At 31.8% G+C, this 127969-nt stretch overlaps 19 protein-coding genes across 21 annotated transcripts in view; 9 read left to right on the top strand and 10 right to left on the bottom strand.

Moving 5' to 3' along the window:
- LOC137832832 (WAT1-related protein At1g68170-like) overlaps nucleotides 1-2319 on the bottom strand; it is a 4289-nt gene extending 1970 nt beyond the window's left edge. The window contains exons 1-4 of the mRNA XM_068641186.1: nucleotides 1938-2319; nucleotides 1265-1327; nucleotides 138-254; nucleotides 1-48 (exon numbers count right to left, since the gene is read on the bottom strand). The exon at nucleotides 1-48 is cut by the window's left edge and continues 208 nt beyond it. Of these exons, the coding sequence (XP_068497287.1) occupies nucleotides 1-48; nucleotides 138-254; nucleotides 1265-1327; nucleotides 1938-2128 (419 nt within the window). The 5' untranslated portion in view covers nucleotides 2129-2319. The remainder of the gene's footprint in view (nucleotides 49-137; nucleotides 255-1264; nucleotides 1328-1937) is intronic.
- Nucleotides 2320-8596: 6277 nt separating this feature from the next.
- On the bottom strand, nucleotides 8597-13991 carry LOC137833371 (WAT1-related protein At1g68170-like). The gene is made up of 6 exons (XM_068641721.1): nucleotides 13663-13991; nucleotides 13409-13471; nucleotides 11001-11117; nucleotides 10014-10422; nucleotides 9160-9311; nucleotides 8597-9058 (listed from the first exon to the last, which is right to left on the bottom strand). Exons 1-6 carry the CDS (start codon nucleotides 13854-13856, stop codon nucleotides 8785-8787), a joined length of 1209 nt encoding a protein of 402 aa, XP_068497822.1. The 5' UTR covers nucleotides 13857-13991; the 3' UTR covers nucleotides 8597-8784.
- Nucleotides 13992-17787: 3796 nt separating this feature from the next.
- LOC137833588 (uncharacterized) lies at nucleotides 17788-18360 on the top strand. Its single transcript, XM_068641929.1, has one exon. It carries the CDS (start codon nucleotides 17788-17790, stop codon nucleotides 18358-18360), a length of 573 nt encoding a protein of 190 aa, XP_068498030.1.
- Nucleotides 18361-27367: 9007 nt separating this feature from the next.
- On the bottom strand, nucleotides 27368-32402 carry LOC137832826 (actin-101-like). The gene is made up of 5 exons (XM_068641181.1): nucleotides 32086-32402; nucleotides 29449-29518; nucleotides 28925-29318; nucleotides 27965-28578; nucleotides 27368-27840 (listed from the first exon to the last, which is right to left on the bottom strand). Exons 2-5 carry the CDS (start codon nucleotides 29506-29508, stop codon nucleotides 27775-27777), a joined length of 1134 nt encoding a protein of 377 aa, XP_068497282.1. The 5' UTR covers nucleotides 29509-29518; nucleotides 32086-32402; the 3' UTR covers nucleotides 27368-27774.
- A 2580-nt stretch (nucleotides 32403-34982) lies between these two features.
- On the bottom strand, nucleotides 34983-38020 carry LOC137832824 (actin-101-like). Its single transcript, XM_068641180.1, has 5 exons — nucleotides 37718-38020; nucleotides 37045-37114; nucleotides 36530-36923; nucleotides 35564-36177; nucleotides 34983-35446 (listed from the first exon to the last, which is right to left on the bottom strand). Exons 2-5 carry the CDS (start codon nucleotides 37102-37104, stop codon nucleotides 35381-35383), a joined length of 1134 nt encoding a protein of 377 aa, XP_068497281.1. The 5' UTR covers nucleotides 37105-37114; nucleotides 37718-38020; the 3' UTR covers nucleotides 34983-35380.
- Nucleotides 38021-41453: 3433 nt separating this feature from the next.
- Nucleotides 41454-43459, top strand: LOC137832829 (cytochrome P450 71D10-like). Its single transcript, XM_068641184.1, has 2 exons — nucleotides 41454-42473; nucleotides 42741-43459. Exons 1-2 carry the CDS (start codon nucleotides 41568-41570, stop codon nucleotides 43359-43361), a joined length of 1527 nt encoding a protein of 508 aa, XP_068497285.1. The 5' UTR covers nucleotides 41454-41567; the 3' UTR covers nucleotides 43362-43459.
- A 13545-nt stretch (nucleotides 43460-57004) lies between these two features.
- On the top strand, nucleotides 57005-59391 carry LOC137832827 (cytochrome P450 71D10-like). The gene is made up of 2 exons (XM_068641182.1): nucleotides 57005-57973; nucleotides 58687-59391. The coding sequence occupies exons 1-2, from the start codon at nucleotides 57068-57070 to the stop codon at nucleotides 59296-59298; spliced, it is 1518 nt and encodes a 505-aa protein (XP_068497283.1). The 5' UTR covers nucleotides 57005-57067; the 3' UTR covers nucleotides 59299-59391.
- A 4749-nt stretch (nucleotides 59392-64140) lies between these two features.
- Nucleotides 64141-67329, top strand: LOC137832828 (cytochrome P450 71D10-like). The gene is made up of 2 exons (XM_068641183.1): nucleotides 64141-65077; nucleotides 66616-67329. The coding sequence occupies exons 1-2, from the start codon at nucleotides 64172-64174 to the stop codon at nucleotides 67225-67227; spliced, it is 1518 nt and encodes a 505-aa protein (XP_068497284.1). The 5' UTR covers nucleotides 64141-64171; the 3' UTR covers nucleotides 67228-67329.
- A 2199-nt stretch (nucleotides 67330-69528) lies between these two features.
- On the top strand, nucleotides 69529-72592 carry LOC137832823 (cytochrome b-c1 complex subunit 6-1, mitochondrial-like). Its single transcript, XM_068641179.1, has 4 exons — nucleotides 69529-69679; nucleotides 70625-70709; nucleotides 72200-72289; nucleotides 72372-72592. Coding segments are annotated over exons 1-4 (210 nt in total). The 5' UTR covers nucleotides 69529-69677; the 3' UTR covers nucleotides 72405-72592.
- A 1379-nt stretch (nucleotides 72593-73971) lies between these two features.
- On the bottom strand, nucleotides 73972-78379 carry LOC137832822 (serine decarboxylase 1). The gene is made up of 6 exons (XM_068641178.1): nucleotides 78055-78379; nucleotides 76990-77335; nucleotides 75651-75882; nucleotides 75370-75563; nucleotides 75131-75267; nucleotides 73972-74660 (listed from the first exon to the last, which is right to left on the bottom strand). Exons 2-6 carry the CDS (start codon nucleotides 77309-77311, stop codon nucleotides 74094-74096), a joined length of 1452 nt encoding a protein of 483 aa, XP_068497279.1. The 5' UTR covers nucleotides 77312-77335; nucleotides 78055-78379; the 3' UTR covers nucleotides 73972-74093.
- Nucleotides 78380-84414: 6035 nt separating this feature from the next.
- Nucleotides 84415-87422, top strand: LOC137832819 (peroxidase 43). 3 transcript variants are annotated; one of them, XM_068641172.1, is made up of 5 exons: nucleotides 84415-84498; nucleotides 84741-84960; nucleotides 85044-85226; nucleotides 85393-85555; nucleotides 86738-87422. In XM_068641172.1, exons 2-5 carry the CDS (start codon nucleotides 84757-84759, stop codon nucleotides 87160-87162), a joined length of 975 nt encoding a protein of 324 aa, XP_068497273.1. In that variant the 5' UTR covers nucleotides 84415-84498; nucleotides 84741-84756; the 3' UTR covers nucleotides 87163-87422. The 3 variants fall into 3 exon arrangements, with proteins under 3 accessions (XP_068497273.1, XP_068497275.1, XP_068497274.1); XM_068641174.1 differs by lacking the exon at nucleotides 84415-84498 and having other exon boundaries at nucleotides 84632-84960; XM_068641173.1 differs by lacking the exon at nucleotides 84415-84498 and having other exon boundaries at nucleotides 84633-84858.
- A 1163-nt stretch (nucleotides 87423-88585) lies between these two features.
- On the top strand, nucleotides 88586-92797 carry LOC137832820 (putative clathrin assembly protein At1g03050). Its single transcript, XM_068641175.1, has 3 exons — nucleotides 88586-88885; nucleotides 89108-89919; nucleotides 90113-92797. The coding sequence occupies exons 2-3, from the start codon at nucleotides 89214-89216 to the stop codon at nucleotides 91258-91260; spliced, it is 1854 nt and encodes a 617-aa protein (XP_068497276.1). The 5' UTR covers nucleotides 88586-88885; nucleotides 89108-89213; the 3' UTR covers nucleotides 91261-92797.
- On the bottom strand, nucleotides 92736-93813 carry LOC137832821 (large ribosomal subunit protein eL42). The gene is made up of 4 exons (XM_068641176.1): nucleotides 93680-93813; nucleotides 93258-93437; nucleotides 93066-93140; nucleotides 92736-92970 (listed from the first exon to the last, which is right to left on the bottom strand). The coding sequence occupies exons 1-4, from the start codon at nucleotides 93680-93682 to the stop codon at nucleotides 92911-92913; spliced, it is 318 nt and encodes a 105-aa protein (XP_068497277.1). The 5' UTR covers nucleotides 93683-93813; the 3' UTR covers nucleotides 92736-92910.
- Nucleotides 93814-95742: 1929 nt separating this feature from the next.
- LOC137832818 (phosphatidylserine decarboxylase proenzyme 2-like) lies at nucleotides 95743-104557 on the bottom strand. Its single transcript, XM_068641171.1, has 21 exons — nucleotides 104117-104557; nucleotides 103958-104037; nucleotides 103825-103849; nucleotides 103668-103727; nucleotides 103323-103391; nucleotides 103116-103208; nucleotides 102986-103036; nucleotides 102525-102608; nucleotides 102071-102162; nucleotides 101698-101853; nucleotides 101433-101517; nucleotides 100444-100555; nucleotides 99927-100027; nucleotides 98996-99043; nucleotides 98186-98332; nucleotides 97520-97615; nucleotides 97359-97433; nucleotides 96924-97016; nucleotides 96679-96765; nucleotides 96552-96602; nucleotides 95743-96117 (listed from the first exon to the last, which is right to left on the bottom strand). The coding sequence occupies exons 1-21, from the start codon at nucleotides 104285-104287 to the stop codon at nucleotides 96010-96012; spliced, it is 1884 nt and encodes a 627-aa protein (XP_068497272.1). The 5' UTR covers nucleotides 104288-104557; the 3' UTR covers nucleotides 95743-96009.
- A 7822-nt stretch (nucleotides 104558-112379) lies between these two features.
- Nucleotides 112380-113954, bottom strand: LOC137832817 (NAC domain-containing protein 104-like). Its single transcript, XM_068641170.1, has 3 exons — nucleotides 113587-113954; nucleotides 113016-113287; nucleotides 112380-112759 (listed from the first exon to the last, which is right to left on the bottom strand). The coding sequence occupies exons 1-3, from the start codon at nucleotides 113747-113749 to the stop codon at nucleotides 112625-112627; spliced, it is 570 nt and encodes a 189-aa protein (XP_068497271.1). The 5' UTR covers nucleotides 113750-113954; the 3' UTR covers nucleotides 112380-112624.
- A 4359-nt stretch (nucleotides 113955-118313) lies between these two features.
- Nucleotides 118314-119968, bottom strand: LOC137832816 (soyasaponin III rhamnosyltransferase-like). Its single transcript, XM_068641169.1, has one exon. It carries the CDS (start codon nucleotides 119909-119911, stop codon nucleotides 118481-118483), a length of 1431 nt encoding a protein of 476 aa, XP_068497270.1. The 5' UTR covers nucleotides 119912-119968; the 3' UTR covers nucleotides 118314-118480.
- A 1895-nt stretch (nucleotides 119969-121863) lies between these two features.
- LOC137832815 (soyasaponin III rhamnosyltransferase-like) lies at nucleotides 121864-123589 on the top strand. Its single transcript, XM_068641167.1, has one exon. The coding sequence runs from the start codon at nucleotides 122094-122096 to the stop codon at nucleotides 123516-123518; it is 1425 nt and encodes a 474-aa protein (XP_068497268.1). The 5' UTR covers nucleotides 121864-122093; the 3' UTR covers nucleotides 123519-123589.
- Nucleotides 123590-125633: 2044 nt separating this feature from the next.
- Nucleotides 125634-127169, top strand: LOC137832814 (soyasaponin III rhamnosyltransferase-like). The gene has a single exon (XM_068641166.1). The coding sequence runs from the start codon at nucleotides 125634-125636 to the stop codon at nucleotides 127068-127070; it is 1437 nt and encodes a 478-aa protein (XP_068497267.1). The 3' UTR covers nucleotides 127071-127169.
- A 366-nt stretch (nucleotides 127170-127535) lies between these two features.
- The window catches only part of LOC137832813 (beta-xylosidase/alpha-L-arabinofuranosidase 1), a 4565-nt gene continuing 4131 nt past the window's right edge, over nucleotides 127536-127969 (bottom strand). The window contains exon 7 of the mRNA XM_068641165.1: nucleotides 127536-127969. This exon is cut by the window's right edge and continues 291 nt beyond it. Within this exon, the coding sequence (XP_068497266.1) occupies nucleotides 127689-127969 (281 nt within the window). The 3' untranslated portion in view covers nucleotides 127536-127688.

Here is a 127969-nt window from a genome sequence, read left to right as displayed (position 1 = left end):
ATTATCTTGGCCTTCCCTCCTGCTGTTCTTAAATTTAATCTCTCCAATCTCAACACAGGAAACAAACACATTATATTCAACTTTTATTTTAATTATAAATTAAAACAACTACAATTTAAAACCTTAAAGCTTCTTACCCGAAGGAAAGGGATATGATAAAGGTGAGAGCTGGAATGAGATTGGATATGGCAGTTGTGAACGTTACTGAAGTTAAAGCGATTGCTTCCATGTTTAAGTTTTGAGGCAATGCTCCTCTGCGTATAAATCATCACAAGTATTCTACATATTCGTCAATTGGTACACAAATACAGTACATCACAAACAATACAAGACTACTAACTAAGAAGACAATAAAAATAAGGATATTTTCAACATTCACCTATTACTATTGATTTTAAAGGAATTTATTGGATATAGACTTAAGTAATGAAAAAAAAGACAATAATATTTTAATACTCATACCTTTTCGTGAACTTGATAATTATTTTTAATAATAAAATATTATATTTAAATGATAATAATAAATATAAATAATTTTTTTGAAATAAAGTAATATTACATATAATTATTTCAGAGTTGTATAATTTAGGAGTGTGTGGATATATATATATATATATATATATATATATATATATATACATAATGATCCAATAGGTTATTATCTAAGATGGTAAAGTAATTGTCCATTTTTGAGAAGGTGAATGAAGCTAAAACGAGGTTTAAAAGTTGGGGAAATCTACAAATTTCTCCTACTTATGGTCCCACCTGAACTTTAAAAATGATAATTGGAGAGGATAGTTGATAAATACTACTCACTACCTTCATGAGAAATAAAAAAAAGCTATTAAATGCGTAATAATGTGTTTTAATTTTATTTTGAATATGTTGTTCTATTGTTTTAAAAATAAAATAATTTCTGAAGTTCTTAATTAACGTTATAAAATATCAGTTAAGACAGACACTCTAATAATTAGGCTTAGATTATTATAAGAATTGCTTGCAGAAAGAGATAGAGATTGAATGCTATTAGATTTTTTATTATTTATAGAAGTTAATTAAAACTATAGACATGTAATGATTGGAATTATATAATAATTTTGAAAAAAAATGAGTTTTAGTATGCATGGTTGAATCATTTCCAAAAAGTTGATGTAAAGAGAAAAGAAAAACGAAGTGAATGAAGTAGAGAAAGAGTTAAGAATGGTTACGATTCTACGTGGATGAGCATATATGGAATAATATGAATAAAGAACACATTACCTACCCAATTAACCCGCATACAAATGCCTGAAACAGTATCATCCAACTCATCTTCGTTCTCGTCTTCCTGCAAATCACGTCAGCAAACACCATATTTTTTATTATAATTATTTATCAAATCCTATTAAGACGTGATTCAATAATAGTTCGATAATGGTAATGATACGATAAGTTCAATAAATAATCGTTAAAATAAATTTGAAATGATTCTTATATTATGTTAACACATTTTAAGTCTAACTTAACTTTATGGAAAAAAATATACACTAAATAAGATTTACAAATGTTTTAATCTCTAATTTACATTAAATCTCTTACAATTTCTCAACTTTTACGTTAGTGGTACCATATTACACTATTACTATTGGTATTGCTTCTTAATTTATCCCAAATAGTAATCAAAATGAAAAGGTCCTACCTACAAATTCAATTTCTTGGCTCCTATGCATCCTAAGTGGGTTGATTGGAAAAACAAAAACCATGAGCTAAAACACCGAAACAAAGAATATTCTTATCCGTTTTTATCATTTTCAATATCTATAAATGGCCTGTTTTATTGATACTATTTGATGTATGCAAATCACAGCTAACTAAAATCTGCATATACAATAATAAAATGAAAGAACATGATGAATTAAAAAAGAAGAAGAGGGAAGAACAAGGGAAAGGAGAAGAACCTTTCAATAAGAAAAGCAAGTGGAGAAATGAAAAGAGTTGCAAAAACATAGCGGTAAGCAACAATGACACTCAAGTTCATGCCATCGTTAAGGGCTAGCTTGTAGAGAACATTGACCCAAGCATTTGCAACCTGCACCATCACCAGCAGAAGAACTGGTTTCAATGCATGCACTACGTTCCTCTTCTCCATCACAGTTTCTTGATAAGTACCAAGAAAAGTGAAAGAAAGAAAGAAAGAGAGAGATGCATAAGAGAAAAGAGGAGTGTTATTTATAATAGAGGCAGAGTGAGTGTAAGTAGATTCCACAAAAATAAGTGGTGCTCAATTGTTTCCCACGTTCCTCTATTTGTGTTTTACAACACCATAATGAGTTTTTCCTTACACATAAAAACCAATTCATTCTTTTTTTTATTAAAATAAAGTAAATAATAAAAATATTTTAGAGATATATTAACTCTTATATATATAAAAAAAAACAAACAAAGACGTCCTCTAAAGTTAAAACTCGTTTTAGAAACTTTAAAAGCAAACTTTGCAGCAAGACCACGATATCTATCACCAACCCAAGTGGACTGTGCAGCATAAAAACCAATACGTAATTAATAGACTATTTAATTTAATAAAGAATACTATTTTCAATTAATAAATTCTTGTACTAATTAATTATAATTTAATAAACTTGTTGCGCTAATTTTTAATTTATTGAATAAGTGCTTTTTTTTATCAGCAATTATTTGAATTGAGTGCTAATTTTACATATCCACATAGTTAATAGATGTTGGCTTTAGAGATGTTTTTTTAATCTGAATTCATTTATACGGTTTTATCATGTAATTAAAGATAATTCGAGGTTTTGTCAAAATTGTGTTTTGATGGCTTAATAAACATGAACAGCTGAAAATAATTTTACGCAAATATATGGATGCAACATGCTAAAATAGTTTTTTTTTTTAATTTTTAAATAAAAAAAAACAAATATTTAGAGACTTCACAATTAAAAAAGAAATTATATAATTGATAAGAAGTGTTTCGGAAAAAAGTAAGTACCTCAGCCCTGCTCCATTCCTTTTTCTTTTTCTTTCCTTTCTCTTTATTTTTTTTTCTTTCATTTTCTCATTCACGTCTTCTTGGGACTTTGGCTCTCATGAACTTCCCTCTTTGTTTATTTTATTGGTTCTGCATTGAGTTTTACATTATCAAATTGAAATATATTAGTGTTCCAAACAACTTAGACTTTATATGTATTATATGGTATAATCTATCCACATGATAATATTCTCACATTTACAGAATCATGATTCATTCGACTTAATCCTAAATTTGATAAATTTATTCAATGCAAGAGATTTTACTTAATGAATTTCAACCAAAAAATAATTAAGAAAATTTTATATTCAATTTTTTATTAAATATTCTTAAAATGTACTATCATCATAAAAAATCATTAAATAATAAATAATTTTAAAGATAAAAAATAATTATTTATTATATATTAACTAAGTTAAATATTATTTTATAAATTAAAAAATATTGATATTTAAAATAATTTTTATTATTAGTAAAAAATTATAAAGTTGTTTCTAAATTGAAATTTAATATTAAATATCGATTTGAAATTTATTTTACAAATTTATATTAATAATAAAAATTATTTTAGATATCAATAATTTTTTAGTTTATATAACAATATCTAATTTAATTAATTATCAAATTTAATTAATATGATAATTAATTGTTATTTAATATTTTTTTAGTGAATTGTCTAATTAGTATATATGTTTGAATTTCTTTATATGACCAGAAATTACTATAACGATTTATGTATGTGTGTAATATGTTTAACACAATATCTTTTCTGGTTATTGGATTATACTATATGATATTAATAAACTTTATTGTATGCTTGTAATTGAGATGAGTTTGAGGTTTTACTCATTTGATTAAAACTAAACCATATTATTGAATTAAATATTATCTAAAATACTATTTGATACATACACATATTTGAATTTCAAGTGCGTGCCACGTAAAATATTTGATTTAATATCTCGAGTGGGTTTGTATGGCTGGGAAACTGTGTAAATTGTTCCCAGTCGTCAGATCCAATACATTTTTAATATTTTTTAAGGCATGTCTTATAAAAGGTCATTACTATAACAATTGTTCATTAATAAATAGTGTTGATTGTTGAGATAATGGGATGAATGTTCTGGGAAAGAGGATTTGTATGGTGTTTCTAACATTGAATTGAAGGGTATTTAAATACTTTTAAGCGTTATTTGGAGAATTGTGAGAGGTTATTGTCACTTTCAACTAAATATATATATAAAAGGAGAATGAAATGGCATTTTGTATGTTTTATGTTACTTGGTTAAACCACAATATATCTCAACTATGTAAAGCAGCACAAAAAAGGATGAGAGTTAGGTTAGTGGGGGTCTCAGGATTCCATTATTTTGTTTCTCAATAAACTAAAGAGAAACAGAACTTTTTAAACTTTTTTTTGTATCTTTAATCTTTGCTAACTTGCTTTCAATTGGAGTGATTGTGATATATAAGCATGTTAATGCATAGCAGTAATGCCAACAAGAATTACTCTTCTAACTTTTTTTTTAGGAAACTGACTAGGAAAACTTATATAATTCCTAGTCATGTATTTAAAAAATTCTTAATATCTAATTAGATGTAAAATTTCTGATACATTTATCTCATACTGAGACTATCAATTTGTGCGTGAAACTATATATTATGGATGGTTTGATAACGGTTCGATAGTTGATGATCTAATAAGCCTAGCAAACAATTGCTAGTTAAGATAGATTCGAAATGATTTCTTTAATACTATATTAAGAAGTAAACTTTAAGTCTATCTCAATTTCATAGAATCGATTTATAAAATTAGGTTTATATATATATTATGAAATAACTTAATTTTTAGTCGACGTGGAATTAAAAAAAATTTGAGGATAGTTAAAAGGGTTTTTACAAATGCATTAAATATGGATAGGTTTCCTTTATTAGTAGTTATCATGCATGGTCCTGTGGAGTTCCTCTTTGGATCAGCATCCACTAAAGGAAGGTAATTTAAATGGACTGAATTTTCCATGAGCCACCAAAGCAAACTTGGCCTCTTCCATTACAAGCTCAATCACTTCCTAATCACTTGCCACCCATACACCTAAACCATAACCTTATGGTGGAAATCAATGACAAGGCCACTATTTTTCTCCACCTCCAATTTTCTTAATCTATTTTTCCTTTTTTTATAAATCCTCCAAAATTAATTGCCATGACCTCAACCTACTCCAATCACCATGCATGTTACGTTTCAACTTTCAAGAGCCGTGAAAGATTGGTAAAACCCAACAAAAATAGAAAAAGGGCAGAAAGGAGATTCGCATTTTTGGGTAATCAAGTTCAGATTATATTCATTAATTTATCTTACTTACTTTGCTTCACTCATTCGTAAACAATAATAATATATTGACCATCTGCTCTAAATGATATGTTGATATCTTATTCTAATATAGAATTCTCAAATTTTCCTTTTTTCATGAAAAAAGTGAAATTTAAGTAGAAGAATGAGGTTGTAAACTGGTTTACTTCTCTTTCTTTCAACAAATTTTCTATTTTATTGAATATATATATATATATATATATATATATATTTTAATCGGTAAAAATTCGGTTTGTGTTGGAGATCCTACATCGACTAGAGATTAAAGCCTTACTTAGTATATAAGTGGGTGCAAACATCAACTTTATGAGCCGATTTTATGGAATTGAGTTGGGCTTAAAGTTCACTTCGTAATATGAGTTGACAGTCTCGGCGTGAGGGGGTGTGTTGGAGATCCCACATCAACTAGAGATCAACCTCCTCATAAACCGTTTTATGGGATTGAGTTAGACTTAAAATCCATTTCGTAATAGTTTTTACATAATTAATTATTAACCAATTCTAATCTACTTCATCCATGAGTCACTCTGCAGAGAAAATGATAAGTCTATAAAAGATGGCATCATCTACATAGAATGGTCCTTCCTCTCTTCCTGAAATTCCTTGTCTTTTCATAGGAAAAAAAAAAGTCATCTCTCTTACCATTCACCATTGAAAAGAAGCTTTTTCCTTTGTTGTGCGTCTTCTTTTCAAAAGATTTTATTAAATGAGTTTTGACCTAAATTATGGTTTCACGTTTTCTTTCCTTTCTAGCTCAACACATTCCAAATTCGTTTCTTCCATTTTTAACTTTTGAATAGGCCTAGGCTAGGGCATCATCTACCTACGTTCTGTGTTGCTTTTCATAACTTTTATGTGCTTCAAATCTCCAATACGTAAACTAAAACAAAAGAACCATTCCACATAACACACATGTGCAATTTATCTGTCTACTGATAAGACATGTGATTGATAAGACCTCATTTTTCGCAGTGGTTCGGTTATAAATCTTTCGTCTCTCTTTTTTTCTTACTCCTTCCATTTTTCTATTTTTAGTTTTCTTCCTTTTTCTTCTTCATTCATTTCTCGTAACTTTAAAACTGCAAAAGTATACAAATCCCATTTCTGAATTGGGTAACCAGGAAACCTTATGGATTAAACAATCTTATACAATTTGTATAAATCTTATACACCTAAAAAAGTGGTTCACATTTTTATTGTCGATAAAAAAAAATTAAACAATCTAAAGATTTTTCATATGAAGTAATATGAAAGAATAGAAAAAATCTGATTAGTTATCGCAGTGATTTGATAGATTGGGAGGGAGGGGTACAACGAAAAAGAGAGAAAACGGTAGAACGGAGGTGAGAGTGCTTCTTCCTGTATCACCATCACTTCTTCATCCCTCTATAAATTTTAAAATTCCCAATAAAAAGATAAAACTAAAAGTAATGTTTTAGATTACGGATTAAGTAATCTGAAAGTCAAAATTTATCACTTTCAGATTACATAATCTATTTAACAACTCATTATACCAGATTATATAATCCAAAACTTGTTTAAGAAAATAAACCTATCGAATTATGAAATTCGGAAGTAAAAAATTATCATTTTTAAATTATGTAATGCGATAGGTTTTCTAAATTATGTTTTCCGGTATTATGAGTTGTTAAATAGGTTTCAGATTATGGAATTTGGAAGTGGTATTTTTTATTTTCATATTACGTAATTCGATAAATTTATTTTTTTACATAAGTTGTTAAATAGGTTTTAGATTATGTAATTTAGAAGTTGTAATTTTTTATTTGTAAAACATTGTTTATATTTTTTCTCTTTTTATTGAAGAATAATTTTGAAAATTTTAAGATTGAAGTGATGAGATGCAGAAAGAAGCAGTTTAGAGGTGGTAAGAATTAGGTTAGGAGAAGGTATTTTGATCTTAATATTGTTAATGTGGAGTGGAGAGAGTAATTATAGGGGTGCAGGAAGCAAGGGTCCTTTTGTTTTAATCTGTTATTTCTATTGGGTGTCAGGCCCTTCTTGTTAAAAAAATTTGAACCTCATTAAATATCAGGACAGACTTTATATTATATTAATATAGAAAAATACATTTGTTACAATGAATTTCTTTTTTTTCAAAATACAATTGATTATAACAAGACCCTGTTTAAAACATGGTTGTTACTAATAAGTTATGCTACTTATTTATTTTTTTAAATTACATATTTAATACTTTTGTATAGTGTTTGATAAGTTATTATAATAGTTTACAAGTTAACTTCAAGAACTCACAACTTATTTGACCAAAATAAAACTAGTAAAAAAACTTGTTTGATATAATACCTTTTAATTTATTTTTACTACTTCAACTGGCTTTTAATTTCTAATTAGTTACATTTTTTCTTATATTAATTAAAAAAGGCTACATATAAAATTTTATATTAATTAATTATTCATCTCTAATTTAAATACTTAATCTATAAACCAAAATGGTAAAAATTAGAGATTAAAAAATTATCAACTATACAACTAACTCCCGAAAATATAAAGTTTATTTAATTAAATTATAATTTTTGTGGAAAACAAATATGCGACGAAAAAAAGTTACACTTGTCTGTAATTTCAAAGCTGCTGAATCGCTGAAATTGAAAAAAAAAATAATAATCTCATCGGTATGATTTTTTTTGGAAAGAATCCTTGTCACTTTTTATGATATAAAATTTAAGAATGTAAGTCCTGTTTTAAAAAAAAATAGTAATATATATATAACTAAGATAAATGTAAAAAAAAATATTATAAAGTAATAAATATTTATAAGAACTAAAACTATAAGTAACCATATTTATAAAATTTAAAATATATTCAAACCTTTAAATTTTGATATATATGATCATGAAAAAAATGTTATATGATTCAAGGGACAAATTGATAAAATTTGAAAGTAATTTTTGTTTTAAATGTAGAGCTAAATCCTTGATTTGTTGATAGCTACTTGTAATTAAATTTGTAAGACTAATAGTAACATTAACTAACATAATATTTTATATAAAAAGAAAAGATGTTGATATACAGTAAAAAATACATTATAATAAACTAATTATTTTCTTTTTTAATTAAAAACATTATTATATTAATATAAGTGTTTATTAAATATATGTTGTTTATCTATAGATAGATATAGATGGTGTTAAAGAAACTTTTCTCTAAAGAGACACATATTTGAACCTGCTTAAAAGTGTTTTCTGTATTTATTTTTTCCTGATAAAAAAAAACTACAAAAAATGACATTAACAAATTGACTGAGTTAGAAAACGATGAGAAGTTTTCCATGGAAGAATCTATATCTATTCCTAACTACAACTTTGATCATAGATTACATATTTATTAAGCATTATTAGAATTTTGGTCTTCAGTTCCTTCCTTTTCCCTCACTGTGTTCATGTGAATTATGGTCTAAGTCTCCATCTTCGTGGTGACACCTCACTATTTTTTCACCATTCTCATGCATTTTCTTTTGGTTGCTTTTATCTTCCACTTCACACCTCACCACTACTTCCACCTTATTAGACTCATCCTCATGGGGGTTCTCTGCTGCCACCAATTGATTCTTCTTCTTCATCTCTTCACTTTTACCCCATAAAACCAGGTACAAGCCCAACACAATCAGCACTGCTCCAATAATGCTGAAACAAATTTATTAAAGAAACACTCAGCATCATCCATATATATGCATGATTGGAAGTGTGAAAATAAGAGTAGCAGAAAAAGGTATACATAGACATACCATCCAAGATGCAGCGTCTCCTTCAACATGGTAGAACTAGCCAAGGCCACCAACACAAGCATCAGAGGATTAAAAACAGAGGCAAACAATGGCCCTCTCATGCGGATGCACCATGAAATCATAACCACCATAATCCCAGAAACCACAATACCCTACAACGCCACTCAGTTAACAGCATTTTCTATTAGTCATCAAAACTATAACCAATAATCACATTTCTTCAACTATTTTCATATTACTCATTTACATAATTGTAAGACATCCTCCATGGAATAAAGATAACAACATTTCATAATAATAATATATATAGGTAGATACAAATTTTAACCCTACAAATCGATTTTATAAGATTGATGTATACTCAAAGTTCACTTTTTAACATACCACGAAACCAAAAGTCCGGATTAACTGACCACATTAGCGACCTAACAGCCTATCGGTAAAAACCAATATTCACATCATATTACAGGTTAGGAGCGAGAATCCCAATTAAGAACATAAAACAATATTAACGTCCATTGGACCTGATTCAACAATTCTAATAGAATAAGACTCACTAGAACAGTATAAATAGGTAAGAACTCTCACAGAAAAATGTAATGTTACTCTAAATACTAAATTAGATCGTTCACATTGAACTCATCTAACTTAACGTTGAAATATCTTTACAGGTACATCAAAGAAAATAAATCAGATCGAAGAGAAGACAATAGAAGATATTGGGAGGGAATATTTGACTTCATGTAACTTCTAAGAACACAAATGCTTCTTTTATCTTTATTTTGATAGAAAAATAGGAAGGAAGAATAAGCAATATATAAAGTTATGAAAGGATTAGTAAGAAGATGGCATACCGAATAAGCTGCAGTCCAAAGCCTAATATTCCAACCCAACCTCCACTGAGTCCAGTCCCTCTCAAGGCAAAGTGCAATGACGATGGAGACCAGTGCCCCCCACATTGACATCAACGCCGTACTAGAGTAAGGACAAGGGTATCTTTCAATCATCTTCGCCTGAATTATGAGCCACAACGCATAACTCACGCCACTAGCCAGAGCGGACAAAGAACCCAAAACAGTCTTGGCACCACTAGCCTGCGCCGGTGGGCGCGCACCGTTCTGGTGCAAAAGGTTAAAGTGAAACGTCCCTATTTTGATTTCTTTGCCTTTAACGAAAGTCAGCACCATTGCTCCACCAATTCCAATTAATGTACCCGCTATTTTCGCTTTTCCAGCTGCTGTTCTCAAATTTAACCTTTCCAAACTATATAAACCATTAAATATTTAAATTAAATTATTTTTTATATAAAAAATAATAAATAAATATGAATCACTTTAAAAAATAATTTAATTATTAAAAAAAAAATCACTTCAGCTTTGTAACACAACTTTAACCTCCTACCATCTATGTCAAACACTCCAAACACTCAAAAAATACTAATGAAACTATCCAACATCCTAATGAAAAAAATGCACGCGAAAACAATATACACAATCACGAATCAACTGCAGAAAAATAAACAACACAAGATTTAAGGTGGTTTGGTGCCAACTGCAACCTACATCCACACGGGCAACTATTAATTTACATTATATCCTGTTGCACACCAATTACAACAATGATATGAGATAATAAAGGAACACGATTAAGCCCACTCACTAAAACAAGGTGTCTACTCAGCCCAACCCAATCAGTACCCAACAAAGACATCATTCAACCAGTCTCATACAAACCAAATGATCAAAACACAAGTTAGAATTTGGAAATTCTTGAAAATTGAATTAATTTAAAAGTGAATTTAGAGAATTGGAAAAAGAATATGAGGGGTATAGTACACTTACCCAAAGCAAAGGGCCAAGATAAAGGTTATGCCTGGTACAAGATTAGCCATTGCCGATGTAAAGGTTGCAGATGTTAAAGAGAGAGCTTGCAAGTAGAAATTTTGAGCTAATGATCCCCTGCGAAATAAATCAAGAGAGAACACTTTGTTAACAAAAATAAACAAAATTATTCAATCACTAAATTTTAAATTTATCCTCATGTCAAATTCTTAGTAAAAAAATCCATCCTTTGTCTTTTATATTTTTCACTGCAATCTATATTTTATTTTATAATAAAATAACCAAGAAAAAACCGTCTTTTTTTCATGAAAGATAAGGTGTGACTTCTGAGAAAGTCAAACAAAAAGAAGAGTCTTAGCAATAATTCGTTTTTTAACTTAATTTAAGAGGGATATAAATTTATTTGCATGTATTAAGAAGATTATGAGTTTATAACTTAGTTTATAACTTGCAAAAAAATAGTTTATAGATAACTTCTTTTAGTTAGCTTGGCTGGCTTATATATTGTGTATAAGTTTTTAGTGTATGTCTTTTTTACATTTTTTTATACTTAATTTCGAGGAATGATGAGTATGATTTTGAGTATTCTTATTCTTATCTCTACGAAGTAAAATGCATCTTTGTTACTATAACTAAAACTTAAAGAAATGTTTGTTACTTAAACCCTAAACTATTTTATATATTAATAAAAGAATATTTTAAAAAAACAAAAATTACAAAGTAAAAAAATTGAATATTATCAAAGATTCATTAAAAAAAAAACATATTTTAAATTGTTTAAAGAGTTTTCTCAATTGAATACTTAAAATTAGAAGTCAAATTTTCTCATGTGAACAAAATAAACGATAAATAAAAATATTGAATTAAACAAAAATAATTTATGTGTATCTAAAAGTTATTTAATTTAATGAAATTAATGTTTTGTATTTTCTGAAATACAATACATCTTTTAAACTAGATAAAAGAAAAAAAAAATGTGTGTGATAAATGACAAAGTAACGTACGAAATGAGAGAATGTCGTCTATATTAAAATAGTCAAAAACACTTGAAAGAGAAGGTGAAATATTGTATGAAAAAAAAAAATCTTCAAATGAAATAAACTTAAGAACTAGAAAGAAAGTAAATAAAGTTTTTTAATGAAAAATAAATATTTTAGTAATTTGAGATGAGGATAAATTCGAGGATAGAGATAAGTATAGAGTGTGTGTATACTCATCCTTACTATCAATTTAAATCAACATACTCATACTTATACTCTCTTAATACATCTTAACACAGAAATTAAGAACTCATACTTATACTCTCTTAATACATCTTAACACAGAAATTAAGAACTCATACTTATACTCTCTTAATACATCTCTCTTAATACATCTTAACACAGAAATTAAGAACTCATACTTACACTCTCTTAATACATCTTAACACAGAAATTAAGAACTGATATAAGAATGAATTCACATTAATATTTATGAAAATGAATGTATTTTTGTCATTTAGTACATTTAGTACTTTGTGTAGAGTTAATATAGAAATTAATTATCTTTTGTCTTTAAAATTATTTTATATTTTATGATTTTTTTTATTGTAGTAGTTATTTTCATGATTTTTTTTAGTTGTTATATACTAGCTACTGTTATATACTAAGTTATGTTATATACTATGTTGGTATATAAAATGAATGGTATTTATTTATTTATTTTTATTTTTCTTAATGAATCATACATTATGAAATTAATTTTTAGAAATAAAAAATAATTAATTGTTATAATGATTAAATTAGAAACTGTTGTTAAATAATTTTTAAATTAATATTTAATTAAAAATCAGATTTTTTTTACCAAATTTAAAATTTTAGAATTTAAATAATTGGTAGTTAAAACTTGATAACTAATTAAATATCAATTTAGAAACTATTTAACAATAATATAAACTAGAAACTAACTTAGAAACTAAATTTTTGTTACTCCAAAATAGTATTTAATTTAGTCACTATAACAACTAATTATAACAACTAATTATAACAACTAATTATAACAACTAATTATAACAACTAATTATAACAACTAATTATTTTTATTTTTAAAAATTAGTTTTCTAAAAATTAGTTTGTATTACATCATTTTCTATAGGTTATATATGAAATGTATGATATTTATTTATTTTATATTTTATTTTTCTTAATGGAATCAGTATTTATTAGTAATAAATGAGCAGAGTTAAAGGAGTTATACATTTATAATGTATAATAAATAGAGTACTGATACTGTTTATGGAAAGTTTGTGAATACTTGCCCTACTAATAAAAGTTGTATTAATATTATTTGTCTAAAGAAAAGAAGAGCATAAGAATAGATAGCTAAGGAACACGAAAATCGCATGAGAACAGTTAAAAGACAACAGATACCCAAATAAGCCGCAAAAAAATGACTGAAACAGTATTCTCCAACTCATCTTTGTCCTCTTCTTCCTGCCAATCATCAACAAACAAAAACAAAACATGTCACTCTCTTTGCTGTTTCTCTTCATTCACTTTTGTTTTTTCACCCACAAAAATCAAAATCAACCACTTCAACAGAACATAACATGAACATAACAATAAGTGACAGAAAGTTATATATGAATAGATTAAAAGAATATGAAACAAAACGAGGAAGGCACCTTTCAAGAATGAGAGCAAGTGGAGCCATGAAAATGGTGGCAAACAGAAAACGGTAGGCAACAACAATCCTCAAGTTCATGCCGTCGTTAACGGCGAGCTTGTAGAAGATATTGACACCGGCATATCCTACTTGCACCACCAGCATTACCAGGGTTGGTTTCAACGCCTGCACCACATTGCAGACATTCTTCATGGTTGTAATTTGTTTATGTTACGCTACCACCACCACTGTTATGTGTTATGGTAGCGTAAAAATGATAATTAAAGCGTAAGTGTTAGAGAGAAGAGTGTGAGAGAGAAGAAGAGTGGAGAAATGAAATTGTGAAGCAGTGGAAGAAGAAGGGAGAGAGAGGTGTTTATTGGGACGCAGATTCCAAAGTCGAAAGAGGCCACGTCACCTTATGAGTTTCTATTATGACACGTCACAAACTCATCTTCTTAACTCAATTTCCAGTGTCTTCCCATTACTATCGGTGAAGAACTTGTCTTCTTCTTCTTTTAACACATCAAATAACTTTCATTTTTTATATAACAAAGTTACAATCTATCTACTCTCTTCTAACTTTTTTTACACTATTTTTAACAATATTTTATTAACATATTTATAACCAAACTTAGATCACAAAACGGATCTTCGTTTCGTTCTGATCTATCACTTTCTGGGTTCATTAGTCATTTTTAATTTTTTTTTCAATTTTTTAGTTGTAATAATTAATATCGTTTTAAAAAAACAAAAAAAACAATAAAATTAAATAAAATTTTAATATTCTAATAAAAAAATTAATACATAATAAAATAAAATAAATATCAACAAGACTTTTATGAATTAAAAAATATTTAAAAATATTAATGTAAATAAAATTTAATATAAAACATTAACCACGTCAATTTTATTTCAAAAACATAAAATTCTTCTTTAAAATATTTTTATTTCAAAAATATATTTTTTTTAAAAAATACAAAAAAAACGAATAGAAATAACATTATTGATTATAAAAAAAAATAAGTAAGAAATACAATTTATTTATTTTATATAAAATTAGAAATATGAATAAAATATTAGTAACCTAATAATTATATATAATCAGATATATAAGATATACTTGACTATTTAATAAAGATATAATTAATTATACTATAAATATTTTATTAATGTTTATTATATAATATTAAAATATAATTAATTATACTTCTTTTAGGACATCTCTTTATATATGAAAAGTTTAATGCGTGAATTTTTGTTTCTTATTTTTCATATTTATCTTTATTTTTTTATTTTTTTATTCATTGTCAAATAAGGAGGCCTTAAATGGACTGTAATTATATTAATTTATCAGGTTTTTTAGTTTAACTTGTCCTTTTCTAATAGTATGTGTTTGACTTAATTTCTACCTCTAACGTATAAAAATTGGTCAAATCAAATAAATCAAGCACTAACAAGCATGACTTTAGTGAAGAATGCATGTAAAACATCACAAAAAGAAAACACAAAATATTTGTAATAAGACTAATTTGGTTTGTAATTAAATTCAAATGTTTGGTGGAAGTTTATTTTGATTCAAAACAATTATTTTGATACTAATATAATGTTTGTTGAAATTTCACACTATTTTTTTATAACATTATTAAATATAATTATAGCTATATGAAATATATTGTGGATGCCTAGTATAAAGAGTCCAATTAAATATAATTAATAAATTTATAAGAGTTCCCACTATAATATTTTAAGATTCGCCACTTTAATATAAAATATCTTAAAAATAATATATGAACTAAATAAATATATTAAATAATAAAAAATTGAAGAAAAAAATATTTTTAATTTAAAATAAATAAATTTTATAGATTTAAATCAAGACAATACAAGAAAATATTAAATATATCAACTATATTAAATATTATTTTATAAACTAAAAAAAATACTGATATATAAATTAGTTTTTATTATTTTTAATATTGATTTTTTTAATATTTTTTTATAGTAGTGAAAGTAGTGGTATGAAAGCTAATAAAAATGAATTGTGTAAGAAGCAAATAGCAATTTGAATGTTAAGCACATAGATTTGATTCACATGAATGAAGAAACAATAGAGGAGAAAGACTAAGACAAAAAGTGCAGAAGAGGGTGGAGTTAGTGGAGTTTGATAATTCCATTAATTGGTGAAGAATGAAATAGGTTTGAAAGATACTTTTGCAGTTTGAAAGATGTTGATGGAATCTTAGTCATCACTGTCACTAAAAGGCATTATAGCATGTTACAGAGACAAAACTAAATTTCGAAAGTTTGGTTTTCTGACTTATCTCATGCCCTGTCTTAGTTATGTGTTTAGACAGTGGACACTGTTGTTACCTTTTCCTCTTTAGAGAGTATTCATATATATGTAATAGTTGCAAGCTATAGATATTAAATGTCATTAATGCACCATAAAGTCTAAGTTTTATTTCCACATAGTATATATCTAAGGGTTTAAGCAAATATACTAGTTATTTAATGGTATTTAAAGATAAAAAAATGAATATAAAATATTAAATTTTGACTTTCTCTATATACTACTTAGTGTCAAATTAAATGATTATATTCATTGTATGCACAAAGCATCATTATTTTAATAGTTCATTCAAGCAATAAAACTCCTGAATCAAATCGTAAATTGAAATCTAAATAGAGATATTAAATCAATTCTTTCTGTTATAGAACTCTAAATTTTCAAACAAGGAATCATCACTCAACTAGGCACCGGACGAACGCACGCGGCCGACCGACCGAACGCATAATAAATGTAAGGATATTTATGTAACAAGATAAGGTGGTTAAGATACACATCTGAAGAATAAGGAATACGCATTTAAAGATATATTGATATTTATGTAACAAGATAAGGTGGGATACACCTCTGAAGAATAAGGAATACGCATTTAAAGATATATTGATATTTATGTAACAAGATAAGGTGGTTGAGATACACCTTCGAAGAATAAGGAATACGCATTTAAAGATATATTCCCCGGATATTCTGGAGCACGACTGGCAAAGACCTATCCATAACCACCCTGAGCCCAAAGGGGTAGAAAGCTTATTAGGTAATCCTATAAATACCGTGCTCAAGCCAGAGAAAGGTACGTTCTCACTCACTCACTAAACCACACTTAGAATCTCATACTCACTTGAGCGTCGGAGTGCCTTCGCAGGTACCCTTCCCCGCCCGACCGAAGGAGACACCAAGAAGGAGCGACCGACTGAAGGAGACACCCAGAAGGAACGACCGACCGAAGGAGAAGAAGATCGACACGTCAACAATTACACTATGTCAACCGACCGTGCCTGGGTCCCATCTCTCCACAACATGTACAATTGGCGCCCACCGTGGGGCCCGAGAGGCTCCTTCGCCCCTCAACTAGGGGGATCCACTCCCCTTAGACCTCGATTGGGGGGCTTGTTCCCGTATGCCAATACAGTCCCACATCGCTCAGAAATCGAGGCCAAGGGCAGTTTATATACTCCCTCCTCCCTTCACCCTTCGAGGCGCCTTTTAAGGACAAAACCGTGACGGAGCACCGATCTCCAAAGCGGACAATACCTCGAATGCGGTGATTGACCCTAGCGATGCTGCCCAACGACTTGAGGTTGGAACATTGGCGCCCACCGTGGGGCCGAGGCAAAGTTTCAATTTTTAAAGCTATAATGGTTGCAACAAGGAACAACAACGACGCCATGGCAGAACAGATGACCATGATTCAAACCCTCCAAACTCAGATGGAGGAACTGCGACAAAAGGGGATGGACGATCGTCGTCAACACGAAGAGGATAGACATCGCCAAGAGGAAGAAATTGCCTTATTGAGAGAGCAGAACGCGCGACTCCAGCGACAGGTCGATAATCCTGAACGAGAAGGACAATCCCATGCAGCCGACCGAACCGCCTCTCGCATACCTACGCTGGCCGAAACCAATCCTGCTTCCAGAGCTGAAACAATCGAAAGAAAGTCAAGTAAAAGGGCTCATCCTTTTACAGACGAAAATTATCGCTACTCCACTTCCTGACAAATGGAGGGGTCTCAGCATAAAACTCTATGACGGCTCGACCGACCAAGATGAGCATTTAAATGTTTATAAAACACAGATGACCTTGTACACCAAAGATAACAATGTGTGGTGTCAAGTTTTCCCAACGTCACTACAAGGAGAACCTCTTACTTGGTTTACAGAGCTGCCTCCGAACTCCATCGATGACTTTGACGTCCTAGCCGCAAAATTTTCTACCCAACATGCCACCAGCCGACCACATCATATGTCTTCCATGTCTCTCCTATTGGTGCAACAAGAGAAAGGTGAACCTCTTAGAACCTTTTTAGACAGGTTCAACAAAGCATGTATGAATATCCGAGGACTCAAACAGGACGTTGCATTACACCATTTGGTCTCGGCCATCCGGCCGGGTCGTTTTGCCGACAGTCTCATCAAGAAACCACCTCAAGACATGGAAGATCTCCGCACTCGAGCAACCAAATTCATGCAAATCGAAGAACACATCGACTATCACCAACGGTTCAAGGCTGTCGGATCCGGAGTCCTCAAAGATCAAATCCCGAGTAAGGAAAGAGAAATCGAAGCCGAACGGACGTCCGAACCACTCAGAGGCCCGATTGGAATAAAGGAGGCCGTATGCCCAGATTCAACAGTTACACCCCTTTAACTGTTCCGCGGGGACGAGCCCTAGATGAAGCACTACAAACGGACTTAATCCCGACACTGAAGCGATATCAAACGCCACCGAACGCAGATACCGCTAAGCATTGTCAATACCATCGAAACTTCGTCCACACAACCGAAGGATGTCAGGCGTTGAAGGACAAAATCGAAGAGCTCATCCAGGCTGGCCATTTGCGCTAATTCGTCAAGAGGACAAGGAATTCAAGATCCCCACCACGGAGTACCGACCGTCCATCCCGTGGTGCCGACCGGTCATACCATAACGATTACAAACGCCTAACTGACCATAGCCAAGCTTAGCGGAAACGTAGTGAAAGCCCCGTTCGGTGTACACGCGCCCGCAGCACAAGTCCCGACCGAAACGCCCGCCCACGCCAACGAGTTCGCGAAGTCATCAACATGATTGCTGGACCCGTTACCCTGGGCAAACCGAGCCACGAAGCAAATTATATAGCCGGAGGCTTTGCCGGTGGCGGGTGCTCAAATTCCGCCCGAAAGAAACATCTTCGGGACATCCAGTCCGCTCATGCCACTACGAGGAGGCGTCCACAGATACCTCCGATTACTTTCACTGACGACGACTTCACAGCCATAGATCCAACCCAGGACGACCCTATGGTAATCACCGTGGAAATTGACAAGTTCGCAATTGCCAAGACTTTGGTAGACCAAGGAAGCTCGGTCGACATATTATACTGGGAAATCTTCAAGAAAATGCGCATCCTAGAAGCAGACATTCAACCCTATAACGAACAAATCGTAGGGTTCTCAGGCGAACGGGTCGACACTAAGGGGTATATAGACTTATATACAACCTTTGGTGAAGAAGATGGTCTCCACAAAACAATAAACGTACGATATCTTTTGGTTAACGCCCAGACTTCCTACAACATCTTGCTCGGTCGTCCGTCCATCAACAGGTTAAAAGCCATTGTTTCCACCCCGCACTTAGCCATGAAATTCCCTTCGGCAAATAACGACATTGCAACAATCCATGTCGATCAAAAAACCGCTAGAGAATGTTATGTCGCAAGTTTGAAAAATGAGCCAACTCGACGGCTCTACACAACCAATCCGGACGACCGACTCTCGCAAAAAAGAGGACGATCCCCGACCCGACATTCCGGACGACGCATGTCCCGTCGACAAATGATAGCCCTTGTTGATCTCGACCCTCGTATGGACGATCCCCGTATGGAGGCAGGAGAAGACTTGCATCTGTTCCCCCTTCGTGATGATCGCCACGCTACACATATCGGCACTTCACTAAAGTCGGACGACCGAATGGCCATTGGCACGACACTTGTTAAAAATGCCGACCTGTTCGCATGGACGGCCGCTGACATGCCTGGCGTAGACCCACAGGTAATCACTCACCGATTATCACTGTATAAAGAAGCTAGGCCAATAGCCCAAAAGAAAAGACATCTAGGCGAAGAAGGACGCCAAGCCGCACGTGACGAAGCCGATAAATTGTTACAAGCTGGATTCATTCGGAAAGCCCGCTACACCACATGGCTAGCCAACGTGGTTATGGTAAAGAAAGCGAGGAAAATGGCGAATGTGCGTTGACTACACGGACCTCAATAAGGCATGCCCAAAAGACTCTTACCCTCTGCCTACCATTGATCGTCTTGTTGATGGGGCGGTCGGACATCACATCCTCAGCTTCCTTGATGCCTACTCAGGTTATAATCAAATCCAAATGCACCCGGCCGACCGAAAGAAGACAGCCTTCATGACTGATTCCGATAATTTATACTATGAAGTTATGCCCTTCGGACTCAAAAATGCCGGGGCCACTTATCAAAGACTAATGGACCATGTATTCCATGACATGATCGGCAGGAACGTTGAAGTCTATGTTGATGACATTGTTGTCAAATCCGACTCATGTAAACAACATGTCGCCGACCTAAAAGAAGTTTTCCAAGCTCTTCGTCAACACCGAATGCGACTCAATCCTGACAAATGCGCGTTCGGCGTCGAGGGAGGAAAGTTCTTAGGCTTTATGCTTACCCACCGTGGCATAGAAGCTAATCCAGAGAAATGTCAAGCCATTTCCGAAATGAGGAGCCCCAGTTCCATTAATGAAATTCAAAGACTCATTGGGCGGCTCACCGCTCTGTCCAGGTTTGTCCCTAAACTCGCAAAAAGGACAAGACCCATAGCCCGATTATTGAAAAAAGCATCTCACTTCGAATGGACGCCCGAATGTGAAGAAATCTTCCTCCAATTAAAAACATTTTTGTCCTCCCCACCGGTCATCCAGAAACCAGATGCCCGAGAGCCGATCATAGTCTACCTAGCTGTTTCAAACGAAGCTATTAGTTCAGTCATAGTCCAAGAAATTAATTCCGAAGAACGTCCAGTTTATTTCATCAGCCGCGCCCTCCACGACGCTGAGGTTCGGTACCAGATAATCGAAAAGGTAGCCATGGCTCTAATCATTACAGCCCGACGAATGCGCATGTATTTTCAAAACCATCGCATCATTGTTCAGACAAACTATCCTATCATGAAGATTCTGGCCAAACCAGACTTAGCCGGACGAATGATTAGCTGGGCAATAGAATTATCAGAATTCCATATACAGTACTAGCCAAGAGGAGCCATCAAGTTGCAAGCCCTTGCTGACTTCGCAGCCGAACTCACCCCATGTTTGGCTAAGGACGACCATCCATCTTGGATTTTGCACGTTGACGGCTCCTCCAATGAACGGTCGTGCGGCGCGGGAGTTGTGTTGGAAGGACCCGGCGAGATTGTTATTGAACAAGCTTTGAAATTTGAATTCAAGACTTCCAACAACCAAGCTGAGTACGAAGCCCTTATAGCCGGCTTACACTTAGCCCAAGAATTGGAAATCACTAGACTAATTTGTAAAAGCGATTCCAAACTCGTCATCAGACAGCTCAATGACGAGTACGAAGTACGGGAAAGCTTGTTGCAGCAGTACTACCACTTCGTCAAACAATTGATGGATACATTCTCAGCAATATCTTTGCAACACGTCCGCCGCGATCACAACACTCGCGCGGATGCCTTATCCCGGCTAGCAACCACAAAAAGAAAATGAGTACACCAGTCAGTAATCCATGTCACGCTGGCACGGCCGAGCATCGATCTACAATAATGTCTAATGATCGAATCAGAATCCACCTGGATCACCCCCATCAAAGAATATCTGCTTAATGGTACGTGTAGTCCCAGTTCTGAGAAAACCATGAAGCAGAAAACTGCCTGGTTCATCCTAATAGGTGACGATCTCTATCGTCGTGGATATACCAGACCACTCCTCAAATGTTTAACACCCGATCAGGCCTCTTATGTCATCCAGGAATTGCACGAAGGAATATGTGGTACTCATTCTGGTGCGCGAACAATGGCCGCTAAAGTACTCCGAGCCGGCTACTATTGGCCAACCGTCCAAGGTGATTGTACCAACTTCATCCGCAAATGCCTTAAATGTCAAGAATTCGGTACTCTGTCTCACCAAAAACCAGAGGAACTCCATTATATGCTCTCACCCTGGCCGTTCATTCAATGGGGTATGGACATTATTGGCCCTTTCGCCCCCGGCAAAGGCCAATGTAAATTCTTACTGGTCGGCATAGACTACTTCACCAAGTGGATTGAAGCTGAACCTCTAACCACAATCACCGCTCGCAACGTTCAAATTTTTGTATGGAAAAATATTGTTTGTCGTTTCGGCCTTCCTCAGATCATCATCACTGATAACGGCCGACAATTTACCGACCGCACCTTAGCCGAATTTTACGCGAAGCTCCACATCAAACATATTGCCAGCTCGGTTGAACATCCGCAAACAAACGGCCAAGTAGAAGCCGCCAACAAAGTCATTCTGAACGAGTTGAGGAAACGTCTTGGCCCAGCCAAAGGTAACTGGACCGAAGAACTCTTAGAAGTATTATGGGCATATCGCTGTACCCCCCAAACGACCACACAAGAAACGTCGTACAGCCTAACATATGGCACCGAAGCCATGATCCCCGTCGAAATTGGAGAACCTTCCCTCCGCCGACAAACCCTTGATCTTGACCTGAACGAGGAAAGTCTCTTTGTTGGCCTAGATCTTATCAACGAACTTTGGGACAAGTGTAAAATTCACGAAGAAGCATGCAAAATCAGGGCAGCCAGACGGTACAACTCCAAAGTTAAACCAAGACAGTTCCACAAAGGTGACTTAGTATGGCGAATGCGAGGTGACGCCCGAAAGGAAGGTGGCAAGTTTTCTAGCAATTGGGAAGGGCCATTCCGCATAGCAGACACAACAACTGGTGGAGCCTATTACATAGAACATTTATCTGGGAAGGACATACCAAGAACGTGGCATGTCACACATCTCAAATTTTATTACAGTTGAACTTAATCAAAGTGTACTCTTTCCTCGCTCGGTCGGCTTTTCCCTAAGGAAGGTTTACGACCGAGAAGGTTTTAACGAGGCACTATAAATTAAAATCCAAGTCTCCTATTCCTTTTATTACTCTTATTTATGCCTCGTTCGGCATCAGAATTATTACTATTTTAACGTAATCGGAATTATTTATGCCTCGTTCGGCATCAGAATTATTACTATTTTAACGTAATCGGAATTATTTATGCCTCGTTCGGCATCAGAATTATCATTACTTTAACGTAATCGAAATTATTTATGCCTCATTCGGCATCAGAATTATCATTACTTTAACGTAATCAGAATTATTTATGCCTCGTTCGGCATCAGAATTATCATTAACGTAATCAGAATTATTTATGCCTCGTTCGGCATCAGAATTATTACTACTTTAACGTAATCGGAATTATTTATGCCTTGTTCGGCATCAGAATCATTACTTTAACGTAATCAGAATTATTTATGCCTCGTTCGGCATCAGAATTATCATTACTTTAACGTAATCAGAATTATTTATGCCTCGTTCGGCATCGGAATTATCATTAACGTAATCGGAATTATTTATGCCTCGTTCGACATCAGAATCATTACTTTAACGTAATCAGAATTATTTATGCCTCATTCGGCATCAGAATCATTACTTTAACGTAATCAGAATTATTTATGCCTCGTTCGGCATCAGAATTATTACTACTTTAACGTAATCAGAATTATTTATGCCTCGTTCGGCATCAGAATCATTACTTTAACGTAATCAGAATTATTTATGCCTCGTTCGGCATCAGAATTATCATTACTTTAACGTAATCAGAATTATTTATGCCTCGTTCGGCATCAGAATTATCATTACTTTAACGTGATCGGAGCATAAAGCCGCCTGTTGAAGACCCAGCCGGAAGTACTCTTCACTTATGCGGAGCATAAAGTCTTGGCATTTTTTCACTTAAGCTTTGAGGGCCTCCTCCCGGTCGGCCCCATCCTTCAATTGTACCTCAAACCCTCTTTTTTGCTCTTCACACGCCCTTACGGCTGCCCGCTCCTCCTCCAGTTGGCCTTTTAGCTTCTCGACCATCCCGGCCGATGCCTTTGAAGCTTGGTTTGCTTCCGTCACTTCCTTCTTCAAGTTCCTCGATCACCGTTCGGCTCGCCACGAGCACCCGACTTTGCAGTTCTGAAGTCTCCACCATCAACTTCGTTGTAGGGATGGTGGAGAGTAGGTGGGAAGCAATCTCCAAACCGGCCGTCAATAAATGCGAACGCTATTTATAACATTCCTCTTCTTCCCTCAACCGTCAGATGCACATTCATCCTACGACCTCAGCCAGTCGGAAGTCGAACCGTCACTCGATCTCCACCGTTGGATCGATCTCTGTCCCATCCGACCAAAAGAGCTCGTCCCGTCATTCCGTTACATTTAATGCCTGACACATCGAAATGCACAACAATCATTACGACTCTTCGGCTTTTATTCCCCTCGAGCCTAAGGGGCAAGTGTACCGATAGGCACCGGACGAACGCACGCGGCCGACCGACCGAACGCATAATAAATGTAAGGATATTTATGTAACAAGATAAGGTGGTTAAGATACACTTATGAAGAATAAGGAATACGCATTTAAAGATATATTGATATTTATGTAACAAGATAAGGTGGTTAAGATACACCTCCGAAGAATAAGGAATACGCATTTAAAGATATATTGATATTTATGTAACAAGATAAGGTGGTTAAGATACACCTTCGAAGAATAAGGAATACGCATTTAAAGATATATTCCCCGGGTATTCTGGAGCACGACTGGCAAAGACCTATCCATAACCACCCTGAGCCCAAAGGGGTAGAAAGCCCATTAGGTAATCCTATAAATACCGTGCTCAAGCCAGAGAAAGGTACGTTTTCACTCACTCACTAAACCACACTTAGAATCTCATACTCACTTGAGCGTCGGAGTGCCTTCGCATGTACCCTCCCCCGCCCGACCGAAGGAGACACCAAGAAGGAGCGACCGACTGAAGGAGACACCCAGAAGGAACGACCGACCGAAGGAGAAGAAGATCGACACGTCAACAATTACACTACGTCAACCGACCGTGCTTGGGTCCCATCTCTCCACAACAGGTACACAACCGATGAAAAATTTATAATTATTAAGTTTATTGTGGAAGATCCCAACTGTTTGAAAAAACAGGATCTCATTCTTCTGTTGAACCGTCTAGTGAATATTATAGTCTTTTGATATTGTCAACTTCTTTTATATGTCCTGAAAATAAGATAGGTTGAACTTTCTGTCTTTCCATAATCTATAGGGATTTGTTTTTTATTGATGGTAAATAGTAAATTTTGTTAATTGCTTCTACCAAAAAAATGTGTAGGTGTGGATAGCGATAAGTTTCAAGAATGACATTGAGTTTCACTAGCATTTGGGTATATTTTTTTTTTGTTAATAACCTCTATGGCCCCTTTCTATAATACCAATAGAAGATGGAACATTATAAGATGTATTAGATATGGTCCTTTTCTAGAAATACCACTAGAAGATGGAACATTAGACGGTGCAGTGTACGCATAAATTTTGTTATGAGATTTGTCTTTATATCTCATCATGTTTTAGCACGTGGTTTACTTTAATTTCTTCTAGAAGATCATCAAGTGATCTCCCACTTGTGAAAATTTGGGATAGAATATTCTTTAGAGAAGTATTTTGAGATGGTAGATTATCTATATATGGTATTGCTACGCTTCTTTCCAACACTTTCTTTATAAAGAAGGGTTTACTTTTTTTATGGAAAACTTTTTTTTACACCAGAAATAGTAATTACCATACCCTTTACACCTCTTTATAATAATATAGTAATATTTTTAATTATAAACTAAAATAAAAATATAAAAATATTTTTAATCTTAATTTTCGGAAACCATTCTTTCTGACCTTTGCACAATCATCAGTGTTATTCACCTAAATAAGAAAAACAGTGTGATCTCTCGGGAAATTTTTTATACACATGTGTAGTAGTTGGAAAAAAAATCTAGTTTTCCACCTTGTGGATTCTAGTAACACATTACATCATTTTATATTCAAAACTTAATGAGGCTCTTATTAAAGGAAAAAAAAAACTTTTAACCCGTTTCTTTTTTTTTTTTTAACTTTTTCGAATAAACAAAAGGTTGTACGAAACAATGTTGTGATATCCACTTAACTTTCAAGAGCCCAATAACAAATATGTTTACACATTAAAGACATGGCGAGATTCAAAGACAATATTCATGCATCATCATGATGCATAAAGCTCTTTCATTTGCTCAATGTTATCACTTCCAAGGAATATTGGTGATCGGTCGTGTAATTAATTCTCTTCAATTAGCCAATCCATTGAAAATAAGTAATTTATACATACATAAGCTTCAAAAGCTCCTAGAATGTATTATAGTTGCTTAAACATTTTATTGCTAAGTAAAGGAATTCAAAGAAGAGATCCATCAGATGTGACATCAAATCCCACCCATATGATCCACATGCTAAGTTTAAGAAGCAAACCATTTCTTAGTTCTCTAGTTTTTTACTATGATATATAGTCACGAATTATTTTCATACATCCAATACTGACATTACACATTACATCATTTTTTCAAAACAAATCGAATACAAACTCACTGCAACCAAAACAAGGGGCAAAAATAACAACAACCCTTATCCACCAACCCAACAGTCCACAAAAACTAACAACCATCGAAATAGAGATACCTATCACCCTAAACCGGGTCATGCCAATTAAATCGATTTTAAACGATAAAAGAGCAAGACACCAGTCAAAAAAGGAGAAGCATAAGGTATTTTAGAAGTTACCCATGACCAAGCCTTCAATTGAGCCAAAGTGAAGATTTCATATATGACATCAAATCTCACCCATATGATACACATGTTAACCAAATCGCCTTTAGTTCCCGTCACCAAAGGCACCCCATCGTTTTTGAACTTGGCCCTTTCAACTTTCTCCAACCCCGCACTTAGATTCTACCACCTCCTTCCACAGACAACCTTTGGAAAAACCCAACCTCCAAATCCATTTCCCCAACAAAACAATGTAAGCTTTTCATTTATTTCACGTTATTATATATACATATATATTCTTTATGGAGAAAGTAAGTAAACATCCATTGATTTTGCATTTCCAGTCCCTTTATAAATATCATAAGTACTATATTTCCCACTCAGTCTAATTAGGTTAAGGATGATCCTCGCCCTGTCTGACTAATCCCATTTCGACGAGAACCAAAGAAAAATGAAAGTGATTAGAAATAAGCAAATCTCAAGAGCAGATGCTACTAGACGAAAATATACATCAAATTTGAAAAGAATGTAAAGAAGTACACTTGTCATCAGGATTGAGTACCATTAAGGTTTGGTTGATGGATCGTGCTTGAACACCATCATGATACTAAGGTAGGTCCACCTTTTGTTCCTCGTGAACCTCAATTCCTGTTCAAATATATGCCACAGGCGCATACAAATATATTTCATTTAATTTAAACAAATGTTGTATAAACGATTAATCACCTCAACTCACAATAAAAACATTCTTACTGCAAACAAGAACCAATTAGGCATATATAATTAATATCAACAGAAACTGACTCAAAAACCCCCTTGGGAGAAAATATCCTTAAACTTGTCGTCCTCCTAAACCGAGGTACCTAATTCTTGGCCACAACATGAAAAACGAATAAAAGGAATATCAAACCAAGCAGAACCTAGAGAGTTCCAATACCATCCGCCAATTGCATAAAAAGTCTGGCTTCAAGAACCTAACGGAGAGACATATTACATACTCAACTTACAAATCCATCCATTCATTAAACTAGATATATCTATTAAAAACCTAAAAGCATGAAATATCAAATAATTCAACCAAACTTGACTGAAATATGACACAGGACCAGGAGCATGCAGAACTTGATAACCATTCAGCTCAACTTGACCCAACTTAGAAGCACTTCCGATGAACGATAGCTGGTCCTGATTCATCATATTCTCCCTTAGAGATCCACATCTGCATATAATAGAAAAAAGTAAAAACCCAATGACTTACATAAAATAATCAGTTTTATTGGTAATAATTACACAAGGGGAGGGGTTAGGGGTGCTGTTGAGTAGAGAAAAGCATCAGTACAAACCTGTTGGAAGGTGCTAAGTGATGCTAAGATAGAACCACCAATCCAGACACTATACTTTCTCTCAGGAGGGGCAACCACCTTGATTTTCATGCTGCTTGGTGCAAGAGCACTAATTTCCTTGCTCATACGATCAGCAATTCCAGGAAACATGGTAGACCCTCCACTAAGCACAATGTTCCCATACAGATCCTTCCTAATATCGACATCACATTTCATGATGGAGTTGTACGTCGTTTCATGAATTCCTGTAGCTTCCATACCAATTAGAGAAGGCTGGAACAGTACTTCTGGGCAACGGAATCTCTCAGAACCTATTGTAATGACCTGTCCATCAGGCAATTCATAGCTCTTCTCCACAGCAGAACTACTCTTGGTAGTCTCCATTTCTTGTTCAAAATCAAGGGCCACATATGCCAATTTCTCCTTCACATCACGGACAATTTCCTTTTCAGCAGAGGTGCTGAAGGAGTATCCTCTCTCGGTAAGAATTTTCACCAAGTACTCCGTTAAATCACGACCAGCAAGGTCTAACCGAAGAATTGCATGAGGAAGAGCATACCCTTCATATATAGGCACCGTGTGACTCACACCATCACCAGAATCAAGCACAATACCTGATTAATACAAACATAGTAACACAAACGGATAAGGAAATAATGCGGGTCACAAGTAATTAATGTAGAAATGCAGAAATATCCCACCCACCCTTGTACATGTGGAATAGTGCTGCTGTATATAATTTAACTAAACTAAAACTATGAACAAAATCAATTGACGAGAACATCAAGCGGCTTCCCAAAGTTTCCAACTTATGTGCCACACATAACCTTGGATAGTGTCTCATTCTCAAATCAGAACTTACCGACTTACAGCAATTATGATAAGTTGATTGCATCCAATTGAAGTCCCATGATAACAGCATAGTAAATAGTAAATCAAAGATCAATCACAGCAACAAACCTGTAGTACGTCCACTGGCATAGAGAGACAAGACAGCCTGAATTGCAACATACATGGCAGGCACATTAAAAGTCTCAAACATAATTTGGGTCATCTTCTCTCTGTTGGCTTTGGGATTAAGTGGTGCCTCAGTAAGAAGTACAGGGTGTTCTTCAGGGGCAACACGAAGCTCATTGTAAAATGTGTGATGCCAAATCTTCTCCATATCATCCCAGTTGCTGACTATGCCATGCTCTATAGGATACTTCAAGGTGAGTATACCCCTTTTTGATTGGGCTTCATCACCCACGTAAGCATCCTTCTGACCCATCCCAACCATTACACCAGTGTGGCGCGGTCGCCCAATAATACTGGGGAACACAGCCCTAGGAGCATCATCACCTGCAAAACCAGCCTGCAAAAACATTGGAGAAAATATAAATAATTAGTGTTATAGCAAGGAATACTGTGCAAGCACAAAGCAAACTATTTTTAAAATAGCAGAAGAAACACTAATCAATTGGCAGTACAAAACATATTCTGACCTTGACCATTCCAGTTCCATTATCAACAACAAGAGGTTGAATGTCCTCCGCATCAGCCATCTTTTAAAACCTGTACCAAAGATCGGGAAAGATATTGTTTAGGGGGGAAATGGTAAAAACAAACAAAAGAATATGCAACAAACAAAAGTTTGAGCTACTAGAGAGGGCTTTTCATTATCGCTCAATTATGTAAAAATACATCAACCACTAGTCAAAATGGTTTCAATTTTTGTTCAAACCAGAAAGGAAACAAGTAATCCCAAGCATATGCAGAGAAAATCATCAATAGACACGAAAGATCAGGAGCAACACACACAAAATATATCTTTCAGAAAACATTTATATGTATATAATTATTAAAAATTATTTACAATGCCATTTATTACTAAGAAGGTTTTCTAAAATTACTTCAAATATTCTTTAATTATTTATTCCTCAATTATTAGTGAATGTAAATCATTGAAAGAATATGAAAAATAATAACTAGCTTATAAAGTTTTAATCATTAAAAAAAAGTAATATTTAGTTATTTCCTTTTATATTATTAATTGACAACTTTTTAACTCTAGCTTCCATATGCATGGATAGGGCATGTTTAACAAAGGCATCCCCTGCACTGTAGCATTCTCTACAAACATGTTTCCAGGAAGAAGAATCCACTAGAGATGCCAATTTCAGGACGGATTGAACTAAAGGAAGGATCGGGTGAAGGGAAGAGCACCTTTGGTGAGAAGGTGAATAGCTACCTGGAAATCAGATTCCAAATGCAGCAAGCAACTTGAAACCACAATCTCTATTGCAAGGTAAAAATACCCAAAGTTCAGCATGGGCAATGGAAGGGATCCAATAGCGATAGAGAAACCAGCCAGATACTCCCCGAGATGGTTTTTAATACAACCCTTCAAGAACCTCTCTGACCAACAGATGAAAAATACACCATCACTATTAATCTTAACCCAGCCCGGTTGAAAACAAGGAATGAGGATCATCATCAGTAAGATGGTTCCGAAGGACAGGATAAAAACTATGCATAGGTTCAATGTCTTAAAAACTGCAGGACTTTTAACAAAATAACTGAATTGATTTCCCACTTCGCATCAGATTATTTTACCAATTAAAATCTATAGTTCCACGAAAATGGACAGTACATTTTTCCTGAGCATGGTTGTTCAAAAGGAGATCTGAAGCAAGCCACTTGTGCGTAGAAGGCAGGAAAAAGACAGTATCCCGGCGATCTAATAATATCATCAATAAATAGTGCCTTCGTATGAGGGCATTCCCTAAAGGTATGGATAATGGACTGCCTGCTAGCTTTGCAAACAGGACATAGGTCCGAATTTCTTGTACCTCTTCTGGTCAGGAGTTAATTGGTAGGGATTATATCATTACATTACATATTTACCTGAGAAGGCAACAAACTCTTTCAGGGCCAAGCCAGGACAAATAGGTGAAAATTGGATAAGTGTGGTTCTGAACAAGATCACACTCTTATATGCACTTTCCATTTTGAAAAACCATTTTTTCCCCTCTTATGGTTGATTTATTGACAGTTTCTAAACATTACCCCCGTTTAATTAAGTAATTGTTTTTTTCTAATATAAGACTCTATTTTTCATTTTCAACCCATTTTTTCTATAACTTTAATATATTCAGTATGGTATAAAGGGACTTAAATCACCTATCTCCATCCTGTGTTTTCTTCCCTTTTCCTTCAATAATATTTTATTGTTAGGTCAATAAATATATCACATGAACATTAAATGAAATTAACAGTTTTATTGACGAGGTGACAAAAAACTATAAAAGGGACAAATAAGACACATAAAATGAAGGCCAGCTGATTTTAGTTTTAACCCCTTATTTAAGAAAAGTTATACAATATGGCTCAAATTAGAGGATTCTTATTGTGAGCTTTTGTGCACATTTTTTCTAGAACATTTTTTTCTTTAATTTAGAAAATATTATTTCCTCAAATTCATTCAAAAATCATTTTTTGCTGCATAGATTTTCCAATTTTTTTTTATTGAAGAGTAAACAAGGGAACAAAATCATAAGATCAGAAAAACTTAATAGCATTATTATTAAAGTAGAAACGTATAATTAAAAAAATCAATATTTAAACAATGTTATTATATGCTTACAATCAATTATAAGAGATAATATTATCATCAAAATATATTGAATTCTTATACTATAATTTTAATTATTTTGGCATCCAAAATTTGATCTCAAGCTCGGCACTGCACACCTGAACATTTCCACTAGACGCGATAAAAACAAAACACGGATATATAATTAACAAGCTAAGCAAAATATAATCTTCCAATATGATGAACGATTAATCGCATATAAACAACCCGATGCATCAGAAAACTTCTCACAGCAAAATTAAGCAAAAACTGATGCATCAGAAAACATCTCACGGCAAAATTAAGCAAAAACTGAAGCGAGTAAGCATCTCACACACAACAAGATGAAGCAAGGAAGTAGATCCAGATCAGAAACAGAAAACGAAACCGCACAAAATTTCGATCCAGGAAATACATCAGATGTGATGTTTGGATCCAGTAACAAAAAAGAGCATGTAAACACAAAAAAATTACTTGAAAACACGCGGAAATTGTGATCGGAACGCACCTTTTTGAGAAGGAAGCGTGGTTTGCAGGGAAATTGGTTCGGTGGTGGTGTAGCACCAACAGAAGCAGTAACAACAGCAGCAGGGTCAGAGTCTCGCGAACGAGCGCAGAGAGAGAAGAAGTTTTATATTCAATGAAAACAGGTAAATGAGGTAAATGACTGTGAAATGAAACTCAAATGAAATCAACTTTCAACTTGGACCATGCCGGGTGCGTTTGGTTTCGGGATAAACCTGTCCCGAATAAAGGGGAAGTAAACAAAAAAATGCTCAAATGCTGAAATATTGTGGAAAATGTTAGAAAAAAATTGGACTCACTATCTTTCTATCATCAAATCAAAAACACAGTTATGAACTACAAAAATCTCTTTTTTTTAAATAATTTACAATTGTTATTGTTCAAAACTTATTAGAATATGGAAATTTCCTTTTTCTTTAAATATATGGTACGCATTTATTGATTTAAATTAGACTTTTCATATTTTAATATATTTAAAATTAAGTACATATTTTTTATTAATTTGGAAATATTTAGTTTCATATTATATATAATTTCATTAAAATATTAAAATATATATATATGTCTTATCTGTTTTTTTATTAAATTTTTAGCATTATCTTTTATGCAATAAAATAGTTAAAATAAAATAATTAAAATTAATTAAGATACTTGTAAAGTTGATTCTTTTCATGAAATGTATTTGCATTACTCATAATTTTAATTTAATAAATCGTAACATTTATTTTGAAATGTATCTTAATCACCCTTATTCATAAATTTTTATTTATATATTATTGCATTAATTAATATAATTAATTATTGATTATAATAACTTCTAAATTCTCTTCTTAAATGTAAATTCATCTACTGTGAATTCACATTAACACTAGAAATATATTTAATAAATAGGTAATTTAATCTATGATACAAAAATATGAACACTTAAAATGAATTACATATTCAAGATTTAAACTATGATTTTTCAATCATATAAAACATTAAATACAGAAATTAAATCATTAAAAAAAATTGTGAATATATATATATATATATATAATTAAAACTAATACATGATAATTAGATACATTTAATGTTAATTAAAGATAAATTAATAATAATACGCGAAAATAACGAAGTAAACTAACAAAAAGATTATGAAAAATTAGAGAAAAAATTATGTTTGTCAAACTTTCTCAATTATCTCAATAGAATTCTTTTATATTTTTACACCCCATTTCTCTTTTTTCAAAATGTTTATTTATATATTTTAATTTCATAAATTTGGGAACTAGATTAGTATTTCACTAAATACATTAGTTTTATTGAGTAAATTGTTTTTGCTAAGCAAATTTGCATAACAAAAACTCAATTGAGATACAATCCAAGACCAACAAGTAGACTCGGCTAATATAAACATTAACATACGTATTAAAACTTCCTAAACCTGCCTATATTAACAACAGTAATATCAAAAGAAGAAATGGATTGATCATTCCAAGCTTGTATTCCACTTCCTAATCATTATCTCTACCAAACTACATGCTTCTTTATTCTTACCCAACACAAGTAGTTGGTCACACACTATCAAGAAGCAAAATAAAACAAAAATTACTAGAGGTAAGAATTACCATTCATAATGAATAGATAATTACAGGATTTGAATATTAAAATAATTCATTATAAACACGCAATTATAATTAGCAGTTAACTCACTAATTCAGATCAAACATCTCATCAATTTCAAGTTTTAATTATTATGTTATGAAAATTTATCCATTTAAAGGTTAAATGAATAAGAGCTTTTTTAAGTAATTTTTTATTTTTACAGTATTGATATTTTAATTTTAAATTGACTTTTAAATTGACTGAGATAAGATTGTTAGGGTTAATCATCACAATTAAGATAATATTGTATGCATTAAAATTCGAAATTCTGATAATTTAAAAAAAAAAAAAATATCTAGAATGATTAAAGGATGAAACTGTATTAAAATTATACTTGACCATTGACTCTTAAATTAAATGATAAGAGATTATTGCTACTTTATCTTCAATATATATTGATTTTGATATGGGAACAGGATAAAAAACCAACAAAAAAATCAAAATTTCTTTTACTCTTCTTACTTAATTATGTTAGTCAATATCGGTATTCACCTACGGTGGTTTATTTTTTATCCAATTCTAAAAAACTTGTTATAATAGATTATGATAATACCTTGCAAAACAATTTAGATCTTAATTTAAAGTTATAAACCAGTTTATGAAATATAGTGTTCGTATTTATTTATATATTGTAATTTCAACATCAAATTACACTATTCACAAGTGTTAGTAGATTTATCGGCATGATCAATAAAAACATCTAAAAAAATCGAGAAGGGATAAATTTTATTTTTTTTATAGTAAAAAAATCAATTATACCTGTTTTTCAGTTTGTATAAATTGCATTTGAAGAAACCTTAATGCCGGAGTAACTTTTAACCTAAACTCAAATCGGCTATGCATTCCCCGTTTTCTTGGCATAGAAAACGTGGAAAACCAAGATGCAATGAGTATAGCAGTGCGATAAACAGATAAAAACATAAAGAAAATTACATTTCCATTGAATTGTACTAAACTGGTATTATGTTGGTTTCAATTTCAATTAAAAAACTTCACTATTTTAATTATTACGATCGAGTAAACCCGTATGGCAAAAAATCGAAATAAGTTGTGAGATGAGTTATTTATCCCTAATGATTAATCGGACCTTAAAACCACATCAAGATACCCAGAACTTTATTCTTGAATATCATCAGCAAGGAACAAAAACACACTAACCTCGATTCCTGCTCACACTAATCAAATGGAGTATATAAGGGATTCATCACCTCAAACAATAAAAAAACATTCTGATTGTACTGCAAAACATAACCAATTAAGCATATAATTAATATCAACAGAAACTAAATCAAAAATCCCTCCAGGAAAAAGGATGCTTAAACTTATCGTCCTCCTAACTCGAGGCACCTAATTTTTCGCCACATCATAAAAAAAGAATAAAAGGAAAATCAAACCAAGCAGAACCTACTAAGTTCAAATGCCATCGCCAACTGCATAAAAAGTCTGGCTTCCAACGACCTAACGGGGAAACATATAACAAACTCAACTTACAAATCCATTCATTAACTAGATATACCTATTAAAAACCCAAAGCATCAAATATCCAACAAGTCAATCAAGCTTGACGAAAATATGGCACAGGATTGGGAGAATTAAGAGCTTGATAACCATCCAGCTCAACTTAACCCAACTTAGAAGCACTTCCGATGAACTATAGCTGGCCCAGATTCATCATATTCACCCTTAGAGATCCACATCTGCATACATAACAAGAGAATAAAATAAACACCCGATACTTCCAATATATAAATACCTCCTAAGCCATTTTATTGGTAAATTGTCTTAAAGGGGAAGGGGATCAGTTGGGTACAAACCTGTTGGAAGGTACTTAGTGATGCCAAGATAGAACCACCAATCCAGACACTGTACTTCCTCTCAGGAGGTGCAACCACCTTGATTTTCATGCTGCTTGGTGCTAGAGCACTGATTTCCTTGCTCATACGATCAGCAATTCCAGGAAACATAGTAGACCCACCACTAAGCACAATGTTTCCATACAGATCCTTCCTAATATCGACATCACATTTCATGATGGAGTTGTATGTCGTTTCATGAATTCCAGTAGCTTCCATACCAATTAGAGAAGGCTGGAACAGTACTTCTGGGCAACGGAATCTCTCAGAACCTATTGTAATGACCTGTCCATCAGGCAATTCATAGCTTTTCTCCACAGCAGAACTACTCTTGGTAGTCTCCATTTCTTGTTCAAAATCAAGGGCCACATACGCCAATTTCTCCTTCACATCACGGACAATTTCCTTTTCAGCAGAGGTGCTGAATGAGTATCCTCTCTCAGTAAGAATTTTGACCAAGTACTCCGTTAAATCACGGCCAGCAAGATCCAACCGAAGAATTGCATGAGGAAGAGCATACCCTTCATATATGGGCACCGTGTGGCTTACACCATCACCAGAATCAAGCACAATACCTGTTTAATACCAACAAAACAACACAAACCCATAAGAAAATAATGCTGATCAAGAGTAATTAGTGTAGAAATGCATGTACATCCCACCCAATACATTTGGAATATTGACTGCTATATACCATTGGCTAAGCTTAAAGTATAAACAAATCAATTCTCGAAGAACTTCCACCAGCTTCTGAATTTTCCAACTTATATGTGCCACATAAAACCTTTAACAGTGCCTTTTATTCACAAAATCATAACTTAGCCAACTTACAGCATTTAATCACATGATAACTTGACCCAATCCAATTGAAGTCATATGATCACAGCATAGTAAATAGTAAATCCAAGACCAATTGCAGAAACAAACCTGTAGTACGTCCACTGGCATACAAAGACAAGACAGCCTGAATTGCCACATACATGGCAGGCACGTTGAAAGTCTCAAACATAATTTGGGTCATCTTCTCTCTGTTGGCCTTGGGATTGAGTGGTGCCTCAGTGAGAAGTACAGGGTGTTCTTCAGGGGCAACACGAAGCTCATTGTAAAACGTGTGATGCCAAATCTTCTCCATATCATCCCAGTTGCTGACTATGCCATGCTCAATAGGATACTTCAAGGTGAGTATACCTCGTTTTGATTGGGCTTCATCACCCACATAAGCATCCTTCTGGCCCATTCCAACCATTACACCAGTATGGCGCGGTCGCCCAATAATACTGGGGAACACGGCTCTAGGAGCATCATCACCCGCAAAGCCAGCCTGCAAACATTGGAGAAAAATTTATATTAATATTATAGCAATGAATACTTCGCAAGCACAAAGTAACCTGTCCTTAACACAAGAAGCACTCATCAATTGGCAAAACAAAACATATTCTAACCTTGACCATTCCCGTTCCATTATCAACAACAAGAGGTTGAATGTCCTCAGCATCAGCCATCTTTTAAAACCTGTATCAAGAATGGGAAGACTTTGTTTAGGGGGAAAAATAACAAAGCCAAAGAAAAGAATATGCAACAATTAAAAGTTTGAACTGGTACAGAGATCTTTTCAATATCACTCAATTATACAAAAAATACACCAACTACTACTCGAAATGATTTCATCTTTCGTTCAAACAAAAAAAGAAGCAAAGTAAAAACCTAAACATGCCTGAAAGATCGGAAGCATGCATAGGAGAACATTTCCACAAGACTCGACTCGACTCAACTCATACAGTAAAAACAAGAAACACAGATATAATTAACAAGATAAGCAAGAATATCAGCTTCGAATTTGATCGCCATAAAAGCATGAAAGCGAACAGAAAATCAACACCGATGTATCAGAAAACATCTCGACAACAAAATTAAGCAAAAACGAAACCTACACACACAATATGCAGCTACGAACTAGATCCAGATGAGCAAGAGCAAACGAAGTAAAAAAATCGATCCAGAAAACAAAAAAGAAGTTCGCGGATCCAGTAAAAGAAAAGCAACACGGAAACACAAAAATTCATCCAAAAAAATCACAAGAAAACACAAATCGCGGAAGTGGTAATCGAAACGCACCTTGCGAAAACGAAACGCGGTTCGCAGAGGAACTGGTTCGGTGGTGGAGCAAAGGCAGAAGCAGCAAACAGCAGTAGGGGAAGTGTTTCGTGAGAAAGCGTCAATGAAGAAGCTTTATATTCAATGAAGAGAGCTAAATGGCAGTGAAATGAAACTCAAATGTAAATTAACTTTCGACTTGGACAACGCCGTTTCGGGGGCGTTTGGTTTCGGGATAAACCTATCCCGAAGAGAATGCAAGAAGAAAAATATACGAGACTATTGGGAAAAAAAGTGGACTATTTCGGACATCAAACAGCGAACAAAAAAACATAACCCTCACTCTTTTTTTTCTTTCGAAACCGAATCCTTGTTCTGTAATTATTTGGAATTTACTTCAAAATTCAACTAGATCGCTTTATATTATTAAATTAATTTAAAAATAAATTATTCATCAAATCGATCATTAAAAATAAATATTCAATTTTTTTATTTCAATTGGGTATCATTTTTTTTATTCCGCACTTTAAAAATATTTTTATATTATTCTTTGTCTTTTTTATGTAAAGTCTACTGACTTTCCTTAACTTAGTAGTAGTATTTTAAATTTTCAAAAATGATAGTATTTAAATTTATGCGTGTTAGAATTTAGCTATATTAAATTATCGATTTATCCAATTAATAGTATATGTCTAATTCCCTACAATAATTTAGTAATATAAACTTTTGTTAAAAAATGTAATGTAATTATTGTTTTCAAAGCCATGTATTTATTTATGAAACAAATAATTATGCATTTTTTTACTGCAAATTTCATTTTTTTTACGTTAAGCGTGATATCATAATTAATTTTACTACGTTTTCTTCATTTTAAAACTTCAGAGCTTTTTTTTTCAATTAAGCAAAATAAAGTTTATAAATTGTTATTCCTATAAAAAAACATATAAATTTTCTTTTTATTATTAATGTTATGATACCAATTTATAGTTAAGATAATTGTATTATTATTCACTTCGATAATTCTACAAGGATTTATCTGGAAAAATATTATTAAATACTTTAAATATGATTTATGAAAATTAGATCATGCAAATTCACAACCAGTGGAAAAAGAATACCGAACCATTCCTTCTTTAAAAAGAAAAAAAAAAGGTATAGCGAACCGTAGAGGAGCATAGGAATAAGTCTGAGCCGTCCATTTTGTGTGAGGTTGATTTGGACGGTGTGTTTGGTGTTGTGCGACGTCATGATGGTGGCTACGATGGGGATGTGGACCCTATGAGTGCCGACCAATTGTTGAAAAGTTTTGGTGTGGCCATGAGATCCACATCCTCCACCATTCATCATCCAATAATGATTCAACTTTTGCATGCAGTTATCAAACCAAATTCAAATTAAGAATGTAGACTCATGACTGCTCTAAAGAAAAATTGGATTAATGTGGTTTTAATACATTCAACAAATGGGAATGATGTTGAAACCAAGAATTATTAAAAGGGAAAAAAAGGATTAAAGACTTTGATTGCAGAGGACTCATTCTAACATCATACAATTTTCAAATTGGAAGATCATAACAATTTGTTTACGTTTAATTCAGATTTAAAGATTAACATAATGTTGAAATCTTCGACTAAAAATTAAAGCATTTCATAATTAATATATATATATATATAAATAAACTAATTTTATAAAATTAAGTTGTATATAAAATTCACTTATAATATATTTCACTCCTTTTCTTCTTATTCAAATATATGAAAATCATATTAATTTTTTTTGTTTATTATTGTCCAAATATTTTATTTTTATTTTTAAAAATATTACCATAGATAAATTCTAAAATATATTGAAAGATTAACAATCATTTATTATGACATAAAAGAATTATTAAAAAGAAAGAAAGAAAAATATAAACAAAGAAGATTAGACCAAAAATCCATAAAAAAAAATTATACTTAGATAATGTATACTTACTAATACAAAATTCTAAGACTAAATTAGATGAAAATCTGTCATATCTAAATATTAAAAAATGTTCTTTATAATCTTTCATAAATTTAATTCTTTGATTTATTCATTTAAATGACTGATAATTTTAATTTTTATCACTAACTTATGGAATAACTATTTTTATTGTGAAATCATTCATCATTATCATTTATTTTTCTCTGTGATCACTAACTTGTGTTTTTAAGGAGATTATGGTGTTCTTTTTATCACACTGATGCAATTTTTCAATTTTAATTTATTGAAATAAGTAATTAAAAAATACATGGGATAAATCGTATTTTATAAGTACCATTTTTAAAATGAAATAATTTTTTAAAGTACGAATTTACATATAATTGATTTTTGCAAAAAAAAATTGAATAAATTCTTTTTTTAAAATTTTAATGAAGCCGTAGTTACATGTGCTATTTATATTTTCTTAATTTTTTTACTTTTTAAAATTTTTATTTAATTCAATACAAACATATTTTTTATTTAAAATATTTTTTCATTTTAATTAATGAATTAAAATTTAAATATTAAAATATTATCAGTTTTTTTCAAAGGTTTGCATATGTATTTTTAATAAATAAAATTCACATATACAATTTTAATAATCAAATTATTGTGGAGGTGGAAGAATAATTTGCCAATTAGAGGGGAGTTCGGTCCCCTTCATCCTGGGCCCAAGTTCTCTGGCGAAGCAGGCCCAATAAGCCTGAAACCAGTATATATTTGGACAGAAAAAAAACAACTAATGGAGACAGTTTCTTCCTGCAGCACTACGTTTTTCTTCCGGCACCCCCAAAATGTAATGCAAAGACAAAAATATCCATATTATTTTTTAAAACCCCAAAACACACATAAGACTCATACTACTCTTTCTTCTTCCAGACAATGCAATTCGATAATTTTACAGAATGGAAAATCCGCATTTATTTTTTTGTATTCCGGATTGGGAAGTCCATAAACCTTCTTGATTGGTGAATCCGGTAATCTTCTGAATCCATCAATCCGTAACAAAAATTAGACTTTTGGATTCAGCAATCCAGAAATCAACAAGTTGCTTTCGAAACATCCCTTTATTCGAAAAAGAACACGAATCACTTTCGGATTGATGAATCCATAGCACACTCCCAGATTCCAATATCCAGTAACCTAAAAAACTCTAGTTTTTTTCAAATAAAAGGTGAAGCTCAGTTTTGGGATTTACAAAATTGAGGGGGTGCAGGAAGAAAAATGTAGAGGAAGAAAAATGTAGAGGTGCAGGAAGAAGAAGCCACTAATGAAATATCAAAAGTTAAACTTTTGTTAACTTAAAATGTACATTTAAAAGATAAAATATATATTTTTTTTAAATTTTATATTGTTTTTTTTAGTCATCTGATGACCATATATACCGTGGTATCAAAATAAATCAAGAACGAATACTTAAACAACTATGATTAAAAATAGAATAAATTACATAAACTAAAAGTTTATTTCACCTCAAATATTTTAATGAAGTGGTGATAATATTTTATCATAACTAAATTCACGTAGTTTTTAATATTTGTAATCTACAGCAAGGAATGATATCCACATTCTGGCGATAACACGGAAAAGTTTTTCTTGACACTAGTAAATAACTTATCTTTTGACACCCAATTATAATAATATTTTAAATTTAAAAATATATATGTAATTAAAATAATAATTTATTAGAGGAATGGATGTGTTCTACTGTGTGTGTGGTGTATGAGTACCGGATAACAAAGACCACATTTTAGTGACAAATATCTTCACATACATAGAAATAAATAAAGAAAGAAGTACGTTCAATGATTATGCATTCATATTCTCTTCCACGGTTCTTCCTTCTCCCAGATCTACCATTATATCCATGACCATGGAGGTTCACGACGCCAACCCTTTCTCTGTTTACTCAATTACTTCCATTCTCTTCCTTCTCTTAATCTTATTCAAATTACTTCAAAAACGGGGTTCCAACAACTCATCCACCAATTTACCTCCAGGACCTAGAACACTACCTCTCATAGGGAACTTACACCAGTTTGTAGGTTTGCTTCCTCATCACCGCTTAAAAATTTTTGCAGATAAGTATGGGCCATTGATGTACCTAAAACTAGGGGAGGTGTCCAACGTCATAATCACCTCACCAGAGATAGCCCAAGAGATTATGAAAACACATGATGTTAATTTTTGTGACAGGCCCAACGTTGTATCGTCTAGAACAATTTCCTACAACAATAGTAACATAGCCTTCTCTCCATATGGAGAATATTGGAGGCAAGTGCGAAAGATATGCACGGTGGAGCTACTAACCGCAAAGCGCGTGCAATCTTTCCGCTCCATAAGGGAAGAGGAGGTGGCGAAACTGGTTAAGAAAATAGCAGCAAGTGAAGGGTGCGTTGTTAATCTGAGCCAGAGCATTTACCCCATGACCTACGGAATAGCGGCACGTGCGGCTTTTGGTAAAAGGAGTAGATATCAACAAGTGTTCATATCAAAGATTAAGGAGCAATTGAAGCTTATGGGAGGGTTTTCGGTGGCGGAACTCTATCCTTCTAGCAGAGTGCTTGAAATGATGGCGAAGGTGAAATTTGAGAAAGTTCACAGAGAGGTTGACAGGGTTTTGCAAGACATCGTCGACGAACACAGACAGAGACATAGAAGCAGCAGCGAGTCGGAAGCAGAGGAAGATCTGGTTGACGTTCTTCTCAAGTATCAACAGGAGAACGATTCGGAAATTCACTTAACCGATGACAACCTTAAATCGATCATCCAGGTTAGTGTGTGTGTTCTATGTATAATATACGACAACTGACATTCTAAAAGTAAAAACACAATCTCACACTTCAATAAATTAAAATTTTATTTATTTTTTAATTCAAATGGTGTTAAAGAAACATTTTTCTTAAAAAAAATTAACACTCAAAAATTAAAAGACATATACTTGATAAATCATTATAATAATATTTTTAATTAAAAATAAATTAAATATTATTAAAATATTAGTTTGTTGGACTGTCAAGGTGTACCGTTGATTTTGCAGGACATATTTACCGGTGGAGGAGAGAGTTCATCCTCTGTAGTGGAATGGGGGATGTCAGAATTGATAAAAAACCCAAGAATGATGGAAAAAGCACAAGCAGAGGTGAGAAAAGTGTATGGTGAGAAAGGATGCGTGGATGAGACAAAATTACATGAACTGATATACTTGAAGTCCATCATCAAAGAAACATTGAGGTTACACCCACCTATACCATTGTTAGTTCCCAGAGAAAATAGAGAAAGGTGTCAAATCAATGGGTATGAGATACCCTCTAAGACTAGGGTGATTATCAATGCTTGGGCAATTGGAAGGAATCCCGAGTATTGGAGTGAAGCTCAAAGTTTTAAACCTGAGAGGTTTCTTGATAACTCCATTGATTTCAAAGGTACACACTTCGAATTTATTCCATTTGGTGCTGGCAGAAGGATCTGCCCAGGCATTACTTTTGCCATCCCCAACGTTGAGTTGCCACTTGCTCAATTACTTTACCATTTTGATTGGAAGCTTCCCAACAAAATGAAGAATCATGAACTTGAAATGACCGAGTCAAGTGGAGTTTCCCTTAGAAGAAAAAATGACCTGTGCTTGATTCCCATCATTCCTCACAACCTTAAAATATAATTTTCAAGCCTAAGTCCAAATTTTATGTAATCAATTATTTAACTTTTGTCTTTTACTACTTCCTACGTTATGAATTTTATAGAAAGTTTTTATACAAATGTTATTGTTATTCTTTCATTTACCTTATTAGTTTATTCAAATTTTATTTTCTTAATAGAAACATCTTAAATATTCTGTAAGGCTGACTAATGTAACTAATATTATGCTTAACATAACATTCGTTCTTTCATTAACCTTAAATTTATAACCTTCAAAATATTTTTCAATGTAATAAACTTAATAAAACATAAATAATCAAGTTATGCATGTGAAGCATGAAGGTAGAATACAAGAGCTATAAAAAGAAATATGTGTTAAAATGCAAAGAAATCTATACATACTTAAGGTTCATTACATTCAAATTCAATACATGAAGAAATTCAAATTCAATATATTAGCTATCCAATATATTATGATACAATATATTTTGAATATATATAAAAAAAAGAAAGAAATTGTAAAACTTAAAAGAGTCTTTTCTTTTAGTTCTAGATGTAGACAGTGCAACCAATACTTCATAAAATGTAAACAAATGTTTTTCCTTCTAATAAAACTCTACTTCTCTCTATAAAGTGTTTTTTTCTCTTAATTATATGTTGTCTTCTTGAATAAATATATCAGAGAATAAAGAAACTTTAGGTGAACCTTCACATTTTTTTTGTTGACTCCTTGTTTGATTTTGGTCTGTTCAATTTTATATATTATTATTATAATTATCACTATTCACTTTCACAAATATTTAGATTTTAGATTTAGTTAAAAAAAAAATTCAAGACATTTACACAAGTTTGAATAGATTTTTTAATATTGAAAAAATAAGAATAATTTTTTTACTTATTAGATCTTAATAAATACAGAATTCTATTATTAGATTTTTTAGATTTTCAACCAAATAAAATTAAAAAATAAATAAAAAACAGTAATCTTAATATATTAAATTTGTACATTATTATTCTATACTTTTTATTTTACTAAGTAACTATGAATAAAAAAAATATAATAAAGAAAAATATTTAAAGATATAATTGTATTTTGTATTTACATTAAATAGCTTATAATATGAGATTTTTTGCAATTAATAATATATAAAAACATCAAACCTTAAAAGATAAATAATTAAAAATTATATTATATGTAAAAATAAAAGATAATTGAGTGAGAGAGGACAATGAGTCTTCATAAATTAAAATTACATTTTTTTAAGTAGAATAATAAATTAATTTAAAACGAAATATATTAAATATATAGATACTGATTTTGATTCTCATATTCAATTTAAAAAGTTAATTATTATACATGTCTATATTTATACTCGATCAATTTAAATAATTTTTACCAACATTGAATCAAATAATATATTTAAATACAATTTTATTTTTAACATGCTTAATTAAAAATAAAGGTTAACACAAGAAAACTTGTTTGGTAAAACTCACTAAATCATGAAAAATAAGAAAATATGTCATACTGAACTTTTTATATATATATATATATATATATATTAAATAAGGAAAAGATAAAAGAAAATATATACTTCTCGCATACAATATAATTTTCTTTATATTTAATCAACGAACTAATAGAAGTAAAAAAAGTTATAAATAAAGAGGATGAATTTAATTTTAGAAAATAATTTATAGGAGAGAACAAATAGTAAAGAAAAGAAATTATAAGTTGGAATTATTTTATATAATTTATTTCACATGACTGTTTTAAATTTTTATTTAAATTAGTGAATGATTTAATTTTAAATTATGAAGAAGTCATTTCTCTCTCTCTAACTTTTTACAAAGACGTCCTTTACCAACAAAACTACACCTTAAAAAAAAGATAAGGCATTTAAATGGAGCCAATGAGTTTATGCTTAGAGAATAAATAAATAAACATTGACCATTCATAATGCTAATTATTTGCATCCACTTCTTGTACTATTTATTTCGTCTTATTTATTAACATATAAACCTTTCTCAAAGTTTTTATGTTTTTATTCTTGAAATTGAAATTAGTAGAAAAATCTATTGTGCCGCCTTGATTAAGAAAGGTTAGTATGACGAGAATGAAAAGAATTTGTTTAACTTTTATCCTATTAAATATAAAGAAATATTAGTTCTAATATACGTTATCTCAATTTGACTCAATTAATGTGATAAAATATTTAGTTCTTTTAAACAAGATCTAGATACTCTGCAAATAACATTTAAGTAGATTTTAGATAAAAAAAAAATACGTATTTAGTTAATCATTTGATATCTTTTATTTATTTTATGTAATTTATTCCTTTCAGCAAAAAATAGTTTTGTTTTCTTATTTTAAGATAAATATTTTAGTGCCACTCTTTTTTGTCCAATTAACAATTAGACCAAGTGGACCAGATAAATTAACCTAAAAAAAGGTATGGAGAACATAGAAATGAAAATTAAAGGACAAATTCTGCCCTCACCTCCATATCTTATCAATGTATTTTTATATTTTTTTTATTTCAATAATATTCTTCTTAGTATGACATGAAGGAAAAAACGCACACGAGTAACACACAATCACGAATCAACTGTAAAAAAATAAACAACGCAAGATTTAACGTGGTTCGGTCGCCAGCTACAAACTATCAATGCTTGGGTAATTTGAAGAAATCATGAGTATTGGAGTGAAGTTCAGAGTTTTGAACCTGAGAGGTTTCTTGATAACTCTGTTGATTTCAAAGGTACACACTTTGAATTTATCCCATTTGGGGCCGACAAAAGGATTTGCCCAGACATTACTTTTGCCATCCCCAATGTTGAGTTGCCATTTGCTCAATTACTTTACCATTTTGATTGGAAGCTTCCCAACAAAATGAAGAATGATGAACTTGACATGATCGAGTCAAGTGGAATTACCCATAAAAGAAAAAATGACCTATGTTTGATTCCCATCATTCCTCAACCTTAAAAATGTAATGTCCAAATTTTATGTCATCAACTATTTAACTTTTGTTTTTTACTACTTTATACGTTATGAATTTTATAAGAAGTTTTTATACAAATGTTATCATTATTCTTTCATTTAGTTTATTCAAATTTTAATTTTTTAAAAGAAACATCTTAAATTTTATGTAAGAATGACTAATGTAACTAATATTATGCTTAACATAACATTCCTTCTTTCTTTAACCTTAAATTTATAACCTTCAAAATATTTTCAATGTAATAAACTTAATAAAACATAAATAATCAAGTTATGCATGTGAAACATGAAGGTAGAATACAAGAGTTATAAAAAGAAATCTATGTTAAAATGCAAAGAAATCTATACATACTTAAGGTTCATTACATTCAAATTCAATAAATGAAGAAATTCAAATTCAATATATTAGCTATCCAATATATTATGATACAAGATAAATGTAAAACTTAAAATATGAAATTCTTTTATTAATTGTTGAGTGACTAAATTAGATACCATTTTAGGGACTAAATAATTTTTTGGTTTCTAAATTAGTTTCTATTATTGTTAAATGGTTTCTAAATTGGTATCTAATTAGCAACCAAGGTTTTTGCTACCAAATTTAGAAACTAAATAATTAGTAGTTAAAACTTTGGTAGCTAATTAGATACCAATTTAAAAACTATTTAACAATAATAGAAACTAATTTAAAAATCAATTTTTTTAATTTCTAAAATGGTCTCTATTTTAGTTATTATTGCAACTAATTATTTTAGTTTTTTTAAATTTGGTTTCTATTTGATGATTTTATGATAAAACTCTACTTGTCTCTGTAAAGTTTTTTTTTCTCTTAATTATATGTTGTCTTCTTGAATAAATCTATATCTATATTCTATATCTATATATATAACAATTGAGGGAGCACAAATAGGCCTATTTTGACACGTGTCGCAACCTCAATTTTTTGGAAAAAAAATTGAAAAAGAAATTTACCCAAAGAGGAAAATTGACCACAACTTCACCAATTATCACATGACACCTGGACCAACCAGAGCTTGCCACGTACCAATTCTTAAAACTCACTTTTTTTTCTCTTTCTCATTCCGATTTCCCATTCCTCTGAAACCCTAATCTCTCTCAAAGCCATTCTTTCTGAAACCCTAACCTCAACTTTCACCGATTTGGTCACTGCACACACTCTGGTCATTGCCTTACCAACAACTCAGATATCTTCTTTTAGGGTTGTTTCTTATGGCGCGATTTTTGAATTTGAAAATCACTTTTTGAGGTTATATAAGTTCTCATAAATTGGAAAACCTTCATTTCTCATTTTGTCTTCCATTCTTCTGAATAAAAGGTTAGTCTTTTATCATTCCTTTTCATTTTTGCAGTTATTTTGATGTTCTTGGTTTTCTGTTTGTTATATTATTCTTTGTTCTTCGTGTTTCTCTCCATAAGGGAAGAGGAGGTGGCAGAACTGGTTAAGAAAATAGCTGCAAGTGAAGGGTGCGTTGTTAATCTCAGCCAGAGCATTTACCCCATGACCTACGGAATAGCGGCACGTGCGGCTTTTGGTAAAAGGAGTAGATATCAACAAGTGTTCATATCAAAGATTAAGGAGCAATTGAAGCTTAAATACATGTATAATTATTTATAAAGTATTATTACTATATTAATAATTTTTTATACTTTTTTAATATTATTACTATATCATTGGAAGAAAAATGTTATAATAATAATATGCACATATATGTTCACATATGCACCATACTTTTTAATTAGATTTTGTTTATTTTATTTAGATACTGCATAAAGGTGAATGAATATTTAACCACTAAAAAAGTTATTTATTCATGAGGGTGCATATCACAAATCATTAGAAGTAAAAATACCATAAATAAAATAGTAAAAGAAAAGTATAAAATGAAAAGAACAGTATCAAAATGTGGACTGGTGTAAGGCACTGTATTGATTCCTTCACATTAATAATGAAATGTCTAATGCATTATACATGTTGAAATCTAATGCATTCACATTATACATCAAATACATGAGGCACTCTGTCAAATTATTAAATTTCAACATTCTTCAATTCAAAACCTTAGACTTCTAACATTCTAGTTCACCTCTACAACTTTCCCGTGGCAGAACCTCTATATAATTTTTGTCCATCTTGATCATACAATTCTTTGTCCAAAAAATGAGCATTTAAACAAATTAGTAGTGAAGAAATATTTCATATTACAAACATGGTAGAGGAAAGCATAACTTACAAATGAACTGTTATTAACAATGTCCTTGTTACATTTCTCACAATCTACAACTTTCCTATGACAGAAGTTTCTACATCCTCTCACAATCTTCAACCATCGAATATCAAAATATGCAAATGTACAAAATAGCAATAGCAATACACAACTATACAATGCAAGACATGACATGTTAACAGTATGAAATTGTGGGACATATCCATGTTGTCATTTTGTAATATAAATTGAATGTGACAATATGATTTAACTTCAAATTACAATTCAAGGTGTAACATATAACAACATTGCTTTTCAAATATTGTCAAAAACTTCAGTATAAACAACATTTTTTGTCTTGTTTGTTACATTCCCATCTTCATTGAGAATAACAATTCTCAATCCTTTCCTCGTTCTGACTCTAGAGACAGCTACATACAACTGTCCATGTGTGAAAACTGGACGTGGAAGATATATACCAACTTTTGCCAATGATTGACCTTGGCTCTTATTAATTCTCATTGAAAAACATAAAGCTATTGGAAATTGTCTTCTTGGAATTTAAAGGGCATACCTGCATCTGAAGAGATCAAATTCATTCTTGAAATCAATATTTTCTCACCAATGTTTGTTTTTGTTAGAACTGTTGCACGAATTACATTTTTACTCAAAGCAATAACTTGCAACCTTGTTCCATTACAAAGACCATTGGCTTGATCAAAGCAATACTCTGCAGTAAAAATGGATGTATTTTTTTTAGATTTTTATTTAAGTAGGAAATAAAAATATTTAGGATTTGTATTTATTTATGATTTTGAAAAAGTTAGAAATTTTATTAATTTTAGATTTTTATTCAAGAATGACATTAAATAATTTAGGATATGGATATATTTAGAATTTTGAATCAAATGTTGGTTTAAAAATCATAAGAATTTTTATTTATTTAGGATTTTGAAAATCTTAGAAAGAAAGACAAAGTTGGTAAGAATTCAATTGTCATTAATAAAAATATATAAATACCTTTTTAAATTAGTAATTTATTGTATAGCTTATGTTAAGTTTCCATTTAATTATCAATATTATATCATTTTATTCATTAATCTTTCAATATTATAATTTATATTTTGTTCATAAAATCATGTGAAATGAAAATCAAAGCCAATAAATTTGTCATTATTTTTTTTTGTGATTTAATTTATGGTTTAAAAAAAATACTATGAATTAGTTATCAAAATTTTTTATGAAGGAAATGAAGAAGGTAAACATTGTAAAAGTGGCGTTCTGAAGTGTACATAGTCGCCGCCGTTTATGGAAGTGGCGTTCTGCAGTGTACATGGTCGCTGTTTGTGGAAGTGGCGTTCTGCAGTGTACATGGTCGCCGTTTATGGAAGTGGCATTCTGCAGTGTACATAGTCGCCGTTTGTGTAAGTAAAAATGGATATATTTTTTTTAGATTTTTATTTAAGTAGGAAATAAAAATATTTAGGATTTGTATTTATTTATGATTTTGAAAAACTTAGAAATTTTATTAATTTTAGATTTTTATTCAAGAATGACATTAAATATTTTAGGATATGGATATATTTAGAATTTTGAATCAAATTTTGGTTTAAAAATCATTAGAATTTTTATTTATTTAGGATTTTGAAAATCTTAGAAAGAAAGACGAAGTTTTTAAGTATTCAATTGCCATTAATAAAAATATATAAATACCTTTTTTAAATTAGTAATTTATTGTATAGCTCATGTTAAGTTTCCATTTAATTATCAATATTATATCATTTTATTCATTAATTTTTCAATATTATAATTTATATTTTGTTCATAAAATCATGTGAAATGAAAATCAAAGCCAATAAATTTGTCATTATTTTTTTTGTGATTTAATTTATGGTTTAAAAAAAAAAACTATGAATTAGTTACCAAAAATTTTTACGAAGAAAATGAAGAAGGTAAACATTGTAAAAGTGGCGTTCTGAGGTGTATATAGTCGCCGTTTGTGGAAGCGGCGTTATGCAGTGTACATAGTCGCCGTTTGTGTAAGTAAAAATGGATATAATTTTTTTAGATTTTTATTTAAGTAGGAAATAAAAATATTTAGGATTTGTATTTATTTATGATTTTGAAAAACTTAGAAATTTTATTCATTTTAGATTTTTACTCAAGAATGACATTAAATAATTTAGGATATGGATATATTTAGAATTTTGAATCATTGGTTTAAAAATCATAAGAATTTTTATTTATTTAAGATTTTGGAAATCTTAGAAAGAAAGAGAATGTTTTTAAGAATTCAATTGCCATTAATAAAAATATAAATAATTTTTTTAAATTAGTAATTTATTGTATAGCTCATGTTAAGTTTCCATTTAATTATCAATATTATATCATTTTATTCATTAATTTTTCAATATTATAATTTATATTTTGTTCATAAAATCATGTGAAATGAAAATCAAAGCCAATAAATTTGTCATTATTTTTTGTGTGATTTAATTTATGGTCTAAAAAAAAAATACTATGAATTAGTTACCAAAAAATTTTACGAAGAAAATGAAGAAGGTAAACAATGTAAAAGTGACGTTCTGAAGTGTATATAGTCGCCGTTGGTAGGAAATTAAATAATTTAGAATTATTATTTATTATTATTTTGAATAATTTAAGCAATTTATATCATTTAGATTTTGTATCTATTTAGAATTTTGAAAATATTATTTATTAAGTAGGAAATAAAATAATTTAGAATTTTTATTTATTTAAAACTTTTGAAAAACATATAAATTTGGATTCTTATTTAAAAATGACATTAAATTTTTTGGGACATATATTTATTTAGGATTTTAAAAACTCATAAATTTTTTTATTTTAGATTTTTATTTAAGTAGGAAATAAAATAATTTAATATTTTGTATTTATCCGTATATTAGTTTTCAATTTCATATTAGTCTATGAGAATAAAAAACAATTGCATTAAGAAAGATCTATGATAAATCTTTCAATTTTTATAGATTTTCATAACATCAATATAGAAGAGGTGAGATTAAAATTACAACATTTAGTAATAATTGCCTACAACTCTTCATGATACTAATACAACAATTTTTATGCACTCACAACAATTATGATATTATTATCAACACAAATTACAATCCATGCTACAAATTCAGATGATACAATACTTCAAATTGTGCCTGCAGGATAAATAAAAATAAGTTAGGACAAATAAAAATAAGTTTTCAGTTATTATACTTTATATTGCAGAAAGTAGATGGAGAGAAAGAGCAGTTCAAGAAGAGAGAACAATATTCCATGATGAAGAACATCTATCACATTAAAATACTAAAAATAAAGCTCCAAACTTTATCAAAATTAAATTCAGATTTGAAATTTGAAATTTGAATTTGCAAATTCTCAGATTTTGCAACAACACCTCATTTTTTCCTTGCATTACCTTCTTTAGTTGATCTATGATTCTTTAGTTGATATGTGATTCTTTAGTTGATTAGTTGATCTGTGATTCTTTAGTAAAATCTGGTATCAAGAGCTAGGTTGTTATCATGAACTCTACCCAATTATCAGTCTCTATACTTGATGGAAAAAATTACAATCGGTGGTGTGTGCAAATGAGAGTTTTGTTTGATTATCATGAGTTATGGGATGTTGTTGAGAGTGGAGTGTCTGCATTAGCTGCTAATGTAACTGAGGCGCAACGAGTAGCGCATCGTGATCAGAAGAAGAAGGACAATAAGGCTTTGTATCTCATCCATCAAGGGATGAATGACGAGACGTTTGAGCAGATAGAAGGAGCAACAACCGCCAGTGAGGCTTGGACAATTTTGTCTACCAATTATAAAGGTGATGACTAGATCAAGAGGGTGCGTCTTCAAACCCTAAGATGCCAATATGAACTGTTGCAGATGGAAACCACAGAGACTATTGATGTCTATATAAATAAAGTTATTGCCTTGACAAATCAGATGAAGACGAAACACATTCGGAGCAGGTAAAGGTGGAAAAGATTTTGAGATCTTTAACTCCCAAATTTGAACATGTTGTTGCCGTAATTGAAGAGGCCAATGACATTTCAAAAATGACAGTAAGGTTATTGTCTGGTTCTCTACGAGCGCATGAGCAGCGGATGAATGACAATAGTATTGAAAAACCAATTGAACAAGGCTTTACAAGCACAAGCCTCAATTGGTAGCTCCTATCATAAACATGGTAGCTATTTCAACAAAGATCGTGGTGGCCAGAATCATGGAGGCGCTTGGCGCGTGGAACGTGGTCGTGGAGGACGAGAAGACATTTATAATAAATCAAATGTTGAGTGTTATAATTGCCATAAACGTGGCCATTATGCAAATGAGTGCAGATCAAAAGGTGATAATCATGCTGTCAATTGTGCTCAAGAAGAGAGTAATCATGTACAAGATGAAGAGGATCATACAATACTAATGGCAGCCACATCAAATGAAACCCCAAACAATCAGACTTGGTATTTGGATACAGGTTGCATGAATCATATATGTGTGGTAAGAAGGAGTTGTTTGCAGATTTGGATGACTCATTTCGCACAAAAGTGAAATTCGGTGATGGCAGGTTCGTTCCAGTGACTGGAAAAGGGAGAATTCTTATCACATTGAACAATGGTGATCACAGGTACATCTATGATGTTTTCTATGTACCTGATATGAAAAGTAATTTGTTGAGTATGGGGCAGCTGGCCGAGAAGGGTTATGTGATTCACATAGTTGAAAATAAATTATCAATTTTTGATAAAAAAAAGGTAGTTTGATTCTTAAATCCTTTTTATCAAAAAACCGCATGTTTCCAATAGATATTCATATGGGTGATTTCAAGTGCTTGAATGCAATAGTGAATAATGAATCGTGGTTATGGCATTTACGCTTTGGGCACTTAAATTTTCAGAGTTTGGAAAATCTTTCCAAAAGAAATTTAGTGAATGGTTTACCCCATATTCATCACCCTGATCAATTGTGTTAGGCTTGCATTTTTGGAAAGAATCACAGGATACCATTTGTTAAGGAGCCTTGGCGTGCAAAATTTCCTTTAGAGCTTGTTCATACAGATGTTTGTGGCTCGATGAACATATCATCAGTTGGAGGTAATAAGTATTTTTTAACCTTTATTGATGATTTTTCAAGGAAAACCTGGGATTTATGTATTGAAAAGCAAGGATGAGGTATTCCACTGCTTTAAAATATTTAAAGCATTTGTTGAAAGAGAGAGTGGCAGACAAATCAAGATGGTGCGTAGTGACGAAGGAGGTGAGTACAAGTCTAATGAATTCAAGAGGCACTGTGAAGAACTTGGGTTGCAACATAACATAACTTGCCCCTACACACCTCAACACAACGGAGTTGCTGAGAGAAAGAATAGAACAATCATGGACATGGCAAGGAGCATGCTTAAAGCGAAAGGTATGCCAAATTATTTTTGGGCTGAGGCCGTAACATGTGCGGTATATTTGATAAACAGATCACCCACTCGGAGTGTTCTTAACACAACTCCGATTGAGGCATGGAGTGGAATCAAACCCAATGTGCAACACTTGAAGGTATTTGGGTCAATTACTTATGCTCATGTTCCCAAGGCAGCAAGATCGAAGTTGAATGATAAGGCAGTGAAGACCATTTTCATTGGATATAAGCATGGGGGATACAAACTGTACAATCCAATGACAAAGAAGGTGATTGTTAGTCGTGATGTTACATTTGCCGAAAATGAGGAATGGCAATGGAATGCAGCAGCTGAAATAGATTCGAAAAAACGATATATTTATATTTTGAATGATGATATGGAAGATGGAGTCACTCTTGAAGCATCTGCAATTCAACCTGAAGCTGCAGTTCAACCTGAAGCTGCAGTTCAACCTGAAGTTGTAATTCAACCTGAAGTTGCAACTCCAATTGCAACTATGATGGAGCGACCAAGAAGGCAGCAGCGACAACCTGTACATCTTCAAGATTGCGAAGTAAATCTTGATGATGAAGTTGATGACAATGGAGATTTGGTTCACTTTTCTTTTCTTGCAGAATCAGAACCTGTGAGACTTGCCGATGCCATTCAACATCCCAAATGGCAAAAGACTATGAATGAAGAATTGATGGCGATTGAGAAGAACAATATAATGAATCAAATTGGGAAGGTTGTTCCAAATCAGAATTAAGGGAGGATGTTGGTTATTAATTCTGATTTTGTTATTATTAATTATGATTTTATTACCCTTAAACTATTTTACCGTTATATTGCATTAATGGTTAGTTTATAGGCTTGTTAGTATTCCTATTTTATAGCTTCCAGTAATTGTAATTTTATTATATATATGATTGAGTAAATAAAAATGAATAAGATTAGTTTTGCAATTTTGTGCAATTACGTTTAATCAGTTGCTATAACCTTTTGTCTTTTCTTATTTCCTTCAATTAGTTCCTACAAAATCTACAGCAAAAATAGTTGCAGAAAAAACACCCAAAACATTGTCAATTGAAACCCTAAGAACAGTGAAAAACATAAGAAACATAAAACCACGAACATAAATAAAACGGCAGAAAATGTAACAACAAAATTTAAGAAATGATAAAAGTCTCACCTTATATGTTCGGAGCAAATCAAAGTTCGAAACTTTAATGAGAAACTCCAAGAATAGCGAAAAGCATAAGAAACATATAACCATAAACATAAATAAAACGGCAGAAAATACCCAAAAAATTGAAAGAAATGATAAAAGTCTCACATTTTGTGTTCGGAGTAAATCAAAGTTCAAAACTTTAATGAGAAATCCTAAGAACAACGAAAAACATAAGAAACATAGAACCACGAACATAAATAAAACGGCAGAAAATGCACCAAAAAAATTGAAAGAAATGATAAAAGTATCACCTTTTATGTTCGGAACAAATCAAAGTTTGAAACTTCAATGAGAAAACCCAAGAACAACGAAAAACATAAGAAACATAGAATAAAAAATCATCATTTGCGAATAAAAAATACATCAAAACCCAACAGAAGTGAAAAGAAATGATTAAAGAATCACCTGTTTTTCGGCAAATGAAAAGAGGAAATGAGATATGAATGGGTCTTTGTACCTATATATTCTCAAAAACCAATCTTGATAACCATTTCAAAATTTCAAAATTCAAAAATCGCGCCAAGTGAAAAATACCTTAAGAAGAGATTTGTAGTGTTGGTAAGGCAATGAGCAGAAGGTGTGCAGTTGCCAAATCGGTGAAAGAGAAGGGGAAAGTAGAAGAGAGTAAGGGTTTAGTGTGTGGAGGGAATGAAGAGAGTGAGAGGCGTGGTGTGTAGTTGAGAGAGAGAGAGAATGCAGAGGGTCAGAGTGAAAAGGTGAATATGGTGTGCAGAGAGTCTGAGAGAGAGAGGGAGAGAATGCAGAGGATCAGAGTGAAAAGGTGAATATGGGGTGGGTTTATGTGCTACGTGTCGTGCATTTAGAGAGCCACGATGATGTGCCCTGAGAGTGACACGTAGAAACAATTCCCTTTGTGGTAAATAATGTTTTTGAATTTTTTTTTACAGTTTATATATATATATATATATATAAAATAAGGAAAAGATAAAACAAAAATATATAGTTATCGCATACAATATAATTTTCTTTATATTTAATCAACGAACTAATAGAAGTAAAAAAATTATAAATAAAGAGGATGAATTTAATTTTAGAAAATAATTTGTGGGAGAGAACAAATAGTAAAGAAAAGAAATTATAAGTTGGAATTATTTTATATAATTTATTTCACATAACTGTTTTAAATTTTTATTTAAATTAGTGAATGATTTAATTTTAATTTATAAAGAAGCCATTTCTCTCTCTCTCTAACTTTTTACAAAGGCGTCGTTTACCAACAAAACTACACCTTAAAAAAAAGATAAAGCATTTAAATGGAGCCAATGAGTTTTTGCTTAGAGAATAAATAAATAAACATTGACCATTCATAATGCTAATTATTTGCATCCACATCTTGTACTATTTATTTCGTCTTATTTATTAACATGTAAACATTTCTCAAAGTTTTTATGTTTTTACTCTTAAAATTGAAATTAGTAGAAAAATCTACTGTGCCGGCTTGATTAAGAAAGGTTAGTATGACGAGAATGAAAAGAATTTGTTTAACTTTTATCCTATTAAATATAAGATAATATTAGTTTGACTCAATTAATGTGATGAAATATTTAGTTCTTTTAAACAAGATCTAGATACTGCAAATAACATTTAAGTAGATTTCAGATAAAAAAGAAACGTATTTAGTTAATAATTTGATTTCTTTTATTTATTTATTTTATGTGGAATGAATGTGTTTCACTGTGTGTGGTGGCAAAGTAGGGATAACAAGACCACATTTGAGTGACCAATATCTTCCCATATATATAAATAAATAAAGAAGTACGTGCCATGATTATGCATTCATATTCTCTTCCACGGTTCTTCCTTCTCCCAGATCTACCATTATATCCATGACCATGGAGGTTCACGACGCCAACCCTTTCTCTGTTTACTCAATTACTTCCATTCTCTTCCTTCTCTTCATCTTATTCAAATCACTTCAGAAATGGGGTTCCAACAACTCATCCACCAATTTAGCTCCAGGACCTAGAACACTACCTCTCATAGGGAACTTACACCAGTTTGTAGGTTTGCTTCCTCATCACTGCTTGAAAAATTTTGCAGATAAGTATGGGCCAATAATGCACCTAAAACTAGGAGAGGTTTCCAACATCATAATCACCTCACCAGAGATGGCCCAAGAGATTATGAAAACACATGATGTTAATTTTTGTGACAGGCCCAACCTTGTATCGTCTAGAACAGTTTCTTACAACAATAGTAACATAGTCTTCTCTCCATATGGAGAATATTGGAGGCAAGTGCGAAAGATATGCACGGTGGAGCTACTTACCACAAAGCGCGTGCAATCTTTCCGGTCAATAAGGGAAGAGGAAGTGGCAGAACTGGTTAAGAAAATAGGTGAAAGTGAAGGGTGCGTTGTTAATCTCACCCAGAGCATTTACCCCATGACCTATGGAATAACGGCACGTGCGGCTTTTGGTAAAAAGAGCAGATATCAACAAGTGTTCATATCAAAGATTGAGGAGCAATTAGAGCTTATAGGAGGGTTTTCGGTGGCTGATCTCTATCCTTCTAGCAGAGTGCTTGAAATGGTGGCGAAGGTGAAATTTGAGAAAGTTCACAGAGAGGTTGACAGGGTTTTGCAAGACATCATCGACGAACACAGAGAGAGACATAGAAGCAGCAGCGAGTCGGAAGCAGAGGAAGATCTGGTTGATGTTCTTCTCAAGTATCAACAGGATAACGATTCCGAAACTCGCTTAACCGATGACAACATTAAAGCGGTCATCCAGGTTAGTGTGTCTCTCTATACATGACAAATATTTCACATGTTTTTCAACCACAAACATGACACCTACTTTTTAATAATAAAAATATAAATAAAATTATGTTTATATTAAAAAGTAGATGTTAATTCTAATTAAAAATTTATAATGTGAAGTTTGGATTTATTTTATATATTATGAAATGTTTTATTCTTTAAATTAGTTTCTTATGTTTAGGTTGAAAGTGTTATCTTGTACGGGAGACTATATATTTATGGATGACTTGATAGTAGGTGGCTTGAAAAGACTAATAAATTCGTGATAAGATAGACTTTAATTAACTTTAATCTTATATTAAAAAAACTAATATCTTATGTTGAGGTTGTTATCTTGTATGTGAGACTATATATTTATGGGTGACGTGACTTAATAGGAGGTGGTTTGATAAGACTAACAAACTCTAAGATAAACTTTAATTGAATTTGATATTATATTAAAAAACTAATCTCTATGGTTGAGGCGATTTCCTTGTATGTGAAATTATACATTTATGAATGACTTGATAGCAGGTGGTTTGATAACACCAACAAACTTTTGCTAAGATACACTTAATTTATTCTGATATTTTATTAAAAAGTGAATTTTTATATACTAATTTTGAACTTTTTATATTTTATTTTGAACCCTCCTTGATACTTCATGTTATTTCCTCCTCCCCTGTATTAATCTATATTTTGCAGGACATATTTATCGGTGGGGGAGAGACTTCATCTTCTGTAGTGGAATGGGGGATGTCAGAATTGATAAGAAACCCAAGAGTGATGGAAAAGGCACAAGCAGAGGTGAGAAGAGTGTATGGTGAGAAAGGATATGTGGATGAGACAGAATTACATAAAATGATATACTTAAAGTGCATCATCAAAGAAACATTGAGGTTACACCCACCTGTACCATTGTTAGTTCCTAGGGAAAGTAGAGAAAGATGCCAAATCAATGGATATGAGATACCCTCTAAGACTAGGGTAATTATCAATGCTTGGGCAATTGGAAGGAATCATGAGTATTGGAGTGAAGCTCAGAGTTTTAAACCTGAGAGGTTTCTTGATAACTCCATTGATTTCAAAGGTACACACTTTGAATTTATCCCATTTGGTGCTGGCAGAAGGATCTGCCCAGGCATTACTTTTGCCATCCCCAACGTTGAGTTGCCACTTGCTCAATTACTTTACCATTTTGATTGGAAGCTTCCCAACAAAATGAAGAATGATGAACTTGACATGACTGAGTCAGGTGGAATTACCCTTAGAAGAAAAAATGACCTTTGCTTGATTCCCATAATTCCTGAAACTTAAAATGTAATGTCCAAATTTTATGTCATCAACTATTTAACTTTTGTCTTTTACTACTTTCTACTTTATGAATTTTATAAAAAGTTTTGTGTACAACTGTCATCATTATTCTTTCATTTAGTTTATTCAAATTTTAATTTTTTTAATAAAAACATCTTAAATTTTATGTAAGAATGACTAATGTACCTAATATTATGCTTAACATAACATTCCTTCTTTCTTCAACCATTAATTTATAACCTTTAAAATATTTTTTCAATGTAATAAACTTAATAAAACATAAATAATCAAGTTATGCATGTGAAGCATGAAGGTAGAATACAAAAGCTATAAAAAGAAATCTATGTTAAAATGCAAAGAATATATACATACTTAAGGTTCATTACATTCAAAATCAAATCTATGTTAAAATGCAAAGAAATATATACATAATTAAGGTTCATTACATTCAAAATCAATAAATGAAGAAATTCAAATTCAATATATTAGCTATCCAATATATTATGAATACAAGATATTTTGAATATATAAAAAAATTTGTAAAACTTAAAAGATGAAAGTCTTTTCTTTTAGTTCCAGGTGTAGACAATGCAACCAATATTTCACAAAATGTTAAAAAAAAAATTCTCCTTCTAATAAAAGTCTTCTTGTGTCTATAAGGTAATTTTTCTCTTAATTATAAGTTGTTTTCTTGAATAAATATAACTGAGAATAAAGAAATTTAGGAGACAATATGGTGATTTTTATGGTCAATGTGTTAATACTTTAAAAGTAGTTTTTTTACCAATGGATAATTCTGCATGATTTGTCATCGAAATTCAATGCATTTTTTCTTGTAGTCATGGTTGTTTGCCTTTCAATTATTTATGAGTGTTAAACTTTGTTGGTGCTCCAAAGAGTCGATTTCTTCAACCTTTGACTGCTAAAGTCAAATTGAAACTAGCATCTTGAAAAGGTAAAACTCTTAACATGATGGGTCGGATTCAGTTGGTCAATACAGTGATTACTGGATTTCTAACTTATAGTTTTAATATGTATAAATGGCCTATTTCACTTCTTAACCAAGTTGAGCAGTGGTGTCAAAATTTTATTTGGACTGGTGATATTCTGAAAAAAAAGGCATAGTTACCGTGAATTGGAATACAATTTGTTCTCCTATTGAGAATGGAGGTTTGAAGATTATTAATCTTCGTCATGAAAATAATGTGTATCTTCTTAAGTTTGCTTGGAAATTTGCTTATAGCAACATACCTTGGTCTTTTCTCTTGAAAGTCAGGGTTCTTAAATCAAAATACGACTTTAGAATGGTTTATAAATCTCATCTCTTTGACCTGGAATTAAGCAGTTTTATTTTACTATACTTGATTATACTTCTTGGACTGTTGGTACAAGTACATGTACTTTTATTAATTTCTGGAATGATAAATGGTACACTCTGAGTTGGAAATTCTTATTATTAGTTTTGAAACGCTTTGGTTTTCACCCCTCGTTTGTCAGTTGGATTAGTACAATTCTCCGTTCAGCTATGCTTTCTATCAGAATAAGTGGTAGTTTGGTGGGTTTCTTTCCCTACAGTCGAGGTGTAAGACAAGGTGATCCATTGTCTCCTTTACTTTTTTGTCTTGTAGAGGAAGTTCTTAGTAGAGGTATCTCTAAGCTTGTGAATGATAAGAAGATTTTAAATATGGCTAGTCTGAAAGGTTATCTCACTCCCTCTCATATTTTGTATGCTGATGACATTTTTATTTTTTGTAGGGGGGATATTAAGTCTTAATTTCTGTAGGACAATCAAGTTTAGGGTTACTCATATTTTTCGTGAGGGAAATGCATGTGCTGATAAGTTGGCTAATTTAGGGTTCATTCACAGAGAATCATTTCATTGGTATAATAGACTTCCATCTAGTTTGTTCTTAGAATTCTTTATGAACAGGTATAGTCTACCTATGTATTGTTTTTGTTAACATGTGGGTTTTGGTCTAGTCCCCCCATATTTTTGTATTTTCTTTCTTTTTCTTTTTTTTAATAATACTTTTTTCATGTGATGGCAGATGATTGTTGTTACTTGAGGTGTCAGCCTAGCTGATATGTCAAGTTGCATAGTGATGCCTAACATCAAAACTTTTATAAAAAAAATGGTGTTTTACTACTTCTTTCGCAAATATTGCAGGGTTATCTGATAGTGCTACTAGCATTCCGGTTGCAGTCTCTCAGTTTTGGACAGGTTGAAATTGGAATATTCCTTTGTCTTTACAGCAAATGCCTCATTTTTATAAGTATATCATGGTTAGGAAGGAACATGATATTCCTAATTGGATTTTATATGAGTCTGGTCGTTTCACTTTTCAATCGGCTAAGACTTTTTTCTTGAAACCAGAAGTTTCATGTGGTTGGGATAAATTCATTTGATCATCTAGTCCGCCTTCCAAAACTCTATTACTCTATAAATGTTTTCATAAACGACTCAGAATAAAGGTTTACATATATGTTCTACCTTAATATTGAAAAAATAAGAATAATTTTATTTATTTATTAGATTTTAATAAATATAGAATTCTATTATTAGAGTTTTTAGATTTTCAACCAAATACAATTTTAAAAAATTATAAAAAACAATAATCTTAATATATTAAAGTTGTACATTATTATTGAATACTTTTTATTTTACTAATTAACTAACTATAAATAAATAAAATTATAATAAAGAAAAAATATTTTAAGATATAATTGTATTTTGTATTTATATTAAATAGCTTATGATATGAGATTTTTTACAATTGATAATAAATAAATACATCAAACCTTAAAAAGATAAATAATTAAAAATTATATTATATGTAAAAATAAAAGATAATTGAGTGAGAGAGGAGAATGATTCTTCATAAATTAAAATTACATATTTTTTAAGTAGAATAATAAATTAATTTAAAACGAAATATATCAAATATATAGATACTGATTTGATTCTCATATTCAATTTAAAAAGTTAATTATTATACATGTCTATATTCATACTCAATCAATTTAAATAATTTTTACCAACATTAAATCAAATAATATATTTAAATACAATTTTATTTTTAACATGCTTAATTAAAAATAAAGGTTAACGCAAGAAAACTTGTTTGGTAAAACTCACTAAATCATGAAAAATAAGAAAATATGTCATACTGAACTTTATATATATATATATATATATATATATATATATATATTAAATAAGGAAAAGATAAAAGAAAATATATACTTCTCGCATACAATATAATTTTCTTTATATTTAATCAACGAACTAATAGAAGTAAAAAAAGTTATAAATAAAGAGGATGAATTTAATTTTAGAAAATAATTTATAGGAGAGAACAAATAGTAAAGAAAAGAAATTATAAGTTGGAATTATTTTATATAATTTATTTCACATGACTGTTTTAAATTTTTATTTAAATTAGTGAATGATTTAATTTTAAATTATGAAGAAGTCATTTCTCTCTCTCTAACTTTTTACAAAGACGTCCTTTACCAACAAAACTACACCTTAAAAAAAAGATAAGGCATTTAAATGGAGCCAATGAGTTTATGCTTAGAGAATAAATAAATAAACATTGACCATTCATAATGCTAATTATTTGCATCCACTTCTTGTACTATTTATTTCGTCTTATTTATTAACATATAAACCTTTCTCAAAGTTTTTATGTTTTTATTCTTGAAATTGAAATTAGTAGAAAAATCTATTGTGCCGCCTTGATTAAGAAAGGTTAGTATGACGAGAATGAAAAGAATTTGTTTAACTTTTATCCTATTAAATATAAAGATAATATTAGTTCTAACGTCTTATACCTTATCTCAATTAATGTGATAAAATATTTAGCTATTTTAAACAAGATCTACATACTACAAATAACATTTAAGTAGATTTTAGATAAAATAATAATAATAATACGTATTTAGTTAATAATTTGATTTCTTTTATTTATTTTGTGTAATTTATTCCTTTCAGCATAAAAAAATAGTTTTCGATAAACATTTCAATGCAACTCTTTTTTTTTTCAATTAACAAGTGGATCAGATAAATGAACCAAAGAAAGGTAGAGAAAACATACAAAAAATAAAGGACAAATTCTTACTTCACCTCCATATCTTATCAATGTATTTCTATATTTTTTTATTTATTTCAATAATATTCTTTTGAGTATGGGAGAGAAAGTGTGATCTCTTTTTCTTCATTTTCAAATTGTGATGCTTGTTTGAGATAGTTACTTATGGTCGTGGATGATGTTGATGGTTAAGATAAGTTTTATGATGTTTTTACTCATAGTTGTTATATTTTTGTTCACTTTTTTTTTTAAAGTGACGAAATCCATAAAAAAAACAAAATATAAATATGGAGTACAAAACTTAAAAAAATTGATAACATCGAATACAACAAATAATCTCAATAACTTTCAAATGATAAAGTGTTCTATTAAACATTGTGTTATAAAGAAGAAGGTACGAGGATGCAGGAGATTATGGTTCATTTAAAATTAATTAAATTTTGTTAGAAAAATAAAACTCATTTTTCACAAATTAAAAATTAGTTGTTAGAGTTATTTATACACAAAAGATACAAACACTACACATGCATATGTTTTTTTTTTAATTTGTTACTAAATTGATTTAAGTACCGTAATTTTATTTTGGCTGCCTCAATTATTACGTGTTTTTCTTATATTACATTGTAATTATATTTTCTATAAATTTAAATTTAAATAATAAATATAATCTGTTTTGTAAAATTGCAAGGAATGATGTCCACATCCTGGGGATAAAAAACACCATATTTTAGTGACAAATATCTTTCCATAAATAGGAGGCTTGATTGAGGGATTCATTGTATCAGATGGCCATGGAGGTTCACGACGCCAACCCTTTCTCTGTTTACTCAATTACTTCCATTCTCTTCCTTCTCTTCATCTTACTCAAATTACTTCAAAAACGGGGTTCCAACAACTCATCCACCAATTTAGCTCCAGGACCTAGAACACTACCTCTCATAGGGAACTTACACCAGTTTGTAGGTTTGCTTCCTCATCACTGCTTGAAAAAATTTGCAGATAAGTATGGGCCAATAATGCACCTAAAACTAGGAGAGGTTTCCAACATCATAATCACCTCACCAGAGATGGCCCAAGAGATTATGAAAACACATGATGTTAATTTCTGTGACAGGCCCAACCTTGTATCGTCTAGAACAGTTTCTTACAACAATACTGACATAGTTTTCTCTCCATATGGGGAATATTGGAGGCAAGTGCGGAAGATATGCACGGTGGAGCTACTAACCGCAAAGCGCGTGCAATCTTTCCGGTCAATAAGGGAAGAGGAGGTGGCGGAACTGGTTAAGAAAATAGGTGAAAGTGAAGGGTGCGTTGTTAATCTCAGCCAGAGCATTTACCCCATGACCTACGGAATAACGGCACGTGCGGCTTTTGGTAAAAGGAGAAAGTATCAAGGAGTGTTCATTTCAAAGATCGAGGAGCAATTGGAGCTTATGGGAGGGTTTTCGGTGGCTGATCTCTATCCTTCTAGCAGAGTGCTTGAAATGATGGCGAAGGTGAAATTTGAGAAAATTCACAGAGAGATTGATAGGGTTTTGCAAGACATCATCGACGAACACAGACAGAGACATAGAAGCAGCAGCGAGTCGGAAGCAGTGGAAGATCTGGTTGATGTTCTTCTCAAGTATCAACAGGATAACGACTCGGATACTCACTTAACCGACGACAACATTAAAGCGGTCATCCGGGTTAGTGTGTCTCTATACATGACAAATATTTCACATGTTTTCCACCCACAAACATGACACCTACTTTTTAATAATAGAAATATAAATAAACTATGTATATATTAAAAAGTAGATGTTAAGTATACTTAAAAATTTATAAGATGAATTTTTTATATATTATGAAATATTTTAATTTTTAACTAATATTTTATGTTGAGAGTGTTATTTTGTATGCGAAACTATATATTTATAGGTGACTTGATAGTATGTGGCTTGAAAAAACTAATAAACTTTCGGTTTTTGATCATCATGGAGTTATTTTTTTTATTTTTTACTAAAATGGGATCCGTTTAAAAAAAATTACAAATTTAGGCAAGTCGTGTCAATTCGGCACGACTTCATATGTACAAATTGTCTCAATTAGGCACAACTTCTGCCTTGTCATACTGAAGTCGTGTCAACTTGACACGACTTTTGCCACATCATAATTTGTTTAGTTCTAATTAATCTCTTATCATCATTACATATTCTGTCTCTAGCTATTTATTTTGCAAATTCACAACAATAATTCTCTATTTATTTTTCAAATACAATAAATTTTTATTTATCTATTTATTTCTAAATTCAATAACAATTTTCTTCATTTTTTAATTAATCAAATTATTGTATTACATTACTGTCAAACATGATTCATACACGATTATCCAATTTTTTGTTCCTTAAAACTAACACTCTTAGAAAATTATGTATCAAATTAATTTTTAACATTACATAACTTACTACCCAATATATAAACAATAAAAAAAAAATATGACGTGGTAGAAGTCGTGCCAAGTTGGCATGACTTCAGTATGACAGGGCAGGAAGTCGTGCCAAGTTGGCACGACTTCAATATGACAGGGCAGAAGTCGTGCCAAGTTGACACAACTTCAGTATTACAATGTAGAAGTCGTGCCTAATTGGGACGATTTGTGCATATGAAGTCGTGTCGAATTGGCACAACTTGCCTAAATTTGTAATTTTGTTTAAACAGACCCCATTTTGGTAAAAAGCAAAAAAAATAACCCCATCATGATCATAAACCCATAAACTCTTGTTAAGATAAATTTTAATTGACTTTGATATTATATTAAAAAAATTAACATCTTATTCTGAGGTTGTTGCCTGTATTTTGGACTATATATTTATGGATGACGTGACTTAATAGCAGGTGGTTTGATAAAACCAATAAACTCTAAGATAAACTTTAATTGACTTTGATATTATATTAAAAAACTAATATCTTAAATTGACACTGTTTGCTTGTATGTGAGACTATACATTTATTGATGATTTAATAGCGGATGGTTTGATAGGACCAACAAACTCTTGCTAAGATACACTTTATTTTACTTTGATATTATATTAAAAAGTGAATTTTAACTACCTTTAAAAATTATATACTATATTGGTTGTGTATTCCTTTATATAATAATTTTGAACTTTTTATATTTTATTTTGAACCCTCCTTGATACTTCATGTTATTTCCTCCTCTCCTGTAATAATTTATATTTTGCAGGACATATTTATCGGTGGAGGAGAGACTTCATCTTCTGTAGTGGAATGGGGGATGTCAGAATTGATAAGAAACTCAGGAGTGATGGAAAAAGCACAAGCAGAGGTGAGAAAAGTGTATGGTGAGAAAGGATACGTGGATGAGACAGAATTACATCAGCTGATATACTTAAAGTGCATCATCAAAGAAACATTGAGGTTACACCCACCTGTACCATTGTTAGTTCCTAGGGAAAGTAGAGAAAGATGCCAAATCAATGGATATGAGATACCCTCTAAGACTAGAGTGATTATCAATGCTTGGGCAATTGGAAGGAATCCTGAGTATTGGAGTGAAGCTCAGAGTTTTAAACCTGAGAGGTTTCTTGATAACTCCATTGACTTCAAAGGTACACACTTTGAATTTATCCCATTTGGTGCTGGCAGAAGGATCTGCCCAGGCATTACTTTTGGTATCCCCAACGTTGAGTTGCCACTTGCCCAATTACTTTACCATTTTGATTGGAAGCTTCCCAACAAAATGAAGAATGATGAACTTGACATGACTGAGTCAGGTGGAATTACCCTTAGAAGAAAAAATGACCTCTGCTTGATTCCCATCATTCCTCAACCTTAAAATGTAATGTCCAAATTTTATGTTATCAACTATTTAACTTTTGTCTTTTACTACTTTCCACCTTATGAATTTTATAAAAAGTTTCTTTATGAGTTGTTATCATTATTCTTTCATTTACCTTATTAATTTATTCAAAATTTATTTTCTTAATAAAATAAAATCATTAAATATAAACAATTTTTAGAAACAAAATAATTAGTTGTTATAATAACTATAAACTATTTTGAAGACTAAAAAAAAATATTTCTAAATTAGTTTATATTATTATTAAATGCTTTCTAAATTGGTATATGATTAGCTGTCAAGGTTTTAACTACTAATTATTTAGATTCTAAATTTGGTAGAAAAAATTTGGTTGTTAATTTAGAAACCAATTTTTTTAGTATTTAAAATAGTCTCTAATTTAGTCACTAAAACAACTAATTATTTTTTTTTTCTAAAAATTGATTTTTATTTCATGATTTTATAATGACCTTAAATTTATTTCTTTCAAAATAGTTTTCAATGAAATAAACTTAATAAAACATAAATAATAAGTCATGCATATGAAGCATGAAGGTAAATACAATAGCTATAAAAAGAAATCTATGCATACTTAAGGTTCATTACATTCAAATTCAATATATATTAGCTATCCAATATATTATGAGTACAAGATATTTTAAATATATAAAAATAAAAAGGAAGAAATTGTAAAACTTAAAAGATGAAAGTCCTTTCTTTTAGTTCTAGGTGTTGACAATGCAACCAATACTTCACAACATGTAAAAAAGTGTTTCCCCTTCTAATAAAGTTATCTTGTGTCTATAAAGTGAACTTTCTCTTAATTATATGTTGTCTTCTTGAATAAATATAACCGAGAATAAAGAAACTTTACTGAGAACTTTCATATATTGAATGATTTCAATTTTTTTTGTACTCTTTGGTTTGATTTTGGTATGTCAAATTTTATGTATTATTATTATTATTATTATTATTATTATTCAATCTCACAAATATTTAGATTTTAATTTTAGTTAAAAAATATTAAATTTCAAGACATTTTCACAAGTTTGAATAGATTTTTTAATATTGAAAAAATAAGAATAATTTTTTTATTTATTAGATTTTAATAAATATAGAATTCTATTATAGGAGTTTTTAGATTTTCAACCAAACACAATATAAAAAATATTAAAAAAATAATCTTAATATATTAGATTTGTACATTATTATTGTATACTTTTTTTATTTATTTTACTAACTAACTATGAATAAAAAAAAATATAATAAAGAAAAAAAATATTTAAAGATATAATTGAATTTATATTAAATAGCTTATGATATAAGATTTTTTACAATTCATAATATATAAAAACATCAAACCTTAAAAAGATAAATAATTAAAAATTATATTATATGTAATAATAAAAGATAATTGAGTGAGAGAGGACAATGAGTCTTTTTATGTCTGTTATTCACGAGTATTTTTTTTATGTAATAATAATAATAATAGTTACAATAAGAAACAAAAAGCCACTAAAATAAAAAATATATGATAAAAATACATTTACAAAAATAAAGGTAAAATTGTAACTAAATTATATGCACCACAACCGTTGAAAAAATAATACTTTTTATATATTAATATAAATATATTAAAATTTATAACACAAGGATGGATATTATACAAAATGTGTATTTCAAAATGTTGAGAAACATCAAATATTAATATTTTTATAAATTTATTCCATATTTTAATTTCAATTTTTTTTATAAATGTTACATATTTTAATAATGTTACACATTTTTGTCTCATTATTTAATGGTGCACATTTTGTCTTAGCATGGTAAATTTTTTGTTTTTGTATAATGTTATAGTGCATATTTTGTCTTCACATTATAACATGACCAAAACAAATTTAATTTAAAAGAAGAAACTAAGCAGAAAAAAAGGCTAAAGCTAGAATACGTTTACTTTTAATCCAAGATTTTTTTAATTAAAAATATATTTAGGTGTTAATAATAATCGCACTATTACAAAAATAAAAAAAGCAAATACCTATTCAAAAGTTTAAGAAAAAATTAATTTTTTATATAATTTTTGAAAAATATAAAAAAAAACACAAGTTAAATCTCAGTAGACAAATATTGTACTGATTTTGTAAGAAAAAGAGAAGTGAGATGCATTCTTTTATTTTTCTTTTTTTAATTCCATTTGTTTTATTAAATGACCATAAAATTTTTTGCTAATTTTGTTTGAGGAATTCCCCCAATTAAAATGTAAAGTTAAAAAAAGAAAAGAGGCACCAAAATGTAATTGTAGTTGTGGTATAATTTGACCAGTTATATCCAAATCGTTGCAACCCTAATTGAAAAAGTATTATTTGATCCAAAATACAAGCTCTTCAAAACCAGAACAACAATCACTCTGCCCAACATCATCACCAAAGCTCTGCAACCATTCTGCCATGTAAGTCTCCAAGCTTCTCTCTTTCTTTCGTTTCTCATGTTCTAGATCTATTTTTTTTCTTTCATCAATGTTTTAGCCCTTTTTATGTCTTTCTTGTTTTAAATCTAGGGTCTTGAAATTCCACTGCAATTGGTTTTGTTGTTATTTTTCACGATTGATTGCCACAGATCCTGTTTTTATTGAAAGTGATTTGGGGATTCTCTGTCAATTTGATTCAAACGTTATTTTTTTAATGCCGGGTTTTTTCGATACTCTCTGCGAAATGAAAGATGGGGATTCGCTGATTTCAAGCGTTTTGGGTGTGATCCCTTCTGAGATTGGGATAATCCAAGGTTAGGGTTTTGTAAGGGATGCTTACTAGGTCATGCCACGAACTGATGTGGTTTGGTGCAACCAAGTTAGTGATTAATAGTCCATATACTCGGTGTATGTTTGCTCCCGTTTTTATTTACGTTGTGTTATGTTATGTTGCGCGTGGGATGAATTCCTTCGAAAATGATTGTTTGAATGACTTTTGTGATGGGTTTGCGTTGTGTTTAGTATAAACCTAATCTCTTAGGAGCCAGACAAATATCTGCTTATGGAACCCTTTTTTGTGAAAAAGAAAAAGGTTTCCTTTTTCTTTAGTTTGACATCGCTGGTTCCCTTCACTTGTTTGCGTAAGCATTGAGTTTTTTGACTTTATATGAATGTTTTGTCCAGTGCCGATTTAAATTATCTTCATTAATAATTAATAACTAAGGTGTATTAGTTTGAATGCGTATGGAAAGTTTGGCATATATTGGATTTTGGTTAGTTCAATTTGGTGCTTAAATTGTAATTGTGGTGTCATGGCGATAGCTTTTGCCGAGTCTTTTCCATGTATTACTTTACGTTTTTCTTTTTTTGACATTCTCTACTATTTATTGCATTTCATTTATGTTTGGATTGTATTATGAATCTTAGGGCCGACGAGGAACCTGTTGATCAGAAGCGATATCTTGAAGATTCTTGCAAACCAAAATGTGTAAAACCTTTACTGGAATACCAGGTGTGCTTTTTTGAAGTGTATAATTATATTCTGTATCATTTGAAGATGAGATTTGTTCATAATTTAAATTATCAATATGATTCTTTTATGTCAAGATTTTAAAATCAACTATAATTGAATTTTCAGTTATTGGTTGGTTATAGTGTTCCTCTTGGACTAGTAAAATTTATGACCTGGCCGACTAAAATTTATAACTGGAAAATTATGTACTGATGATGAGTGTATAAGGAAAAACAAATTAAGAGGATACTAGCAAGAGTGTAGAAATGAAGAGAACTAAGAAATGCAATGCAGTGAAGAAATATTGGAGTTTTCTGGTTTCTTTGGCTTAAGGTATATGATCTTATTATCTGAGTGTTTTATAGCTGATGAATGGCCAAATAGAGATGAAATGAAACTGAATTATTATGTTGGGCTACACAATGATAATCCGGCCATTTTTCCTTTTTTCTGATATATTTTTCTTGTTTTATCATATTCTATGTTGAATGCAAACTTCTGCTGTGTTCGTTTTTTTTTTTTTTGGAGGGGGGTGTTAGTTGGAATTCTGCTCCTAAGTAAAGAAAGTTTGTACAGAACTGCTGGTAGATGGATTTGTAGCATGTGAATATGAATTTGCTTGTGTAAACAACTTGACTAAGTTTCTCGAATAGGTGCTTATCTTTTAAGTTCTTAGTGCATCATGTTTCTACAATTGCACAGAAAATTGAGTTAAACTGTTTTCATCTAAAGCTTTAAGCTATCACGAAAGCTTACGGATATCTTTGACCCAAACAGTATTCTCACAAGTCTTCCAAACAGTATTGTTAAATAGCTGCAATTGCATTGCGGAATTCTTTGGATTGGTGATAGTGACTCTTTCTACTATTGCAACTGCCATGGATTTTGTGGCATGCATCCTGCATCCTCTTGTCATCTCCAGCGAGTTTGCCCAAATGAGCTTTTGAGCTAGCAATAGCCAATCTTAATGCATTTTATTTTTATTTGCATGAATCTTAATCATGTTATACATATATAATTGATATGTATGTGACTATGGTATAGTGGATAATTGGCTTTCTACCATTTTTTGCAATCTGCAATTCACAACACTGCTCCCAAACCGACACTTTTTCAATTACGTGTATTTATAAGTGTAAATAAGCTCTTCTAACTGTACCCTAAGTATTTGTCACATGATTTTTGGCAGTGTTTACACAAGTACAAAAGGAACTTAATAAGAAGCAAGGCCTAGAAATTACAGTTTTAAGGACTCGGGGTAGGATGGTTATATTTTAGGGTCAATGTTTTAATGAAAAAAATTGCACGATGGACTTCCTCTTGCATCAGCTCCTCTCTTTTTAGTACTCATATTCATATATCATTTGTGGGCACCTTAGATTTTTGACTTGTTAGATGAACAGAGATACCCTTAGCGAGTGTTAAATTGTCAAATTTTTGTTCAGTCTAATTTTTTTGGCTGAGAAAAAGTATCGTTTAATTTGCAACAGGCGTGCATTAAGAGGATACATGGCGATGAATCCGGGCAGAAACACTGCACTGGACAATATTTTGATTATTGGTTTTGTATTGACAAATGTGTAAGTATTATTTAGTCAGTAAATAAACAGTCATTTGGTTTGCTTGTGTATTCTGTGACAAGATCATCATCCTGTAATGCAGGTCGCGCCCAGGCTATTCAACAAACTGAAGTGACAAGGAAGGATTTGATGGCTTATTATCATTGCATTCTGTTCTACTTTCATTCCCAAATAATTTCGTCTAAACTTTCGATATTATAATAACCAAACTATATGCCCTGTATGGTTATTATTGTGTTTATTGTGAAGTTTTGAGTCTATGGAAGACCTTAGATTATGATTAATAAGAACATTATTCCGAAATTTGGAAGGATGTATTTTGGAATGGATCCAACGTTTTTGAGTTTTGTAGTATGGATTTTCTTTTGTTTTTTCTGTTCAATGATCATAAAAGAAAAACTATATTAAGAAAAAGAGTACAACAATTAAATCAAGTTTGATTCATTGAGTTGTACATTTTAAATCAAGATCAAATACGATTTTTCAATTAACTCTGGTTTTTTAAATGTAGCGAGCATTAAGATCATGAATAATTAACATGTATGAATGAAGAAAATCATACAATGTTCTTATAGATATTGTATCAAGGAGAACTTTCACCAAAAGAGTATCTAAAAGTTATATATGAATTTGTTTATGTTGAACTCTTCAATTTCTCTCTTTTCTTATTTAGTTTTGTCGTGTATTGATAGATATCCAAATTTCAAAGAGAAAAGTATATATACGTTGTTAGGAGACAACTATATAACGTGTATTAGACAAACTGTAATTTACTGAGTGAATCTTAATATTTATGCCCCTCCTTCACAACAGGAACCAAAGAGATTAATTCAAAACCAGAAAGAGATTAAGATGTTTCATATTATATTTTAAAAAATAAAAAAATAAATTTAGATGAATTAAAATTATAAGTAGTACAATCCAATATAGTTGGATAATTAATTTTTTTTTAAAATTATTTAACAAAAAATAACTATATTGAAAATATATAAAATTATAAATTGTTATATAGAAATAAATAATTTAAATATTCATAAATTTAAAAATTATAATTAAAAAATCATTTTATATTAAATATAAATAGTATGATATTTATAATAATAATAATAATTATTATTATTATACTTAGAATACTAATAATTATTATATAATTTGATTATTATAAATAACTACATATTTTTGTATTAAAATTTTATTTTATTATTAATTATTATTATTTTATTTTATTTGATTAAAATATTTGTATTAATTAAATTTATTTAATATTAATATTTGTAATAAAGTCTATTTTTGTTTATAAAAAATATAAAAAATGTAAAATCCTAAAATAAAAAATAAAAAAAAATTAAGAAAAAAAACTACTTTCTTTTTAGTTCTCAATCTTTGATCTCTTCATTTCAAAGGAATATGTGATTTATTATTCACACTTATATCATCATCTCCTTTTCCACAATATCATAAATCTAAATAAGGAATATATCCTTACAAATATATAATAATAAGTTGAAATTAAGATTTTTATCATCTATATCTGCTTTATCTTTGACTTAATGATAAAGCAAACATAGAGACGATTTTTTTTTATCCTTTTGTTTTAGCTTTACTTTGGTTACAATTACTTTCAATAGGGGATAACCAAACAATATGTCAATTAACAGACTAAGTAGCAGGAAAAAAATACGGACAGCAAAGATGATTCTAAATGTAATTAATGGCATCAAAATTCTGACAGAACATAGACACGTAAACTGCATAACAATTCAAATATCAACTACAGCAACAAACTCTAGATTGGATGCTGCAATCACTTGTGCAAAGCACAAAGGCAATTCTTTTCACCTACGTCTGCCGATATACAGTAAGGTTGATCCTTTCCATCTTGAAACCAGGTAGTACGCTTCTCCAGAAGCTCGTTCAGAAAATCATCCAGCTTCTCAATAGTGATGTTTGGCATCACCACCACATGTGCAATATTCCCCTTGCATGCCAACTGCCACCTGCGTATAAATTCCTCATCGTGTGGCCTCTCAAACACAACTGTGCTGCTCAGCTCATTAAGCATTGCACCAATCCCAGCCTCAACAAGGCGATCTTTGAAGTAGTGTGCATTTCGCAAGCATTTCTGTACTTCTTTCTGGAAACCTCTGTATCCTTTCCGATTCAAGGTATACCAAAGGAATATGGGAGCATGGCCATTCCGACTACCCATGATCGTGGCATCCCTAGAAGCAAGGTATTCCACATCCCTAGAAAGAGCATTAACATAATCCAATCTTGTTATCTGCACACCACAAGGCATGGGACAACCTACAAATTTGTGGCCAGAAACACTGACACTGCCAATAGGCTTCTTAAAAGTAACTTTCGGAGCCTGAAAAGCAAATACAAGGTAATACAGAATAAGGTGAGGTTCACATAAGATGGGTTGACCAAGAAGCATGGAATTTTAATATTGCGATTTTTAAATACAACCAGTTTATAACAAAATGAACATTCCCTGACTGAAATTGGAAAAGGAATGATGCAGTTTCATGGCCATGTAAAATAATGGTGACAGACACATTTATACTTAATATATAAAGTGGGTAATAAGCATTAAAACACATTCTGCTATCGTTAAAATTATGACTTTATAGCAAGAGCACAAATATATGACAAAATGAGCCATCAGAAAATAGACAGGTTATGCAAGGAAGAACCAAAATGATGAAAATTAAACCAGAACCCAAGTATGATAACGCATCATGAGTTTTCTATTGGAACAAATAAAGATAACAGATGAAAATTTCATCATTACATCTCATACAAGTTAAAACAATTTATAGTAACAACTTCACATACTCGTTTCACGAAAGGCATCATGAGACCAAACAAGGCCCCGTCACAGTGGATGTAGAATCTGTCCTGCGAAAATCCAGCTTCTTCAAGTTTCTTTATAACCAGATCAAGATCATCCACAGCTCCTTTCACAGTTGTACCTGCACTTGTTTCAGTTGTTTGTAAGGGTTAGAATGAACAAGGCAAGAGGAAGGGAGAATGGAATGGGATACAGAGAAACAAATGGCTAATTGCTCGCTTGCCTATGTTCACATTTACAATTGCTGGCTTGTCCTGATTACGAAGAAGCTTGGCCTTGAAATCATCACAATCAATCTCCCCAGACCAAAGAGTATCAATCTTCACACACTCCATTCTGTACATTCGAGCAGCTTTAAAAACAGAATAATGTGACTCTCGTGAGGCGTACAAAATCCCATTTGGGAAAACCTCTCTCCTGCACAAAAGTCATATAACCATATTAGATATTCTTCAACCTTACCAAATTTTGAAGATGAACAAAATAAGACTAGCTGAAACTAACCCAACTAGGATGCCATGGAGATTTCCTTCTGTACCACAGTTTGTTATATAGCCCCAATACTCATTTTTTTCCAGTTCCCACAGTCGAGCAAACCAATCCAAAACACCAACTTCAAATTGACGGGAGTGGACACCATAGTTGCTTTCAATAAATGGATCTCCCAGGTTATTTATAGAAAAATGCTGAAGTTGTGAGAGTGCACCATAATCGAAATCCAAATTATAGGGGTACCCTGGAATAAAATTTTCATAAATTTATAAGAGGTATACTCAACTCCAGAGGCTAATTGAAGTGGGCAACAAAAGTTACACGAAATCCCGAGAAAATTATTTCATTGATGTATTTGTGTGCATGGTGTACCAAGGCAATACCAAGAGAATTCAGAAATAACACAGGAAGTTAAAAATTCATTTGAAGAAGATAAGAAAATATTAACAAGGGCAAAGTCTATTACAATTACAAGTGTCAAATGATTTTCTTGGTGTCAAGATGGAGACTTCCAAAATCAGGTACTATTTAGCTCCAGAAGAAGCTAGATTACTACTAAGTAAGGAAGCCACAAATTATCAAAGCATTAAACACAGCAATAGACACGATCAAGCGGGGTTCCTAAAACTTAGAAATGAAAAATTATCTACCCAATTATAAAATTATGAGGGAAATAAAAATGTGAGTGAATGATCATCCAACAAAATTGGCATAAGTCCATGAACCCCTTGAAAAACCAAGAATATTTTATCAAAAGATCTCTCGATTTGAAAATTCAGGATTTGAATTTTTGTCCATGCATTGGAATCTCCTACATAGCATCGATTTATTTTAAAGATTTTATTACATTTCAATTTTGAGGATGCAAGACCATGAAATCATTACGGGTTTGGAATTTCAAAGTTAGAAACCATTAAGTAAATCCAGATTTCGGAAAACACACTAGGACTACAGCGGAGATGATTCTAATTCTAAGGTGAACATTTTCATGGTAGGTTAAATGAATTCCACAAAGCTATGACAAAAACATGCTGGGATTTCCAATACAGATAAAAGAGAAACATGAGCCAAACAGAGTATGACATGGGATTAGATGAGCTAAAGAAAGAAATACAGATTCAGTGCTAATTGGTGATTGCTGGTGCTGGGTTAGGTTGACACTACCAAGAAGCTAACTAGATTTGCCGCATCCGTATATCAATTGTCTAGTAAAAAATCACAGGGTGAAACCTCTCGTAAATTAAACAAAATCAGTATCAAGATCTGTATAATTTGATTGATTTTCTAAATAACGTACATAAATGTAGTCAAGAAAGCAAGAAGATCATCCAAAGAGCAAATATTGTCAAACCTAAATGATGTTTTGTCCTTTCAGTCAAAGCTCTTTTGTATCTGGCCAACACACTTGCGATATGAGCTTCCCGGTCCCCAGTAATGTCGTCATCTGCATCAGGCTCTGTGACTTCTAGAGACATGGTATGAATATTTCTTCCCAGAACTATTAGTCTTTTCTCTTTTTCCTTATAGACCTGCACCTCTTCATTGCCGTTGTCTACAACTGCAGGAGGCACAGGATCCATGACTAAAGATGTTGCGTCAAAATCCTCAGGCAACGGTTCGACTGCTCCGTTGATTCTCAAATCCTCATTTAAACCGTGAACACTCCCAACCATTTTGTTATCGCAACACAAAAGCACCTGACATAAATGGATTGCAAGAGCGAATTAGAAAAACGAGAACTAAAATCCAATAAAGATAAAGCAAAAGACCATATAGCCCAAAGACAGATGTGAGAAACCGAGTTTTCACATAGGAAACCAAGCCATCACTCTCAAATCCGAATAAATTTAAGGAACACAACCTACGGAACCGCACAATTATTTTACTCTATCAACCAAATACTTCTCGTGCAAGCAAGACCGCGCAAAAGGAAACAACACCTTGAATGCAAACAAAATTTATACACAGATCTATTTAATTTTCCTTTGAATACACATATTTAAAAGAATTTATTCTAAGCCATCAGTGTGAGCTCAGGCACCAATAACAAAACAAAGATTAACTTACAAATGCTCAATTAGCAGAAGATAAAGGATTAATAATTCTTATTTAACCACATATCTAAAACCAAAACCAGAGCAGCGAGTGTTCCTCAAACACTTTGGAAAAATAGCAAGGAGTTTTTGGTATGACCTACGGCTTTACAGAATCAAAGCATGTCAACCACGAGTACAGAACATGCAAGCTGAGAGAACAACGATCCAAGCAATGAGAGATAGCAAAATCCACGAGCACGGTAAGAATAACAGAATAGGCACAATAGTTAACACTCTAGGAGATGATGCATGGTTAAATTAAAAGACGATAATGAAAGTAAGATGCGAGATCTGATAGAAAATGAAGAAGAAAAGCTAACCGCAAAGAGAAGCGTTGGAATCGACAAAGGAAAGAGAGAAGCAGCGAAAAACTCGGCCTCTGGCACGAGAGAGATGCAATAATATGGGGCAAACGGAGTAATACAATTTTACTTCCCTCCTTTTATATCTGCGTCAGATTCCGTCACGCGCTTCAACTGACTCCTCCATCCACACCATGTTTCGCCAATGTCCCTACAAAGATCTCAGAATCTATGCAAATGAATTCCCTACGGTTGTTTGTTCCACTGCACGAAATCTGGACCCTTCAATTTATATTTTATGATTAAACATGTGGGATGAAAATTATAATGGTCCTTAGATCATAACTGCACCATCCTGCAGCTGCTTTTTAACTGTAGGATGTCCTTGTCACCCTAATGTGTTGTAATAAAAATCTGAGAGAATCTCACTCTCTTTTTTTCTCTATTTTAATTTTATAATAAATAAAATAAAGTCGTGTTAGGACTGTAATTTTACTTCTATAAACTGAAAATTGATTTTCTTCTTCAAAAACATGGCTTTCATCAAAATCACAGAGATTCCTTTTAAGTTTTTTTCATAGATGCATTAATGAATTAAATAGACGTAAAAATAAAGAGTGAGATTGAATAATGATGAATAGCCAGAAAAATTTATCAGTATTTTCTAAATCAGTTCAATGTATTTTGACAAATGCTCCTATATTATTTGTGGGGAGCAATCATGACTCACCACTAGTAAGGAGTGATTCGACTTGTTATAAAATAGATTAAATTAAATTAATATTATATGATTTAGTTTGAATATTTTTTTTACTTATTGTGAATTATTTTATATCATGGTTGTTGTATTTGTAGTTTTAATTTTCTCTTATATTAATAAATAATTTACATTATTTTATAAATAAAAATATAACAATATAAATTTGTCATCTAAGTATAAATATGCGATAAGTAAAATATAATTAGAGTGTAAAACAGCCTGCAAATTACATATGTTTATTATTTTTTAATTAACTATTATATCTAAACATAATAAATAGTTTCATTTCCAGTTCAGTCGGATTTCAGAAAAAAAAATATTAGAAAATTTTGAGTTTCGATTAGTTTTCTCATCGGTTATTTAAAATGTTTTTATATTATGATTTACTTACAATAAAACGGTTAGAATTATGCCTTTTTTAATACAATCTTAAAATTAACCACAATTAGCCATTATGCCTTTTTTAATACAATCTTATATGTATCAATTATGACTCAAATTGCTTATATACAATTTTTTCTAATTCATACTTATTGATTTTAATCATTCTTCTTTCTTTTTAATTTTCATATTTTTGTTTTTATTTTATCATTGTTAAACTTTTTTCTTGTTTATATTTCTATTTTTCACTTACTCTTATATTACATATATGCATATATTATAACATAGAAATGGAATTAAATAAAAAATGTTATAAATTTTTTGTTAAGGTAAAATATTATTTAATTTCATAATTTTTTTAAACAATTTTAAATGATACTTTAAAAGAAATAAAAGAAGTAATTATTTATTATTGTATGATAAAATAAAAAAGGAATAACCAAGGAAAGATAGTATATGAAAGTTACATTTTCCTATGTTTTTGTATCATATATTTGGGTAGGTTCCTCTTATACTTTCTTAATTAATTTGTTATTTGCTAATAAAAATAAGTTAAATTTAACATAGACAATCGTAGGGAGAAAGTGCAAAGATATTTTCATATTTAAAAACAAACAAACAATTTTTTCGTTTAATTTCATCAAGAAAGTGAATTAATCGTATTTATCAAATTTAAGCAATTGATTTAGCAGTTAATTTTGTTATTTTACCTCAAAGAAGCAATATAATTATTTTTTTTAAAAGGGAAAGGAAAAACTGGAAGTGCTACTCGCAATGATAGCGCGTGGACGGTGTTTTGACGTCCATTGCGAGGACCCCCAAATCTCCAGAATGTGAAAACCCTAGACATTTTATCTCCCATATCAGAAGCTTCGATCTGAAAAATGGGAGTTTCACCGGCGATGAAGCTTCTCGAATCAAAGGAACGAACAGAGGAGCAGCCAGAGTCATCGGAAAATCCCTCAGACTCCGTTCCCCAAAACAAGAAAACTAGAGATTTGCCCAACTTGACCGAATGCCATGCGTGTGGCTTCAAGGTTGACGTCTGCTCCGGTAAGAACAGACTCCGAACCCTTTATAGCGAATGGCGTGTAGTTCTTCTATGTAAGAAGTGTTTTGTTTCCGTTGAATCTTCCCAAATTTGTTCCTATTGTTTTTCTGGAATGTCTCTTGAATCATATCGCTGCAATCAGTGTCAGCATTCTGTTCACAAAACCTGTTTTTTGAAATACAAAAATGCTCCTCCGTGGTCCTATGCTTCTATGGGCTCTGAATTTTCTGTCTGCGTGGATTGCTGGATTCCTAAACACTTGGAAATTTCTAGAAGAAGAAAAAGAAGAGTTATGGGTGATGAAAATGGTAGGATTATACTAGAGAAGGGTAGTTCTAGGGTTTTGCCGGGTGGAAATCTGGCGCGGTCAATGGAGGATTTGGTTGAGGATGCAAAACGTGAGGTGGGGGAGAAGGTTGAAGCAGCCGCTAGGGCTAGAGAGGGGGCAGTGAAGAAAGCTTTGGTGGCGAGAAGGGCTGTTGAAATTGCAAAAAATGCTTTGAGTCTTGTAGCAAACGGGGAAGAGAGTAGTTTGAATCCGCCTCCCAAGAGGGAAGCTTTTAAAGTTCTTGATGGCTCTGAATTGACTTTTGAGTTGCATCCAGAGTTCAATACTTTGCCTAGGATTTCAAAGAGTTGCTGCTTATTGAATACAAGTTTCTTGGATGCTCCTAAGCGGTTGTCTCCTAGTGTTGATTCGTCGTGCAAGACATCAAACTCAAGGAATGCTGATTACCGTGATAAGCATGAAGTGTCCTGTGACAATAAACTATTGGCGGACTCTTGTAAATCTTTATGTGAGCCTTTGGTTTCTGTAGGAACTTTGGATAGTGGTTCTTCAACTGGGCTGAATCTTCTCTGTATGGGCAGAAGTGGCATGGAAACTGGTTCAAAAGATGGTGAGCGCACAGCTGAATCGGATGGTGAAGGGATCGGGGAAGAGCTGCAGAAGGAAGGGGAGGGAAGTTGTTCTGACAGGATAATAAACCTCAGTGAAGATAGTTGCATGGAACTTGATCGTAAGCAAGCAGATTCTGCATTGCATAGAGTAAAACGATGCAATGGGCAACCAGATCGCTATTTTTTGAAATATAGTAGGAGAAATTGTAGTTTAAAATCAAAGATAGTAATTAGTGAGCCCAAAATCTGTTAGAATGAGTTAAGATTTACTCCAATATTGGGGTTCCTTGTCAGTCATTTAATGTTTGCTTGTGAAAGTGGATACTTTAGAAGCCATCCTAGGAGGGGACGAGACATACAGTTTTTATCTTGTTTTGGTTAAACCCTTAAAAGCTCTTTGTTATCTTTTATGCCTGTTATCATTTTTGACATTGTATTTGCTCTTCTGCTTTCTGTTTGTCTATGAAAAATGAATAAAGTTTGTTTAAGAGCGTTAAAGTTGACTGGAAAAAGCAAGAATGATAATATAAGTATTACTAATTTCATTAATGACATATTGAAATGATAAACTACACATTGCTTTCTAGTGCTTGGAAGCCTGGAAATAGTATTTCATATCGCACCTGTTCACTATTTTACAGTCATTTCAAGGACACTATTCCATAACACAGATTTCTTTCTTAATTTTTTCTCTTGATTTTGTCCGTCTTATCTATCAAATCTTTTACTCATCTTTTTCCTTGTTTTAATGCTTTGGGAAATATTGCAGACTGTATATCATGTGATTACATTCTGGGCAACCTTGTTAAATAGGATTTTACATGGATAAGTGTTCAAGATGAGTGCAATATTCTAAAAATTAGATCATTTTGATCGGGCAGCTTTACCATAGATGGGAGTGTTTCAGTAGTTCTTCTGTAGGTTATAAAGTGATTTTTTAACTTCAGAAGTTTTCATTCTGATAGGAACGAAATGTTTATCATTCTCTTAGCCTCACTCAATCTGGTACATGGAAAGAGAGTGAGAGGAAAACGAAGGGAGTGGAAGGGTACAGAAATTAGTGAGTTCCATGAGATTTTTTTTTCTGTGCGTTTCTGCAAAGTAAAGTGTGGAAAGTTTAACCAATTCATAGTTGGGAAAAAACTAACTTTACACCTTATTAATTTCCCACACATTGAGAGGATTGGTTAATTATATTAAATTTTATTTATATCTTAATATTATTTTGAAAATGGTCTTTTTTAAAAAACAGTTTTTCTACTGTGTGTCTTTGGTACACTTTATTGTTAGAGAATAAATTATATTCTAATCACTGTTTAAAAAATACATTATATCGTATACATAAGCCAAGACTATAAATATAAAGACCATACATTTCGAGTTAACCATTGGATGCCATGATCCAAGTTATACATCAAGAAATGGTGTTGGAACTTCAGATCTTACTCCCTGCAGAAAATCATGGAACCAGTCACTGGTTTCCAAGCTACCCGGGAAAATTTATTACATTTTTTGTTTTTAGATAACATTTTCTTAATATTCTTTTATTCCTTATCATATTTATAATCATTTTATCATAAGAAATAAAAAAACATTAATTAAGATCATATTTTTTAAGTGACTATCAATATAAATAAGAGTTATAAAATAAAATAAAGAAATATTGAATCTTAGTATGAAAGATAATATAATACAATATTTGAAAGAAAACTCACTACCATAATATAATACACTAATTAGAAAAAAAACCATGTTATTTAACTTGCTATGGTTTTTGCCTTCTAATATCTATTAATTATTTATCACAAAGTAAATTTTATGCGTAAAAAAATCTCATATATTTCCTTCACTTACATCTAACACTGAAATTCCAGAAATTTAATCTCCTAATTTCATAAAAAAAAAAGTATGCGTATAAATATTTATAATAAAGATAACGTTGGAAAAAAAAGGTTGAGACATGTGATCTATCAACATATATATATATATATATATGATGTGATTAAATTGTTTTTTTATCTAAAAATATATAGTGTGTATCCCTAAAATAATATCATTAGTAATTTCTGAACTTTAATTGATGAAATAAGGTTTGAGTATATTAAAAAGTGGATTTCAATAATAATTTAATATTATAAACTCGGTTTATAAGGTGTTTGAGATTTAAATTCAATTTATAGTTGATATGTGATTTCTAACGTATCTAAATTCATTAAAACCATGTTAATCAATAGTTTTGATCCATCTAAATAAAATTTAATTGTTTCTTTAGAGTTATAAGTACAACTTTATATTTAAGACTTAAAATTTTATCAGAAATCAACATTATAATATATTGATGTAATATAGAAAGTCGTAAACTTAAGAGTTGTGTTTTAAAATAAGATTCTAGGTTTGATTCTTTAAATTTAATATTAACATAATAATTGAATTAACTTTTCAAGTTGTAAAAACTGAATTACAAATAAAAAATTATAAAAATATGAGTTTTATAAAATATTTACATTCAAATAAAACTTAAAAAAAAGTCTTAAAAGAATAAAACATACTAAAGTAAAATAATAATTAATTATTTTTAATTAATAATTTTTGAAATTTATGCTTAACACCATTAATGATTAATGAAGCTCTCTTCCGTGTGTGAAAATAACAAGTTTGTGCTGAGCTGTATATATGCCTATAATGTAGGATTTGCAGAATAATACTTTGAATAGAAAACTCTTAAATGATGGTATAAAAGAAAGGAAAATATATTTTGAGAATCAATGGAGATAATTCTTGATAGATTTATAAATAAATATATATAATAAAAGATAAGTTTTTGAAATTAAATTACCTAAAGAAATATTAAAATAATAATGTTGAGAATTGTAATATAATTGTATAAATTCTGAAAGTATCATTACCAATAAAACAAATGGAAGGAATAAGGTAGGACACCCAAAACAGTGACTCACACCTCGGCAACTGCTGTCTCACACTAGCATCAATCAACTCTGTAAGACAAATATTGATGCTTCATATATTGGTGTGGTTAAAGCCTTCAAGGGATAAGAATGCTTCTATCAGGCACTCTTTTCTATATCCAGTAATTATAATAGACCACCTAAGAACATTTAAATATTACAATAACTCTGCTTTCATGCATTACCAACATAAAATACACTAATATTCTACACTAAGTATTCAACTTTAACTTTGACTTTTATCACGGGGATTGCTCAAGAAAAACTTCTATTCACCTAATTTTCCCACATAAATAATGAACAAACTTGTAGTAATTGGTAATCAGAGGTTGAAGTGCGTGCAGCTGAATCATGCATTTTTTTTATGAAAGAAGAGAAATGAAAAGGATGCAGAATTGACTTTGGTAAGAGAAGTAAAGGAAAAGTGGTCATCACAAGACTCATGCACTTGTTGAAACGTGGCCAACTTGTTGACAAGTTGCCGTCTACAATATGAGTTTCTATGGCTATTTATTTCAGCCCCCTCAACACCTTTTCTTCCTCACAATTTAAAATTACCACATACACATAACCACTATATTATATATAAATACACACACATATGTTGGTGTGCTAGCTTATATAACTTGTTATATTTCATACACAGTTGCACTTGCAGAGTGATGATGATGCTCGGTGTTTTGTCTCTCTTATTCTTCTCATTCTTAATGGGTTGTTCTGAGGGTCAACTCCAAGTAGGTTTCTACTCCAACACTTGTCCTCAGGTAGATTCCATTGTCCGTGATGTTGTTAGAGAAGCTGCTCTCTCTGATACCAGCATGGCTGCTGTCTTGCTCAGACTTCATTTCCATGACTGCTTTGTTGAGGTCTCTCTGCATAATACAATAATATATAATAACATAGTTTGTGTTTATATGTATATATATCAGCTATTTCTTTTGGTTTTCAGGGTTGTGATGGTTCAATTCTGATTGACAATGGTCCACAATCAGAGAGACAGGCATTTGGACATCAAGGGGTTAGAGGGTTTGATGTGATAGAAAAAGCCAAGGCACAGTTGGAAGGGTCTTGCCCTGGTGTGGTTTCTTGTGCAGACATAGTGGCATTGGCAGCTAGAGAGGCTATTGTCATGGTTTTAACTAACTTCCTTATTATTATTATTAGTTAATCCATGCTTTTTCTCTTGTTGCTGATATTTTCTATCTTAAGAGTACTTCAATGACTATGGTTGATTGAAGAGTTTGTTCTTGTGAGGTGCTATTTATATTAGATAATATATATATTTTATACTAATGTAGGCAAATGGACCAACATATCAAGTTCCAACAGGGAGGAGAGATGGGTTGGTTTCAAATATTTCACTTGCAGATGACATGCCAGATGTTAGTGATTCAATTGAGGTACTCAAGACAAAGTTTCTGAACAAGGGTCTCACAGTGAAAGACCTTGTTCTTCTCAGTGGTACTCTCTCACACACTATACTATCTTTGTCATGCTGAATAGGTGAGATCATGGTTGTTGGAGAGGAAAAATAATATGAACCTTTGCCAGAAGAAACCAAATTAAAAAGCATGCAATGGCAAAATTACATAAAACTATTTTGGCTAATATTCTCTTCACTTTAGAATACAATGAAAACAATTGCAGAAATTCAATACGGATTTGGAACTTGGAAAATTGATGTTGAAGTTGTAGGAATTGTTAAAAGACAAATTCTAATTGTACCATACATTATAATGGCCTTTTTTTAAGAAAAAGTAAGGAACGAAGAAAGATATTATTTTAGGAATGCAATATCTTTTGTTTAAATATATGATATCAGATCATCATATTTTAAGTAATCTCTTCCTATTTTGACAAATTTTCACCATTCAAGAAACCTTGACATAACATCTACCAACTTAATTTCTTAATAAACTAATAAAGCAACAGTAGTCTTATAGTATCTAGGATTCTGAAGTTTGCATATAATATTCCATTTATATCTGTTTAGGATAATTTTTGCTGAAAGGATCTATCACCTTTTCTATGTGTAGACAAATCATACATGCCAGAAAGTTTACTTCATGCCTTTGTATCAATCAGATACTTCATGCCTTTGTATTAATAATGAAAAATAAGATAGCTAAAATATGAGGTGCTATTTAATTTTATGCAGACTAAAATTGTAACTGTAAGAATAGCGTGTCATTTGAATGGTATTACTCTGTGTGCCAGCTTTCATTTCACTTTTCCTTTTAGTCAGCTTTTGCTTCATTGGTTTGGTTTCACCTAATTCATTGACCCCTTAAAGTTTCGTATCAAACCCAATGCAAATAGTGGCAGATGACAGTTCTTATATTACAAATGTTGCACATGCAAAGTTACAGTTGCAATCCACATTAATTGGTATTGATATAGATAGAGATATGTTTGTTTGTCCCTTTCTCTTACATACTTTTTTTATATATATATATTCTGATTACTTCAAACCAATATGTACTGAATTTATGGTAAATTAGATAGGTGTCTGTCATCATGACAGTGACAAATATATGTAAACCAACATAATAAGCAAGTAAAATAAAAACATGGCTTGGTTAAAGATTGTAAAAGCTAATGTTTTCTTTTTCATGTAATAGTGATTTTTAAAAACAATTTCAGGTGCACATACAATTGGAACCTCAGCATGCTTCTTTATGACTAACAGATTGTACAACTTTTTTCCAAGTGGTGGAGGATCAGACCCATCAATTAGTCCAAATTTTCTCCCACAGCTTCAGACAAAGTGCCCTCAGAATGGGGATGTTAATGTTCGGCTAGCCCTTGACGAAGGTAGTGAGCAGAATTTTGACATACACATTCTGAAGAACATAAGGGAAGGTTTTGCTGTTCTAGAATCTGATGCCAGACTCAATGATGACATAGCCACCAAGGGAGTCCTTGACTCTTACTTTACTCCCTTTGGTCCATTGTTTGAGCCTTCTTTTGAAGCTGATTTTGTTGATTCATTCGTGAGGATGGGCCAAATTGGTGTGAAGACAGGTTTCCTTGGAGAAATTAGGAGTGTGTGTTCAGAGTTCAATTGAAGTAAATAATCAAAGATGAATTGATTTATGGCTTCTGGTTTTGTTATTGTTGAGGTGGAAGGCTTTCTCTGCTATATGTTATACTTTTGTGTGTTTTCAACTTCTCAATGGGCACTTCATTTGTGTAAAGTCCCACACCGCTAGCTTGTTGGTTTGGGCAAATATGTCTCCAACTTTCATCTTTTTCGGTTGTGTGTGTTGCTTTGCTTTTACCAAATTCTTACATTTATGAATAGATTTTTATGGGATTATTTTTCCTATTGAGTACTTGATGTAGCAGTTATTAAGAATAATGGTTTATAAAAGTAAAATTCTTCAAGATATTGTGTAATTGTGAAATAATTTTAGGATTAATTTTGAGCTCTTAAATATTACTAGATTAGAAAGTAAAATTAGTTGAAATTCTCAAATTGCATTATGAAGATTACAAGAGAATAGGATATAATAGAATAAGAGCAAGATGAATTATTGTTATGTTTAATATTTAGTGTTTACAAAATAATAAATAATAGACATAATATAAATTATTTTAAGTGATAATTTTACATTTACTTATGTATAAATTTTTAAAAACTGATTTATAATTTATATTTTTTTGAATTATCAAACTTACAAAAGAATATCATTTTTAATACAGTATATTTATTTATATAACATTTGATATTATTGTTAATATTTGAAAATTGTAATTAATATTTAAAATTAATTATTTAATTTTATTATTTTAAAAATATTATTATTATTAATGTGTCACAATAATTACAAATATAAAAATACAAAGTTATTTTTTATATCTCATTTTTTAATTATAAATAAATTATAGAAATTTTATAAAATTAGTATTTTGATTTAATTAGGAGTTTTACTTATTATTTCTATAGTAGGCAGTTTGTTTTAGTAATAAAATGATGAAATTTTGTTATTTGACTGTTAGAGTTAGAATGGATAGAATTTTTTTTTTAAGGAGGTTATATCTCATTTACACAATTATGGTAGAATGTTTTTGATTTCATTGCAGATTAAATTAGATTGTGGATTATGATTTAATTGAGACACAAATTAGCCAGAATCATTAAAAAAAATTGTGTACATTCTGATAATAAAGCAATAAAATTAGACCAATTTGGTGAAAAAAGTTGGAGTGTTGGATCGTGTTACCCTTTACTAAGTTTTACAAAGCCCAAACATGCTATTGACTGAGAATTTTGACCACTTTGACCTCTTTTCAGCATTTTGAGGGATGAATTAGGAAGAGAACTTGAACAAGGTTAAATAATTGGATTGGATAGTGAAAATGAATTAAAACATAGAAAACTTTTGCGTTGAAAAGGTCAAAGGTGATAAGAAAATACAAGCTAAACATTTATCCTACCAAATATGGCAAAGACGAGTTGTAATGAGAAGAGTCAACCTGTTTTCTAATGCATACAATAATATCATCGCATTTCCTTTGTTTCCCATCTTTTTATGCTAAGAAAACGGAGAATGCTTAGCCAATTTGGGCTTAGGGTTTGTAAGGCTTGCCCCAGAGACTAACAGAAGAAGGGTAGAGGAAACAACTATCTTCCTTTTCCTTCTTCATATTTTTTTTCATTTTCCTCTAGCAACATCTGGCATGAACATTCCAACAAAGACAATATTTCATACATGCCAGAGATATCCCTAAGCATTCAAATTACTCCACACAAATCTTAATTACTTCCCTCTGGTGCTCTCCAAGCAGGTTGGATTCCACCATCGCTTTTTTCTTACCAATATTTAAGAAAGTTCAAATTACAGGTTTATGCATGAATGAAAACTTATCACAGATACAATAAAGATATTTTCACAATCTGTCCCAATATATAACATATGATTGATGATCATTTCATAAACTGGTATAAGTTGTCGAAATATCACTTCTGAATGTTGAAATCATGACAGTTGAGAGTAAATAAATTTGCAGGGTGTGGTGATTTTGAAGATATTTATTTGAAGAAAGTCAAGAACTTTTGGGGCCCAAAAGCAGAGGAAATTAGAATATCTAGGAGGTAAATAAAGCAAAGCAAAGCATGCCACCAAGCTCAAAACTGAGAAGAGCCCTTGGGGCAGTGAAGGATCAAACAAGCATAGGACTAGCAAAGGTGGGAAGCAGCGCCTCACTTGCAGACCTTGATGTGGCCATTGTGAAGGCAACGAGGCACGATGAATACCCTGCTGAAGAGAAGTACATAAGGGAGATTCTGAGCCTCACATGTTACTCTCGAGCATTCATCAGTTCATGTGTAAACACCCTTGCAAGGCGTCTCAACAAGACTAAAAGCTGGACTGTGGCTCTCAAAACACTTATTCTGATTGAAAGGTTGCTGTTAGAAGGTGATCCTGCGTACGAGCAGGAAATTTTCTTCTCCACTCGACGCGGGACTCGCCTTCTCAACATGTCTGATTTTCGTGACAACTCCAAGTCTGGTTCATGGGACTTCTCTGCGTTTGTGCGCACGTGTGCATTGTATCTGGATGAAAGGCTTGAGTACAAGATGCAGAGCCGGCGCGGGAAGCGTAGCATGTATAGTTTTGATGAAGAAGAGGAGAGAGAAAGAGAAAGAGAGAGAGAAAGAGAAAGAGAAAGAGAAAGAGAAATAGACAAAGAAACAGAAAAAGAAAGAGATATGGCTGGAAGATCCACACCAGTACATAACATGAAGTTAGAGCAAATCTTTTCCAAAATGCAGCATTTGCACTTGCTTCTTGAGCGCTTTTTAGCTTGCCGCCCCACAGGTTTGCAATTGTGATTATTGGATCAAAAAACTTTTCATCTTTATTAAACATAACCTTATTTTTGTGTATGTAAACCTCCAAGAGTTTGTTTGAAGATGCATTACTGTGATGAATAATCAGAATCTCTTCCAATTTTACTGTTTGCACATTACACATGCATAAAACAATCATATTGGTTATTTGAATGCAACAGGGGCCGCAAAGAACCATCGAATTGTGATAGTGGCTCTCTACCCAATTGTGAAAGAGAGTTTTCAGATATACTATGATATCTCAGAAATACTGAGTGTGTTGATTGATCGGTTCCCTGACATGGAGGTACAGGAGTGTGTGAAGGTGTACGACATTTTTTGCCGCGTTGGGAAGCAATTTGATGAGCTAGACCCCTTCTACGGATGGTCCAGGAACATTGGAATTGCACGTTCTTCGGAGTACCCTGAGATAGAAAGAATCACGTTAAAGAAGTTAGAGGTCATGGAAGAGTTTATCAAGGACAAATCCGCCTTAGCACAGTGCAGCAGACCTGAAATACTACAGTATACGAATGAAGAAGAAGAGGAGGAAGAAGTAGAAGTGGAACCGGAACCGGAACCGGAGCCAGAACCAGAAGAGGATCCTAATGCAACTAAGGCACTACCACCACCTGAGGAAATCAAGGAGGAGCCTGTTGAAGAGGTGAAGGAAGAGCCAAAGGAAGAAAGAGTTGTGCAGACAGAGGGTGATTTGTTGAATTTAGGAGATGACACGATGACAAATGAAGCACAAGGGGATAAACTAGCCTTGGCCTTGTTTGATGGAGAAGCTGCAGTAGCAGCAGCAAGTTCCACACAAGCACTTCCATGGCATGCATTTGATGAAGAGGCAGATTGGGAAACAGCACTAGTGCAATCAACAACCAACTTGTCCAACCAAAAGCCTACATATGGTGGTGGCTTTGATACATTGTTGTTGGATGGCATGTATAAACATGCAGAGATGAATAAAGCCATGGAAGGAGCAGGGTATGGGGGGAGTGGAAGTTCTAGTAGTGTTGCACTTGGTTCAGCTGGAAGGCCTTCAATGCTAGCATTGCCAGCACCCCCAACATCAGGAGGACCTGGAGATTCCAATTCAGATCCATTTGCAGCTTCATTGGCTGTGGCACCTCCCTCCTACGTTCAAATGTCAGAGATGGAGAAGAAGCAGAGGTTTTTGCTTGAAGAACAGATGATGTGGCAGCAATACGGAAAGGATGGCATGCAAGGACAAACAGCTCTCGATAAACTGCACTCTAACAATAATAATAATAATAATTATAATTCTTACAATGGAGGGTATCAGCAAAATTACAGCAACTTTTAACTTTGACTAGGACATAGGACTGGTTTTTCCTTCGTTGGGAACTATCCCTACTCCTTTTCACTCCTTTTCCCTATTGTGGGTGACACAATTTTACTCATTAGAAACACATTATCAATCTTTTATTAGAATACGAAGGAATTAACAATGCCAAGTTCGCTTACAAAATTCTAATGCTATTAAATGTTTTTTTTCATTGCCCACTTCAGAAAGTAATACCTAATCATTTTGCATTATTCTAGCATAGACACATTAAAAGAGATCTTTACTTTTCCCTACTAAAAGTAAAATACTATTAATGCCTTTTTTTTCCTGAAAAAGGATACACAATCCAATTCAAACGAACTGAATTTTAATTAGATCAGTTAAATTTAAAAATATAACATGATACAAAAACGCATTCGATTATCCAATTAATAATGACATTAATTATTCAAGAACTCAATTCTTTACTGCATACAGTCATGTTTAATGAATATAACAATTCAATACATTTGTGCTTGTTTTCCTTCAGTTTGATCATCTAAATTCAATTGATTTTAATCTTGAATGCTTGCTCTTAATATAACGATATAAATTACATCAAATTAGTATCAAAATATAATTTAAGCCCATCACTTTTTAATAAAAATAAACTCAAAAGTTCAACAAAATTTAATTTTTTTTTCATTACAAACATCGCCAAATTTTAAAAACAAAAATAAATAATCAGTCACAAATTTCATGATTCCTTATTTACATCATTTTACATTATATTAGTTCTTCTAACTCATTTCATCTTAAGGTAGAGAGAATGCAAGCATGAAGTTATTTATAATGTATTTACAATGAAGTTATTCTTCTTGTCTAAACAGTATATGCTACTCGCACCAGTTATTTATACAAACTAGACTGAATTACAAAGAGAACATTTAACATAATTTTGTAGCTCACAATTTAATATAATATCATAAATACATTGAAATAGCATGTTTGCTCTTAACTTAACTAAAACAGACGATTAGCACCTCTACCCTAAAATGACAGATTAAAAAAGGAACTATAGATAAACTAACAATAAATAATTATTCGCAACTTACATTTCAGATAATTGCACAGAAAACTAACTAAGTTGCTGCGGCAGTTTATCATAGACTCATCAAATTCCAGAAAATCTTATTCCACCGAATTGAAGAGCCACGAAAATAGCTTAAAGTTCTTATATACAAGTAACTAAAACTCACAAAATCATGGCTCTTCCAAATCAATGGCTATTAGAACGGTTAGACACGATTTAAAAGTACGGGGATGCAGCTACAAAGTTCACAACTATATAAGAGAAGACCGTTTTAACGCCCAAGAAAGTTTAAGGACATTTCATGACAGCACTTCGCATAAATGATCCCCAAAAAATACACAACTAGCTGAGGCACCCCAAAAGGTAACCCAGAAGCAAAAAATAGTAGCAAGGCATAAGAATAGAGGAATGGTGCAATAAGTGAAATTCAAGAGAGGGGAAACAAATACTCACTGATATTAGCAAAAGTTTTCATTTCTCAGTCGCATGATAAGGTATTGCGAAATAATAAAATATAACTAGCAAATAAATCCACAGAGAAACAATACATTCCAACATTGCAGAAACACAAAAAGCTGCAGATCCTAATTCTCAACTTAGAAAAGAGATGTTCCCTTGCCCTTCTTGTCACCACCAATCTCAAAGTGCTTGCACCTCTGCACAACATAAACAAAAACCAACAATTAGCCACATACATCCTAAGCCAAAAAAACACCAAACCCAAAAGATATAACGTTGTCCACACGCTGACCTTAATTGGGTGTTGGGAGACATGCTTGCAACCCTGACATTGCAACCTCAAGACAATCTTCTTGGTGGTCTTAGCCTATTAAACAAAAAATAAATAAAATATTTCTCTGTCAGCAAACAAAAACAAAAGTTCCTAATTCCATGGACTAATAAAAATAGGACGCAGAAACATGAAAAGAACAAAATGAGTTACCTTCTTGTGGAAAACAGGCTTAGTTTGTCCACCATAACCGGATTGTTTGCGATCGTAACGGCGTTTTCCCTGGGCAGCAATGCTATCCTTACCCTTCTTGTATTGCGTAACCTTGTGCAGAGTGTGCTTCCTGCACTCCTTACTCTTGCAGTATGTCTTCTTAGTTTTTGGAACGTTCACCTGTTGAAGACGACTATAAGACGAGTACTAAAGCATTTTACCAAACACGACCTAACGCCCAATTCAACACAACAGAGGCATATTCCTCAATCTCAAATCTAATTCACTTAGCTAGGGCTTCAGCAAAACTTAATTCATTTCGAAAGATAAAAAATGTCTAAGGCAGATAAGATGGTGATAGCAGAGTTAACTAGTGATGACGAATAACAATTGAAGAAAACAAAGATGACGGAGAAGGTTACCATTGTGACGGCGCGTGCGATCAAAATCTGAAGATGTAGGGTTCTGTTATGCGCCGCGAAAATAAGGCCACGAATGACAATGCCCTGAGTTTTAATGGCTTTGGGAACTAGGGTTGCACGGAGGCTGGAGTGGACCAGGCTTTATTTTCTTGCAAAAATATTAATAAGGCCCAATTTGATCCAACGCCCACTCGCTCCTAATCCACTCTTCCTAGAAGATTGTTTCTTCCTGCACCTCCATATCTTCTTCTGTCTCCTTATATAAAACATGAAAAAAACTTTTTATCCTTCTGTGCTACTTTCATATTCTGGATTACATAATTTAGAAGTTAATTTCGGATTCGTAAATAGTTTACGGATTATGTAATCCAGAATATATTTTTAAAAAATGGTACTCTGGATTATATAATCAAGAAGTCTGGAGTTAAGAGTAGTTTCTGGATTATGTAATCCGGACACACATTTCAAAAAAAAATTCTGGATTACATAATTCAAAAGCTAATTTAGACTTCCAGATTATGTAATCCATAAACTAATCATACATTTGAAAAAAGACTTATGGATTAGATAATCCAGAAACTAATTACAAATTTAGAAAAAAATTGAATTACATAATCCAAAATATTACAAAGAGACATTTCTTGAATATCAAAAGTTTATGGAGGTGGGATAATAAGATATGGAGGTGCAGGAAGAAATAGTCTTACTAGAATATATATCCTTTCTTATTTACTGTTACTTTTTTTAAAATTGAAATCCTAAAAATAATAAGATTAACAATTAATAGATATATTAAATTTTTTATGGATTTCTTTCATCTAAAGTGAAGAGAATGTGCTCTATAGAGGATAAAATATAATAATAATCATTGGTAGTATATTAAGTAATAGGAAACAAAATTGACATTTGCTTTGAAGTTTGAAACATATCCAAAATCACTTTTTCAAGTCTAAAATTAAGATAATAAAGAAGTAATAGAATGAAGGTCTTATTTCAATTTGAGAGCATGCATATATTTTAAAATTTTCATGTTGAGTCGTTGCAAAAGACGCAAAAACTAATCATTTTAGCTTTGACATGATCCGTGTTAGTTTGATGTGAATAGTATAAAAGAACACTCAAACACAATCAATATATTGCTTGATGTTCATGTGAATTCATTTACAATAAACACTAAACCAAATTCATTGTTTATTTATCAACTAAAATTGAATCGAGTAACACTTTATGATCCAATTGTGTTTGTGTCATAAAGTCACCGATTTTTTATGTGAAACAATAAAAAGTTCCTTAAATAAAAGGGGTGTAGATAAAAATACATTTCAAAATTCTCTTTCCAGAATATTTTTCCAAATTTGGATTTTCACATACCTAAATGAGCTTTTGCAAATGCATACCACATTCAGCAACCACGTAAATGCAGGTCTAAAAATAGTCCTTATCTATTGATTTTAAATTATTTTATCAGTTTTATATTTAACTTGATTTCATTAATAATATACATTAACATTCTTCATGTTTCGTGTATAAATTTTTAGAATTTGAATGAGAAAATAAATAAGTAAATCACGAGTACAGAAGAATTGAGTTAAAAAAAGAGAGTAAAACTTAAAAACAATAGATCAATATTAAAATTAACAATTGGGATAAAATAGACTGTTAACTGAAAATAGAAACCTCATTCCTTTCTGTCTAGTTTTAAAAGGAATAAAAAACGAATGTTTCCACTTTTCATATGTATACAATGAACCCAAAGTACTGTTCTGACCAATGACTCTAAATTTTGGTCCAATAAAAATATAAGAAAATATAGAAAAAAGGAAAACTTGGGAAGGATCAAGCATACCAAATTTTTAAAATGTAAAATTTATAATACCATACCATGATGAGCATAAGGTATCATTTTACTCAGTTGAAGCGATCACGGCACAAATACAAGCCGTGTCAGTATTCACCAAGAACTGCTCAAATGTCAATATGCAAACTGTGTTCAATATGTTACCCCATGCGCATGATATAAATTTAAAATTATAAACTATGAAACAAGTTATGAGGTTATGCAATGACTTGTAAATATGTTCATGCATCACACTGCTTGATGGATTTGTCCATGCATCATTAGTCTTTACACGAAGAATGGATCTCTACAAGGCCGAACTTATCCCAGATTTTTCTGTACAGATCAATCTGGACAATTCGAGCATGGCCAGCTAATGAGGTTGTAAAAAATTTACTTTACAAATTGGGAGAAGAACTCCCATGACTAGCGTATGTTGCTATTATTAAGAGAAATCAGTATTCTGTTTCAACATTTCCAACTCAATCCAATGTCACGTCAATTTTCTCGTGGAGACGCCCAATCTCATCCCTAGAGAAACCAAGGTCTCCAGTGATCTGGTGCTATTCGCCAGAAGATATTCATCAATTGCAATTGAATCCTGCAAGCCAAAAGAAATGTCAGTGTGTCATATATTCTAATCTCAATCTTAAGCTAAAAGCTCTGTAAAGATGAAGTGTCCAAAATGGTAATAAATAGAACTACTTTACTCCAAAAGAATATATTATTCTTTAACATCAATTGTATATTTGCGTTGCATCAACTATAACAAAAGAAATGGCCTTTATATAAGATAGAAAAATGCCAAGAAGATGCATGCTGAACTTAATAATATATTTTTACTTAGATTCAAGTGAAACATTTAAATTTTATTGGATAAATTGTCTTCTGTTTTTTCTTCAAATAAGAATGACATGATGACCACGAATCATCTGTATGATATACCAAACATATATATCAAGGTCAGCAGTATCAGGAATCAAGACCATGTCCAACGAAATAAATTTCAAAGATTCTTACAATAAAAATACCAACCTTTTCAAAAAGGCAAATGACAGTGCTCCCACCGAATGAGAAATATCCAAACTGTAAATTAAGCACACAAATGCCACGTGTAAACAAAGACAACATATAAGAAGGTAAGAACTGTAATTTCACATACCTCATCTCCCTTCTGGACATTGTCGCCCTTTTTCTTTGTAAAAGTAATGCTACCAACCATTGTGGCTCCAATTGCAACAAATGCCACCTGAATCCAAATTATAAGATGCTGGTCAATACAGGTTTGCAATTATAAAATGGCAGAGACAGCAAACTATAGGTAACTCAGAAAACATCTAAGGAACAAATTCAGAAGGATATAGTCATTAAATAAAAAATTCAGACACATTAATTGCAATGACCAACCTTTCCAAAATTTTCTGTTGAAATTATTGAAACAACTCTCTTGTTCTCCGTGAAGACATTACAGTACTTGCTATTTACAGCGATGGGATTGACCTGAGTAGTACAACACTATCAGGAAAAATACAATGTGAACTAACAGAAAAAAATTAATCATAGTATATATATGTATATGTGTGTATATAAAGAGAGAATTTAATGGCTATAAACTTACAGTGTAAAAGAAATTTATATTGTCGACCAATAAAAAATCACCATTAGTATGAATTGTGAGGTAATTACAGTAAAAATAATAAACTGACCATATATGATGATAATTTGTGATTGGAAGAAAATGTAAAATTACTTTACACTATCTGTGCATATAACCTGTTTTCTCATTTATATTATATATATATATATATAATATCATTTTCCTCAAGTTATTATTACACATACAGTATACAAGCATCCAGGGATATCTACAAATTGCTCAACAATTCCTGATACTGGAAAATGGAAACGGTGATAATCCTGTAAAAAATATATGTTAGAATTAAAATTTGAAATCAAATTATATACAAAAAATTACAATAAATTTGAAAGAAAGCAACAAATACCTGTGGTGCCAAACGGAAAATCACCATTGTTCCATCAACAAAAGCACTGGAACACATATCTTTCCCCAAAAGACCTTGAACTGAAAACTTTCGACCCTAAAAAGAAACAACAAATAATGGCAAAAGCACTTCATTTGGCATAAATAAATGAAGTGAAAAGATTAAAGGACAAGAAAATGAGGGATATCCTAACATTTTAGGGAATATAATTTTCTTTGCCTCGAGCTGGCAACAATTTCATCAGTGAGGTTAGCTTAATACTATATTATAACTTCCTGGAAATAAAAAGTGATGAAACGGAAAAATATGATAAAGAAAAAGAAAGTATATATAGTAATTAATAATTACCAGTTACCACAAACAGTACGGCCATTTGATCATTAAAATTGTTTAAGCATCTAAATTGCTTCGTATGTTACCTATCAAGATTGATTTCATGCAAAACAGTGCATGACAAAAACAAACCTCAGATTGTAGAGTCAAACAGGCCCTAGTTCAATAAATAAAATCAAAATTCTATCATTTTTACTTAATTAGTAGCTGAAAATCAGAAGTAGTTTCCAGCTTGACCGATTTTGAAATTTTGAAATATATTTAAAGAAAAACCTGCATCATCGAAATTAGAAGTCTTCCATATTCAAGAGTTGTAGGAAGGAAGTGAAATACCTTGATCCAGAATCTTTTACTATCATCAACTGATTTAAATGCGGAAAGACGGCAATCAGCAGCACATACAGCAATGTCAGCACTTTCAGCAGAAGCAATTGGTCTAGAACCAGGTTTTAACTCTCTAATGAAAAATTCATTGAATGTCTGCACAGAGCATAATTTAAGATATGTATTATATTATGTGACAAAATAATCACTACTATTTAAATCCTACACGCTTTGCCCCGAATTTCCATTCATCTTTACTCCAATTGTTTGTACAAACAAAAATGTATATTGCTAACTCAATGGAAAACAAATTCTTTCAATCCCCCCTTAGACAAGACCTATTCAACTGGAAAGCAGTGGGGATTCTACAACAATCTAACTGAAACGGTCAGGGTGGAGGCAAGATTGACATAAATTGTTGGTTTCAAAGGCTGTCTGGGAACAGTAAAATTCAACGAGTTGATATATTTATAATGGGAATAAAAGCTGGTAATAACAGGTATGTTTGGGGGTTTACGGGAATGAAGATCATCAGATTATTTTTAAAAATAGACACGAGAATGATGCTGCAAAGCATCGCAATAGCTTTAAGGACACGGGACAAGGTTATTGTTTGTTGAAAAAATTAGCAGCATATGATGTTTAACTTCATAAAATTAAGATATAAGACTATGTATATGATGATGAAACAAGGTTAGTCTTAGCATAATTGAACTTAATAGCGAAGCGTAGTAAACAACTAACAGAGTCAAAATGTGTTTTCAGAAGGAATTATGCATCAATAGCATCAACTAAAACTAATTACAGAGTTTCGCCCACCTTAAAGTGTTCCAGTGGATATTTGACTTCAGCCAAATTAATTTGATCCTACAGACAACACAATAGTTACATTTATTATAAGAAGGGGGAGTAACTATAGAAACACCAGTGTAGCAGATAAAGAACTAAAGTACAAAACAGAAAAAGAAAGTCACCCTAATCCGTTTATAGAATAATTATTTGACTCCTCACTGAAACTAAACCAAATAATAAAAATAATGAACACAATCAGCAAGAAGAAGTTCAAAAATACTTGAACAAGTAGAACACTCTATCTACATCAATAATTTGGAATTTAACCCTGAGTACACACTAACGTTTAGGATAATGACATGTTCTTTATCCTTCAATATTTCATATCATGTTTATGGCAAGAGTGACTCTTATGGTTGCAATTAAAAAATGTTAGACATGGACATTGTCTTGCAGTTTGGACACTGCTACCAGGTCGACTTAAACATTTTAGTGTGGTAGAAGGAAAGCAATATTCTTCTGCTTTAAAATACAGAATAATCTTGCAAGACCAAAATGAGTTCCTGGGAAGCTTCAGTTTCTCTTACCTATCATTTTCTTTATAAAAGATTGGAGATTTCCTAGTTCCTTGGATTCTATGTGCACGGAGTTTTGGATTAGATAAATAGTCTTTTCTTTATTATTGTTATTGTTTTTCTACATGGGCCGTGTTTCTTTATTTCCCTTATAAAAATCCCTTATTATGGGTCGCCCATTAAACACATACTACTAGACAATACAGGAAAAGACGAGAGAATAAGGTATCATCCAAAAGAAACCACAATGCTGAAATATGGGGCACCGTAATGAATGAAACCCTGGTCAAAACTTAGAATCAAGAGGCACTGCACAACTACAAACTTACGTATGTCAATCAAAGTATGTAATTCACAAAGAACTAAGAGAAGCATTATTACACCTTAAAAGATTCAATAAATTTTGGAATATCTGCAGACGATTCAGGTGAATCCATTCGTGCTCCCTGCTTTTCAGAAATGCTTTGCAAGAGCTCCTTCACCCCTGCATGATAGATTCACTAATGTAAACACATAAAGTAACTCTATGGAAAAGTAAAAAATTATTCAAATCCATTTTGAATCTATAAATTGGCTACAAAACGCAGGTTATAAGTGATCCGAATGCCAGATAGGTTCATTATGATAAATACCTTTTCAATAAATAATCGAACTTTTCATCATTTACAATCTACTTACAATACACCAAATCATCTTAAAGAAATGGCAGCTAGATCTAATTTCTGTACAGCAATTTTTAACCAGCCATATTTCTATAGCATTAACCCTATGAACAACAACACCTCAGCAACTGCCACATGGCCCATGATAGGGGGTGGTGGTGACTAGTGATTGGTGAAGCTACATATAAATGTAGCCAAGCGCTTCTTTCAACATTAATAGTAATAAAAAAAATCATACCTATGTCCATTAGGCCAAGACCTATTTTTGACTGATAAATGACTCTCATTGACAAAACAATCTTTTTGTCAATTATTTCTTCAACAAGCCTTTGAGACTTCCAATCATATACCTGATGTAAAAAAAAAAGTTAATATTAAATAACAAGTTGAGAGGGTCAAGAGGCACATATCTAGGTTTAAAATTACCATAATTGAGCCATAAAAATAGACTTTAATCATATTTCCTAATTTCTATGTTGGAAATTCCCTTTGAATTAGAATCCTAATCCCAATTGCATTACAAATCCATGGAATTCCATAGTAAGTAAGTTGAGTAATTTCCAGTTAGCCAACACCCTAAAATTTGTCAATTCCTAACTTCCATACTGAGAAATTACTCTCCCCTTTTTTGCTACTGCTGCACCTACTGTCAACATCCCAACCACCGACCCTACCACCATTGCCCCCACTTCCCATCCCCTCTGCACCATTTGCTGTAGAATTAGGAAATTTGAATTGAATTTAGAATTCTAATTCTACGTCTAATTATTTGCATAACTAATGAACAGTCTATAATTCTACATAAAAAATTGGAACAAAAATTAAAATTCTAAACTATTTTTTCAATTCCATCATCCAAAGATATCCTAAGAATATATCTATTTCAATGCCTTGATGGAGATGTATGGATGGAGATCTTAAGCCAACACAATTCAAATTGTCAATACTTTAAAAAGTGTTATGCAAGACAAAAACATTGATATTTGGTAATAGCTGAAAAGGGTACTAGGTTGATATATGTTAGTAAGTAAGCATGGAAACTTTTCTTCTAATTCTGGTTGAGGTGATTGGGAAAACCCGGTCATTAGCAATGCAAAGAAGAAATTTCAAAGAGGTCTGTACATCCTGATATGACTTGAAACATAAACTCATGTCTAATATATCATATAAATGTACTTCAATTGTTAAATAAAAAGAAAAAGGAAGTTGGTGGAAAATATCCTATACCAGGATATGGGATGCACTTGATCCAGATCGAATTCCAACATCATAGGACGAGAAATGGGCCCATTCGCTCAGTTTGAAGAACCACCTATATAAACAGAAAAATAAACAAGTTTTTTTTATTGTCATGTGATAGAAATCATAAATACATAGCCATAGTCAACAAAACTGGGGTATAATCCATTAGGTTTAGGTCAATAAAGATCATGCTCTCTCTCATACCCTGTCTCATTAATGCCTAAATTAGCAGCAATTTGCAGAAATTTACCCATAAGAAGCCTGCTTATCTGTCAAGAATCCTCCAGCCATCACCTGGTTACCAGTCCCTTCATCAAAACAAAGAGTTAAGTGGATCATGCTGTTCAACCGGTCAGAAATCTGAAGAACCTCACCACACACAGGACAGCAATTCAATAATGGTTCCCTGCAATACCAGAAGCTATGTAAGCAAAATAAAAATCAAATAAACAACAAACATGAAAAGTAAGTCAAATAAATTATAATTTGAAAATCATCAAATCATAAAAAATTATATAGAGAGGCTAGTTAAATTACTAAACACAGTCACACTTCTACCAAAAGACAACAACAGACATAAAAAATTAAAACTTTAATCACTTATAATTTAGATAGGACCTTACTGTTCTTGCTGAAAAGTAAGAAGTGAAGTCAACTCGTCCATGCTCACAACACCATCTCCATTCTTGTCTGCTGCTCTGAACAGCTCTTCTTTCTGTAAAAAAATAATGTATTGATGATAGAGTAAAAGTTGTATATATATAAAAAACTATTTATCGTATATTATAACTCCATTTTCACAGGGTAGAGATTCCTCATTTCAACCACGAGTCCCACACAAGCTTGCAGGGAAGATTTGGACTTCAATATAACAAAATTCGAGGTTCTAAGTACTAACAATCAAGATGTCACTGGTTTATATAAAGTATAGAATCTGAAAATAGAAGGACAGCAAATCGGAGTCAAAGTTCAAAAACAGGTACACAAGCAAATTAAAGATAGCTTGGAAATAAAATAATTCATAAATAAAAGGTAATGAGAGAATATTAAGTGCCAAATAACCACTGAGGTATGAACCTTGCTGTTTGCAACTTGATTGCCAAAAGCATCAATTAGATCAGAAAATTCAGAAAATGAAAGCATCCCATCTTCATTGTAGTCCTGCATCAAACATCACTTCTCAGGTTGATATTAAATGTTAGACGGTGCAACATGAGAGCAGTATATTTAAATTACATAGACGATAAAAAATTACATGCTGTGCTTTCCATGATTCTTAGATTCTAAATATTCTAGTATGAATTCAACCAGTTACAGCAATTTGTACAACATGTTACGAATGTGTGTTAAAATTGGAACAAGGACTTGGTAACAATTATTGGCACAACCATAATGTGGCTTAATACACGATATCAGTACCCCTCTTGTAAAGGAATAAAATTATACATCATCATTTCTTGCGTTACCGTCATATGTCTAGTTATTTAAGCCCCACATTAGGCATATGTTATCAGAAAACAGAGGGAGATCGAACTTACCACTATAGATAGAATGCGTCTAACAAAGCCTTTCTCCGTTTCAATTGGATCCTGTTAGTATGCGCTTATTATAGTTAGACACCCCTACAATACTCAAACAACATTAGAATTTATATCATAAGCCATATACCTCTACAGAGCATGAAATGCAAATGTTGCCAACAACTTTTCCAGGCACTGACGGATCTAAAAGGTTGAATACCTCGGTCTCAGAATCAGGATCCTGCATGATCATATCATTCACAACAAAGGTGTGTAAAATGAATAATGCTGAAACAACAAAGAATAAGTCAATAAATTAACAATTCTAAAATCTCTAATTTTTCTGTTTCCTCACCTTGGTCAGAAATTCAAGTAGATCAACCTCACAGTATCCAACAAGAGTATTGCTGGACAGTTTGTTCGTCTACACGAGAAAAAAATATTGAACTTACATCCAGTATAACATTTGCAAACAAATTAGGCAACAGGAGATGCAGAATGAAAACAGTTTAAAATTTTAGTCTGTATAATATATTTTAAAAAATAGGGGACGCGGACAAAAAAATGTTCTTGAAATGCGACAGAATATCGCGCAAGATTCATTTTAATCTGACAAAAGTGACATCATCCCCCCAAAAGATGTTTTAGAGTAATTCTCATTGAAGGAAAAGACTAAACGGTCCTAATTCTTTTAGCATACCTCGAAGACGGAGATTCTTGCAACATGAGCCCCATTCTGTTCTAAAAGAAGTTTCTTTTCCTGTAGAAGAAAAAAAAGTCATATAGAAGAAACGTAGCTTGAAACACCTTTCAGCAAACACACGTAATTTGAAACAGTAACGGTTTAGAGTACTCACTGAGTTCCAAACTGGTTTGTCTGTGCTGCACCAACAACAATAAAACAAAATCAATACACAAACCACAAACAATAAATAACAAAAGAATAGACGAAGCAAAATCGAAAAGCAGTGGTGAGATGAAGAGCTTAACCTCTCAGACGTGCTCGTACGAAAAGTCTGTTCTCCGAGAGACACGCACGCAATCCATTTATCTTTGAACTTCATCTCCGCCTGCAACACAAAAGAAGAAGCAGTTGCGTTAATTAAGTGAATAGAAAATGGAAGATTAAGAAAATAGCAATGTGCGTACGCTAAGGAGGGCGAGGAGAGCGATTCCGGCGAAGCTATCGGCGGTGAGGGTCTTTTTAGCGGAAGAGCCGTTGCCGCTTTGACGGCGGTGAAGGTGACGACGCAAACGCTCTTTGAAGCGAGCACGACGCGATCCCTTTGGTTCTGACAATTTGGAGTGTTCATGACCCATGCCTCTCTCTGTCTCTGTCTCTGTCTCTCTCTCGGCTCGCGAAGGTTTCAATCAAACAAAGAATTGGATAAAGAAAAGGTTGATTAGGTCGCTGACCGGCGCAGAGTGAGGTTGAGGTGAGTATCGAGTTGGTGAGTAACGGTGACAATTCAGTGATGGATATTCAACAATCCCCTCTATTGCACGGTTGAATAATCAAAGTCGCTTTCTTCCCTGGTGCGCTCCACGTAAGCAAAGCCAGTTCAATCCCTTTACATATTTTAATATTTCTATTCATATACCATCTTTTTACTTTTTATACGTACTCAAATTTATTTCAATATGCCACTAATTTCTCTAGTATAATTGTTTTAATAATTTGGTCTATGCTATAATTATTTTATTGATTTATTTTTATTTTATTTTTACATTATGAATTTTATATTTTATTTCTTGTCATAGTAATTTTATTGGCAAGGAATTACGTGAGAAACAAAAACATTGTACTATTAAAACATTTCATGGTATTTATGATAGTTAAAATACTTTTATCACTTAATAAACCAAAGATTGCGTGACATAAAAACCAAATCATTAAATAATAAAATAAATATAGCGGACCGGAATGGGTCAGTCAACACTCTCAGTCGGTCCTACCGAATCACTGAAGGTATTGACCGATACTTTATGTCCAATTACGTTCAATTAAGGTCAATAAAGTTAAATCATCATTAAAAATTAGGTAATACATCTCTAAGCATGATCCACCTCATTAATCCCATTAAAATAATATAAATTGCACACATTCTAAGAAGTAGGTATGTCATCAATTATTGTACTCTAACATCTAAGTGTCGAACCCCCTTTGCTGATTTGAGCGTCAGAGTGTCTTCAGGTACCCCATTCGGTATTCTCTAGGAGATCCGAAGTTTGGAAGAGGAAGTTGAAGCATAGACAAATCACTCGACAGGAAGAAGAAAGACAAAGTTTCTCAATATTTTTTAGGTCTTATCTCCCTAGCAGGAACATATAGTATAAGAATTATTTAAATATATAATATAATAATATTATTCTAAATTTATATGTGTTACTTTAAAGATATTTTTTAAAATATTTTATCACTTTCCTATAAAATATTTTAAAAAATAAATAATTCATACTTTTTGATTTTATATTACATTAACTAAAGCAATAAAAAGAAAGGTAAGAATCAAAATTAAAAAAATGATGAAAAAGACTAACATGTTTAGTTTTTTAATAAATATTTATAATTAAAGAAATATAAAATAAACAGCAGTCTTGAGCATCTTCTTCTTAAGAAACTTTTTTTCTTTACTTCTCAACCATAATCAAGAACAGGGCATCTTCATTTAGTATGTATGGAGCTGGAGAATCCGGTTTTGAGCCTTTGCTTATTCAGTACATTTTCTTCTATGGTCAAGTGGGTAGTATTAATTGTTTGTGATAGTTAAAATATAGTTTCACATTGTTTAACGGTTAAAATTAATGATAATTTAAATATATATATTTTTAATTTATTAATATATTTTTTTAAATTAAAATTGTAAATTTTTTTATAAAAACTCTTAAACATAGAATATCTCAAATACGATGATTAAATACTATCTCAACATATTTAAGATGAAAAATTAATAAATATATGTAAGTTATGAACAATGAAGACTGGGCAATTGGTTCACAGGAAGGATTGCCACTGTTTTTTAAGGGAAGGATTGTGACTGTTGTTCTTAATATGTGGTTTTGAAGCTCAAAGCAAGGATTTCAATATGCCAAACTATGGAACAAGTGTCGATGACAATGTGGATTCAGTTTGTGGATTTCTGAACAACATAAATGGAGTAATGATTAAATCTGTGTAACTATTCTTTTGTATATGTATAGTTTGTTTTCTACGTAATAGATATCATATATTTATATACTATTTTCTCTGCCTCAATAAAATAAAGGTAGAAACATCTCCTAAACGGGGAGTTTTGTTCATAGCTGATTAATATAAATATTAGATATCATTTTGGTTGGAGGTATAATTATACACCAATCATAACTACTTTTTGTAATATAAAAGATTTCTTTGACATTGAAAAATTAAATTACATAATTGAAAATCTATTATAATATAATAAAAACTATTTAATAAAAACTAATTTTAAAAATAAAAAATAATTAATTATTATATTATTAAATTATATATTATTTTTAAATATTAAAATATTATTAATATTTTAAAATTAATTTTAATTATTAATAAATAATTTCTAAATGAATATCTAATTAATTATGTAACTAAAACATGCTTAAAGAAATTACATATTAATTCAAAAATTATTTATTAATAATAGAAATTAATTTAGAGTAATAATTTTTTAAAATATTTAATTTAATCAATATATTAATTAATATTTTTTATTTAATAATTTTTTATGATAATAATATTTTTAATTAACAAATAAATAAAATATAATTAAAATATTAATTTATTGGATTGGAAAATGAATTTTTTTAAGATAGCGATGTCAAATTACCACCATTTTGTGTGATAAGATTAGAATATCCTTAAAATATTTTTATTAATTTATTATTTTCTTGGTTGTAAAAAAATATAGATCTAAATTTCTATCACTGTTAATTTTTCTTGGTTCTAAATCGATGCAAACTATCATATGGATTTGAGATAAACTATCTTCTTTATTATTATTATTTTAAAAGTTGGTAATAATTATAAATGAGAGAAAAGAAAAAGTATTATATATATATATATATATATTCAAGTGAAGAATAATTGTAATTTATAATAAATAAATATTTTTAAAATATAAATGATAATATAGATTCCAGATAAACAATTTTTATAATAATACAAATTATATCTAACTATTTCATCAATGTTTTAAATTAAATTTAAATTTGAAATATAAATAAAAAATGATAAAGTTGTTAAGATAATTAAATGTATAACAATTCCTCTATTAAAAATAACTCCTAAAGGTAGTTGTTACAAGCAGTCTAGTTCAATATAATCATTCTAATTTATATTTTGTAAATTTCTTATATTTATATAGATATTTTTAGAGATAAAGACAGTCATAAAAAGATTTGGAGGGATAAAAAAAAATAAAGAAAAATATTTTTTATCTATTTTAAATCATTAAGAAAATGATATAATTACTTTATCATTTATCTTCTTTTAAATTGAATGCTCTCAAATCGTAATATACTTACCAACATTACATAAAAAACAAAATATAAAAAAATAAGAAAGAATATTTATCTGTTAAGAAGATTGTGTATAGATTGAGTACTGTACGTAGTTACATAAATCTAATTAACAGAAAAGTGAAACAAATTAATAAAAAGATAAAGATAAGCATAGGCATAAAAAGATTTGAAAGATAAAATAAAAGTTCATCCAAAATCCTTGAACTGATATAAATGAACCGAAAGCCAGAATATAGAGTGAGTGAGTTTCATAATAGTCTCTTGAATTATTTTTCTCTTGATTCTGAGCATTCATATTTTCAAAGTTTTCATGAGTCGTATTGTGCGGTTGTTGGTGCCTACAGTGTTGGAATCGTTTATGTCCCTGTGTGTTATAGTGTGCATGTTGTATGATTCAACTACAACTCCAACTTACATAACGTTGAGTTACATTGCAGGGTTCCTAATGTGGTGTTACATTGTGTTAACGTTCTTTCGTCGTTGCAGAGAAATGTTCAGAGTAGATGATTACAACGGAAGAAGGAACTCAGATGATGATGAGGGCGGAGAAAGTGGTGACATTGAGGCTCATAGAATACATAGAAGAAATGCTCTTGCAAGACTAAGGGTTAATAGGGAGACCTGGGAAACCATAGAGTTAATTTCTTTTAGCCCTGAAACAACACAAACTTATAGGCTAGCCATCAAAGCCTTGCCTCCTGCTGTGTCTTTTGGTGAGGACCAAACCAAGGATTCTCACTGTGATTGTCCTATTTGCTTGGAAGAATTTAAGCATGGAGACTTCATTCAACCATTTGGAGTGTGTGCACATCAATTTCATTCCTCCTGCCTTAAGTCTTGGTTGCTCAGTCAAAAAACTTCATGTCCACTTTGTCGTGTCGAGTTGCTAATTCCTATCACAGTATAAAGATTTGAACATCGATACTCTTTAAGTTCCTTAGGTATATGTATAAGGGTTGAAACACTTCTAAAGTATCTTATTTTATTTTATTTTTTATTTGTTGAAGAAAAAGATATTATTAAAGTTTTTTTTTTAATTCTTCAGTGTGGAATTAGAGAAAGAATTCTTATGTATATGTTAGATATAGCAGAAGATTTTCACAAGAAAAAGCTAGGAAGGTTAATTTGGAATCTCATAGCATGGATTTCGTACATTTTTTGTTTGTTTGTTTTGGTTTTACATAAGAGAATGAATTTTTTTAATAGCTGCATTTTGCTGTTTCACTTTTTTATGCATTGATATTACTGTAATTAGGCATTTTATCTACTAACATTTTATCTCTTTAATTTTGAATTAATTATGTTTGTTTATTAATTGAATACTCTTTGATAAACAATTTTAATTGAAAATGTTAATCATTTGCTTTTAAAATTTACGTTAAAAGACTCAAAATATAATCATATGCGGCGTTAGGATTATTGAAGTAATGAATAAAGAGTTTTGAATTTTATTTTTTTATCTGTTTGACGTTAAATTTTAAAGTTTTTATTAAAAAAAATTATCTATTCGAGATAATTGAAATGGCAAAAAGATAGTAAATATTTTTAAAAATATATGACCACTTTTGTAGCCATGGAGATAAAGATTTACAGTTTTGGAGATAGAAGATTGAAGAAGAAAGATTTGTAAGTTGCTTTGATGAGAAGGTGAGAAATTATTGGAGGAGTTAGTAAAGATTAAGGAGGAGTGAGAAACAAGATGTGAATCAATTTAAGAAAAAATATACGATTTAACTATTTATATTATAAATTTAAGATTATTTTTTAATTAATAAAAAATGCAACAAATTAAGATAACTCTTTGTATAAATAAAAAAATAAATTATTTGAGTGTCTTTGTTAATAAAAATAATAAAAAATAAATATTTTTATTGTTATGAACCTGGGTATTGTTTAGGTCTATTAATTATACTCGAATGTATTGCAATCGAAATAACATAACAATTTTAAATACTTAGTCTAAAGTTTTCTCCTAAATATCATAATAAACATGTGTAAATAGTAAATTTATCATTAAAGAAATAAGTAGAAATAAATATAATATAAATATATGTTAATTTAGTGTGTTCATGATTTGATGTTATCTTATAAAGGCCACACTGGTCCATAATTAAAACGATTCATTAAATGAATAAATAAAAGAAATTGTGTAAAGTGGCCTTAATTTAGGTGAGAAAAATGGAATAAAAAAAATTATATTTATTTATAGTTAAAAGCAATTGGATTTTATGAGTTGTGTGGTCATTATTACGTCAACCAAAGGTAATGATAGATTGACCTTTTGCCCCCCTCAAAGTAACTTTTAACGAACCATTCTGTGGTTTATTGAATGAGACAACCAATATTTTAACGTTGGAACTTCGAAAGCTCTCACGCCACAGACCACTAAGACATTTTTTTTTTCCATTATTCATTCAGAACTCCAATATTTTATATAATAATATTACAACTATCAATATTATTATTTTATTTTATTTTTAAATTATTTAATTTATAATTTTTTAAAATCCATTACATCAGAAATTATATACAATTTTAAGAATTTTTAAATTATTATTTTTCTTTTTCTTCATATATTCTTTTCTCTATGCTTAGTTATTCATCATCAGACAATTTATTATTATTATTTTCCTTCATGATCACTTAGGGGACAAGCTCTCATCTTCTGGCACATCCAAACTGACAACATTTTCCAAATTTTATTGCCTTTTTCTCCTTTGGATTAATTTTGTAAGGGGTTGACTTATTTTGAACTCTTTTTGGTGGACTTTTGGTGGTTGCATGGATCCATTAGTGTGATTAACTTCATTCGAAAGCTACATAGGTATTGGCCTTACAATGATTCTCACTAGTTGCTCTCTCATGGCAATGTTTTAAAAAAAATGATGATGATGATCATACCAAGAAAACAAGCAAGCTAAAATGTGAAGATTGTGATACTCGGGTACATGTCAAACACCTGCCTTGGCCTTTGTGGTCTAAATATATTCACAAGTTTTGTTGCAATCAATCAAAGCTTTATGCACAAGTTGAAAATCAGGCCCATTGCCAAGCTTTGATGACTTTGAGCAATCATTATAACGTCCAATTTTGATTTGGCATTTTCAACTTTCCACGTCTAGCTGGGGTTAAGAACTGAATGGGGTACGTCTAATTATGTGTTTTTCCAATTTGAAGTACCCAAAACCACACATACACTTGTGTTTTTCTCAAGCACGGGTGAGATGATTGCATTCTGATTAAGCAATCAAATAGTTGTAATATCTGTTATTAGTGTAACTTCAAAGACACTAAGGTCGTGAATTGTGATAGACAACTACTCGTGGAAACCGCACAAAGGTCAAACCACAGCATGCTCTTTAGATGGGACAATACCACAATTTTAAAATTTGTTCAAGAATCTCTTTAATATCCAATATCCAAAATATTATCCTTTTTATTATGTTTGTTCCAAAACTTTTGATTTTAGATAAATTCAATCTTGCAATACGAAACTACCTGAAGTTAAAGATTGCTCTTTACTTATACATTTTTCTTTAACTATAGTACTAGTTGGTGTAGATATCTTCAAAATATTTTACTTACATTAGATTGAACATAGGTGAATAATCTGAAATAGCAAGTGTTTTGATACATTCAATCATTTTTAAGATAGACTCTTATGTTTTTTTTTTTTTTTTTAATTTAGGTTCAATTTTATAAAAGTTGACTTAAATACATATTTAAATCTCATCCGAAGTAAGAAATTGAATAATGCTTCGAAAAAGAAATGAAAGTAGAAATTTTATAAAGGATTTGGTTTAATTCTGTGGCCCAAATTTTTCACTAGTTTCAATAATGGTGTCATATCATGTGAATGGTAATATTAGAATTAATGTATTATATTTGAGAATAGATAGATAAAAGATTGGATGCTGATGATAAAGATAAGCACCCCATTTCTTTAGACTGATCCGTTTTTTATCCCTTCTTCACCTAATCTACACTCAGCTTTGTGATTAAATTTCAATGCCCACCCTCATAATTATCTCATCTTTTGCACTGGATATAGGCTAGAAGAGATGTTTTCTTATGTAAATTTTCATAAAAAAATATTTTTTTAATAGTTTTTTTTAATCTTTATTATTGATATTCTTCATATTTGATTATGGCATTGGTTTAACTATATATGTTGATATTTTGAGGAAGATAATGGATAAATATATATGTAATATAGTGGTGGTGCTGGGGCATGAAAGAGTGGTAGTGGTAGTGCTTGCATCACACATGACTTGGTGCTTCCCTAAGCAGGCACCCATATAATGCAAGAAAAGTAAAACAAGAAAAGGGAAATCCTTCTTTAGCACTGTGAACCAAGACAACTAGCTACCAAATACCATCAAACAAACTTCCCAAAAGCTACACAACTTCCAAGTTTATTGCTCAATGCTCAGTTCCAAACTTCCCTTAGAGTGCTCTTTGGGCTCCACGTTCCTCTTCCTCTTCTCACGTTTCATCAATGTCTTCTCTCATCCATTCTTCCATGTGAGTCAGATAAATTACTTGCCATCTCATATCTTTCCATAAATATTTTTTGGAAATATTCACTATTCTTCTAAGTTTATATTTGTCTCTAGTTACCCACTACCGTCTGCTGTTTATGCTAATCTGGTTTAACAATTTGAAAACACACTTTTCTTTGCATGTAATTTGATCAAACAATAAAATGAATATGATAGTAACTTTTTTGGATCTCTTGTTCTTTGCTTTTGATTATTATGATGGTTCCGGATTTGCAGGGTTAGTGAAGCATTTTAATAGCTGAGAGTGGACGGTGTGCTGAGAATTGTCCAAGTGTCCTTATACAGAAGAAAGGGCAAAAAATAGTGAAAGGGGCTATAGCAAGGTCCATGAGTGAGTGGGATCTTTAAAAGCATAACGTCATAGTACATAGTAATATTGTTTGGGCATGAGATGAGACGAATATTTTACATAGTGCCCCACTTGAAGAGCTGCTATGAAAATGTGATTACAATGCCACCTACACTAGAGCTGCTAAATAACATCAACCATTACAAGCAACCATTATTTTAATTTATTATACTGCGGCTAGCTACTTTGCTAGATCACTTGCATTGTCAGCTAATTTGGTAAGCTTATTTCATCAAGATCATCATCCAATGACAAGAATACTTCATCCAAACATGAGAGCTCTGTTCCATTGTCATCCTCTCCATTACGCTCATAAACACGACATATCACCCATTTATTGTAATCCTGAATTAATCAAACACAACAGGAAAAATAAAATCACCAATCAAATCAAACTGTTGCACAGTAGTTTTCCATGTTGTATACATATGCAAGACTGTCATAAGTGAAAACTCATCATGATTACTTAAACAAGTTACATTTTTTTAAAATTTTAACTATTTAAATATGCTGTAATCAGATTATTTTGTTTTGGTATGTTTGTGTGTACATATGTATACGTATATATGCATGTGATAAGTGTATATGAAAGTGTACTGACTGCTTTTGGTTGAGGTTTTCTTTTGGATGATCTGGTAGAGGAAGCAGAATCTGATAGACGATATTCTTGCATTATCCAATTGGTTTTGATACCAGTAGCAGCTTCTCCTACATGAAACACAAAATATTTCTTCATGCCAACTCTCTTGCTGTTTGAGCTTGAAACGACTGGCTCTTCCATTCCCGTTGGTTTCCAATACCCATTGCCAGTGACCCTATTTGGTGTCCTTCTGCTGTAGTAGTACCATTGGTTTCCCTCTGCCAAAGCTCTACCTGAACACGTCCCAAAATTAATTAATATGCATACATACAGTATATTTATACCTCATTAACCAAAGTCCAACATCCTAGCTAACTATATATGCATAGTTTGGCATCTACTTTGAATCACAGGTATAAGATAAAATGATCCAAGTTCAACCTGATCTTTATATAGCAAAGAATCAAGTTCTATTGACTCTTACATGCAACATGACTCCAGAGTTACAATATATTATGTGTGAAAACAGTGGAAGATGGCATGGAAAGAAAGAGGTGTGTTGAAAGTTTGGAAGCAAAGGAAGTAACGGTACCATCAAGTTCCCATGGATCATATTGGTAGACCTCAAGATCAGGGATGACATCAGGGTGGCAAGGCAAAAGTGAGGCTTTTCTGTGAAGGAAATGGACTACAAGCTCTTCATCTGTGGGATAGAATCGAAAGCCTGGTGGAAGGTTGACATTGGTGTCTCCCATTGAAGCAAGAAGATGCAGAGGAGGATGAATTTAAAGCTCAAAGAGAGAAGGTAGCTAGGAATTAATGAAGGGATAGATTATATATAGCAGGGTCTGACGTGAAATTGAAGATGGCGTTTATCACGTACAAACACAGATACATTTCATCAAATAATTCATTATTCTTTTTGGCAAGGTACCACTCAAGTCCCAGCAGCAATGTGGCAGAAAAGTGAACGTGACTGGTATATATATATATATATATTTGCTCAACAAACGGGATTTACATAAGTGTGCCGGAGGGACAGAGTGTTGCGTGGCACAAGATTACGACATAAGCTAAGATATGTAAATATCTGTATTTAAGAAAATAATTATATTATTATAATAAGTGAGATTTTGATGGTGTGGTGATGATCACACTTCATGCTGACGTCATCCACCTGCAGTTGTACGCGTCGCATACATTAAGATGGGTTTGGTCTTAGGCCAATTGAACTATAGTGACCCACCTCTTGCAGTGTATCTTTATATGTTTCATAATTATCAGCAATTAAAGAATGTTTTTAGATTTTAGATTAAAACTTTTTGTTTCACTCTCAACCCATATGCTTCTGCCTAGCTATGTAATGAATGAAATTAGTAGGAGTAGCACAGTGGGAACTGCACATACATCCCACGTCAACCAAACCAATCAATTATTTCTTTCCAAGGTGGAGTTTAACTAACTCACAAATTCGTAAACTCTCCAACACAACATTATTTATATGATTAACCAATTATTAAGGAAAGAAAAAAGTACGTAAACTACACTAACCATGAACCACCTTGCTTATAAACTCATCCCAACATTAATTAATTATATTTTTCCAATATCTTTTCTGATTTAGAACTTCGGCACTAATATTTATTCAATACCTTAAAGGAGACATCATTGTTTTGTTTGAGGACTAATCCTTTTTAGCTTTGATAGTACCATACTGAGAGTTAAATCTGAAAGATTTTTACATTTTACAGTACTAGTTTGTACGGTGTCTTTCTTATAAGTCGTTATACCTTAACTGCATAATTGTGGTTCATAAATAGGAAGAGATGGTGATGAAGGCCATGAAAGGGTACCTAAGTAGCTTTCTTCCTGCACTGGCATCAATTGAGCTGGCACTGAAGTAGACATATGCCCTATATAAGGTTGGTACCAACAGTACTTAACCAAACTAGTTATCAACAACCGAAACAATTAGTTCTGTATTCAAATTCTCCTACCATATCATGATAACATTAATCTGATTCAGAAGGTGTTGGTATTAGACTCAAACAATACTGGTACATATTTTGGATAAGGTTTATGTCACCAAAAAAAAAAGATCCTAGTGTGTTGGGAAGAACATATTACACTGTGTGGAAGTGGAAGCACTATCGTACTCTATCTTTTCTGCAAGCCATCCATCCCCATTTATGGGCTCTAGTGGACCAAGAGTTGAGTAACATCTTTCCATGTAAAAGGTGAATTCCATCCATATAAGGCCCAGTGAGCAACATTCCTAAATTTATGAACTAGTTCTTTCTTCATGCTCATTACCTTGGTATTCACCCTTGCCATCTTATTGGTTGTCAGTGCTTCTTCCACAAAGAAATTTCTCATACCCACCCTTAATTGTTCTTTCAACTTTTCCTTCAATGGGGACAGAGGAAAGAAACACTAGTGAAACAACTGAGGTTACAGTACGTCACAATTCTAAATTTGTGAGGTTTTTTTATCTTTTATTGAGAGGAAATATCTTGAGAAAATTATCAATATACAGACTGCATTTTCTGTGGTGGGGTTATTGTGAGAAAAAGACTTGTACTATGAAACAAGAACAAGGGAATAGAAAGCACATACCATTCTTCTGCCTTTCCTGCGTGCTGCCCTTGGCAAAGAAAACTACAGATTAGTTGCAACTAGTTAGATTCATTGAGAAATTCTAAGATGCTCCTCCTTGGTCACACACGCACAAGAGTGCATCAAGTAAAAACATGAGATGCTTATTTTTAATCACTCATTGTTGGAGCACTCACTGTGTTGTACAGTGTTGGTACATTTCCACGTACCTGCTATATCCTGAAGTAATTATTTGGTGACTTTTGAGATAATTTAAGCATCTAAATAATCCCAATATGTCATCTCTTCATCTCTTGTCTCTTTTTATCTTATAGGAGGCTGATATTACGATAACTCAGTGGTGGGTCTAAGTTAGGCAAATTTTGCTTTCTGACGATTTTATCCATTATCCATTTCTTTTTGTTGGCCTTGGTCGACATCAGAGGATAGAAGCAAATGAATTATAAAGCAATTACTCATTGTCGCTGTTAGCAACTAGCCTGTTACATTGACAAATTGGTCATGGAGTACTTCGCCGTCGTTCGACAAAGTCAAAAGATGAAGGATGATTCTCTAATGGTCGAAAATGTTAAAAGGTCGAGAGGTTGTGACAAAGTAGATAAATGTCTAATTTCAGTAATATTTCATATTAAAATTTTTGGAGTAAAGGAGAATGGTCTTAGAAAATTAGGATAAATACGAGGTTAGAGGTTCAATCTTTATGTATTGAGGGTGAAAGAGATGAGTTTTGCCGGGGATCATCCGGGTGACAGACCGAAATACTTACCACTATACTAAATAATTGAATAAAAAATAAATAAATAATTAAATAGTAAAATATTATAACAAAGTCTACATAGGTCAAAACACGGGTAGTATGTTTAATAAATATTAGGTTAAAAGAGAAAAAGTTCAATTAGGTCTTAAGTTATCATAAATAGGTGATCAAAGGTAAGTAGAGTGAATTTTACTTGAAAATTAACTCTAATTAATTTTGACTTTATCATCATAGTCCTTCGCAAGTACATCCATCTATCCGAGAACTGATATCGAGATCAAAGATCAATAGTTTCCATTGATCCAACCCATAACTAGTGTCCAAATTTAAATTTAAATCAGTGAACAATGTAGTCGAAAATTCAAATCTAAAATAGAAGATCTCTAAATTCAAATATAAATAAGTGAATAGTGTAGTAAAAAATCTAAATCTAAAATAGAAGATCGAGAAGTCGAGAATCCGTGAGAGAGGAAGTTTATTTTTAGTTCATGGAACAATGATGATTTAACAAAGTGGAACTAATAGAATATCCAAGAAAAGTAAATCTATTTGGTTGCTAAAATTTTGCGAAACTAAGAAAAGTACTGCTGAATCTAATCAAAGATAATCAATTTGAAATCAACAATTATCAGTTATCATAGAGATGATAAATTAGGAAACTTAAAGAGAAGAGTTAAAGAATACATTTGAAAGTCTCATAATAAGTTGAAGTGATAATATTTGAGAATGATTTATCTGAATGAGATTAACTAGTGCAATGAACAAAAGAAACATTTCATGCGTCAAAACATCAAAAGATACATCATTGAGTTGAGAAAATGAATTGAAGAGTTTGATTTGATTGACAAGGGTATAAGTGAATAATTTGAAATAGTTTTGTCAAAAGAATGCATGGCCAAATGTCAAATTACAGTTCATATGACAAGTTAAGCTATATATGTTTACATGAAAGGTTTTCAAGTTTGAAAACTTTGTCATCTAATACAATACAAAAATTTAAGGGGCTAATTATTCTAAAATGTGCTTAATTTAGTTACTATAACTAATTATTTATTTAATTATATAATTATTATTTTTATAATAATTACTCACAACTTAATTTCATTAGGATCTCACCAACGTTCTACTTCTATTTATGATATTATTATTTTATTTCAAAATTGTTTTTTTATTAGTTAAATATAATATTTTATTATTAAAAGAGTAATATATATATATGATAATTTTTCTTTCCTTTGTGTCAGTGCACATATGACAAAGTTGATTTCAGAAGTAAATAGTTAAAATATTAGTTAAGGGAATATAATAGTAGCGCGAGGTGCTCGTGAATGTGTTAATTTTGTTTCACCCCTAACAGATGTCACCATAATTATGAGTGAGTTTGGCTAAATAAAATGAAATAGTTAATTTTGTTGCATATATTAAGAGTGAGTATGGGTAAATAAAATGAAATAGTTTTTATAAATTAAAATTAACTTTTATATATATATATATATATATATATTTCAAAATTTAATTATATTGGTTTGAGATCTCACATTAACTAGAGATTAGGACATTTTATTGTATATAAGTGAGTGCAAACTTTAATAACCAGTTTTATTAATAACCAGTTTTATGGAGTTGAGCATACAATAAGTGAGTGCAAACTTTAATAACCAGTTTTATTAATAACCAGTTTTATGGAGTTGAGTTATGCTGCTAACAGCTGTCCTTCACCGCTTAAGAAAAACCCTAACCAAAAAATACTCAATAAATTAAAGTTTCTCAGATTTTGACTGAATGAACCACCACAGACCTCTCTCAAGTCGATGAAATTTAACATTTTCTATCAGGATTTATATATATGCAGGTTCTATTGATTTTACGGTGTCTTGCATGACCTTCACAATGTAAAAAAGGATTTCATTAACGCAACCGATCAACCTTCTATCTTATAAACTACATTGTCTACTAAATTTCAGTTTTTATTTAAACTTGAAAACATTGAATACAGCATGCAAACACAAGAGAAAGTTCTAAAATACAAGCATGTGATGATTTCTCCTTCTTCTGGTTTGCTGAGAATTGAAATAAAAGCATTAAGAGAAAAGCAGAGAAGAAAGTGAGTGGATTAAGTGTTGGAAGGAGCATTGTAGTTCTGAAGAGCAAGAATGCAGTCATCGATGTACTGATTCTGAAGATCTCTGCAACTGAAAACCTTTCCCATTTCTTTGGCGTTCTTCCTGTAACTACTCCCTTCTTCCTCCACAACTGCCAACCTCAATGTCTTAGCCACAGATTCCCTCGTGAAGGACCCATCTTCCTCGCTCCTCGCCACCTCGATTGCCACCTTCTTTTCTTCCAACACCCTTGAAAACAGAGCTTGGTCTAGCAAATACGGAAGAGTCACAAGAACATGACCAAAGTTAAGCATTTCAACAAGAGAGTTGGTGCCACAGTGAGTGACGCACCCCCCAATGGCTGCATGCCCCAAGATCTTACTCTGGGGTGCCCAACTCTTCCAAACAAACCCACGATCTTCTGTTCTCTCCTCAAACCCCTCTGGCAACTCCAATGAATCCTCTTTCATGTTCCTAAAAGCCCAAAAGAAAGGGAGCTTCGAAATCTCAATGCCATGAGCCAACTCGGTAACGTCCTCCTGACTCAGCTTCAACTCGCTCCCGAAAGCAATGTACACCACTGAGGAGCACTCTTGCGAGTCCAACCACTCCTTGATTCTGAGCCAGTCGGGGTTTTCGTCTTCCTCTCCAACATCCTTTATCTGTATCGACGGTGGAACCAAACCCACCGGAATCACGGGCATGTCGTACCTCTGAGAGAGATAATCCAACCATTCTCCTTCGAGTTCTCTGCTTGTCCTCAGAAGAAACATGTCACAGCTGGAATAAACCTTTGCAAGATCGAAACTGGCGCAGCGACCGGTGTCGTCATCTCTGCGAGAGCGCATTGCCCTTATGATCTCGTAAGGCCTGAGATGAAGGGTTGTTTGAAAAGGAAGCCACTTTGGGTTACACATGTCTTGAATATTGAAACTTGAGGTGCGTGCTTCTTTGGGTGGATCGTAGAAGACTTTGTTCCAGGCTGCGGTTAAGTTGTAATGCGCACAGGGAATGCTGAGGCTCTTGGCTATTTCTGGTAACCACTCAGTTGCAAAATCATAGAAAACCCAATCGGGTCTTGAAGTTTTGAGCAACTCCAACACAGGATCTTGGAGACCTTCGTAGGCTAACTTGAGGTGACAGATCTTTGATTTGGGAATGTCCATTGTGCTTTCTGCACCTTCTGGGAGATGCTCAGTTTGTGGTAAGGGTAATCTCACCAGTTTGATGAATGGTTGTAAGGGTTGGGGGATTTTGGGCATGCGATCGATGTTTTTGGGAGTGCTTATGAAGGTGACAAAGTGACCCTTTTGCGCCAGAATCTTTGCCAGCTCCGAATAAGGATTTACGTGACCTGCTGCAAGCCATGGGAGCATTGCAATGTGCAGAGGCTTCTCAACCTTATTCTTGCCATTTGAGGAAACTACAGGGACACAATCCATCACTATCACTCTTTCTCTTCTCAACTTCAAACATATCTATCTACATACATATATATATACACCTACAGGGACACGTGTCCGCTACTCCGCGTGTCGTGTCCGCTACTCCGCTACATAGGTAGGTTTCAAAATTAATTTAAACTTAATTTTGAAATAAAATAATAATATCCTAAATAGAAGTATAAAAGAAGGATGGTGTGATCCATAATGAAATTAAGTTGTTAAGTATAAACTCATTCCCATCCTTCACGGATCTTGGTTTGTTTTTTAAAAAATATTATTATTAAAAAGTTATTTTTAAAAGTTATTCCTTGTTTTGCTCAATTTTATGTTTAATTATGTTTTTCTGGACCCGAGAAAAACACATGCCTATTATTATGACAATGTAAAAATAATTATGATCTTATGGATTTAGTCATTTTTACTTGTGTAATACAGCTAAGTGCAATATTGTTTTGATTGTGGTATATGATTTTTTTTCCATAAAATTATTAAATAAAAACAAATTTTAAATATTCAAATAATTAATTATTATTTAATTAAATTAAAAATCATTTTATAAATTAAACTATTGATATATAATAAAGTATTTTTTATTATTAATAAAAATTTATAAAATAATTTTTTAAATAAGTAGTTAATCATTAGTTACTTACTAATTTAAAATCTAAAATATTAATCATTAAAATTAATTTAAATACAAATTTAAAAACTATTTTATAAATTTTTATTAATAATAGAAATTTTATAATTTTTTAATCTCTAAATTAGTATATAATGTAGTTAATATAGTGAAAAATTATTTTTTATCTCTAAATTTTGTTATAGAGTTTTTTATTTTGAAATGCTTAACGATTTTGTTATAGAGTTTTTTATTTTGAAATGCTTATAATAATTTTTTGATAAAATAAAATAAAATCAAGCTGGCTAAACATTTGACTATAGTGTATTTATATTTATGAAAATAGCATTTTTTTTATTATAAAAAAATGTTTTTAAGTGTTAATTTTAGAACTACTCATAAATTAATTTATAGTTTTGATTTAACTAATTCATAATATTTAATATTGTAACGTGGTTGGATGAAAAATGTGGATTCTGAGTATCATGATCCTTTTTCTTTTGCTTCGTTCACTTATTCCATCTATGTAAGCTTTTAATGACTTCTTTTTCTGATTCCTAAAATGGTAAGAGGAGTTCTCTGAGTCGTACCGATTCATTCTCAGTTTAAGAAATTTTCTAAAACAACTTCCCAAGAAGTATAAGAAACATTAGGCCCAAATTTGGCAAAATGAAAAAGAAAAGATAGGTTTCTTTAAAGGCTGCACCCACAATGTAATGCAAAGACAATAATATTCCTATTATTTTTTAAAAACCCCAAAATACACATAATATCCACACTACTCTTTCTTCTTCCGGACAATGCAATTTGGTAATTTTACAGAATGGGAAATTAGCATTTATTTTTTTACATTACAGATTATAAAATCTATAAATATTCTGGATTGATTAATCCGGTAATCTTCCGGATCCATCAATCCGTAACAAAAATTAGACTTCCAGATTCAGCAATCCAGAAATCAACAAGTTGCTTTCGAAACAAGGTGAATGTCAGTTTTGAGATTTACAAAATTGTAGGGGTGCAGGAAGAAGAAGCCTTCTTTAAAGTCCTTGAGTTGTTATCAATCCCTCCAAGTTTACCTCAAGATATCGATTACATCATTCAACGTCTGTTTTAACTCACCCATCCACTTTATCTTCACAGAAAAGCTTGTATGACTTTAATAGAGTTTATATGAAACCATTATCCAACCACGAAAAAAAAATCCCACATTCACCAGTTTTCAAAAGGGACTTTGCAGTTTTGATAGCCTGAAAAATAACATTTCGTCTTCATTTGTTAGTTTTTTATTGTGTGTGCATGTTCTATAACTCATAAAGAACAAGTCATTTGGATCTGAAAATAAGATGCGCGATATTATAAGACTATGCATTTTTTGTGGGAAGAATGAATCTCTACATTTTATTATAACATTAAGGGGAATAAAATAAAAGCTGCGTGTTTCTCATGTCACCACTGTTTATATTCATTTCTGTGTGGTGGTTCCTATTAGATTCGTTTTTGCTTATATAAAACAGAACGCAGATACCATCTCTTCCTTGTACAGAAAAAGGGTTGCAGATGGATCACTCAGTTTCAGATTCATCCAATGCTAAAACTGATAAGCCTCTTCATGTTGTGATGTTCCCATGGCTAGCCATGGGCCACGTATTCCCCTGCTTCGAGGTTTCCAAGATCCTTGCACAAAAGGGTCACTATGCCACTCTCGTTTCCACCCCCAAGATAATAGATCGCTTACCTAAACTCCCTCAAACCTTATCACCATTTCTCAAGCTAACCAAATTGCCCTTATCGCCCCACATCGACCAAAACAATCTCCCACAAGATGCTGACTCCACAATGGACATTCCTTCCAACAAACTCTATTACCTCAAATTAGCCTATGATGCTCTCCAACAACCTATGACTCAAATCCTCAAAACTTCAAACCCTGATTGGGTTTTCTATGATTTTGCAGCCAGTTGGATCCCACAACTGGCCAAAAGCCTCCACATTCCCTGTGCCTATTTCAGTCCCTGCCCTGCCTGGAGCATATGCTTCTTTGACACACCAAAACAACAACTTGGTGATGCTGCTGCCTCCAGAACAAACCCTGAAGATTACTATGGCCCTCCCAAGTGGGTTCCTTTCCCTACAAATATTGGCCTGAGACCATATGAGGTGAGGAAGTTGTTAGAAGATGTCAAAGTTAACGAGACTGGCGCCTCACCTGTTTTTGATTTGAATGAAGCAAATTCTGGCTGTGACATGTTTGTGATCAGAAGCTGCAGAGATCTTGAGCCAGAGTGGTTGGATTATCTTGGTGAGTTTTACCACAAGCCTGTGGTTCCTGTGGGGCTGCTTCCACCAGTGCAAGTGATGGATTCTGAAGAGGAAGACAATAACCCTGATTGGGTTCAAATCAAGGCGTGGTTAGACACACAGAAAGCATCATCAGTGGTGTACATTGCATTTGGGAGTGAGGTGAAACTGAGCCAAGAAAATCTCAATGAACTGGCTCTTGGCATTGAGCTTTCTGGTTTGCCTTTCTTCTGGGTTCTGAGGAAGGGGTCAGTTGAGTTGCTGCCAGATGGGTTTGAGGATCGGATCAAAGATTGTGGGGTTGTGTGGAAAACATGGGCACCCCAGGCTAAGATTTTGGCTCATGACTCCATTGGAGGTTGCTTGACTCACTGTGGTTCTGGTTCAATGATCGAAAATCTCTACTTTGGACACGTCCTTGTGATGTTGCCGTTCTTACTAGACCAAGCATTGTATTCAAGGGTGATGGAAGAGAAGAAAGTGGGAATCGAGATTCCGAGGAACCCGGAAGATGGATCGTTCAGAAGGAGCTCCGTGAGCAAGGCAGTGAGATTGGCAATGGTGGAGGAGGAGGGAAGTGCTTACAGAGAAAATGCTAAAGAATTGGGCAAGAAATTTAGCAACAAACACTTCCAAAACCAATACATTCAACATTTCATTCTTTCCCTTCAAAATAGTAATTAAAAATGGATATGTATTTCATACCTCTTTTTTTTTGTTTTTGAAATAAACTAGTTCTTTAGTTCAGCCATTGACCTGAACGTGTTCAAGACTCAATAATTTTAATAGTGAATTATTAAACTATAATAATAAATAAATCTATTATTTTAATTAATATTTATATAATTGAGTTTATTTGAGTTTTAATTATTATTTTTGTTAATTTTGTGATTTTTGAGGAAATGATGCGAAGAAATGAATGAACCAAATAGGCAAAGTTCAAGTTATTTATTGAATAAAATAGAAAATAAATTTTGAGGAAAAAAAATAAAAAAATAAAATTTATAATATCTCATAAACATAATTAGAAAATATTTTCCAAAATACAATAACTCTAAAAGTAAAATAAAAAACAAATAAAATTAAAATATAAAAAAATAAAATAAAGAAAGATAACATATATATTGAAATAAAATAAAAATATAAAAATAAAATAAAATAAAAACAAATCAAAATAAGATATCAATACTATACTATAGTCTTACAATTATAAGACAATGGTAGTAATTTTAAGCTCAGATGCCATTATTATGATACTTTTCTTATGCTTAGTTGAAAGAAAATATAGAAAATAATAATTTTAAAAAATAAAGACACTCGTTATACTTTTTATTATCATTAAATTACATAATTTTAAAAATATCTTTTTTCAATTGTACTTTATTAAATAACTAAACTTCAAATTTATTTTTTTACTTATATGTTTAATTTTCTTTGTCTATTTTCATTATCTTAATTTCTCTTGTACAAATTTCTATATAAGTATATCTCTAACATTCATATGGATATAATCAAAGTTTTATGATTGAACCTTTTGTGCAAGTTTCCATACAAGTGCATGTCACATGTATATGAAATTTATTATACTGATAGCCATAATTAAAAATGTCACATTAAATAAAATAAAGTATATAAAATTATTGCAAAGTTCAAGTGTACATAAATTCATGAGTAAAAAATAAAGTGTAGAAATTATTATAATATCATATAGTGTAATGCATTTAGAAACTGATAAAATAAAAAGTATAGTTAAGTAATACCTAATGTTGAGATATCCATTTTTTTATGACATTAGGTGAAACACTCTAACATTTAATTTTATTTCTACTTATTTTTTAATTTGTTTCTTTCCACTGTTATAAAATGGAATATATGAAAATAAAATAACAGCCTGCAAGTATCTCCTAACACACGTTTTTCATGTGATAATGTTTTATACAAATAATTTACGCATACGCATGGTCTGCAGTTTTAAAACTCAACCACAACCCCATACATTTTGATTTAATATAATTCTAATATGGGTTTAAGACTATTTAAAAAAATATATTAATTTTAAAAAATTTAAATTTATTGTATAAAGTTTTGTTACAATTATAAAAATAAAAAATAACTCATTTTGAACCAATGAAACATCTTTTTATTTTTGAAAAAAAAATTAAAACATATTTATGTATATACATCTTTATTGTCAATTTATATAATATATAGATTCGTTTTATGTGTCCTACACTTTAAAAATTATATGTATTTTTGTGTATCCTACACTTTAAAAATTATATATATTGTCGTATCCTACACTTTAAAAATTATATATATTGTCGTATTCGTATTCGTGTCATATTAGTGTCCATGTATGTGTCCGTGTTATATCAATATCCATGTCAGTATTTATGCTACATGTATTTTTTAATCAAAATTATTCATTGTTTTTTATAAATGAAATTTGGTGTTTTGTGGGTTAAGGTTTAGGAAAAAAATATTTGATAATATAAAAGTTAACGTGCAGGATATGTTAGTCCATAACTTTGTAGTGACCACGAGGAGATGTAATAATATTATATTAGAGGCGTGGCGCCCGTTTGACTTGTTTATTCTTTGCATAGGAAAACAAAATAGAAGATGAAAAACTAAGAATATAACACAATCTTTGTCTGTCTAGAAAGTAAATATTTGTTAACAAAGATCTTCATCCTCTTTCAAAGCTGTCGAGTATATATATGATCGTTGTCTCTGAAGTAGTTAACACTGAAAAAACTGGAATCGAAGCCAAGTGAAAGGAAATCACACTGCGTGCTGATGGATTGTGTTGGCCCAGTTTCATCTCATGCAAATGGCAATGCCAAAATTCAGAAACCTCTTCACATTGCCATGCTCCCGTGGCTGGCCATGGGTCACATATATCCATACTTTGAGGTGGCCAAGATTCTTGCTCAGAAGGGTCATCATGTCACCTTCATAAACAGCCCCAAAAACATTGATCGCATTCCCAAAGCCCCCAAAACCTTACGACCATTCATTACATTGGTGAGGCTACCCTTGCCACACGTGCAGCATCTTCCAGAAGGCGCAGAGAGCACGATGGACATTCCCTCCACAAAGAACTGCTTCCTCAAGAAGGCTTATGAGGGCCTCCAAGACCCTGTTGCTGAGTTGCTCAAAACTTCGAAGCCTGATTGGGTTTTCTACGACTTTGCAGCTGCTTGGGTCACCCCAATAGCTAAGAGCCTCAACATTCCCTGTGCGCATTACAATATAACCCCTGCTTACAACAAAGTCTTCTTTGATCCACCCAAGGACAAAATGAAGGATTACTCCATCGAAACCATATGTGGCCCCCCCACTTGGCTTCCTTTCCCCACAACGCTTCGTCTCAGGCCTTATGAGTTCTTAAGAGCATTGCAGCGCAATAGAGACCAGGAGACAGGGGAAAAGGCTGATTTTGATCTCAACAAAGCATATTCCAGCTGTGATTTGTTTCTTCTCAGAACCTCCAGAGAGCTTGAGGGAGAGTGGTTAGATTATCTTGCTGGCAACTACAAGGTCCCTGTGGTTCCAGTGGGGCTGCTTCCACCATCCATGCAGATAAGAGATGCTGAAGAGGAAGATGAGAACCCTGACTGGGTCACAATTAAGGAGTGGTTGGACGCAAAAGAGTCGTCTTCAGTGGTGTACATTGGATTTGGAAGCGAGTTGAAGCTGAGTCAGGAGGACCTCACTGAGTTGGCTAATGGCATTGAGCTTTCAGGGTTGCCTTTCTTTTGGGCTCTAAAGAACCTGAAAGAGGGGGTACTTGAGTTGCCAGAGGGGTTTGAGGAGAGAACGAAGGATCGTGGGGTTGTTTGGAAGAGTTGGGCACCCCAGCTTAAGATCTTAGCTCATGGGGCAATTGGGGGATGCATGAGTCACTGTGGTTCTGGTTCTGTGATTGAAAAACTTCATTTTGGGCATGCCCTTGTGACCCTCCCTTATTTGCTTGACCAAGCCCTGTTTTCAAGGGTGCTAGAGGAAAAGAAAGTGGCGATTGAGGTGCCAAGGAGCGAGAAAGATGGGTCCTTTACAAGGGACTCTGTGGCCAAGACATTGAGGTTTGCAATTGTGGATGAGGAGGGAAGTAGTTTAAGAAAGAATGCAAAGGAGATGGGGAAGCTTTTCAGTTCGGAAGAACTTCACAATCACTACATTGATGATCTCATTGCTGCACTTCACAAATATAGGATTTCTTCCACCAGTTAAGCAGTGTTTGTGCCTTCCATTTTCTTAATTTTCTCTTCTGTGAGGTGCCTTTTGTCTTGTAATAAAGGAGGGCCAATTGAACAACTGTTAGTAGCAGCATTTTTTGTTGGAGTGTTAGGTTTTTTATTTCTGAATTTATTTTCACCTGTGTCTAAATGTGAAATTAATAATGTTATTGCAAAGAATAATGATAATAGTCAAGTGACTCACGGAAGAATTATTTAATTTTAAAATGTTGATAGGAATAATAACTAAATTAAAGTTAATTTAAGGAAGAACTGCATTTTGCACAACTAAGAGGAGTGCATCATGGATACACACTACAAGATTAAATGATAATAAACAATCAAAGGAAGCTCATATCTTAGTATATAAATATTTGAGAATATATAATCTAATGAATGGAAAAATGTCTAGATAGATTTTTACCCAGTTTTGCGTGGTCAAATCATATAATGTGGACTCTAATGAAAACTTGATTTGCCTTTTCAATTTATAATTTCAATATGACAATACAAATCAGAGAATTTTGTTACAGTTACCTCTGACTTAATCATTTTAAGGAAACCAACGAGGAAAAGGAAAAAAAAAACAGTGCAGAGGATTTGAAGACTTGTTTCAAACCCTCACACTAATTGGATGCTTGAAGTTTCCCACATGAAGCAGATGTTGTCCCAGTGGAACTTTCCTGTTGCCAAGCTCATCAACGACACTCAAATCCTTGCAAACATCCACCTTGAACCTAACCTGTGTTTCTGATTTTCCTGGTAAGTGCACTTTCTCAAAAGCCAACAAGTGTTTCTGAGGGGCATTGTGCACATGAGGAGGAGTAAAGAACAATAAAACTACATGGTTACTGCTCATTTGCCCCAAGTTCTTGACCCCAAGGTGGATATCAA

Source organism: Phaseolus vulgaris, chromosome 6, assembly GCF_000499845.2.
Source record: "Phaseolus vulgaris cultivar G19833 chromosome 6, P. vulgaris v2.0, whole genome shotgun sequence".
NCBI classification, from domain to species: Eukaryota; Viridiplantae; Streptophyta; class Magnoliopsida; order Fabales; family Fabaceae; genus Phaseolus; species Phaseolus vulgaris.
This window is presented reverse-complemented; position numbering and strand designations above follow the sequence as displayed.

Bases quoted from the DNA above. Each gene is read 5' to 3' on its own strand.
- LOC137832824 (XM_068641180.1), bottom strand. From the start codon at position 37,104: ATGGCTGATGCTGAGGACATTCAACCTCTTGTTGTTGATAATGGAACG. The intron at 36,178-36,529 runs GTTTGTTTCTGC...GGTATTAAACAG, and splicing joins TGCCAGTGGACGTACTACAG to GTATTGTGCTTGATTCTGGT. The intron at 35,447-35,563 runs GTTTGTACCCAA...TTATGTATGCAG, and splicing joins CACTAAGTACCTTCCAACAG to ATGTGGATCTCTAAGGGTGA.
- LOC137832827 (XM_068641182.1), top strand. From the start codon at position 57,068: ATGACCATGGAGGTTCACGACGCCAACCCTTTCTCTGTTTACTCAATT. The intron at 57,974-58,686 runs GTTAGTGTGTCT...TATATTTTGCAG, and splicing joins ACATTAAAGCGGTCATCCAG to GACATATTTATCGGTGGGGG.
- LOC137832817 (XM_068641170.1), bottom strand. From the start codon at position 113,749: ATGGGAGACACCAATGTCAACCTTCCACCAGGCTTTCGATTCTATCCC. The intron at 113,288-113,586 runs GTACCGTTACTT...GGACGTGTTCAG, and splicing joins TGATCCATGGGAACTTGATG to GTAGAGCTTTGGCAGAGGGA. The intron at 112,760-113,015 runs GTCAGTACACTT...TGATTAATTCAG, and splicing joins GAAAACCTCAACCAAAAGCA to GATTACAATAAATGGGTGAT.
- LOC137832815 (XM_068641167.1), top strand. From the start codon at position 122,094: ATGGATCACTCAGTTTCAGATTCATCCAATGCTAAAACTGATAAGCCT.
- LOC137832818 (XM_068641171.1), bottom strand. From the start codon at position 104,287: ATGGGTCATGAACACTCCAAATTGTCAGAACCAAAGGGATCGCGTCGT. The intron at 104,038-104,116 runs GTACGCACATTG...TTTGTGTTGCAG, and splicing joins CTCTCCTCGCCCTCCTTAGC to GCGGAGATGAAGTTCAAAGA. The intron at 103,037-103,115 runs GTATATGGCTTA...GCATACTAACAG, and splicing joins GCATTTCATGCTCTGTAGAG to GATCCAATTGAAACGGAGAA.
- LOC137833371 (XM_068641721.1), bottom strand. From the start codon at position 13,856: ATGAAGAATGTCTGCAATGTGGTGCAGGCGTTGAAACCAACCCTGGTA. The intron at 13,472-13,662 runs GTGCCTTCCTCG...GATGATTGGCAG, and splicing joins CTTGCTCTCATTCTTGAAAG to GAAGAAGAGGACAAAGATGA. The intron at 9,312-10,013 runs GTATGCCATCTT...GTGGCGTTGTAG, and splicing joins TTTGGACTGCAGCTTATTCG to GGTATTGTGGTTTCTGGGAT.
- LOC137832822 (XM_068641178.1), bottom strand. From the start codon at position 77,311: ATGGTTGGGAGTGTTCACGGTTTAAATGAGGATTTGAGAATCAACGGA. The intron at 75,883-76,989 runs GTTTGACAATAT...ATTTTATTCCAG, and splicing joins AAGGACAAAACATCATTTAG to GGTACCCCTATAATTTGGAT. The intron at 75,268-75,369 runs GCAAGCGAGCAA...AAACAAGTGCAG, and splicing joins AATTGTAAATGTGAACATAG to GTACAACTGTGAAAGGAGCT.
- LOC137832823 (XM_068641179.1), top strand. The intron at 70,710-72,199 runs GTGTGCTTTTTT...AATTTGCAACAG, and splicing joins AACCTTTACTGGAATACCAG to GCGTGCATTAAGAGGATACA. The intron at 72,290-72,371 runs GTAAGTATTATT...CCTGTAATGCAG, and splicing joins GGTTTTGTATTGACAAATGT to GTCGCGCCCAGGCTATTCAA.
- LOC137832820 (XM_068641175.1), top strand. From the start codon at position 89,214: ATGCCACCAAGCTCAAAACTGAGAAGAGCCCTTGGGGCAGTGAAGGAT. The intron at 89,920-90,112 runs GTTTGCAATTGT...TGAATGCAACAG, and splicing joins TTTAGCTTGCCGCCCCACAG to GGGCCGCAAAGAACCATCGA.
- LOC137832828 (XM_068641183.1), top strand. From the start codon at position 64,172: ATGGCCATGGAGGTTCACGACGCCAACCCTTTCTCTGTTTACTCAATT. The intron at 65,078-66,615 runs GTTAGTGTGTCT...TATATTTTGCAG, and splicing joins ACATTAAAGCGGTCATCCGG to GACATATTTATCGGTGGAGG.
- LOC137832814 (XM_068641166.1), top strand. From the start codon at position 125,634: ATGGATTGTGTTGGCCCAGTTTCATCTCATGCAAATGGCAATGCCAAA.
- LOC137832816 (XM_068641169.1), bottom strand. From the start codon at position 119,911: ATGGATTGTGTCCCTGTAGTTTCCTCAAATGGCAAGAATAAGGTTGAG.
- LOC137832819 (XM_068641172.1), top strand. From the start codon at position 84,757: ATGATGATGCTCGGTGTTTTGTCTCTCTTATTCTTCTCATTCTTAATG. The intron at 84,961-85,043 runs GTCTCTCTGCAT...TTTGGTTTTCAG, and splicing joins TCCATGACTGCTTTGTTGAG to GGTTGTGATGGTTCAATTCT. The intron at 85,227-85,392 runs GTTTTAACTAAC...ATACTAATGTAG, and splicing joins CTAGAGAGGCTATTGTCATG to GCAAATGGACCAACATATCA.
- LOC137832829 (XM_068641184.1), top strand. From the start codon at position 41,568: ATGACCATGGAGGTTCACGACGCCAACCCTTTCTCTGTTTACTCAATT. The intron at 42,474-42,740 runs GTTAGTGTGTGT...TTGATTTTGCAG, and splicing joins ACCTTAAATCGATCATCCAG to GACATATTTACCGGTGGAGG.
- LOC137832821 (XM_068641176.1), bottom strand. The intron at 93,141-93,257 runs GTAACTCATTTT...TTTGTTTAATAG, and splicing joins AGCCTGTTTTCCACAAGAAG to GCTAAGACCACCAAGAAGAT. The intron at 92,971-93,065 runs GTCAGCGTGTGG...TATGTTGTGCAG, and splicing joins TCTCCCAACACCCAATTAAG to AGGTGCAAGCACTTTGAGAT.
- LOC137833588 (XM_068641929.1), top strand. From the start codon at position 17,788: ATGACCTTGTACACCAAAGATAACAATGTGTGGTGTCAAGTTTTCCCA.
- LOC137832826 (XM_068641181.1), bottom strand. From the start codon at position 29,508: ATGGCTGATGCGGAGGACATTCAACCTCTTGTTGTTGATAATGGAACT. The intron at 29,319-29,448 runs GTCAGAATATGT...ATGTTTTTGCAG, and splicing joins ATGGAACTGGAATGGTCAAG to GCTGGTTTTGCAGGTGATGA. The intron at 27,841-27,964 runs GTTTGTACTGAT...TATTATATGCAG, and splicing joins CACTTAGCACCTTCCAACAG to ATGTGGATCTCTAAGGGAGA.